Source organism: Artibeus jamaicensis, unplaced genomic scaffold (genome assembly GCF_021234435.1).
Source record: "Artibeus jamaicensis isolate MK-2021 breed Jamaican fruit bat unplaced genomic scaffold, CSHL_Jam_final contig_786, whole genome shotgun sequence".
Taxonomy (NCBI): Eukaryota; Metazoa; Chordata; class Mammalia; order Chiroptera; family Phyllostomidae; genus Artibeus; species Artibeus jamaicensis.
Window position 1 is genome coordinate 4,287,373 of NW_026521971.1, and position 122,126 is coordinate 4,409,498.

A 122,126-nucleotide genomic window follows, 5' to 3' on the forward strand; every position below is an offset into this window, starting at 1 on the left:
CACAGTGGAGTTAACACCGATCATTTTGTTTGGGCAGCGCCTGCCAGGCTGTCTTTTTGAGCTTGTTAGACACCTTGCTTTCATTATTTACAATGTATCAATTTGTTTAACTCTAGCGTACATATACAGTAGCTTCAAAATTGCCAACCCATTCCTCTGTGAGAAGAAATTTTACCAACTACCATATAGTATCTGAGTACAGTTCTCTTTACCTTTAGAGTATCCAGTCAAAATAAGTTTTGAAAGTTACCGAGGTTGATGCTTCCCCTCCCCCGCCCCCTTCGGTGTGTGCCTGCCGCTTGTTTGTACACTTTGGCTCATTTGCTACAGTTTGTATTCCATGTTGGCTTCTCACCACGTCCAGGCTGATTTTATTTTATGTAAATTGGCCAGCAGTAGACTTTGCTCTTCACAGTATTCAGTTCTAGGAATTTTGGCAAAAGTATAGAGTCACGTCATCACCACCAGCCATGACACAGAATGGCTCTGTCACCCCCCAAAGTCTCCTGGGCTGTCCCTTTGTAATGGCCCTGCCCTACCCTCTGTCCCTGGTTTGCTTGCCTTTTTCCCCAAATGTTACCAAAATGAAATCATACATTATGGAGCTTTTGGGGTCTGGCTTCTTTCCTTTAGCCAAATGCATGTGACAGTCACCCATGTTGTGTGAATCATTAGTTCCTTTCTCCTGGTGAGCAGCGTTGCATTTTTGGCTGTGCCGCTGGGACGGTGTTTACCCATTCACTGGTTCAATAAGAGGCATCTGGGTTGCATTCAGCTTTGGGCGATTATGAGTAACGATGTTACATAAATGTACAGGTTTTGTGTGAACATAACTTTTCATTTCTCTTGCGTACATATCTAGGGCGGAGATTACTGGTTTTCTGATAGCTGCAGGTTTCAGTGAGCGGAAAGTGACCGACCGCTCTCTGCTCTGCCTGCATCGTGTTGCAGCTCCACCAGTGACGTGTGTGAGGTCCGGGGGTTTCCCACTCCTGCCAAAAGTTGGTCTTGCCATTTTTTAAAATTGTAGGCACTCTCATAAGTGTGCAGTGACCTCCTGGTCTTATTATTTTTATTTAATCTTTATTGTGCTTCTTCCCATGACCATTTAGCCCCCTTACCCCCCTCTCCCTCCAGCAGTCACCATACTGTTGTCTGTATCCATGAGTCTTTCCTTTTCACTCGGTCCCTACACCCCTGCCTCCTCCTCCCTCCAGGTTTTAATTTGCATTTGTCCAATGATAGGGAGCATCTTATCATTTGCCTATTTGCCATCTACATATCTTTGGTGAGGTGTCTGTTCAGATTTTTGCTCATTTTTAATTGGGTTGTTTGCTTTCCTATTGTTGAGTTCTGAGAGTACTTTCTGTATTCTGCAAACAAGTTCTTTATTGGAAACATGATCTGCAAATATTTTCTCCCAGCTAATGGCTTGCCTTCTCATTCTCTGAGCATGTATTACATAGAGCAAAACTTTTTAACTTTGAAAAGTCCAATTCACTAATTTTTGTTTAATGAGGCTTGCTTTTGGAGTAGCCAGAAGATTCTGTAGAGAATTAACATTTGAAAACTACTAAGTCTTTCAACCCATAGACATGGTGTGTTTCTCTATTTATTTAAGTCTTTCATGTCTTTTATCAGTGATGTATAGTTTTCCATCTATAGATCTTGTAGATATGTTGTCGGATCGACACCTAAGTATTTCATCTTTGGTGCTGTTGTAAATGGTGCTCATTTCTTAATGGTGAATCCCAATGGTTCGTGCTACAATAGAACACAGTTGATTTTTTCTATCGACCTTGTGTCTTACAACTATAGGAAGCTTATTTAGCTGTATGAGTCTTTTGTAGGTTTTTGTTTTAATCTTCTCTGCAGACAATCATGTCATTTGCTAATGCGGACCATTGTATTTCTTACTTTCCACCCGACATGCCTTTTCTTTCTTTTTCATGAACGTCGCGCTGGCCAGCACTTTCAGTCTGAAACTGAACAGAAGTGATAAGAGAGAGCATCCTTGCCTGTCTCCAGCCTCGAGAGGAAAACACGCAGTCCTTCACTATGAGGTATGTTATTAGTGGTCTGTTTTTATAGATGCCCTTTGTTAAGAAAACGTGCTGCTAATGTAACAGCTGGTGAGAGTTTTTATCATGAATGGATTCCGAGGTGGGTTAAATGCTTCTCTGTGTGGGTCGGGATGATCGTGTTGCTTCTCGTCTTTGGTCTGCTCGTCTAGGGCATCACGTCAGCTGTTTTCAAAGGCTGTTTCGGCCTTGCATTCCCAGGAGAACTTGGAATCATACTGTATTATTCTCTTTATAGATTGCTTGAATGTGCTGGTATTTGTTGAGGATTTTTGCATCTGCGTTTATCACAGACCCTTTTGTGTAGTTTCCTCTCATGTAATATGTTTCTCTGGTTTGAGCATCAGGGCTGCAGTAGCCTCATAATGTTACCGAACAAGAGGTCCGAGGTGGGGACAGTATTTGGCCCATCTAGGGATGCCAAAAACTACTACAGAACAGGGGTCCCTCACAAGGACAGAATACTAATATCTACTGGGCTCTTCCGTCCGCCGCCAATTGGAAAGACAGCTCTCAATGCCAGAGATTTGTGAAAAGGAAACGAAATGTTATTTAATGCTATTTAAGCTTACTGCCTCCATTAAAATATCAAAGTCCTTTAGGGTATACTCCTACACACACACACACACAGCGCTCCCTTTTCCCACTGTCCCAACTCCAGGTACTGTAAATCAGGAAAAGAGCACACGTCTGTGTTGCAGGCCGCTGGCACCGCCAGCTGTGTCACCATGCAGGCAGAATCTCTCTAGTTAATCCATAGTACTGTGGTACCCTCTCATGGTCCACTGGCAAGAGTTTTTTGTACCCAGTTCCAGTCAAAGTCTCTCTTGCTTTCCAGGCCACGCGGCCAAAGGGGGCACCCCAAAGCCGCGTGGGCCTCTTCTACCAAAGCTGCAGGAGTCCGCACTCCACCAAAAGCATGTGGCTTTCTTCTTCACCTGGCTGCAGGGATCTCCATTCTGGCAAAGCTGCGTGGTTTTCCCTTTCACCTGGGAAAGAGGGGGTCTGCACTCTGCCAAAACCACATGGCTCCCTCTTTCATCTCACCAAGAGGGGGTCCTCACTCTGCTGAAACCGAGTGGCTCTCCCTTCATGACTGCAGGGGTCCTCACTCTGCCCCAAACTGCATGGCTCTCTCTTTCACCTGGCCAAGAGGAGGTACTCACTCTGCTGAAACCGTGTGGCTCTCTCTTTAATGGCTGCTGTGTCTGGCTTTTAAATCCTCACACCAATCTTCCTCTGTACCCCTATTTCCGACTCTTCCCATGATCCGTTACACCTGCCAGTATTTCTGTATTATTACAAGTTTACTGGGCTGCCATTGTTAGGCTGGGCAGTTATCATCCAATGTCCCAGAGCCAATCTTCTCCAAGCTCCCACACAGGTGCTGTAACTTGGGGGACCTGCCCCCAGTTCCCCAGTTACATCTTGGGGGAAGTGACTTCATCCCCCTAGCTCCAAGCCTGGCCACAGCCATTTAACATATCCAAGTGACCCACCAAAGGCTATAGATACGTTCAATGACCATGCCAAAGATTAGCTGCAAGGCTGTGGCTGTACAAAACAGCCCTACATGTTCCTGCTCCATGTGTCCCTTCCCCTAATTCACACCTGTGGGGGAAGGGGTGAGGACATCTTATATGTCTCTCCAATATTCCTATACACTTTGAATTCTGGACACCATTCCAAATCTCTTTTTGTTCCCCCCCCCCCCCGGCTGCACCCTGTATCAGTAAAACAAGTTGACAAGCATTGCATTCTCTTCTGTTTTTCTGAATGAGATCGTGGGGAACTGGTACTATTCCTTCCTTAAATGGAACATTTGAGAAAGTGAAACTGTCCTGCCTGGAGTTTTATTTGCTTGAAAAATTTTAACCATGAATTCAATGTCTGTAGTAGACAAAGGACTATTTAAGGGTTTTTTTCCTCACTTTTTCCTGGATGAATATCTTTGAAGGAGTTGGTTCATTTCCACTAGGTTATTTAACTTACAGACACAGAGTTGTCTGTAGCATTTGTCTATCATCCATTTATGTCTGAAGTCTCAACAGCGACAGTCTCTTTCTTGGTGTTGGCATTTTGCATCTTCTCTTTCTTTTTTGGTCAAGTGGATAAAATTTGTTTTGTCAAAGGACTGACTTTTAAATTCACTGATCTTTTCCCTTCTTTTTGGTTTGTTTTCAATCCCACTGATTTTTGGTCTTTACTATTTCCTATCTCTGTTTTGCGTTTAGTTTTTTCTTTTTTTGTGTATGCGTGGTTTCTTAAAATAGAAGCTAAGATGATTGATTTGAAAATTTTCTTCTAATAATAAGAATATAATGCTATAAATTTCCTCTACATACTCTATTTGCTGAATCTATAATTTGTTATATTTTACTTTCATGTTCATTCCATTAAAAATATTTTCTAATTTTCCTTGAGAAATCTTCTGTAATCTCTGGGTTATTTACAAGTGCAATGCTTCATTTCCAGATATTTGAAGAGTTATGCAGATCTCTTGAAAATAATTTCTATTCTACTGTTTTGAGCGGCACATTCTACAAAAACCAACTAAGTCGGTCAAAGTTTTTTCGTGATGTTGTCTGAGTCTGCTATATTCCTGCTGATTTTCTGTTTACTTGTTCAATCAAGTACTGACTGAGATAAATGCATTAAATGATCTAATGATAAAGTTTTCGATTGTAATTGTGGGATATCTTCTGCTTCTTTCCACGTTACACTTGTTAGATTTACTTCATTTTGGAGTTTTGCTGTTAGCTGCAAAGACATTGAATTCACAGTTTCCTGGTGAATTGAAACTTTAACTATTAGGTAACATCCCTAGTAATTTTCCCAGTTGTAGAGTCTATTTTCTGGTAGTAATATTGTCCTCAAAACTAAAATGGCCTGTCATTTTGCTAGTAAAATGTTTTTTTTTGGGGAACAGCAGGGAATGGCAATCTGGGACAAGTGTACTGTAGCAAGAACTGTAGGTAAGGCCAACAAGCAAAGGAGAAGAATGTTATTCTACAGAAAAAAAAAGGAGGAAGTTGGGAGCAGTTGTTTTGAGCAAAAGTCGACTGGAGGGAAGCAAGGTGGGCAATGTTGTATTTATCAGTTTTGGCTGAGTCGCCGGACAAGGGAGGGACTCTTCCTCCTGCTGGGAGTAAAGGAGTATTGACTGGTAAGGTGTGTCCCTTCTTGTTGAGACTCATGACTGATCATTCTTCCCACTGGGATCTGTCATTGACCTTGAGTGATAGTCTGTGAGGGTCCCCCTTCTGGACTCCTACTTCATTAGATGAACTTTTCCTTTATTAATTTCCACATTACTATAGTCACTCCAGCTTTCTTTTGATTGGTGTTTGTGTAATGTATCTTTTCTCACTCTTTTACTTTTAACCTACTTTTTTAATAATGTATTTTATTGATTATGCCATTACAGTTGTCCCATTTTCCCCTTCATTCCCCTCCACCTTGCACACCCACTCCCACCCACATTCCCCCTCTTTAGTTCATGTCCATGGTCACAAGTTCTTTAGCTTCTACATTTCCCATACTATTCTTGCCCTCCCCCCGTCTGTTTTCTACCTACCATTTATGCTACTTATTCTCTGTACCTTTCCTCTCTCTCTCCCTCCTACTCCCCTGTTGCTAACCCTCCATGTGATCTCCATTTCTGTGGTTCTGCTCCTGTTCTAGTTGTTTGCTTAGTTTGCTTCGTTTTAGGTGTGGTTGTTAATAACTGTGAGTTTGCTGTCTTCTTACTGTTCATATTTTTTATCTTGTTTTTCTTAGATAAGTCCCTTTAACATTTCATATAATAAGAGCTTGGTGATGATGAACTCCTTGAACTTGACCTTATCTGAAAAGCACTTTATCTGTCCTTCCATTCTAAATGAAAGCTTTGCTGGATAGAGCAATCTTGGATGTAGGTCCTTGCATTTCATGACTTGAAATATTCCTTTCCAGCTCCTTCTTGCCTGCAAGGTCTCTTTTGAGAAATCAGCTGACAGTCTGAAGGGAACTCCTTTGTAGGTGACTGTCCCCTTATCTCTTGCTGCTTCTAGAATTCTCTCCTTCATTTTAATCTTGGCTAATGTAACTATGATGTGCCTCGGTGTGTTCCTCCTTGGGTCCACCTTCTTTGGGACTGTCTGAGCTTCCTGGACTTCCTGGAAGTCTATTTCCTTTGCCAGATTGGGGAAGTTCTCCTTCATTATTCATTCAAAGAATTTTCCATTTGTTGATCTTCCTCTTCCCCCTCTGGTACCCTTATAATTCAGGTGTTGGGACATTTAAAGATGTCCTGGAGGTTCCTAAGCCTCTCCTCATTTTTTTGAACTCTTGTTTCTTCATCCTTTTCTGTTTGGTTGTTTCTTTCTTCCTTCTAGTCTACTCCATTGATTTGAGTTTCAGTTTTCTTCCCATCACTATTGGTTCCCTGTGCATTTACCTTCATTTCAGTTAGTGTAGCCTTCATTTGTTCATCTAATTTGCAAGCAAAGTCAACCAATTCTGTGAGCATCCTGATCCCCAGTGCTTTGAACTGTGCATCTGATAGGTTGGCTATCTCTTGGCTTATAAATATTGGTTGTGGGGCTTTGATTTGTTCTCCCCTTTGAGCCATAATTTTTTGGTCAGGTGGCACCTGTTATGTATGAGGGTCAGAGCCCCAGGTGTTCACCAGGGCAGGGCAACCCAGTCACTGGGTATTGATGCTGTATGTGGGGGTGGAGTCAGAGAGGGAACAATGGCGCTTGTTCTGCTCTCTCTCAGATTTCAGTCCCCTCGATTGCCTCCCACGAGCAAATTGGGCCCTTCTGGTGCTGGTTCCTGGGTGAGTGGGCTTGTGTACATTCTAGGACCCTGTGGGTCTTTCCCACGAACTCTTCTGTGAGGCTGGGAGTCTCTCCCGGCACCTTTTCAATCAGTGCTTTTAGGCTTTATTTCCTGGCACTGGAGCCCTGGGTTGCGTGGTCTGTCTTACTGCCTGTTTTTGCCTGGTTTATCTGCATGCGAATGTGGGAGCATGGTCAGCCCTGCACCACCTGTGCTCCTGGGTCTGGCAGCAACCACCTGTTCCTGCCGAGATCCCTCTCAGGCCACCAACTCCTCCCCCCTTATCTGTCTGGATGAATTGTTGTCAGACTTCCATACAGTTCAGTTTTCTGTCTGTTCTGGTTGTGTTTTTGTTTCTAAATCTTTGCCGTCCTTAATTTTGGTTGGGCAGGGAGCACAGTGTTTCCACCTACACCTCCATCTTGGCCGGAAGTTCTTTAAGCTATTTTTAAATTTGGTTATGCATCATACAATGGAACTATTGTTTAAAATTTGATCTGACCACTGTGAGAGGGGAGGGGGTGGTGGGGACTGATTGAAAAAAGGCGAGGGGATTAGTTAAAGAACATTTAGGAAGGACCCATGGACATGGATTTGATCTGACCATCTGTCTTTTAATTGATGTATGTCACCTGTCAAATCTAATTACTAATATTTACATTTAGGTTGACCACTTTATTGTTTTTCTGTTTGTCTTCTGTTTTTGGTTCCTCTGTGCCTTATTTCATATTTTCTTTTGGAGTCGTTGACTATATTTCTTTAGTGCTCCATTTTCTTTTATCTGTTGGTTTTTTTATTATGCCTTTGTATATTTTTTAGTGATTGTTCTAGAGTTTATAGTATATGTACCTAACTATTCAGTTTATTTAAAGTTAAAATTTTACTATTTCAAGCAAAACACAGCAGTGTCACAGCCATAAGCATGTATTAGCCCCTCCTTGTGTTGTAGCTTCGTGGGTAGTATATACACACTGTAAGCTCGTTTCTCAGTGTTCTGTACATTATCATATTTTCTTTCAAGAGTAATGTACATTTTTAAAAACTTAAGGGAAAAACTTAAATAATTTATACAATATTTACCCTTTTTGTTTCTCTTTCTTTATTCCCAAAGATCCAACTCTCCCTCCAGGATCATTTGCCTTCAGTCTGGGAAACTTCCCTTGGCATTTCTTTTAGAGCCGTCCTGCCGGCGACAAGTTCTCTTAGGGCCTTTCCTGAAAGTGTCATTATTTAGCTTTTGTTTCTGAAGGGTGTTTTCGCTGGACACAGAGCTGTGGGTTGACAGTTAGTGTCCTTTGCTTTCTCTCTGGTGCTTGGCGGTTGGCTTTAGACACGCCTGCACACACTGTCCTTGCACTTACTCTGTTTTAGGTCTCTTTCAGTTTATTTTGCAAATTTAATGCTTTTCACTCAATTTGCTGGGTTTGAGATGTCTTCAACTAATTTTTTTTTTCTGTGCTAATCTTTCTCTCTCAGGGACCCCAACAACATGAATGGCCTTTCAAAAGCGGCATACGGGTCTCTGAAGCTCCGTTCATTTCTTTTCTCCATAGTTTTTCCTCCACTTTTCAGTTTGGGTAATTTCTATCGATCTGTGTTCAGGTTCCCTGACTGTTTTTTCCTGTCATCTTTATCGTACTATTGAAATGTTCCGATGTTGTATTTATCAGTTTTGAAATTTCCATTTGCTTCTGTTTGTTTGCTGGGCATGTCTATTTCTTCATGCATTTCAAGAATGTTTATCTTTGCCTCACAGGGGATGCTGACCTTGCTGCTTTAAAGACTGATAATTCTACTGGGTTGGCCAAAAAGTTCATTTGATTTTTTTTCTGTATGATGGTCTAGTAGTGCTCAGTTGTCTTTAACTGCATTTGAAACCATTTGGTTAGATTGTGTTGTGACAGCTGTCATATCAGCATGCATTTAAAAAAATACCACAATTGGCGAAGGTTTGTGTAGCTATTTTAATACCGAAGATGGAAGAATACATGTGATATTTTTGGCATATTATGTTTTATTATTTCAAGAAAGGTTAAAATGCAACTGAAATGCAAAAAAAAAAAAAAAGATTTGTGCAGTATATGGAGAAGGTGCTGTGACCAATCAAACATGTCAAAAGTGGTTTGTGAAATTTCTTGGTACTCTTGACATTTTGGCCAAATAACTCTTTGCTGTGGGGCTGTCGTATGCACTGGAAGATGTTCAGCAGCACCCCTGGCCTCTACCCACTAGAAGCCAATAGCAGGAGATAGCCAACATACTCAGAATATCCACATCAATAAAGTTATTGTTGAAAAGAAAAAATGTGTCTTTTATTTTGCGGACAAAACATAACAGATTTTTTGGCCAGCCCAGTAACATCTGATCCATCTCGGGGTTGACATCTGTTCCTTGTCTTTCCCTTGAGAATCGGCCAGGTTTTCCTGGTTGCTGGTATGTTGAGTAATTTTGTACTGTACCCAGGGCATCATGTACATTAAGTTGTGAGGCTCTCGGTCCTGTTAAAGTGTCCTAGAGGATGTCGGTTTTGTTTAGCAGGCCCCCAGCCTGGTGGGGGGCAAAGGACCGGCTCTGCTTCGCCATCTGTGGGCAGCCTCTCTGCTCTTTGAGTGTGTTCTGCACACGTGTGCAGCTCAGGGAAGTGCACTTGGGGTCCGGGCTGGTTCATACCCAGGATCAGGGCTCCCCTTTTCCTCATCCCTCTGCCATAGGATTTCCCCCTCCTTCTCCTCTCCAGCTTCCCGAGGCCCCTCTCATGGCTACAAAGCTGGGGTTCTGTCAGTGCTTTCTTCAGCCACTGGCACAGTTGCTATTTTGGAAAGTAGGGGAGTGGGTCTAGAAAAGAGGAAAAAGCAGTGTCCTTTGCAGAACAGGAGCCCCCTTTCCCGGAGGTACAGGCTTCATTCGGGGCAGGGGGCTCAGGTGCCCGCATTGCCACCATTGGCGTGGTACTGCCCTTCTCAGGTTGAAGCTGGCCTTGGGGCAGGGCCAGGGCCAGGAAAGAAAAAGGACATTCAGAACAGCCAGGGCTTCTCCACACCCTCAGGCTTTTGGGGGCCACATTGGCCCAGAAGAGGACATATCTTGGGGTGTTTGCTTCCTGTAACTACTCTGAAGTCCCCCAATTTGACTCACCCTGGGGTTAAAGCCAAGAGATGAAGGGAGAACAGAGGAAAACCACATAACTCATTACCACCATACTGATTGTACTTGAAGTTTTGACTTCCCTCGCTGTCCACCTGCTGGTACTGACTGGTGAGGCTCCTCAGCAGCTGCCTTTCTGAATTCTGTCCAGTGTTGTTAGTCGTGAGCCGTAGGATAAACTGCAAGAGGCTTACTCCATCTTGGTGGGAACTTTGGGGATGTACCTAGTGGTTTTGGCATTTCACAGCTCACAGGTGGGCCCTTGCACCTGCACGCTCCATGCAAACCCAGAAAACTCAGGCTGACGGAGGGGAGACTCCATTTCTGTTCAGTTCACGCAAGGCTGGCGCTCTGTCTCATAAACAGCCTGTTGCTTAGATCTCCATTTGAGTTGGGGCATTAGAAATTAACTGGGGCAGATAGAGCCAGAGAGACTAAGTACAAGTCTAGTCTCTGGCACTTATTAGCTCTTTGGCATTGGAAGAGCTGCTTTCCTTCTCTGAGCCTGAATTTCCACATCTATAAAATGCTATGTAAACTGCCTGACTTGAAGGCTGTTAATTCATTTAAGAATTATTGATGTAGCATCTGCTATGTGCCGGGCATTATTCTAGGCCCTGGGCCTATGGTAACAAGAAGCAGGCAGAAATTCCTATCTTCATGCATCTTATATTCCAATGGTGGGTGGTGAACGATAAAAAATATGACTGTGGGAATTAGATAGAATTTATTAAAAGCAAGACTAGTATGCACTCCACGTATGTGCCTCGCCTAGAGGAAGAGCATTAAATGGCAGGTGCCAGCCAACATTCCCTACAGTCAGTCGTGAGAATTAAAATGAACCCCCGTGAATTCCGCCAAGATGGAGGCATAGGTGGAGACGTCATGCTTTCTCCCACAACCAAGTTGAGAGACAACAAAATATTAGCAACAGAAAACACAGCCAGAACACAGAAAATTGAACTTCTCGGAAGTCTGATAACAACAAATTCTTCAGCCTGACCGGTAAGAGGGGCGAAACCAGCAGCTGGCGGAGCGGGGTTGCACAGGAAAACTCAGTCAGATGGACTCAGGTGTGCGGATCCCAGGCGTGGGGTTGCAACGGGTGGACCCAGTGAGCGACCCAGTGAGGGATCTGCGTACCCAGCGAGGGTGCAGGGCAGCGGGTTGACTGTGGTCCCGCATTTGTGTGCAGATAGACCAGCGAGGGAGTGGGTGGTGAGATGATGGGACCAAGCAGGCCCCAGCAGCGAGAGGCAGCAGAGGGGGCCACCATTTCCCCACTCTGACCCCGCCCCCACACACAGCATCACAGCCCAGCGACCTGGGCGGCCCCGCCCTGGTGAACACCTAAGGCTCTGTTCCTCATAATTAATGGGCACAAACAGACCAAAAATGGCTCAAGGAGATCTCAAAGCCCCAGAGCCCATAAATCTAAGCAACGAAGAAATAGGCAAACTTTCAGATGCACAGTTCAAAACACTGGTGATCAGGATGCTCACAGAACTGGTTGATTATAGTCACAAATTAGAGGAACATATGAAGGCTAAACTAATTGAAATGAATGGAATTGCACAGGAAACCAATAGTGAGGAAGAGGAAACTGGGACTCAAATCAAGGGAGTGAACTAGAAGGAAAAAAATAATGGCCAACAGAAAAATATGAGGAAACAAGAATTCAAAAAAATGAGGAGAGGCTTAGGAACCTCCAGGACATCTTTAAACGCTCCAACATCTGAATTATAGGGGTACCAGAAGGGGGAAAGAAACAGCCACCAGTGGAAAACTTATTTGAACAAATAATAAAGGAGAACTTCCCCAATCTGGCAAAGGAAATAGACTTCCAGGAAATCCAGGAAGCTCAGAGAGTCCCAAAGAAGTAGAACCCAAGAAGGAACACACCAAGGCACATCATAGTTACATTAGCCAAGATTAAAATGAAAGAGAGAATCCTAGAAGCAGCAAGAGATAAGGGGACAGTCACCTACAAAGGAGTTCCCATCAGATTGTCAGCGGATTTCTCAAAAGACACCTTATAGGCAAGAAGGGGCTGGAAAGAAGTATTCCAAGTCATGAAAACCAAAGACCTACATCCAAGATTGCTCTATCCAGCAAAGCTTTGATTTAGAATGGAAGAACAGATAAAGTGCTTTTCAGATAAGATCAAATTCAAGGAGTTCATCATCACCAAGCCCTTATTACATGAAATATTAAAGGGACTTAGCTAAGAAAAAGAAGATAAAAAATATGAACAGTGAAAGGACAGCAAACTCACAGTTATTAACAACTACACCTAAAACAAAAGCAAACTAAGAGGACAGCTAGATCAGGAGCAGAACCATAAAAATGGAGATCACATGGAGGGTTAACAACAGGGGAGTGGGACGAGGAGAAGGGGGGAGAAGGTACAGAGAATAAGTAGCATAGACGGTAGGTAGAAATAGATGGGGGGAGGGCAAGAATAGTATGGGAAATATAAAATCTAAAGAACTTGAGACACGTGGTCATAAACTAAAGGGGGGAATAGTGGGGGAGGGGGTGTGCAGGGTGGAGGGGAATGAAGGGGGGAAATAGGACAACTGTAATGGCATAATCAATAAAACATATTTTATAAAAATAAAAAGAGAAAAAAATTGGTGAATTTTTGTGTGGCCTTTTTAATATTGAAGATGGAGGGAAAATAACACAGCAGTTTTGGCACATTATGCTTTATTATTTCAAGGAAGGTAAAAATGAAACTAAAATGTAAAAAAGGGTTTGTGCAGTGTATGGAGAAGGTGCTGTGACTGATCGAATGTGTCAAAAATGGTTTGCAATGTTTCATGCTGGAGATTTCTCACCAGACGATGCTGCAGGGTTGGGTGGACCAGTCGAAGTCGATAGCGATCGAATCCAGACATTAATCAAGGACCATCAACGCTCTATCACACAGGAGACAGCTGACAGAGTCAAAATATCCAAATCAATAAAATTTTTGATGAAAATGAAAGCCGTGTCTTTCATTTTAGGGGAAAAAACCATATGGACTTTTTGGCCAACCCAGTATTTACTCAAGAGACATGGAAACGTATGTGCACCAAAAGATCTTTTATGTAAATATTAATAGTAGTTTCATTTGTTAAAGCCCGAAACTAGACACAGCACAAACACCGCTGAGGAGGGCACCTGTATACAGATCGTGGTACATTCTCATGATGAAATGCCACGCAGCAGTATAAGAACAGCAAGCTGCCGACGCATTGTTGCGCGTGAATCTTATGAGCATTATGCTGGTGCGAGAAGACTGTGTCTTATTGATCCCATTAACATCTATTTAGGACAAGTAAAACTGTAGTGATGGTGGTTGAAACCACCTCCCCTGTTGGCTGGAGGTGAGGGGAGCTGACTGCAGAACAGCCCAAGGGGGCTTTCGGGTGATGGGGCTCCTTGAGATCCTGCCTGCAGGGGTGGGTGTATGTATATAAACGTGTGTGTGTGCATGTATGCGTGTATATGTATATTTTTTCAAAATTCAGCAACTGGTATAGTCAGAATGGTCGTATTTTACTTTATGTAAATTGTGCTTCAAAAAAGTTGAGAAAAACAATGCTAACTAAGACCTTCAGCCAACAGGAAAGTTTTACCAAATTCCTAAAATCAGTACTGAATGCACATGTTCTGATTAGGATCCTCCAGCCTTATTTTAGGCATTCTGGGTTCAAAACAGAAGAAATAAATTTAAGACCACTTTAAAAAAAATGGTGGTGTTGGAAAGTCAAGTCACACGTGTGAATACTTTTCATCACCCTAGTCTGACATGAATTTTGTATCTTGGGGACTCTCCCTGACGCGGTCGGGTCCCGGTGCTGAGCGGTGATTCTGGGACAGGGTCCTGCGTGCTCAGCGTCAAGCACTCCGCCTGCTTCCCACAGAGGCGAGGTCGTCCTTCAGACCCCTGGAAATATGACCAGGGACCGGCTCTTCTTCCAGGGCCGCCGAGTCCCTGTTTATCAGCCCCCGTCTGTGGCACACACGAGAAACTCGAGGCCATTTAGATAATTTCCATGGGAAGAAAATTTTTGTTACTTCAGTGACATAGTGACAGTCATTTAAAAACTTTGTCTTGCTTCCTCCAGGTAATCAACCCTCTGGCCCACTCTGGGGCTGGTGGTGTCAACGTGCTGTGGTCTGAAGTGGACATTGCTGTTGAGGGCAGGGGACAGATATCTATGGAGTGCCAGGGCTGTGCCAGGCTCGGGGCTCAGGACTTCATGGGCATCTTCGTGTCAGGCAGAACCTCTGTCTTCCTTCCACCTGTGGCCAAGACTCAGCTGGGGTGAGCAATGTGGCTTTTAAATTGGGAAATTGGATTTAAACCCAGGGGCTTACTCACCCCCAAACCCGTAATCTTCCTCCACATCTCACTAAAAAATAATTATGACCCAAAGACGGCCCAGGAAACAGGCCCACTTTGATCAGATCCGAAATGCCATCTGGCCTGCATTTTCCACGGCATGAGTGGCTGAGGACTGCAGCTGGGGACCGGCCACCGCCACAGCGCCCTCCGACAACAGCCAGCAGGACTTGTCCCCGGGGTCCCTGAGTCTGGTCCGATACGGTTCCCCTAATTTCATGGAACGCACGCCAGCCCACCCGGAAGGCACCACAAGTGGCTCGTGAGGAGACCAACCGCACGTTCTCAGGGCTGCAAGAGCTTGTGTCGCCCCTTCTCTGTGGAACACGTTTTACATGGGGTCGAACTCCTCCCCTTTATGCGGGAATTCAGCCCTGTGCACCAGTATGCCTTCAGACTCGTGAATATTAAGAGCAAATTTGTCTTTCCTCTTCTTCCTGCTGCCCCAGTGATGGCTACCAGCAAGCCAGGCAGGTGTCTGCTTCTGCGCCAGCCACCTTGGTTCCTAGGGCTCCTGTGAGCAGGGCGGGCTGGGCTGGGTGGGGCCTGGGGCTGAGCAGGAGAAATGCTTTTGTGTGCCTTTGAGGCTGGGGGAAGGTTCATGGCCAGGTCAGCACTCCAGCATTCTTTTCTGGGCCACAGGGGCAGAGGCAGAGGGGCCCCAGTGGGAGAAGTGCAGGCGGGCAGGTCTTGGGAGGCAGAGCTGCAGCTGCTGTGTTTGGTTTCCCTTTGGTCTCAGGGATTTAGATAAAAGGGCTGCTTTCATTGATCGGGGAGGCTGGGGGAGGGAAGGAGCTCTAGAAGTCCACGTTTGCCTTTTTGTTTTTCTAAGCAAACATTTATTGAGCATTTACTGTGTGCTAGGCACCATGCTAAATGCTTTTCATGCATTATTGGGTTGGATCCACATGACAGCCATTTGACCAAAGAGGAGGAGAAAGCTAAGGCTCGGAAAGGTTAAGAAACCTGCCCGAGGTCACACAGCTTAGAAATGGCAGAGCATGTGGGTCCCCGAGCCCTCTCTCACCCGGACGACCGCAGTCACCCCTCACGGCTCCTCTTTCTGGCCTGCGCCCTTCTAATCATCTGCTACTTGGCCACCACAGTGGTCTTTCCAGAGCCCAGGCCTGCTCTGTAGGCAGCAGTGGCTTCCCTTTTCCCACAGTGCGAAGTTCACACTGTGGTCTGAGCTCGGTTACCCTTCCTGCAGGAGTCCCTCTGAGCTGGGCCCTTTCTGCCCTGGCTCCCCTCCCCCGCACCCTGCTGCTCCAGATCACCTGATCCCAGGCTCCTGCCCGTCTCAGAGCAGCTCTCAGGGTCCCCCCTGCCAGTCACAGCTCCTCTGCCAGCTGCTCCTGGCCCCTGGCCCCTGGCGTGCTTGGCTTCCCTGCTGCCCTCACGGGGGACTGGCGCATGGTGGGTGTTCTGCTGATGCCTGTTATATGGCTCATATGGAGAAGCCCGCCTTTTGCCTCTTTATCCTCAGTTCTTAAGGAGCTTCCTGGTATCAGGACTCTGCCAAACCCTCCCCTGGTTGGCAGGGGCCTCATCCCATGGGGGGGAGGGGGCGGGCTGGGTGGTCTTTCTCTACCTAGAAGTAAAGTCACAGGGAGAAGATGGCTGGCGGGTTGAGATGAAGGCCCTGCTGCTGGGCAGATGGGCTGGCAGGCTGAGGCAGAAAAGGAAGGACGACCCGAGGACCACCTTCCAGAAGGCAGAACGGGGCCCAGTCCAGGGCTGAGGGTCTGGCTGGCTCTGGACAGATACAGGCGATGCCGGGGTGAGATGTGGGGGTGGCCAGGAATGGACGCCAGACCTGCCCAGGGGCACGGTGGAGGGCAGGTGCAGGACCTCTGGGAGCGCAGGTGTTACCTGGCAACAGGAAACCAGAGTGGCAGGGATTATCCAATTCGAGATCACGGAGACAGAAATGCGTCCGATGCCATTTGCTAAAATGAATCAGGACTCAGCTGGGTGTTCAGGTTGCAAAACCCCACAAAGCAGTATTACTGGGGGATCAGCGTCACCCACTCTCGTTAATGAGCTGATAATGCTTCCATGGGAACATTTCGCTGGGTCCGAGGGGCCATCTCTGTGGGCCTCAGTTTCCTGCCCGGTGACGTGGGGCCCTGGCGAGGTAGCTTTCCTGCCACACGGGTGGTGGTGTCCGGGAAGCGATGAGGGGCCTGCTTGAGTCCGCATCTTTCCTGGGTCCCTGGCTTCAGCCGTCACTCTCTGGACAGGACAGAGCACAGCCATCGGACGGTTACGTTTTGTCACAGGTTGTGCCAACTCTGAGTATTAATGAGTTTCTGGGTGGGGACCAGGCTCCCGCCGTGCCTAACCTGTGTGCAGGGTGCCGGTGGGTTCATTTCCACCCTAGCGCCCCCGGAGCAGGGCAGGGGTGGGGGTTGGTATTCTCATTTGTAAGCTGGAATTAATGTGGCTCAGACAGGGCAAGTGACTGTCCCAAGGCTACATTGGTGAGTGGTGGGGGAGGGTGGACACCAGGCTCGGCTCCCTTGAGCATTCCAGCCCCGGGCCACTCTGCCAGCAGGACTCGCTGTGACCACGTGGGGCGGAACCAGGAGTCTCGCAAGCCTGTGTCCTGGGACAAAGGGCTGGTCCATCCATCCTCTGTCCCTGCCCCTCCCGGCACACGTGGATCACGCATGTCCCCACCATGCTTCCTTGTGTCCAGTCCTTGGTGACAGACTGGTAGTCTGTGGTGGGAATGGGCCTTCTCTTCTTGGCCTGATGGCCCCAAGTGGGGCTGGTGGCCCTGGCCCTCTGCACGTCACACTTGCCCCAGAAGGGCCTTGGTGGAGCCAGCTCAGGGCAGCATCGCTTTATCTGTATTCAGTTCCCGAACTGGAAGGTTCAGCAGATACGAGAGGACGGCCCTGTTGGAGGTGACACTGGCCCGCAGGTGTCGCTTGCTGCTTAGGGAGCCTGTGCACACCCAAGGTTACGTCGAAGAGCCCCCGCCCGGCCTTCTTCACTGGCAGACACTGGGGTCATCCAGAGCAGTGGCTGGGGCCTGGGGCCTGCTGAGCACGCTGTGTGAGCACCAGCAGGTGGGACTGCAGAGTGGGGAAGGGCTCCGGCCTCCGGTCACACAGTCTAGAGCTGGGGTTGCTGCTCTGCACCCTGTGCGAGCCTGAGTGAGGGGCTTCAGCTCGGTGCCGTCACCTGTGAAACAGGGAAGATGACGACAGTGTGATCGGCACTCACGGTGTGGGGCACGTGAGCCCTAGCAGGACTGGGGTCAGGGAAAGTAGCCCTAGGTGCTGGGAGCAACCCTGTGGGTTACTGTTCGGGCCCTGGGAGAAGCGGGTCCTCCAGCAGGTTGGGGAGGCCGACTGGCCCGCTGACCCCACACGACAGGTTGCTTCCTGAGCCTCTCTCTGCCTGGCAGATGCATGGAGGTTGTGTTAAGGCCAGGCGTCCATTGTCCAATCAATCAGGCTAATCGGCCTGCCCCTCGATAAGGGTGGGGATCGGGTTTCAGGGAGATTTTCCCGGGATTACTTCCAGTAGCCGCTCAGTCTAGACAGGCCTCTCAGTTACAGGGGCGCAGACAAAGGCGAGGGCTGGGAGTGCCCCTCCACGAGGCGGCCCCACCCTGCCCTGCAGACCCTGGTCTCTTCCTGGGGGGTCAGGGCAGGGAAGGAATCAGCTCACTGACTGGGACCCTGGCCCATTCAAGCCAGGGTCCTGAGCCCCCGTGGTGAGCCCAGGCAGGGCACCAGGTCCCAATGGTGCCCCATGCGCAGGTGCCGGGAAGAGCACAGCCCACGCTTGGTCTCATTCCGTTCAGTCAGGCACAGGGAGGTGAAGCCCCACAGCTAGAAAGTGGTGGGGGTGGGGTGCGAGTCATGGCCTGTCTCAGGAGTTAAGCTGGGAATCTCGGGAGGGCTGTCCCAGAGCTGAGGGGATGGGCAGGGCAGTCTACCTGCCTGTGTCTCACTCCGGAGTCCCCAGCCTGGTCTTGCTACTTCTTGCTCTGAGACCCAAGCAAGTCATTTTTGGACATCGGTTTTCTCATCTGTAAAATGGGCGTAATATCTACTCTGCCAGATAGGGGTTGCCGTGTGTGTCACTGAGAGAGCGTGTGTGAAATGGTCTGGGAAACTGTCGGGTGCAGTGCTAACGCTAGTCCCTGGCTCCTGCGTGCAGCCTGCACGGCGCTGGCCTGAATGCCCCTTCTTCTACGGTAGAATCGGCGAGTCTTGTTCGCTCCCCTTCTCCATCTTCCTGACGCCTCCTGCCCCTGGGAAATGTGGGGAGCAGTCCAAACCCACAGAGACAGGGAGCTGCAGGTATGACCCTTCTTTCCAGTTTTCCTGTGACATGTCCTGCTCTCACTGGCATCCTGGGGACATGCAGGTGTGACCCCGTCCACTCAGACGTTGCTGTGTCTGCCCTTTTAGGCTTTTGGAGCAGAGCCATGAGGAAGTGTCCTTCGGGGCTGAAATGTAAACTTTGGTCCTACACTTTTGTGCATGGGAGAGAAGGGATGATGAGACAGACAGCCAACCAGCCAGACAGACAGACACGTAAGGCCTATGCAGCTCTTCATGTTCTACCCTGGGTTTGAAACAGGCTCCGTGTTGGGTTCTGGTTTCTACACCTTCCCCCAGGCCCTACAACAAAGTTAAAGACTTGACTCAAGAGAACAAAGTGCTGCTCATGCGATGGGTTAGCTTTTCCCAGGACAGCAAATCCCCAAACCAAAACAGAATGCAAAACATAGTAACAACAGCAAAACCTACAAGTTCAACGAGGCCCTCAAACCTCCCTCTTTTGTGTGAAAGGCCTCTGCCTCCGAGTGCTCTTTGGTTTGAGGGCCTCAGGTCAGAAATTGACCTTGTCCGTGAGCCTGGAGGGCAGACCCTCCACAGAAATGGCCTGGGGCAGGCTGACTCACACGCCCCTTCTAGGGGGTGGGGGGTGCGGCTGTGCAGCTGCCCACCCTGTAGGCCGAATTCCTCAGGTCAGAGTACATGATGACCAAGGGGGGTGGGGGGTCTCTGTGGCAAGTGGCGCTGGGGAGACAGAGGGGCTCACAGAGTCCTGAGCCCCAGTGACTGGAGCCTGAGCCCAGTTGCACCGTCCGCCAGCTGTGTGACATAGGCAAGTCAGTTAACCCCTCTGAGCCTCCGCTTTCTCCTCGTGAACTGGAGGAAGGATAGGACTTGCGTCAGGAGGCTTCGAGGGTTTGTCTGAGACAGTGGGCGTGGAAGGGCGCGTGAGGAGGGAAACAGGGCTTTGGCAGGGTTCACCCTTGGAGGCTGGGGAGGGGGTGGGGGGATGGCCAGGCCTTCACTCTGGGCTCTAGGGTGTTTGACATGCCCCGTGTAATTGGCCTTGGGTGCCTCAACTCATTTCCATGCTCACCAATGCATTAAAAATGCCACTGGGCTCAGAACAAATGCCAATTTAACTTTGTAATGGAGTTTTGAATCTCCACCAAGCCGTGCATGGCGGCTCCCAGTGAGATGAGCAGAATCATAATGAAATCAGCATGTGCTCACGGACGTTGGCTGTGTTAGCAGCATCTCTGGATGTGATAAACCCTAATCCCTTCCACAGTCTGTGAGCGAACGATGTTAGCGAAGGAGGGTGGGAACACACCCACGGCTGGAGGCCAAGGGCATGCGCCGCAGAGGAGGAAGCGGCAGCAGCTTGCCGCCGGCTCTCTGTGGAGCGCGAGCGACCCCTCGACCGCGAGGGCCTCCGTTTCCTTCGTCTGCCACATGTGAAGATTCCTCTCCTGTCTACTCGCTGGGCCATTTTGAAGGCCACATGGAAATAGATGCTGAAAAGGTGCCGAAATCCATAGAGTCTCGCACAGGTGTACGCAGCTGTGACTCCTGGGAGAACGTGATGGTGTGTGGGCCACGGGTGATCTGCACGTTTTTATAGCTAAGTTTTAGTCTTTTTTACCTTCACCTGAGGACATTTTCTCATTGCTTTTAGAGAGAGGGGAAGGGAGGGAAGAGAAAGAGAAACATTAATGTGAATGGGAAACATTGATCATTGCCTCTTGTGGGCTCCCCAACCAGGGATCAAACCCCACAACCCAGGTATGTGCCCTGACCGGGAATAGAACCCGTGACCTTTCAGTGTATGGGACGACGCTCCACCCAAAGGAGCCACACCCGCCAGGGCCACAGCTAAATTTTGGGTTTCTGAGATCTGTGAGTGACTTGCCAAACATTCCAACCAAGACGAGGGTTTACATTTCCACGAACCCACCTGCTGTGTTTTTCTGTAATTAATTACACATCCTTCTATCTTCCTCAATAAGCGGAGCAGACAACATTTAACCTTTCCTTGTTGACTTGGCCATTGTAAACATTATCAACAAGGATGGCTGTTAGAGGCCAGGCACCGCATGTGTGTTTTTCCTGTATGAGCTTATTGAACCCTCATCACAAACCTAGGAGACAGATATCTTTCTGTTTCAGGGTGACGCACCGTGCCCCGAATCACACAGCTGATGAGAAGTGCGGTGGAGGTTCGAGCCCTGGAATCCATGGTCCTGTAGGATTGCCGGTGAGCCAGTTACAATGATCTGACGTTCCCCCTGCAGCAGCTGCCCAGGTGTCCGTGTGCTGGGGCGAGAAGCCGGCACTTCCTCTCCTTCACTGAAACCAGTCACACTTGCCATAAACAACCCCTTCGGGGCTCTAGAAACTGACCAAAATCATACATTTCTGATCATGTAAAATGATACAGCCACTTTGGAAAAGAATTCATCAGTTTTTTACAAGGTTAAATATAAACGTACCCTCCAGACCAAGAGCCACTCTGAGATATCTGCCGTAAGGAGTCGTCAGAACTTCGTGGCTGAAAACAACGCAGATGTATTAGCTCGCAGTTTGGGAGGTTGGAGGTCTGGCGGGGTGTTGCTGGTGTCAGCAGGTGTGCTCCCCACCCCACCCCCCGCGGGGGGGGCTTTAGAGGAGAAACTTCCAGCTCCCAGAGGCCACCCACGGTTCCTTGGTTCCTGTGCTTTTCTCTCCATGTTTGAAGCCGGCAACAGACAGCTGAGTGGTTCTCACAGCGCGTCGCTCTGCCCCCTCTTCTGCCTCTTCTGCTTTTAAGGATCCTCGTGAGTGTGCAGGGCCTTCTCAGATAATCCGGGATAGTCCTGCACTCTTAACATCAGCTGTTTTGCAACCTTGTTTCCACCTGCAGCCTGAATTCCCGGTTGCCACATAGCACAGCACATTCATGGGTTCTGGGGGTCTGGGTGTTGTCTCAATGTGAAGTCACCAGGGTGGTCTGGCTTCTTAAAGTCAGCCGATGCGCAAGTCGGACATGTTTGGGAGCCTTTGTTCCGCCTACTGCACTGCCCGGAATACTTTTACGTGTGTGTCCACGCGAAGACTTGTACACAAATGCTCATATCAGTGTGGTAGGTAATAGCCTGGAGCCTGCAACAGTCCAGGTGTCCATCAGCTGGTTAGTAGATTAAAGAAAGCCTGCTGTGTCCTTCAGTGGAGTGCCGTGCAGTGATAAAGAAGAGGAAGGAACTCTAGTGATACATGTTATAACATGGACGAGCCCTCAGCCATCATGATAGTGATATGTCAGGGACAAAAGGTAGGTTATGTGATTCCCTATATGTGAAATTTCTGAAGGAGGCAAACCTGTAGAGACGGGAGATGGGAATGGCCTCAGATGCACCCTGGGACGCGGGCTGGCGTGGAAGAAGCGTTTACCCGGCTCCAGATGGAATGCTGCCTGGCAGTGGTCAAAGGCCGTGCGAGAGTGGCGGCCGAGTGTGGTGGCGGCCTCAGCGGGTGGAGAACCTGGTCCTACTCGGGGGACTGAGCCGGTAAGAACCTGTACGGAGGGTGCAGAGGTCGGCTTTCTCACTGTTAGAGGACGGAGCTGCAGATAAAGAAAGGGGAAAGCCAGAACGAACCCGGTGCTGTCGGACCGGAGTTGGGGATATTGGTGTGAACTGACGGTTTTCAGTCTAGATAAATAGAAATTAGCATGTATGTAAATGCCACACAAATATTGCTGAGCTCTTTCCATCAGGAGGGCCAAGGAGCAATGACACCTGTGTAGCTGACGGCACACCAAGTTGCTCGGGTCCTGGCTTCAAACACCGTTCTCTGCTGACGGGCCCAGAGCCAGCTTGAAGGGGCTCCCACTGTCGCAGTCAACGTGGGAGCATCAAAACATATGCATATATATACGAGCCCATTACTATCAATATATGAGTATCAAAACATATACTGATAGTAAGGGGTTAAAACCCACTAAACAGAGACCTGTGAACCGCTCTGGTTTAAATGAATAAATGTGGGAGAGGAGAAAGTCCCTCATTATGGTAGAATGTCAACTGATCAGGAGTAATAGGGCTAGAAAAATCTCCATTTAGCAGTCATTAGAATAATGAATTCAGATCCAACTAATGAATTAAAATAGTTTCACATTAAAAAGTTAAAAAAAAAAGGGGGACTTCCGCCAGGATGGAGGTGTAGGTGGGAACACTTTGCGTCCTTGAACAACCAAATCTAAAAACAACAAAGTTTTAACAACAATAAACGCAATCAAACCACACAGAAAATCAAATACAGAGTCTGAAAATAACGAACCGCTCAACTAAACCGGTGAGAGGGGCGAAGCCAGCAGCGAAGTGGGTCAGGCAAAAAAGATCCCCGGACCCAGGCGGTACACAGACAGCTGAGGGCGCAGATCCCAGGTGCTGGCTAGCTACGGGCAGAACCCAGGGAAGAGGTGCAGCTGGCTGGCTGCGGTCAGTCCTGCATTTACACGCAGATAAACCAGTGAAGAGGCGAGTGTTGAGACAGATCGTGCAGGCCCCAGCGGCTGGCGCAGGGGGGCTCACACATTTGTGCTCGGATAAGCAGGTGGGGGGAGCGGCGAGGACCGCCATTGCTCCCGCTCTGACCCCGCCCCCACATACAGCACCACAAACCAGTGACCTGGGCATCCCCACCCTGGTGAACAACTAAGGCTCCGCTCCTCATACGTAACAGGCACAGACAAAAACATGGCAAGAACAACTCAGAGCCCCAGAGCCAATAATTCTAAGTGACCAAGAGATAGCCAAACTTTCAGATGCACAGTTCAAAACACTGGTAATCAGGATGCTCACAGAACTGGTTGATTTTAGTCACAAATTAGAGAAACATATGAAGGCTAAACTAATTGAAATGAATGATAATGCACTGGAAACCAATAGTGATGGAAAGGAAACTGGGACTCAAATCAAGGGAGCAGACCAAAAGGAAGGAAAAAATGACCAAACAGAAAAATATGAAGAAACAAGAATTCAAAAAAATGAGGAGAGGCTTAGGAACCTCCAGGACATCTTTAAACGCTCCAACATCTGAATTATAGGGGTATCAGAAGGGGAAGAGGAATAACCATGAGCGGAAAACTTATTTGAACAAATAATAAAAGAGAACTTCCCCATTCTGGCAAAGGAAATAGACTTCCAGGAAATCCAGGAAGCTCAGAGAGTCCCAAAGAAGTTGGACCCAAGAAGGAACACACTAAGGCACATCATCATTACATTAGCCAAGATTAAAATGAAGGAGAGAATCCTAGAAGCAGCAAGAGATAAGGGGACAGTCACCTACAAAGGAGTTCCCATCAGACTATCAGCAGATTTCTCAAAAGAGACCTTACAGGCAAGAAGGGGCTGGAAAGAGGTATTCCAAGTCATGAAATCCAAAGACCTACAACCAAGATTGCTCTATCCAGCAAAGTTTTTATTTAGAATGGAAGGGCAGATGAAGTGCTTCTCAGATAAGACCAAATTCAAGGAGTTCATCATCACCAAGCCCTTATTATATGAAATGTTAAAGGGACTTACCTAAGAAAAAGAAGATAAAAAACATGAACAGTGAAAGGACAGCAAACTCACAGTTATTAAGAACCACATCTAAAACAAAAGCAAACTAAGAGGACAGTTAGATCAGGAGTGAACCATAGAAATGAAGATCACGTGGAGGATTAGCAACAGGAGAGTGGGAGAAGGAGAAGGGGGGAGAAGGTGCAGAAAATAAGTAGCACAGACAGTAGATAGAAAATAGAAGGGGGGAGGGTAAGAATAGTAGGGGAAATATAGAATCTAAAGAACTTGAGACACGTGTTCATGAACTAAAGGGGGGGATGGTGGGAGAGGGGTGTGCAGAGTGGAGAGGAACGGAGGGGGGAATAGAACAAATGTAATGGCATAATCAATAAAATAAAATAATAAACTCATTTAAAAAAGTTTAAAAAATGGATTTAAAAAATAGAAAAATTAAAGCCAGACGTTATTTTTATTTAAAAATGCTGAAGAGAATTTACAAAGGCCGGAGGGTGTTGAAGTTTCACAGAAGATTGCGCCCAGGCAGCGTCTTTTGGCTTCTCCTTTACGAAGGCGTGAACCTGACCCTCGTTAATGGAGCTCCCCAACGGCTCTCGTGGGGCCGTGGCAGATTCCTCTGACTCCTGGAGGCCATCAGCTCACAAGCGATGAAAGATGCCACACCAGAGGTCGTCACGAAATGTCTGCAGATTCTACTCGCATACCCTTTCTGCATCATTTCCCGAAACCAGGCCCAGCGATTACCGATGGGAGTCGTGAACCCCAATAAAGTGTCATCTGCAAAAGGCTGTGGTCCTGCCTCTTCCTCCCTGCCTGTGTCTGTTGCATCTTCAAAAAGCAGGCAGCCCTGCGGGCGGGCCGGGCTGCCCGTGCCCCTCTGCACAGCCAGGTCTGAGCGTCGGCGTGCAAGCTGATTGTGCGCATTGGCGGGTGGGGCTTCCTGGGGCTTCCTCCGTCCCTCTTCATGCTGGTTGTAGAGCTTCAAAGAGTGGACAAGGCAGCCTTTTCACTGAGTGCTGTGCAAGGGCCCAGGGCTGCGGTGTGGCTGGGGCTGGAGGGGCTGCGAACACGCCGTCTCCTGGAGGCTCCAGTGGGCATTTGGGGCTGAGAAACAGGTGCGTGCGTGGACGGGGGTGTGGCCGTGAGACCCCACTCCGCCCTAGGCTGAGGGATGAGCTGCCGTATTGTTGAGTGACTCCCAAATGCCCACCGGCCAGAATTCACTTGGCCCAGGGTCCTCAGGTATGTTTTTAAAACCAGTATTCATTCCCACAGATCACGGCAGCTTTATCACACAGGTCTGGACTTGGTCTTTCCGCCCCAACCCAGCAGCGGCTGCCGTCATTGCTGCCGTTGTTGCTGCTGTCGGGCCCCCAGAGTCCATGGTGCTGGGTGTGTTGGCCCTGTTCTGCTTGGTGGGAGGAAAACCCAGTCAAAAGCGCCCGATAACCCAGGTGTCAGTGTAGAAACCGAGATGCTGGGATTGGCAAGGCGGCGGCCCTCCGGCCCTGGGAGGAGGGCATCTGGGTGGCAGAAGGGGTAAGCAGGTAAATGGGGGGGGGGGTGCGGGCCTGGCCTGAACAGAAAGCCCACACAGCAGTGGCACTTGTAAGCTTTCCTCAGAAATACCTTTGGCTTTGCTGTAGAGAGCATGCACTAGACTAACACCGTCACCGCATCTGCAAGAAGAGAGCATGCAATAGGCAGCTGGCTTTGTTGAGAGGAGCTGTCAGGCTATGGTGATGGATGGGGGACCACAGGGCAGTCAGCTCTGACGTGTTTGCTTGTTTTGGGGCCTCCGGAATCTTCTGTGAACAGGCCAGCCTTTGCCCGTGGCTGGCCTCCTTCCCGAGCCTGATTGATCCACGTATCCTCAGACCTTTTAAGTAGAGAAACAAATCAGCTCTTCATCCAAAGAGGAATCGAGCACAACTGCTCTGGGGTGTGGGCATTTCAAGGCTGTTACGAAGGAGGATGTGGCAAAGACAGGGAGGCAGGCAGACCAAGATAGGGGTGCCTACCTTCCCAGCAGCGGCACGAGGCCCACGACCAGCTCTTGAGCAGCCCCTGTGCACCTGGGCCCTGGTTTCCCCACCTGCCCCCCGGGAGTTCCCCATGGTCCGTCCACCTCTGACTTGTACCGCTGGTTGATTCCGGGCTCGAACATCACCCAGGCCTGTGCTCCGCAGGACTTCACACAGAGGAGTTCTCGACCCATGCGGAAACAGGGAGAAACTATTTCATGAATGATTCCACAAAATTCTCCTAGAAAGTAAGAACTCCACCGAGGTGGTTAGCAGAGAGGCCTTCTGAATTTGTAAAGCGATATTCATTTTCCAGATCATTCCAGACCCGGCCGTGGCTGAGCGACGTTCGCTCTCTCTGAAGGGGATGCCAAGTGGCCTCGACTCCTGCCTGCACCGCCCCCCAGCCCGGCCCCTCCCCGGGTGCACAGCCAGGCCCGCTGCGGGCTCCAGTGCTGCGGCCGGCACCCAGGGCCACGATCAGTCGCCTGCAGATACTGAGTCGGCCACAGGCCCTGAAGACGTTACACTGCCACCCTCACTGCTGTCACCAACTGAAACTGAGAAACGGCCCCGAACTGTGATGCTGAAATTAAAGTAATTCCTTTGGAGATTCGCTGGTTGCATGATTTTAGGTAAGTTTCTTGACACGGAGCTTTTCTCGCTGATTTGGGGGCCCGCTTTGCCCCCAGGCCTGGGGGGGTTCACATAATAGCCTTCGTGTCCGTGGGCTTTGGAATCTGAGATCTGGGATTCGAACCCAGTTCTGTCCCTTCCACATGACTTTGGCTAAGTCATTTAACCTTCTCAGTGTCCTTGTTTCCAAAAAAGGGGAGATATCTTTCTCAGAGTTGCTAGGGCTCTGGGCTGCCATTTCCCGAGTCCTCGCTGTGCAGCAGCTGGGCCCTGTGCTGTGGGGTTTGTCCTCACAGCAACCTCACAGTGTGTGCATGCGTGTGCGCATGTGTGTGTGTGTGCGCGCGCGCGCGCAGGGCAGGGATAGTATCATTTCTCTTTTGTAGGTAAGTGACAGACTCAAGGCAACTAAGTGACCCACCAAAGATCACAGCTTGTAAGTGGCACAGCTGGGGCTCGAACCCCGGTACTGATTCCCTTGTCTGCTTTCTTAACCACTGAGATCAGGCCCACCAAGCATCCAGTCAGCAGTGACCGATGTGAGTGAGCATCTCTCGTCTGTGCTTTGCACACAGTAAGTGCTCAGTACAAATGAGGAAATGAAGAGAGGGCAGTGCGGGATGTCTGCAAACCTGACCCTGAGGAACCCGTCAGGGCCCAGGCATGACAGCTTGACTCCACGACCTTGGCAGGAGGGCAGCCAGTCAGGCGGCGTCCTCGGGGCCTGTTCCGGGGCAAGGCTGGGCAGGAGAGCCCCCTGCGGGCTGCCTGAGCAGGCTCCGCTCTTCCTCCTGGGTGGGCAGGCACCTCTGCAGTTTGAGCCCGGATCTTCTGGATCCTGGAGGTGGACACCGGATTGCTTAGAATTATGGGGTAAGCACAGAGCAGAAAGGACGCTCTCCTAAAAGTGAAGGGCAGCATGAGTGCTGGGGCCAAAGGAGGACGGTTGGTAATTCCTAGTAAAACTTCACGGCTTCCGCTCTTTCCCTCCTCTCAATCTTCCCATGAAACCCGTGCGGCTGGGGGGGCCGTCTCGGCTGAGTGAGGACAGGAGCCACCCATTGGCCCAGCCAGGGGAGGACTTTCTGGCTTCACTGGTGCCCAGCCATGGCCCTGGTGGACAGGGACCTGCTACCTGGCCCCCTGCTCCAGGTCCATAGGTGATGAGCGGCAGCCACAGGTGTCCAAGGGAGCTGGGGTGGCACTGGCACCGCCCTTCAGCCCCGCGGGGCCGCATCTGGGCAGAGGACGCTCAGCTGTTGTCCCTTTTATGCGTATGGACTTAGTGGAGTGTAAACATGTTACAAGTTCACTTTCTCCTTTATAGGAGTCTATAAAAAGGCTCTTAAACTGGAGTCCTAGGGCTTCAGCGAGACAAATGTACAATGGGGCCTGGGGGCGAGCACAGTCTGTCCCTTCACTGTCAGCCTGGAGGTGTGAGCCCAGTAGGATGTGGCTTTGGCTTGGAGCCTGGCACTCTGGCCTGGCCGGCATGACCGCGGTGGACTCGCGCCAGCAGGCAGAGGCTTCTGGAGGCAGGGCTGCCGGAGGCCTGCAGGCTGTTTCGGTGAGTCCCTGGTGAAGGCTGGCTGGCCTGCGTGGCCCTTGGGGCTGTGAGATCAAGAGAGTTCCCCTTCCCTAGAAAGAATTCCCTGGGCCCTTGGAGGCGCATGAGAGCCAGGGGTCTCTAAACAAGTGGGACCAATGAGAGGAAGTGTCCCAGGTCCCCAGTATATGGCCAAGTGGGCTCAGCAGTCCTCCCTGGTGACTTGAGTCCTGGGTAGCCTGCAGGGGAGAGGGTGAGGAGGGGAGACCCTGGAGCTGGCCTTTGGAGCCCCAGAGCCCGGATGTGCCTTGTCCAAGTAAAACACTCCCTTCAAAGAATGAGCTGGCACGCAGGCGCTGTGCCCTGTGGGCAACCTCTGGGGTGGGGGCAGTGCACCGACTTTGGGAAACTGCATCTGGGATGAGGGAATGAGGGGCCAAGGAGTTCTCTCCAAGGGCCTGGTGCGCGCACCCTGCCCTGCTCGCTGAGCCTCCCCGGGGGCCGTGGGCACAGCTTTGAGCAGGGGCACAGGGCTGCTCCTGCGCCCAGACACATGCAGGGACAGCTGGTGTCCCGTGCTGACCTGACCCCTGCAGGGGTCGGGCTCCTTCTGAAGGGGTTTGGCATCACAGCTGGGGCCTCCACCCATTTTCTCCCCTACGGCACCTGGCCCGGAGGGGCCCAGGGAGTGGGGCGGGGCAGCTGCAGTGGCCAGCAGCAGTCTGGAATCCCATACAGCAACCATGGATTTGAGTGAGCCCCAGCCCGGCTCAGTCATGTCCACGGGGAAGTGTTCAAAGCCAAGTGAAAGGCTTTTTTGGGCAGAAGCACCCTCACCCCTCTGGGTGCACATCTGTCAGAGCACAGGACGAGGTCCAGCCACGCTCTGCACCTGAGTGGCAGGCTGGCTGTGACGTTGGAGCTGGTTGTGCCCCTCCATCTTGCCGGAGCTCCCCAGTCTCCCGGAGACCATTTGGTCACTAACTACAGAATGTTGGAGAGGAGAAATTAAATATACTAATGAATGGGAGGCCCCTGGTGCAGTGCCAGGAACACAGAAATGTCTGCTACATGGGTCACTCTGTCCACCGTCATGGGTATCAGTCCAGGCCATTGTCACTATTGGGAGCATAGAAACATTTGCTAGGGGAACTGCCCTGCCCGTGGTGTTGGCTGCACACACTAAACTGAATGGGATGTGGAGCTAGGGGGGTCTCTCCACAGGGCCCCACCGACTGGTGTTCTACAGAGCTGCCCGACACAGCAGCCTTTAGCCCCATGTGGCCACTGAGCCCTTCAGAGGGAACTAGGGAAAATGAGAAACTAAATTTTTCATTGTTTTTAATTTTAATTTAAATAGCCACCTGTGGCTAATGGCTGTCGTGTGGGACAGCAGAGTTCTAGAAGCTTCTCTCCCAACTGGACATCGCCTGCTCCTCTCTGAGCCGTGGGAGCCCCAGATGGAGGGGCCGCCCACGCCTCCAGACCCTCAGCCACACACAGCGAAGGCTGTGCTGGAATGGCTCACGGGACTGCTCACCATCTGGCCGGGTTTCCTTGAACTTGGCTGGTGCGGAGAAGAGCTGGCTACTTGCTAACCCTGACCAGCGCTAGATTTCCGTTATGACAGGCCCATGGCTTCCAACCTTCACGGGGACCAAAGCAACAGAAAGCGAGACCTCGCGGTTATTAAGCATCCCTCCCCACACTGCGCTGCCGACTCTGTTTTACAGACCAGGAGTCAGACACCCTCAAGAAGTGGGGTGACCTGCCTGGCTCTGCATTTCCTACCCCTCCCTCAGACCCCCAAACAAAGGACCAGCCAGTTCCATACTGAAACAATGCCAAAGTCAAGGTCACAGGCTGCAGAGCAGGGCTCTTTCAGCCCCGGCCCCTCTCTGACCACCTCTGAGGTGCTTCCCTGATTATGAGACCCCTGCCTCTGTCCTGTCGTTTGTCCCTGACAGTGGGCGGCCAGGGCAAGGGGTAGGGCCCACTTTTCAGCTGTGGGAATGGAGCCTCCAGGGGCTCGAGGGACCTGCCTGGACCCCACTGGGCCCTGGCCAGTCCTCTGGGGGCCAGGACAGTGCTCAGGGGCTGGCTGTCTCTAAGGCTGATTCTTCCACCACCCATGTCCTCCCTGTGTCCCTTGGACTTCCTGTGACCGCTCTGGGAGGACAAGGCACCCCTGTGGGGCACACCCACGTGGACTGGAGGTGGACAGGCCTGGAGGGGGGCGGCTCTGCCTCTGCGGGGCCAGGTGTACTGGTGGGGGGCTGACAGCTGACAGCCTTAATAGGCACATTGTCCCCTTGCTGCCGAGAGTGCCGCCTGGCCACTTCCTCACACGCCGAGTGCTGGATGAGCTCATGTCTGCGGCCCAGGGCAGCCGGGCCTGGCTGTTGGGAGGCGGCCGGCCGGTGAGGGCCGGGCGGGCTGGGCCTGGCGGAGTCGTGAAGCGGAACGTTGTAATGAGCGACGCCGGCTGGATTTATGGGGCTACGCACGTGGGCCCAGCCTTCCTGCGAGGGCCTCTGCATGGGAACACAAACAAGTCCTGGCCCAAGGGCGGCGCGACTGGGTCTTAACGAGAGCCCACTAATTATGGGAAGGCCCCGGCCAGTCCCCAGCCTGTGGAGGAGCAGAGCGGGCTGGCCCCTGTGCCTGCTCAGGCTTCACTGGGGTCCCCGTCCCCACCGGGAAGCCGCGGGAAGCCCGGGCGCGCCTTCCTGGCTCCAGGGAACCGCAGAGGGCTCTTCCTCCTCTGGGAAATAGGATGGTGCCCCTCCACGGGCCTCTGGGAGGCCGCAGACCGGGATGCGGGAGTCGGCTTCGGTTATGCGTTCCCAGCTTTGGATCCTGGTTCTGCCAGGTCCCTGCTGTGTGGCCCGGGCAGGTCATTTCTCCTCTCTGATCCAAGCTGCCTCACAGAGAGAGCAGGGATGCTAATGTCCACTTTGTGGGGTTGTGGGAGGATTTGATGGGAGATCGCACACAGGATCCTCCGTCTACCGCGTGCTCACAGCACTGGCGCTGTTGGTGCTTGGTCTCCGGCTGAGTTGTTGTCATTTGCCACCGAGGTGTGGAGGTGGCACGTGACATCTCAGAGGCCCAAGAACATTCTGACTCTGCCCCTGTGCTGTGGTGGGCGAGGCAGCAGATGGTTGGACTAGCACCTCATCGGGGGCATGTTGGAAATTCACACAGTTACCTGCCTGTCCTTGCGACCCCAGGCCTCTTTCTGCAGGTGTGGGGGCTGGGTGGGACCGGATGCACTGCATGGCAGCAGAAGCTGGTGCTCCTGACCCAGGCGGGGGCGGTGGGAAGTGTCCTGACTTGGGCTTGTGTGTGGCATCACCGGGACGTGCTGCTAGTCACCCCCAAGGACGCCGGCCCCTGGCCAGTGCCTTTGCCTCTAAAGTTTGTGTGCCAAGCTCACTGGCACAGCGGCAAGAACTTGCTGGCTGCTCTAACCCACAGTCTCTCCTGCAAACATTTCCCACTGTTTTCCTTGTTTACTGTTCCCGTGGATTCAGCCTCTTGCCAGAGAGGTCCGTGTCCACACCCTTTTCACATCGACAGCCGGAGAAAGCAGATGCACCAGACTCGGCGAGGCCCAGGCCGTGGTCAGCAGTGCGGCAAGAGGGTGCCGATGCCAACGGGCGCCTGGTGCCAGCGTCAGGCTGCACTCTGAAGCCACCGTGTGCCCACGTGAAGGGAGGGGGCCGGCGGGATGTTACCCCTGGCTGACTTCTGCAGGGCCCAAGTGTTAGGAGTGACCGTATTCTCCTTAACCTTCCTGCTGCCCTGCCCGAGTCAGGCACCCTGCCTGATGACTGGGCTCTGAGGTCCTGGCAGGCGTGGCTTGGCCGGTGACTCACGCAGCCACTGAGAGAGAGCTCCTCTCCAGCCCTGGGCCCCTGGATGAGGGGGCCACTGAGGGCAAGAGGCGTGGTCCCTGGGCTGGTGGCAGGCCGGCTCTCCTTTGCTTGCTCACTGCTGTCTGTCCAGAGCCTAGGACAGGGTCTGGACCAGAAGGCTCAGGGAACATGTACGAACGAACAACGCACACCACCTGACGAGGTGACAGTATGTCAGCACAGGACAGTTAGTTGTCCAGGGGCACGATGCTGAGGCTGGTGGGTGCGCAGGGTGCGTCAAGAGCGGGCGTGTAGCCTGGACAGCAGGGTGATCAGGGAAGGCTTCCTGGAGGAAGTGGAAGGCGGTCTAAGAGTGGAGACGGGGGGCTGGGCAGCATTGTAGGTAAGTGGTGGCAGCATCATGCTCCAGGCTGGGGAGCTGGCTTATGTGACGGCCTGAAAGCAAGACAAGAGTGGCCCCAGACAGAGACGGGGTTGGGAGAAGGATGGGCAGAGAGGAAGGTGGCCCCAGAGACAGGACAGCAGGGGTGGGGACAGAAGCCAGATCGAGTAGGGGCAGGAGGCCGGAGAGGATGACCAGGCTTCCTTGAGTTGCAGGCCCATGAGGACCTCGGAAGGCAGCTTCTGAACTTCCATGGCCCTGTTTCTTACCCATTTTATAAATGGAGACACAGCACCGTCATCCCAGGGCATTGTGAGGGATGCGTGTGTGTGTGTGTGTCTTACACACTGTGCAGGGCTCAGGGGGGTGAGGTGATGGTTTGGGAGTGTTGCCCCTCGGAAGCCCCGGGGAGACTAGGCATCCGTAAGGAGGCACAAGAGGGTTCGGGCAAGGGCTCCCTGGGAAGGAAGGTCCCTTGGGTGTCATCTTAAAGGGAGACATCGACATCCTTTCAGCTGTTTGGATTTGCCCATAATTAAACCCCGGAGGGGCTGTCAGCGGCAGGTGACAAGTATATCGTAAGCACTTTGGTTAAGAGGAAGTTGTGAAGGCGGGCCCAGCCCTGGGCCCGAGGCGGCACTTCCCTGCAGAGAACGTGCTGCAGGGCCAAGCCCGCTCTCCGCTGGGGTTCAGAGGCCGCCTCAAGGTGGGACTCCATGGCCAGGTCCTACATGGGACCTAATGAGGAGCTGCCGGGGTTCAATTATGCGCCCGGCCCAGGCTCTGCGCTGGCTGACTGACAGCTCATTACCCCGCTGCCATTTTGGGGGCAGTGGAATTTAATCTCCCAGATGGGAAGCAAATCAATTTGCCCATCTGCCGCAGCTGTGCTTGTGTGAACTCCAATGTAATTTATTCTCTTCAGCTTAGGAAGCCTCGTTGCTTTTAGGTATGGAAATAGCAGGTTTCCCAGCCAGCCTGGCCAGGGAATGCAGGCGGACATACCGAGGGGGTCGAGCTGTGAGGGTCAGCAGGGAGGTGCCATCGGCCTGGCTCAGGGGAAGCCAGGCTCTCACCCAGGAGGCTGGGCTCCTGGATGGGAAGGTTGTATGTGAGAAGGGGGGGTGTTGCCTGACATCCCATGTTGCTGGGATTGAGCTCACCTGCCCAAGGTCTCGGGACTGGCAGGGACTTCTGCCAGCAAAGGCACATGTGTCCAGGGCCGTGTTATTCGTGCTGTGGGCGTGGCTCTGGTTTCCCAGCTTTGGACACAGAAGGTTTGGAAGGTACTGCTCCGGGACCCAGGTTTCTGCCCTCTGTAAAGTGTGGTCACCACCAAAGCCAAGGTGGGGACCTTTGACGGGGGACCATCTGCAGGGCAGTCCGCCGCTTCTTCCCCACTGAGCACATTACCCACGGCGTGTGCGCCCTGGTGTGTCGGCGAGGCTCCTGTTCCTTGCTGAGGGAGTGGGGCCCCTGCAGCCTCTAGAAGGTGGTCTGGGTGCCCCCTTCGAGCATTCTCAAGGGGGCTGTTGGCAGATTCGCATTCACAGGGCCAAACAGGTGAAGTGGGGCGTCTCCCAGGGGAAACATCAGCTGTTTGGTGGGAGACAGAGTTTGGGCTGATACAGCTTGAGTTGGAAGGATATTTCTTTGCACGTCCCTCAGTTCTGCGCTCTGCACTCTGCACACAGAGGGCTCCGGAGTCTCTTTAGGGGTATGTGAGCAAATGCATGTGTGTGCATGTGAGCATGAGTGTGCATGGGTGTGTGTGCATGGGTTTTCATAGGTGTGGGAGGGTGTGTATGTGTGTGTGGGTGTGTGTGAGGACAGGCAGGCATGGGCATGGAAGAGTGGGTGCATGGGTGTGTGTGAGCATGGGTTTGCACAGCCGTGGGAGGGCACGTGTGTATGCATGGGTGTGGGAGGGGTGTGTGTGTGCATGGGTGTGCGTGCATGTGCACAGCTGGGTGTTGGTGTGGGAGTCACCCTGGTGGGAGAAGCGGAGTGAGGAGGAAAGCGCCTTCTGTGGAGAGTGTTTCTGAGACTCCTCCTCAGAGCTGACAAGGCAGCTGCCGCCGGTCTTTAGGGGTCAGGGAAAGGCCACTGTATTTACACACCTTTGCTGTGGAGCACGGAGGGTGGTGCTGGGGGCTGGGACTAATGAGCAGTTTTATTGCCGCGCCCATCAGGAGGGTCATGTGATATTATTTTGATACGGGGGCCCCCAAAAGCAAACCCAACAGACCAGGGGATAAATAGAAGAAAACAGAAGAAAAGGGGGCCTCACCCTTGTCCACCGAGCGTTTCTCTTTCTTCTCAGCCCTGGGTGTGCCCAGGACCCACCTCCCAGGGCTGTTGCCTTGCAGGCCACTCGCTCCAAGACGGCACCAAGGCCAGCTCCAGAGATAACACTGGCCTGTGGCGCCTGGCAGTGAAAATTAAACATTGAAGTTGCTAATGAGTAAACTGGCCAGGCCGCGCCCCAGCCACCGCTGCTTCTGATGATGGGGAGAGCAGGACCAGCTCAGGGGACTGATGGCAGCGTGAGTGACAAACCCGGGAAGGAGAGGAGTGCCTGCCGTGGGCACCGACCAGCCGAGCCCGTCTCCCCTCCTGAAAGGCCTCTGTGAGCACAGGGCGGCCTGGGCCCCGCACTGGGAGGGGCAGGACTGGATGAGAGAGGGAAATTACTGCCTGACTCTGAACAAGAGGAAGGAATTCTGCTCTATAAACCAACCCGGGACGGACAGCTCCACACACAAGCCAGAGACAGGGCTGGGGAGCAGAGGGCGGGGCAGTGGGGCCGGCCTGGCGGCCAGTGGCCAAGCCGCCTGCTTCTCAGATGGGGGAGGCCTGCCCCCCACCACCACACCCACGCTGGGGCTGAGATGCCTGGGGACACCTTGCCACTGATCTATCACCTTGCTCCCTCAGCCTAGAACATTCCAGCCTTTCCTGCAAAGTCCAGCTCTAGGTTATCTGCCCTAAGGAACCCGGAGCACTCTGGCCTGGGCACGCACACCTCTCTGAGCGCCCATTTAGCAGGCATGTCTCTGGGTCCCCACTCTGCTGGCCGGAGGCTTCACCTCACCTGCCTTGCTAAGAGCCCCTGATCTGAGGCCGCATTCATAGCCACGACCCAGTAAGTCCTTGTTGGCCACTGGATTGCTTTAAATAAACTTTCTGTTCACCCCTCACCCAACAGGTTCTGTTTATGCTGCCAAGGCCGACCACACAGGACAGCTATCCGTGAATAGACAAGAGGCCCTGCCTAACCGGAGCGAAGTGCCAGGTGCATACCAAAGGAGAAGCCAGCCCCTGGGGCGGGGGAGTGGGAGAGCTGTTCGCAGTCCGACAGCGGGGTTCAGATCCCAGCTCCACCGACAGCTGTGTGACCTTGAAGAATATGCTTCACATCTCTGTTTGTAGTTTTCTATCTACAAAATAGGGATCACGTGAACAACCTCCTAGAGCTGCTGTGAGAAGCAGAGGAAAGGATGGGTGTGGAGGATGGGGCGGGGGTGTACGCACGTGCGCACACACGCACACACACAGTGGTGATTACGGTTGGCTCGGCCCTAGTTAGAGCCACGGTGCCATGTTAGATCTTGGGTGTCATTCACGGTTCCACGTCGTTCACAAGGGCTACTGGAAAAGCAGGGCAGAGATGGTCTGGATTACTCAGGACAGAGCTCAGCTGCCGAGGGCAAGGACTGATTTTTAGAAACGTGTGCAGCAGGGAGGAGGTGGACAGGCATTGCCTGCCCTGCGCTGTGGTGAAACCACAAGGGTGCGTGACCCAGGGTCGGGGCTGGGGGACTCGGGAGCACTGGCAGCGCGACAATGGGCAGAGTGCCCCTGCTGCACAGCACTCACTGCAAGCGACCTCTGACAGCTCACAGCAAAGGGGAGGGTGGGGACAGACCGCAGGCTTCCCCCCGCCTCCCAAAGAATGATTTCATTTTTGGTAAATTCTAACAACTGCAAACTTGTCTTTTGAATAGAGAGAGGCATGTGTGCATGTCAAGCAGTTCTGTGCAGCTACACCAGTTTTTAAAGTAATGAACTGTTTTCTTCTTTTCCGTAAACATGAGGCTGACACGAGAGAACAATTTTTTGATCCCAGTTTTACAACGAACTGGGTGGTTTGGAGATGATGGGAATCCGAGGCAGCGGGTTGGCTCCCTTTCCCTCGGTTTCATGGAAAAGAATTTCTTCCAGGAGCCCACAGCTCAGGGGCACGATGCACTTTGGATTATTGAAAGTTTAGAAATATTTAGGTGATTATGGTAAATAATTCACGCAAATCCTGACCAATGCAATTTATTCTTTTGTGCAAGCACAAGGAAGAGCAGAAACCAGCTATCCTTTTTTTTTTTTTTGACTTCCCAGTCCTCTCGGCGCCATCTAGTGGAGATCCGCGCTAGACACAGGACTTGCTTCTCTGCGCTTCCTTCTCCAGAGCTAAGGAAATGCCCCTCACTCACCCAGAAGCCAGTAAACCCCAGTGCCATCTGTGTTTCTGCCTCAGAGTTAGAAATACCACCAAAGCCAAGTACACCCTCTCTGGTTGCTGGTTCGTGTACCCCAGGGGGCCTGTATCCTGGTGGTCAGCATCTCTGCGTTCCAACAGGTGGCCTGTGATTCAAGGTGGTGCTGCCGACATACTTCTCCCAGCCTTGGTGTCTTCGGCTGTGAAGTGGCTCTAATAACAGGACCTGTCCTGTGGAGTCACCACAAGGACAAAACAAACTGATGCCCACAAGGGGCTCAACACACTGCCTGGCATGCAGCAAAGTACCAGATTCCTAATCAGAAAGTGGGCGTATGTAAACCTGGACCCCGTAAAGATCTTGGGGGAAAAACTAAAGTTCTTAATAACACCTCACACTCAGGAGAAACGCGGAAAGATCCTCAGTCCGAGTTGGAAGTAGCCGAGTTTTGTTGGCGAGCTGGAGGTGCAGCGGCGCGGGGCCTCCGTCTTGGTTTCCTGGGGCGCTGTGGAAAGGAGTGGCGGGGGTGACATTCGCCCGCGAGGCGGTGCCTGGCTCCTCCTGCACCAGGTCCGCTTCAGCAGCAGGCGCGTTCCTTTCTAAACAGACAGGTGCAGTCTCCTGTGCATCTCAGGCAAATTTAAATGAAGGCAAAAGTGCATTCCAAAGCAAACAGTGTTTGTGTGTTGCTGAGTTTAAGCATTTAGCTCCTCCAGTCCGGCTGGGATCCTTCTAAATAACCCCCATGCCTAAACTCCTGCAGCTGGGGGAAGGCACGGAGAAGCTGGAGGCACGCCTTGGGGACCGTGGTGGTACCCCTTGCCCTTGGAAAGCTCCTGCTACTAGGGACCCCCAGCCTGTAGGGACAAGAGGTCCAACACAGCCCTGGGGGAGGCCTCAAGGGTTCTGCAGCTGCATCTGGCAAGTGGCCCAGGGGCCCAACTGTGAGCCAGAGACCAGCAGGTGGGGGGTCGGTGGCAGGACAGAGCCAGGCTCTGGTAGCAGCCAGCCACTTGCTGCCACTTGCCTGCTTTTAGTGCGTCTGCTTCCTCATCCCTGAAGTGAGGGTAACACCTTTTCCCCAGTGTGCAAGGATGGAAGGAGAGACTTCATTTCACATCAACTCCCTCCACCGGCCATTAGGACCTGCAGATGGCCCCACCCCCGCCCCACTGCGTGGCCACTGCGGCCCTCCAGGGGGGCAGGCTGTCCCACCCCAGACACTCCCCCGCCCCCCTTCCTGCGGAGAGAGAAACCAACTGAGGCCTGAAAGGCACAATAACTTGAAAGGCACCGAACAACAGTTTAACATTTTACTAAATCAATTCACACAAATCGCAAATATAATTAAGGACAACAGACTCTTGTTTTGTCTTTTAAATCTTTCATTTTCAAATCCATCGTTAAGACAAAAAGTAAACAAAAATTAAGTCTGCGGCATATTCATGATTCTTCTTGAAGGACAAAAAAAAAAAAAAGGAGCATCATAGTAAAAAGAACGCCACGGGTGTACGATAAAGCACCACGACACATGGTTACGACTCGGGCTCCTGGGTTCTGCCTCCTGTAGTAGACGCTGCTCTCCCGCTGCTCTGCGTCAAGCAGGATTTCATTAAAATAAAACTATAAAATCTCCTAGGTTACGCTAAAGTCAGACACAGTCTGGAACACAGTGCTTAACAACAGTAATGCCAACTATCAGTGCTAACGTAAAAACATTTTAGAAAGTCGAAAACAAACTGGAAATCAAAACCTTTTTTTCCCTAGATGAGCAAACCAAAAATGAAAGGGTTCCCGCCTCCCAGGTGGAATGAAGGGGATTTTTTCTTCTTTTCTTTCTTTCACATTGGAGGCTGGGAGCACGGTGTGGGCTGGCCCCGTCGTTCCGCAGCCTAGTTGGCGTCCAGCTTGGCCATTTCCTGCACGTAGATGCCTATACTCTCGCTGTCGAAGAGCACGAAGTACACTGTTTTGATGGAGGAGGACATTGTGGACACAAAGTAACTGGAGATGGCCTTCAGGATCAGCTGAGCTGCCGTCTGCTTCGGAAATCCGTTCCTGCAAGACAGAGGACGGGCTCACCAAGGGAGGCCGCGGCAGCAGTGGACGCCCCTGCTCACACGCCCTCACCCTTCAGGGGGCTCTCCAGGCCACGCGTGCCAGAGTCTGCCCCGTGTAGGGTGGGGCGGCTGCTTGGACACAGGCATGAGAAAGCTCAAAGCCCACCCGACAAGGGAAGGGTGAGTAGGCAGGGAACCACGGCCGGCAGGACGTGTTCTGTGGCATGCGGTGGGCGTTTAGTCCCCCAGGCCCCCACGGGTCTCGGCGCCAAGGGCGGTGGGAGGCTGCGGCCTCTCCAGGATGCTCTCAGCTTATGCACACGAGTGGATGGGCCACGCCCTTCACACCAGCCCTCGGCTGCATGGGTGAGGCTCCTGGCCAGGAACCGGCTCCTGGCACATGGCAGCTTGTACCACCCCAAGGGCCAGGGTGTCAGAGCTGTGGGTGCAAGGGAACATCTCCGGGCCAAGTGGGCTCTTCGTCTCAAGGGACAGTCTTCGTCTCCAAGCCACACTGGTGTGAATTCACATGCATCTCCATTTAAAGTAAGTATCACAAGCCAATATGGGGGGTGGGGTCTTAGAACTTGAGCAAGAATCTGAAAGCAGGGCTCCTTGTTTCATGGGAGCCCGAGATGAAATGCTGCGGATGCGGGACCCAGGGGCACAGTGGCAGCTGGGGAGCAGCCTGCCTGGTCTGGTGGAGGTAACATGAGCTTTGGAGCCAGGACTGGTCCTGGATTCAAGTCCCTGACCCCAGCTTATACTTAAGGCTATCGAAGGTGAGAGTTTGGGGCCTGTTTTCCTGAGGAGTTCTCTGTCCACCTGCAGACCTACAGTCCCCCATCTGCTCTGGGCCTGCAGATCTGTTGGTGCCCAAAGTGCTGGGCCAGCTGGCCAGTCTCAGCTGGACTGTCCATCGGAGGAGACCTGCTGCCAGTGAGCGGTTTCCCAGAAGACGCCTGGTTACACTCACTGAGGGCCGTGAGTTCTGACCACCTCAGTTGCTCCACAGGAGAGCCTTGCACTCAGGGCACTGCGGGTACACCGGAGAGAGCCGTTCCCAACTTGCTATTGATCCAACAGGGCTTCACCCAGCCTGACAGCGCTCCCTGGGAACTCCTGGAAGCTTTAGAAGTGAAGCTTACTCTTAGAAGATGGGGCATCACCCAGGACACATTCCCAGCCTGTACAGGGGAGCCCCCAGGTGACAGTGGGGTACAACCCTGAGTCCGAGCGCCTTCACACACAGGGCTGCGGGAAGAGGCTCAGCTGTTCCAGCCCTAATGGTGTGTCAGGCACGGCTTCCTCCTGGGAGGCCCGGGGACTCGGTCTGTCGCCTGAGTCGGGGTGACCACAAGATGCCAGGGTGGAGGGTGGTGGGGACAGTGCAGAGAGGAGGGCTTTGCTGGGAGTGAGGTGGGGCACCCACACGGCAGGTCGCTCCCCTGCACCCTTCCTACCCCCGGCCCCCCAAGAGGGGGTCTAGCCAGCTTTGGGGAACAGGGTGCAGGCACAGGGTCACCGTGTCACTGGGACTGGGGCCAGTTTTCAGTGTTTCACAAAGAGCAAATGTTGGTTTTCCTGCTGTAAGTGCAGCTGCTGCCCGGAGGGCTGGTCAGGGTAGACAGGGGATGTCCAGAGGCTGCTGTGGCCCAGGGAGCCGGCCGGGCACTGGAAGCATCCTGCTGGGGCTGCACGAAGTCTGAGGGCTTCCAGACCAGGCAGAGCCGTCTGTGGACGTGACCTGGCTGGGGCCAGGCAGCGCTGAGTGGAGCTGTAAGGAGTGGCTCCCCACATGGAAGCCAAGGCTCCAAGCTGCACTAGTGAGGGTGCCCATCCCTGCCTCACACCCGTGCAGGTGAGCTGGGCTGAGGTGAGGGCTTCTGGGACTTCCTGGACGGGCAGTGCATTGTGGGCCTGATGGTCACAGCCTGTCCCCTCCGGGGTTGCCAACACAGGGTGTGGCCCTAGCCCCTTCTGTCCTTGCTGACGGGGCCTCTCTGGGAGCCAAACCCATGCCATCACTCCCACCCATGCCCAGCACTTCCCGACACAGACTTTCTCCCACAGGTTCCATCCTCTGCCTGGGGCCCTTGACAGGAACCATGCAACTCTCAGCAATGGGGTGTCCTTCCCTGTCCTCACACCAGCAGTTTTCCACCCACGGGAGCCTGCCCTGGGACTGAGAGGGGCCTGTGGAAATGCAGGCTGAGGGCCCCCAAGCAGGGGGTCTGACTGGCTACATGGAGCCGGCAAGGACTTCACACTCCCGGCTCGCAGGCTGTGCCCAGAGGTGACGAGCCCACAGGTGGGGAAACAGGTGGGGACGGAGGTTTTGGAGCCGCAGTGGCCACACTCCAGCCCTGGATCAGTGGAGTGTGGGCTGGTCTGGCCTCGTCCCGCAAGGTGACTGCTGGATGAACGTTGACTGTGATTTGCTTCCAGGAAAACGTCTTGCTGGTGAACCGGCCCTCGGTACCAGACAGCCACAGCCTATATGAGAAACCCCAGCCCAGAAGTGGGTACACTGGACCCCCCAGGCGCCCGGAAGGCACGAAGGTGACGGCTTTCCCACTGTTTCCGGGCAGGGCCCCAATCTGTTTCCTAGTGGCCACAGTCGGAGTGTCTGTAACAGAACGGACTGTGTAACAGATGTCCTCACAGGGGCGCTGTACACACAGCCCTGTGCCCTCGGGACAGGGGCGGCGGCAGCACCCGCAGCTGCTGGAGCCGCACAGGATTCAAGCTGGGGTCCTGTGTCTGCGCCTCGTTTCTCTGCCTGGTGCAGTGGGGTTGGTAATCAAAGTACCTGTCACCTGAGGCAGTGGGGGGAATGAACAAGATGATGTGCCGAGTCCTCAGTCACTCGTGTTTCTGAAAGGTGACGGTCTTGGTCTTTCTAAAGGCTTCCGCGGTGGAAATCCACCTCCCACCCTGAGCCTGTGACAGCTGTGACTGGCTGACGGCTGCTGTCACTGCAGTTGCCCAGTGCTAACAATGTGCCACCCAGGCCCCGGAGGGCTGCTGTTGGGATCTGCGTGGCCCAGTCCTCTCGAGGGCGCCTGGACTGGTGGCATGCAAGGGCACAGGTGGGGTTCCCTGGGTAGGCGCTGCCCAGCTTCTGGGGGTAGGGGGCTGCTTAGCCGTGCCTTGGTGCCTTCTGCCCCCATCTCAGCCGATGGCCTGTGACAGTCACTCTGTCCTATGCTGCACTGTGTCTGCCTTCTGGATGAGGCCAGCTGCCACCTCCTCTGAAACACAGCAGAGCAATGGGAGCGGGCACTTAAACCCCAAGGTCAGATTTAGACCTGAATCCAACCTGCACAGGGGTGTTGGCCTCTCGGCATCCCCTCCTGTACTGGAAAATGGGTACCTTGGGGGTGCATGTGGGGTGCCCACTGGTGGGGACCATGGTGGCAGTGACTCAGACACTGCTGCCCCTGAGAGGGGCGCCCCGCCCCCTCCCCCTGACATAGCTGCGGTGGTCAGGGCTTGTGTCTTAAGTTCCTTTGCAGCCAAGTGCTCACACCCCGCACGGGGTTTATCTTGAACTTGGACCTTTTTCTTCTCAGCCATGCCCTGCACGGACTGAGGAGGCCAGGTGCCTGGCTTCCCCTGAAGTCACTCCAGTTATGCCCGGGATGGCCTTTCCTAAAGGTCTTGGTCCTCAGTGTCCCTGGATGGGTGCAAGAGGACCCCATGGGCTGCCTCTTTCCAGTGCCCTCCTGGGCCGCCAGCCTGCTCAGTGGTGGCTGGGACTGTGCACATCGGCTGCTTGTCCCACCACCCCATCCGGATGGCAGACATTTGGGTTCGTGGGGCCCAAACTTCACAGAGGTTTCAGTTTTTCCACCTCTGCTGAGACCGAGCTTTGTGTGGGGTGGTGCCAGGCATCCCCGCCCCAGTGAGCCTGCTCCCCAGCAGCCGGGCTGGGGCGGCACAGCGGAGCCCAGGCCCCACCCTGTGTCGAACAGGCCGAGCAGGGGCCAGTGGGGAAAGGCTGTGCCCTGGGGCTGGGGCGAGTCGGGTGGACTTTCTGGAGCAGACAGGTGGGCAGCGTGCCCGTGAAGGCTGCACAGGCGCAAACGTGCGTTTTAGGTGGAGCCTGGTTTCTTGCTGGGCCCGTCCAGCCATCTCAGCTGTTTGGGAGATGGTGGTGGTGGTGGGGAGGGGGCTCGGTATCTTGGGAGTGGGGGTGACATGGGAAAAATGTCACCCCATGTGGACACTCTTCTACCGGGATTAGGTGCCCCTCGCACCTAGATCCTGGGCCCCTCCATTTTCCCACGGTCTGCCTTTGAGCCTGTTTGGAGTTGCCCCGGCCGGAGGTGAAGACCAGGCCATCAGGGTGCTCAGCTGAGAGCATGGGACTACCAGCAGAAGTCAAAATCAGAAAGAGGTGAGGATGGACTCTCTGTCCCCCAAGGCCAGAGGGAGCCTGGGCAGCAAAACCCCAAAAGAGGCCTCTTACCTTCTCTCACTCAGGGCCAGTGTGTTTGGGGTTAATAAGTGAGTCTCCCTAATTCAGTTGGTTTCTCTGCTTTACATGTCTCTTCTCAGGCTCATGCCTAAGGAGTAAGTAGGGAGGCCGACGGCTGTGCTTGGGTGGGTCAGGGAATTCTAAGTGGGGTGTCAAGGTTCCCTGAAGCCCATGCACAGAGAGAGTGCAGGCAGCGGGGCGAGCCTCCAGCAGGACGCAAGGAGGTGGGTCTGTGACCACCGGGGACAGGAGGCAGGGGTTCCATGCGCCTGATGTTATGAGTGCTGAAACTAGGGGCCTCTAACCAGATCCTGGCTCTACCACATGCAAGCTGTGTGACAGCAGCTAAGTGACTTAACCCCTCTGAGCTTCCAGTTCTGCGCCTTTGAGTGGAATTAACAGCACACCCCTGGAAGGGCTGTTGTGAGAGGATGCAGCTAAGGGTTTAGCACGGTGCCTGGGGCTCAATAAATACCATAAATGGTAGCTTGAAAAAGACAAACTGGCTTTCCTTTTAAGCTCATAAACCTAAGGGGAATTTAATCAAAGCCCCAGATGAAGCTACACCCCAGGACTGCCCCTCTGGAGAGGGGTCGCTCCCTAATGTCAAACAGCTGAGGGACTGGGGTATCCATAAATATTGTGACCAGAATGCCCAAGGACAGGATGTCCAGATGCCAGAAGTGGCTTCCCAAGGCTACACACGCCCAGGTCTCATTATGGCCAGTGGGCTTTGAGGCTGGCCTGGGGGCCGATGGGCTGGAGGAAGGGGGTCTGGGGTCATGGCCACCCTTCAGATGCCCAGGATGCTGGGCTAGGCTGAGAGAAAGTGAGGCCACTGGACCAACACGTTCACATTTATACTGTTTTAATCCCAGCACGACTTCTATGCCAGAGACACTGGATGCCACAAACAAGCCGTTTTATTTCCCCTCCTAAAGCCCACTGTGATTTACGGGCCGGCTCTGCTGTAACCCAGCTTTGCTCATGAAAGGGCAGCTGCTGACTCGGCGCTGCGGGGCAAGGTCTGCCCAGCAGATGTGGGGCCGGGCAGCCGAGCACATGTGCTCACCTTAGGAATTCCGCCCTCTTAAAAGCTTTCAATTGATTATTTCTTAAAACTTTTTACTCCATGAAAAATGTAAATAAGTTTGTAATAACATGCTCTTTTATGAGAATTACTTTTATGCTGCAATTAGAAATTTCCCAATAGCCATGTGAAGGAGCGTGAAATTATTACCTCCAATAACAGCTCCTATTGCTTCTCTTTTTGGGAGCACCTTTCATCAGGGCAGATCAAAGTGCCTCTGAAACGCTAATTAACTGAACCTCAGAACCCCGTGAGTCAGGGCAGTCCCCAGAGCCTCGCTGATAAGGCAGGCCCGGGACGGAGAGGGCGATTCATTTACCAAAGGTCACACAGCAGCCCAGAGTCAAAGAACAGGCCTTTTGTGGAAGATGGGAAGGTTGGAGAAGCTGGCTGTTTATGCTGTGATAGAAAAAAAGAATTTGGTATTTAAAAAAAAGAAGTCTTGCATTGACTCTGAAACTGATGCTGGCACCTCCTTAGGGAACCCAGGCTGCCTCTGCAGAGCCCTGACTTCCTCGGGCACTGAGCGGGGCTGGTGGCAGAGACCCAGCAGGCTCATGATGGGAAGCCCAGGTGCAGCCACCTGTAGGTACACAGTCCTGGGCCTAAGATGCCCACAGCTGCAGTTCTGAAGGCATTTCCCTCTGCTCAGGACCCAGTCCACAGGCCAGCAACTCAGCTCCTCTGCAGGGGCGACCCTGAGACAGAGCAGGCAGCAGGCCCCTCCCTCACCTCCGGAGCAGGCCCAGACACTGCTGGAGGGACTGCTGTGCCTGTTTTATAGAGTGGGGGTTAACCATCACTGAGCTGGTAGGTAGCCGAGCCCAGACCCAAGTCCAGGCTGACCCCCACCACAACACAGTACTGCTCTGCTAGGCAGGGACCTGGCGACTGTTTGCTGGCATCTGGGGTGTGCAGCCTGGGGAGTGGCGTGGTTGGGGTGGTCGCCGCCTTGCCCACTCCATCAGCTGTTCAAAGACGACAGGCTTCCAGTGCAGGCTCGTTGGCTTGTGTGTCTGGCTGAGGGGCAGCTGAGCGCCCCTGGGGGTAATGCAGGGCCAGGAGGCAGGGTAGGCCTGGCCCTGTTTCACTCAAGTAACTGCCCACTCAGTGGCCTCATCAGCAGGGTGATGAGACAGAGGCAGAGCAAACAGGTCTGGGAGGTGAAGGATGCCCAGGGATACAAAGGTGGGAGGCACAGGGTTTTGCCCAAAGAGCGCTGTGGTTCGGGGATACAAGTGGAACACAGCCATAGGCTAATTTGAGGGCTGCTCCTTTAATTATACCCACTGCCCGTCCTCCCCACCCCCCTGGACAGTCCCAGGCCACTCCGAGGCTCCCCTCTGTGATGCATGTGCTGTCACAGTAGCAGCTCTGCGCTGTCCTCAGGCCTTCCGCCCCACCCCAGCTCTCCTGCCGTCCTTCACCACTGCTTAACGTCTGCTCTCACCCGTTTCTTGCTCTGTTTCCCTAGATGAAGGCCAGTGCCCAGGAGCAGCCTCGGGTGACCTTGTCCACAGTCAGAGCCCCACAGTCGCGGGCTCAGCACACAGGGAAAGACACCCCTGAGTGCTGCAGCCACAAGCTGGAGCCCTTACCTGCCACTGCCAATGGATGGGAACGCAATGGACTTCAGCTTCTTATCATCCGCCAGGGCCAAGCAGTTTTTCACTGTCTTTTCCAGAAGCTCCTCGCACTTGTCTGCACCCCAGATGGGACTGTTACAGTGGATCACAAACTTGGCGGGCAGGCCGTGTCCTGCACTGACAGCAGCTGCAGGGGACAAGACAGGAACCGTGAGCTCTGTCCCTCTGTAAAGCACACAGCACTAGGCGCCAAACCCAGACCCACTCGGCAGTGACAGCAGCTTCCCAAGCCCCCGGTGGCCTGTGTCCAGGGAGGGCCGAGGCGGGATTCTAGTGCGAGCTCGAGCCGGAAACCGCTCATCAGTTAGCCTTCCCTCTCCCTCCAAAGGAAGCCACACCAAGGCCCAGCCTTGGAAAGCTGGCACAGGCTGCATGACCACCAGGACTTTCAGCCAGGACTGTGGTAAGCCCTTCTCTTACCCTCCCAGAAGGCGGGGCCTTCAGCATCTGACTTCACTGAATGTGTCAGAATGTTTGCAGCCTCAAATTAACTGCCTTCTGGGCTCTCTAACCCCCTTGCCTCAAGTGCATTCATGTGCCTGTGTTATTATGATGTATCTATAAACCTGCCGACAGTTTGGTACAAACTTATGAGGAAAGCGACCTGACTAGCCTGTCCTTCTCCCCAGCGGCTTAGTTCTGACAGATGGGACCGTTTCCTTTCCTAGAAGGGGGGCCTCGGCGCAGCCGCACGTTTCTGCAGCCAGCCCTGCTCTCCATCTCCGACCCTTGGCAGATCCCGAGACCCTGGCCATGGGCCTGCTCCCCAGCAGGAAGTGGGACAAGCTGTCCCAGTGTCCCCCCAGCACGTTTCAGGGTTCCCGTCCCCAGAGATGAAACACTGAGAAGGTGCGTCTGGTCCAAGGGCTGGTGAGCAAGCACTGCCTGCCCTGCTCCGACACAGGGCACACCAACTCCCACAGCACTGCCACCCACACCTGGGTGGCGGAAGAGACCCAAACCTGAGGTTTGACCGAGCGTTTCCTGAGCCTGTTTCGTGAGGAACCCCAGGCAGCACGACCCACGAGGTGTGGCACCTTAAGGCTGTATCACTAGCAGACCCGGGAAACAGTGCTTTGTGGGTGGTGCCTCAGTGCGGTAGAAACAGCTCTGAGCTGAGTCTCGGGTCTGAGTGTGTGTGCACGTGCTGCTCACGTGACGGGCTCATGAACCTGGGCTGAAGTGCTGACCTACAGCAACCTAAGCCTGAGGGTTAATTCACTGGTTCGTCCCTGTGAGACATCACCGCTAAACTGTGCATGAAAAAAGATCGCAAAGAAACGAGTTAACAGTGACTGTCTTCAGACAGTGGAGCAGGGGTGTGCTTTAGCTTTATATTTTAAAATCTCTTCTAAAATCTTAAAATCAAGCCCAAAGAGTGCTTTTATTACTAGAACAAGCAAATGCATCCTTAGCCATGCGAAATCTAGTGCACAGCAGCACCAGGGCCACCAGTTAGGCCCGTGCTGGAATGCCACTTCACAGGGCGCCAGGAATGGGCTGCGGAAAGGCCTGGAGCCCTTGGCCAGGTAGCTTATGCTGTGTGGTTCCTCTCTTGTTCCAGGTGATGCCAGCTGGGTAACTATGTCCCCACACAATGTCATGTCCCCTGTAGGCAAAACGGGCAGAGCTGAGGTCAAAGGCACAGAGCCGTGAGGGGACAACACCCTCTCATCCCCACCCGGGATGCCAGCCCGGGCTGGCAGGTCGTAAGGGGTCGGGGGGGAAAGGGCTTGCGTGGACATGGCATAGGAACTGTTGATGCCCATGTTTAATTTAGATTCATTAAAAACAGGATTTGAAGACAGAATGGGCACTGGGACCATCTAGTAAGAAGAGAAACCAGAGCCCCAAGAGAAAGGGGATGGCCTGTCCCCACCCAGCTGCAGGCAGAGCCCGGCCTCGCCCGCTGTCTGCACTCCCAGGAATTCCGAAATCCTCTGCCTCTGCAGCTCTCAGCCCTCTTCTCCCCACCCCCACATCAGACTGCCCTTATCAGGAAAGGGGTAACTGGCAAGTGAGAAATGCTGTTTGTATTTCCCCACTGAAAGCCAGATGGCTGCACATAAATGACTCATTTGCATCCCCCACCAGCAGTTTCTCACAGGTGGCTCAGCATCTCTCTCTCTCAGTCAGATCTTAACGTCTGCCAAACTCGGTTTCCATAATTCCTTAAAATTTGAGGTGTAGACATCAAACATTTAGAAGCTATTTTAAGTAATAAAGAAAAAAAACTGGCAAGGCTATGTTCACTGGCCCCGAAGCTCTGGTGACAATTTGCCTGTGACAGAAGTTTAAGTTGTTAGGCCGCAGGCCCTGCCTCAGCTCAGAGACACATCTGCATTGCCTCATCCTGAATTCCAACTTGTCTTATAAAATGGTTTCCCTGATTCTGCATGGGCCACACCCAGATACGCCCCGCGCTTCCTGACCTTACCTCCAGCTACTTCCAAAGGCCCGTTCTTTTTCCGGAGCTCCAGAACAGCTTCCACAAACTCCTTGCCACCTTTCTTCTCCAGCGTGTTTCCTAGACAGGGACAGGGCGAGGTCAGATCGCCACCCCAGCGTCCCAGGGCACACACACACACGCAGCACGCCAGGTGACTACGCACTTTGTGATCTGACCAGCTAACTTCCCACGTGGCTGCAGAACAGGAGCTAAGCCTCAGCTGAGTCACAAGAGTGAGATTTAGAAGGGACTCACCGTTGACCAGTTACTACTCTGGCGCTGCAGACCCTTGTTTGGGGCCGACTCAAGGTGATCCTGGAGGGACCAGAGATGCGAGAGGGATGGGAGGTGCCTGATCTTGGTGAACACGCCTGTGCCGCGTGCTTTATTTCAGCATGAGAAACCAGATGGTGCTGGATTTTCTTCTCTGCCTCTGGGAGAGCCCCCAAATAAGGAGGTTTTAGGAAAGGCAAACCATGCTCCCATCAGGAAGCGGGCTCCCCTCCTGGCCATAGGACCAGAGAGAGCACTCAGGGCCGGCCACCTCTGGACCAGCATTATTATCGTGCTTAGTTCCTATTTTGCAGCGTTGATATATGTGAATACAAAATAATAATAATGGCCTCAGACAGAATTTCCTTAACCACGCTTACGATTTAGAATCATTTTAGGTAAAGGAGAACATCAGAAGCAGAGCTTAAAGATGAACTCGTGTTATAAAAAAAGGCTTGGGAAGAAGGGTGGCCTGCCTCTCAGGGCCAGGTTTATTTTTTCAGCCCAGTGGCGACAGGGAGTACCTTTTCTTGTGCATCCGGGTGCTTGACAATTAATTTCTGCTATGAAAGCCAAGATCTCCAGTGAGATCCCAACACCGATAAGGTCTGTAGGTTGCATGTCTCATGTGGGACAGCAAGCAGTGACCAAAATGATAGACATCATCGTCCTTTAAAGTTTGGCCAGAATGGGGTCTCATTCTTCCTTAAGCTCTGACTCCTCAGTTTTGCACATTTTAAAGTACTTTTCCTCACAAGAGGACAAAAATACTCCCCTTAAGATTCACCATGTATCTTGGAAAATTCAAGGTGTACCTGGCAGATTTGGGGATGGGCCAGTCAGGGTGCACGGGAATGCACCAACCCTGTAATGACCAGGGCTGACTTCCTTAGGGAAACCTGCCTCATTTGCACACTTGTTCTGGAGGGGTGCAATGACCCCAGGAAGTGTCTAGAAGGAAAATCAGATGCCCGGGCACTGTTACCAGTAAGACAGCCTCGGGCTAATGGCAGGCACTGACCTGTGAGCCCCTGGCTGCAGGAAGCCTGGGCTGCGTGAGCAAACATGACCAGCAGGCTGTCACCCATAGGGGCTCTCAGCTCTCTGGGGGCAGGCCTGGCTTTCCGAGCAACTGACTCAGGATCCGAGGTGGGACCCAGCTTCCCTCCTCATCAGCCCAGACTCTCCATCTTGGAAAGGAGTGGAGTAGGCATTTAAGTGGCAGATGTGGCAACGGCTTTGTTTCTGACCCACTTCAGCATCAGAGACTGGCTGAATGGGCTTTAGGGAGCAGGTTCGGGTCTTAGGGCTCAGAGCCCTGCCCACCAGCAAGTGGAGGCTTTGAGGATACAATCAGGTGAGTGAGGCCCGCTTACAGTTTCACCTGTGATATCCGAGCAACTAAGAAAAAGGACCCAACCTGCTGGGTCCCAAATGCGGCTGCCCAGCTGCACCTGGTCTAGCCACCCCTCCTAACCCAGCCTGAGGAGGGAGGAAGACACGTGTTCTAGCAGGACCCTCGCAGGTCCTCACTCGCCATCCTGTCTGCTCTTGGGCAGAGCTGGGAAATTTGGAAGGGAAAATAAAATCAGTACTGTGTTAATACTATCAGCTCCTTCCAAAAATACAAAACATTTAAGAAAATGGGCTGATATACAATTAAAGGTGTTTTATCTTAGGAAGAGTGTTTACTTTAAAATTTTTACTTAAAATAATTAAATCTTGCTTTAATTAGAGGTGACATTTGCAAGTTAAAAATACACTTAATGCATTTCCCCAACTTAAAAACTGAACCCTGGATTGCAGGCAACGCACCCAGTCAGGACGTGACTCCTACACACACATACGTATGCACATGTTCATGTAGACACACGTGTACTTTTTAACAAGAAACAGGCCCATTTCAACTGTATTGTCAACACTCTTAACGTGAGACTCTTGCTTTTTAGGCTTCACTTCAGGGTTAATCATAAGCAATAGGCTTCCTTGCCCCCAAGCATAAACAGGTGTTACGCCCGTGAGAACAAGAACGTTATTTCATGCTTAGAAAGCAGGCACAGGTGTCAGTGTCCAAAACAGCCTGAGCAGAATTTAGGCTTGGGCAAACGTCAGGCTCAGCCTGTGGTCTATTTCACTGTTAGAAAGAACTTCTGATGGGTCAAGTTAATCACTGGGGCTACGCATTCCTGCACTCGCATTCCTTCTTCCAGCAGTCTCGGGGCTCGGAATTCACACCCAACGGGAGGGGTGGAGTGACTTCGTCCTAGCTTCCTCGCTTCCCCTCTCACACCCCCAGGTGGGAGCTGGAACCAATTGAGAGCAGGCACGAATCTGGTTGGTCCCTGGTTTGGCATTTAATGTGAGTCTGGGTTCAGTGCTCTGAGCAAAAGCACTGAGGTGGGCTTTGGAAGGCCTGGGTTCTGGTCCTGGAAGTCTCTCCTCCTCGGCCACGCAGGTTGTCTGGACCTGCTGAGGTTTTTGCCCAGTTGTGACAGTGTCAGTGTGTGAGGCGACCTTGGGCAAGTTCTTGGACCCAGGTTCCGTACATGTCACCAAAGCCAGCATGTTTATTACCGAGGGCACATCAGTGGGCTGGAGTCAAGCAGGCCAGAGGGGAAAGCATGGGCATCATCGCTATTCAGGAAGGATGGGGCCCTGGGGGCTGGGGGTGGCTCGCTGCCTGGGCCTCCCTGGGCCTCGGCAGGATGCTTGGACCGGGAACTTTCCTCATTTCCATTTCACCAAAAGCCCTGGTGGGCAGGGTGAATCTGGGCCTCAGTCACTCCTGGCTGAAAGATAAAAGAATGGCTGTCCATTTATCTTCCTGCAAGTAAGTATTTCTCTCCCACTGAGTTTTCATTTGGTTAAGAAAGGAAATGTCTCTATCTTAAATTGCCTGACTTAGGTGCTCTTAAACTCCCCCAAAATCTTGTCATAGGGGAGTTTATTTTAATTACCTACAGCTGGTTTCACTTTGGCCTGGAGGATTTGGTGAATCTTGACTTTCCACCCGTGTCCAAAATTCAACATGCCCAGGACACCAGTAGGCCCAAATCACAGGGCTGGGGCAGACGGGGCACAGCAGGCTTTCCAGTGACACAAAGCAGAGCTGGGTGGCCAGACTGCTCACCTGCCGCCCCTCCTACGTCTGGGACACTCATGAAAATCCCAAGAGCCTCATCCCTTGCGATAACCTCACCTTTGCCCTTATTACAAACATCTTCATTCTCCCTGGAAGCTGGTGCCTGAATCTACCTCAGAAAGCTCCTCTTGGGGCCCACGAATCTACTGTAAAAACCATACACACACAAGAGCACAGGTAGGCACCGGCCATGAGCCAGGCACAAAACGAGGTGCTTTGCTTATTATTTAACATAACCGTTATTGTTATAACTACTTCTATGATAGGGAACCTGAGGCACCAGGGAGCTAAGTGACTTGCCCAGGCCCCATAGCCAGTACAAGGTGAGATTAGGATGCAAGCCCCCGGTACCCAGCTCCAACACTGTTTTTTCGCTTTGTTTGCCATCCTACTGATGTCTCGTTACAGAAGTGCCCCAGCACATTTTTAAAGCAGGGCACATACCTGACCCACTGCGGCAGCAAGGCAGCAGCCATGGCTCCACACCCCGAGTGCCTGAGCGCCCTCGGCCTGGCCCAGCCCTCAGCTGTTTAGCACCAGCAGCCAAGGATGATGTGCGCCAGTGCTGGGGAGGGGAAGGGGCTCTCTGGGTCTAGGAAAGTGTTTTTTGAGAATGGTCTAAGGACACCACATTGCAATCAGGTTACTTTTGTTCCCGGAGACTCTGAGAAGCCTGGGTGTGGGCAAGTGTTCTGAGTGTCGGTAAGTGCCCTCAGCCTTGAAGGCCACTTTTGGGAGTGTGCTCTGATGCAGAGAGAGAGGGGCTGGTACGCAGCCATCCTTGTGTGTGTCTGGTCCACAGAGGGCACAGAAGTGGACCAGGACGCTACTCAGACGAGCTGGGTGCATCACCCTGCGGCCGAGGTCCCGCATGAACCCAGACTCTGTCAAAGCTGCACCTCGTGAAGCAATGGAGAGATGAGGCTGCTGAACCGGTTTCCAAACCAGAAGCGTGCCCATCTGTGAGCTGCGCGAGGCCCCCGGCTGACAGCTAGCTGTACTTCTCACGTTCACAACCCGGGGACGGGAGACCTTGGCAAGGTCAGGACAGCTGGAAGTGTGAAATGAATGCAGCCCTGCATAGCTGTCCAAGGGTCAAGCTGTCTGCGGCGGCCGACTGACCATGCACACACACACTCGGCAGCACCCAGCTAGGCATTACCTACTTCACCACCGATGTAGAAGTCAGTGTTTGTCGGGTGAACGACAGCATCACTGTCGATCGAGGCAATGTCAGCCTGTACAACTTGCAACTATAACAGGTAAACAAATGTATATCAACTGTGTTGGACCGAGACCCACGCACAGGCACATTCACTAACGCCCCATGGCAGGGCTGGCCTACCTGGTCGATTCCAACATAGCAGCCCAAGGGGCACAGTCCACGGAGTGTGCGCACACGTGGGTGGGGGTGAGGAGGAGGAATATCAAATGTGACATGTTGAAATTAAACATTTGAATGACAAGTCCCAAAAAAAGAGAAACACACACGAGATCATTACAAAGGTTAAAAGAAATAACAAAACAACGAATGCCCCGTTTCACTTCGCAAAAGCCTGTAAAACCAGCTCCCCACAGAAAAGGCTGCTAAAATATGGTGTCTGTTTAAAAAAAAGTGGACGATCAGGCCAACCAAAATAATGAGTTTCTCCATTCTGTCAGCAGCAGTCAGCTTCCCGGTTTAGTGTGGATTGTCTAAAGGGACATCCATCTCTTGGACCCCAAGGAAACAGTACAGGTGCGCAGAGAGGATGTCTTTGTCTTTCCCCATCAATGAGGACAAATGTTGCTCCAGACCTACCTCATTCCAGGTAATCTTATTTTAGGTATTTTATGTATCACAGAACAGAATACTTGCTTTTCCCAGCTTGTGGCTTTTATTAAAGAGGGTGTCTTATGTAGGCAGTTGGAAAACGAGTTCGAGCAGGGCCCTGCTGAGTCCCAGGTCCCAGACTTCCGCCCCCTGCTGGGCCCGGCTTGTGCGGGCTGGGTCCGGGCTCTGCAACACGCCTCTCTGGCACGGTCGGAAACCTGCTGGCTTCCAAAGGCAGCCCCGGGCGGGAGCCGGGGTGCGCAGAATGTACCTAAGCCAGCACGGGCATGAGGCCGCCTGGCTGTGGACACGTGCCAGCCTGCTGCCCTCAGCAAGGCTCACAGCCAAGATGACAGTGGCCTTTCTGGTGCCCCTGAGCTCACCACTCTGCTGGGCAAAGATGAAGCCGCAGAGTGGGACACTTCTGAGCAGGGAGACCCTGTGGCTCCTGGGGCAGAGCTTTCCTCTGCAGGAATGCTCTTGGCAATACTGCTCTTCTTTTTAATGTCATCCTCTACCCAAATCATTTGTGATGGTAACACTCAGTCACACACTGTTTTCAGTTGTAAAAACAAGTTGAAGTGGCAATAGGAGGTACATTCGGGGAAAACCAATTGGCTGGTGGATTAAAAGAAGCTTAATTGTATCCTGATGCAGCTTGTCTCCCTTTTCAGGGGCTTTCAAGCTTTGAGCGTCACTGTAAGGCTTAAATGGAGAAACTATCATTTTGGAGTTACCTGAGATTTTTTCAGTTCTTAAAAAAAATAAACACATTTTAAAAATATACCCCCCAAGTAACCAGCAGTCAGTGTGATCATTATGGAAGAGAATTTAGATGGCAGTAGGTTTACAATCAAGGGGAAGAAAGCAGCCAATTGCACTCCGTGAAACCCCATCCGATCATTTCCATTTGGAAATGGTCTAGAGTAAGCAGACAGCCAGGGTCTGCACCCCAATGTTCGTCTTGGATTCGGGAATTTGGCTTGACCATCTGGAGTTTGAGAAGATGAAGAGCCTAAATTCTGGGTTCCATAACTTTTCATCTGACAGCTGGTGGTGCCAAACCCCATTCCCAATTACCTAGGTCATCTTTAAGGTCAATGTCAGCATTGGTAGGATTGATTATGGCCTCCACCTCAAAGCCGGCTAAATTACTGATTTCACTGTGAATAAGGTTCAGCTGAAAAGAAAAGCATGAGGTGGGAAATAACAGGACAGCCGGGAAGTCACAGAGAAGTGAGCCTCGGGACACAGATGACGTGCACTGGGCACGGAGGGGAACTGGCTACAATGGATCTAACGAAGGACTCGAATGCCACTCGGATGCTGAAGGACGAGAGCTAGCCTGTGGGTCCAGAGCCCATTGGGTGATGCTTAGGCAAAAGAGCGGCACAAGCCACCCCGGACTGGGTGGATCCATATGCCTAAAAAGACTTATGATTTGGGGGCCACAGAGAGGCAGCTGCCAGGCCCTAGGATCAGGACACTCACTGCTGGGTGGGGCGCTGGGTGTGACCACCCTGTCCTCTGAGCTCTGGGATGTGCAGAAGTCCCAGCTGGTCTAGGCAAACCCTGGTAGCTTTGCCGTTCTCCTCCAAGTGGCCATGGGTCTTCAAAGCTGTCCCCCCTTGCCATGACTACTGGCCGACTGGCCCCCTGCCCTGCTCAGGGGTGGCAAGGAGGAGAATGGTCTTTGCTCAGTAATTTGATGTGTCCTGTAGTCATGTGATACTGATGGCCTGGTGGAACCCAGGGAGGAAACAGCAGGTCTCTAGCGAGTCACTGTCTTTGGAGTGGTTTTTACCTTATTGGTGGGCCTCAGCCATTGGGCCTCATTGGCTGAGGCCCAATGAGTCAAGCACTTTCCTTGATTGAGTGTTATAAGTACCTGATCAACTGGCTCTTTTTAAATAGTCATTAAATGCCCCCTCCCCACTGTAACTGTGTTGCCATAGCAACCCTCAGTGTGAGAGGAATCCCAAGTTCTAGGTTCAACTGTGAGAGGGACAAAGAGAACTGAAATTAGCGGGCTCAGGACTCCTATCCCACATGTACTCTTCCCCTTCCTGTTCTTGGGTACAGGTGCCCGCAGCAACAGTAGCTCACTCTCTCAAGATGCTCATTCTTCAGCAGCATGCAAAGAGCAATGCCTGTGAGCCCCGAGCAGCTGGTGCCCTAGACGGTCTGACACCAGGTTGGGTGAGCTGACTGCAGCCCGCTGGGCCCGGCAGAGCAGGAGCCTTTGTCTGGTCCCTCACTCTGAGGACACTTGGCAGGGACCCTCCTGGCAATGGAGCTCCAAGTCACTGAATTTCTGGGTCCAAACATTTTGTTGAAAACAAAATCGAACACTCTATAAGCCTCAGAGATATAAACCCACATTTCTGCTTCCCAGACAGAAGCAGACAGTGGATTCTCAAAAAAGGGTCCAGCTTAGACTAAAAGTCGTCATCCTTAGTGAGAAAGCAGTTGTGGAAGTAAATTTGGTCGCATGGCCAGGGAAGGACTCTGAGAGGCCCTGCTACACGGCAGGGGTCCGCATTTTTAGTTTGGACTGGAAGAGAAAGAACAAGAAGTTTTCTCCACTTGGACTTTCTGCACTATGGCACCCAGCCCCTTGGGATAATTTTAGGGCCGCCCATGTCCCTGGGGCCAAGCTCTGTGAAGCACAGGGCCCTGGTGCCAGGGCAGAGGCACAGGAGAGAGACCAGTATCAGGCGAGGTGCTAAGGGCTGCACTCGGGGAGGGTGTGGTGACACGGGTGGGGCGGGGCCTCGGGGTTCAGGACAAGGTAAGAGGTTGGATTATATGACATCATTCCATTTGACTTTAAGCAAATGCTGTTTTTAAAAACTCCAATTAGGCCAACACTCTGTTTCCCACCCCACTGGAAAAAAAATAACAAAAAACCCTGCACGGTGTGCAAGTGGCAGGAAGTTGGTGGGGAAGGAGGAGGAGGAAAAACCAATACTTCACTTGGTGTGCTGTGGATGAGATGAGCATACACCTGTGAGATTCCTTTCCTGTTTGCAGAAAAACTGTACATGTGCAAGTCCTTCAAATTCACACTATTTTTTCCTAAGTGCACAGATGCTTCTGGATTTGCATTTAGAAATGCCTCACTGAAAAATCACCTCTTTCCATGGGATCTGATTCAACTCACCGAGAAGACCCCGCAGCCGGCCTCAGACTCTGCCCAGGGAGGGGACAGAGGGCTGCGTGGCTTTGCGGAAGGGAGGCAGTGGTTGCAAACAGGACTCCCAATCCTTGGAGGATTCCCTCCTGACCAGAAGCAGCCGGGCTCTCGGGGGCGCAGAGGGAGGCAGTTCCCGGAGCCCCTACCCCAGCACCGAGCATGCCCAGCTAGTCAAGGGCTGGTCTCTCACCTACACTTTCACTTTCCAGCTATGCTCTGCTGTGCGCTAGGCTTGGCCAAGTCCTCAGAGTGAGGGGCTAAGCCACAAAACAATTTTGCAGCTATATGTACAAATATATATTTTTAAAAAACCCTTTTAACTATAAAGCATGTGCTTGGGGAGGGGGTCTGGTGTGGGGTCTGCTTGGGAGAGGTAACCAGCCTGGCTTGGGCAGGCTGCAGCAGCGGGCAGACGCTGCAGTGAGATGAACGTGAACAAATACAGTGGCTGCTCCGAGCAGGAGAAGACCCGGGAGCATGGACTATAGATGGGCCATGCATGCAAGTCTGAAAAGTAGATGCCGCCCCGTGGACGTACAGACCCGGCAGGGGCGCGGGAGATATCCAGCCCTGGGAGGTCCCAGGGCCTGCCAGCACCACCACTCAGGGGCAAATCTGACCAGGCCTCTCAGCCAAAGGGGCAGGCAGCCATCTGAAGCAAATGGCAGAGCAAGGGTGCTTGAGGGATGGGAGATCAGATTTCTGGAGAACTGTGGGAATTCCCAAGTTTACTACAGTTTTTGGGAGGGATGAGGGTCATGAAGATTTTAGAATTTTTAGAATAAAGAGACTCTTTCTTTTCTCAGCATTGGGAAAGACAGGAAACTATTTTAAACCATAGCTGGGGGCGGGGATACCTGTGGAGACTGCTGGCCACTGGAGAGAGTGACCAAAGGGTACAGGCAGTTACAGAGCAGAAGAGGGTCCTGCCTGGCTGCAGAGTTGGAAGGAGGGGATGGAGCCAAGTGTCCTTCTGGCTCTGCTGCAGCCACCACTGATGTCCACAGCACCCGAGCTGTCCCTCTACAGTCGCCATGCCCACACTAGCCCCGGTGCTCACTCACGGCGTGAACTTGTTAGGTACGAGCTCCATGGAGGCAGAGGGGTGCTGCCTGCTGATCTGAGTGCCGCGCAAGGCCCGAGACAGCGCTCAGGTTCCTGTGGGCACCTAGACGGGGCAGAATTGACACCCAATACCATGACACCACTCTGAGATGAACATCCTCCCTCCCTTCAAGCAGGGCGAAGGGAAATGGCAGCTGGGGAACCAGGCCCTTGGCCTGCCTTGGACCTGAGGTAGCCAGAGCCAAGCTGGCTACCCTGGAAGGGATGTTGGCACCCACTGTTTAGGGACACCAGAAAGGGGCCTCCTATGATAGGGAAGGAGCCAGTGGCTTAGAGATGCTGGATGGACACCCAGCCTTGACATGGTCCACCTGGATGCAAGAAATAGTACAAGCCTACTCTTTCACATAACCCGATCAGAAATTCGATTTTTGAAAATAAAAATGATGGTTAAAGATTCTATGAGTAGCATGTTTAGTCTGTAATTGTCAATTTTGGGTGTCTCTCATTCCCTCATGATGGACAAGGAAGGAGAAGCCTGGCAGGTCCTATTCCCTTGTGGAGTCACATGAAATGCCACTCTTCTTCTGTCCCCGAAGTCTACTTAAACGAAGGAGGACCAAAAGGGCAATGTCTCCCATTGAACTGATCCTAATTCTTCACAGAGAACTGTGTTCTCTGTGGCCCCCTCGAGGGCCGACTCTCCTACACCTGCCCCGGGATGAAAGGGCTCCTTCATCGGTACTCCGCCATCTACCTTGCATGCAGCCTGGCCTGAATTTCCCCGGAAGCCTCAGGTCTACCAGTGGCATCTGCTGTGTTTCAGGCTAGAATGTGTCACACAAATATACGGACACATGTGGGCACTGCTGCAGGCCCAGGAGCTGACCGGTCAGCAGCCACAGGTGGAACGAGGTGACAGCCCTCCCTCCTCACTGCTGCTGCAAGAGCTCCCTGTCTCCTTCCAGTTTCCCAGCCCCAGGAGCAGGGTGTCTGGACCAGAGGGAGAAAACCCACGGAACCCGCCCTGCCTGTAGTGGCCGAAGTGCTGTGGCTGCCACCCTGATAGCCAGGGAGGCAGGAAGACTCGCTCGTCCCTCCTGACACGGCCTTCCCGGCAGCTTCAGATAACACTGACCCTGCCAGGAGGCCTCAGTCAGTCCACCGCTGACACAGATTTACGGAAATACACACCAGAAGTATTTTGGGGAAATAAAATCATCAGGTTTTTATATCTCTAATAAGGAGCTGCAAATCTCCATTGAACCACGAAGGGAAAACTCTCAGCTGATTCGGATTCTGAACACGTTCCACACTGTGTGTGAACACTGGGTGAAACTGTGGCGTAGTAAGGGCGATGACTTCGGAGACTTCAGTGTGTGAAAGTCCTCATCAACAACAAGGAGGTCCCAGCCTCCTGAGAGCAGCCTGCAGCGCCTGTGAGTAGCTTAGCAACCATGCCTAATGCAGCCGCAGGGAGCAGCGTCGCCTCTCCACCCTGGCCTGCTTGCAATATTTAAGCCTTGGTCTCATCGTCGTGGGTAGATAAACAAAACTCGTAGGACTGTATGGCCTCACCATCCAGTCATCGTCCAAGGACCCTTTTTGAAACATTTCCTAAAATCCAAGTCCAAATTAACGTGTATAACAACATTTTAAAAGGCTGCGGCGCTTGGTGTAGGACAGCCTTTGCCACCTCCCTTCCAGGGCTCGCAGGCAGAGCCCGGGCAAGACCCTTATCCCAAGATTGAGAGGGGCATCTCCATTTGTAGGGCTGAGTGCTGAGATTTTGGAAATATTTGTGCTTATCCAGCAAAGGGTGTGAGGAGTTCCAATCTGAGGCTGACTCTGGGGGAGCCCGCAGGCGGGAGGTAGCAAGACGAACACCGGAAATGGAGAGGCCAGGGGCAGGGCATCCGGGGGCAGGGTCGGGGAAGGAGTGAGGGAGAAGGTGACTCCAGGGGGCTGACCTGTCCTACCTGCTCAACAGGCTTCCAAGTCCTGGCCAATCGTCTGCATTGTGATCTGAGGCATACAGGAGCTAGTGCTAACTAGCAGGGGTTTCCAAGCTGTCACTCAAACTTAAGCAATTTGACGACAGGGCACACTGACTTTCAATGCATTACCGGAAGGACGTGTTAAAGGGTGGGCGAGGAGACCCAGGTGGGTCTCTGCTGAGTTGATATTGTTTAAATAAATAAAAAATATTTTAAATCAAAACTTTCAAGGCCCCAGACCTTAAGATGACAACTAGTGCTGCTTAGTTTTTTCCCTGGAGAAATGCACACAAAATACAGGTGATGGTTATAAAATGCAAACTGTAATGGTTATTTGCCGGAACACAGAGGCCACCACTGGAACTGCGTCATGAAACCCGAGTGCCATTAGCGACAGGAGAGGGCAGGGGGACAAGGAGCACTTGCAATGAATGACGTGCGCAGGAGGACTGTCACTGAGATGCAAAAGAAAATCGACAGTGAGGTTTTAAAAATGATGCAGTGTCAGAACCAAGTTGTTGACCACATTCAAAATGACACAGTTTACACAGAAGGCCAAATTCATGCCTTTAACTTTTTTACATGCAGGATTAAAAATATTAGGAAGAGTTTAATTCGCTCTCTCCCCGCCCCCATTTTCAGTGTCATCGGAGGATTAATTTGCTCTCATTCTCAGGTCTTAAAAGCCTCTGCATCATTTTTATTTTCAACAAAAGTGAATCATCTTTTACAAAACCATGATGTCCTGGCAAAGTTGCATCACTGGGGCAGCTGAAAATATACTGCCCACAGTTAACAAAACCAAATAATTGGCTGGAGGAGTCATCAGGGGGCTCCGTGCACCCCTTATATACCTCTAGATTAACAATGCTGTCCCCCAGGTCAGGGGCTCTACCTCCAGTGCCCAACAAGATGCATGGGCTGCCTGCTAGATCTCTCCTTTTCCAGGACCCAGTTTTAACTTCTGGCTGTTTCTCTGGCCAGTGCTATTTGATGACCAGGCAACACCACATCAGCAGCTCCTTCTAAAGGCTGACCGGGGTGTCCCGACACCCCATAGGAGCCCTCCCCCGTCTTTACCACCACATCCTCTTCCCACCTGCCAGCCTCCTTCTGGCACTTGAGGAGGCCCCTCCTAACGCCCCCCACACCCCCCTCACCGCCCACCCCACAGGAGACCGGGAGTGGCCTCTACAATCCCCAGGCCTTCCTGCCAGTGGAGGTGGCCTGTGCCCCTCCTTCCCAGGGCCCAAGAGCAGTCCAAGGCTGCACGTTTGCCTACCTTCTGGCCGAGGAAGAGGCTCTTGGTGGAGAGAACTGTGAAGCCATCGGTGGGCGTGCCCTCGGTCGTGCTGTCGGCACTGGCTGCCTTGCTGACTTCTCCCTGCTTCTTCTTGCACAAATGGAAGAGTCAGTACAAGGCCCGCACAGGCTGAGACACACGCATCTGGGCGTGTCTGACTAGGATGCAGCTCACAGGCCTTGTCCATAGCACTCAAGAGAAAACAGGAAACTAAATCGCCAGCGCCCCTCAGTTTTTCTCAGAGTGGGGGGTGCACATTATTTTGAAGTACAAGAATTCTATGAAAAACGTTAAACTGTATTTTCAGCACTTTAAAAAATTAGCTATCAAAGGCAAAACTTTACACTGATAATTTAGAACAGACCCATTTTCATAAAGTTAGATGAAGTACATATTTCTTAATAGTCTCCCCTTTCTAGGTGGCTATACACTATTCAAGTTTGAAGAGAAAAACTGTTCTAGGTCATTAGTTCTCAAAGAGCCAAAAAGCAGACTGAGGACCAGTCTTCCGACTCTCCCCAGCCCAGGGTAAGACTCCCTGACTCCCCTTCAGTAAAACCAGCCCCGGAGAAGGATCCACAGGGAGTGTCGTGGTGAGCCTGCCATCTGCCTGGAGACCCCCAGCTCCCATTGGAGGCATGTACCCCAGCATGTCCAGCATCATTCAGTCTGAAGGTGTGTGTCCTGGGGCTCCCAAGAGCCTTTCCAGACTTATGTTGCATGGAGAAGTTTCATCAGTTTCCAGATCCTCGACTTTCTCATCATGTACTTTTCCTAAAATTGACCTGCCCTAAGAGAAACTTAAGCCTGTGGCCAAGGGTTCACATTGGGCTTCCTTGCACAACCATCCTTCTCCCACTTCCCAAACTACACACTAGCATGGCACACCTGGGAGGAGGAGTGCTAGTCTTTCCTGGTCTTTTACATATCTTGGCTAAGGATGAGGCTTGTGTTTAAAAAAAAATGGGTATTTTGAGTCATTTGGGGATTTTCTGCATCCGCATATATTGTAGTGATGACAGTGGTAACAATGACAATTTTTGCTTAGACACTAAACCCTTTCCTTGCCCTAATTATTGCCAAAAAGTATATCACTCCTAAGGGAGGGTCCGGTGGGAACGAAATCAAGAAAGCAGAACATCTCTGCTGCAGTCATGTCCAGTCCTCACGGCTGGTCCGCCCGAGGGTCAATCCCACCCACTGATGTGCCAACAGTGATCAAGGCTCAACTGCAACAGGATGACACAGACTACCCACACCAGGGACACCTGGCTCAGGTGGCCAGAGAGATGGTGCCACTGGGCCCCACAAGACAACTACTAGCTAAGGCCACTCTGCCAAGACTGGGAGGCTTAGCAGATCTACTTAATACATAGAAACACACACAGGGAGACAGCCAATGTAAGGAAACAAGCATGTCCCAAATGACAAAATAGGAGAATACTCCAGAAAAAAAGAGCTAAATGAAATGGAGGCAAGTAATCTACCAGACACAGAGTTCAAAACACTGGTTATAAGACTGTTCAATGAACTTAGGACAAAAATAGATGAACTAAGTGAGAACTTACACAAAGAGATAGATACTGTAAAAAGGAACAAGTTAAAAATGAGAAATACAAAAACTAAAGTGAAGAATTCATTAGATGGACTCAACAGCACATTAGATGAACCAGAAGATCATATCAGCAATCTGGAAGACAAGGCAGCAGAAAACAATCAATCAGAAAAGCAAAAAAAAAAAAAAAAAAAGTAAGGATGGTTTAAGGCAGTAACCCCAACCTTTTTGGCACCAGACACCAGTTTTGTGGAAGGCAATTTTCCATGCACCAGGCTGGGATGTGGGGGAACAGGAAGCAGAGCTCAGGTGGTAATGCAAGTGAAGCTTCATTCATTCACCCACTGCTCACCTCTTGCTGTACGGCCTGGTTCCTAACAGGCCATAGATCGATACCGGTTTATGGCCCAGGGGTTGGGGACCCCTGGTTTAAGGGACCTCTTGGACAACATCAAGTATAGCAACAATTTGCATCACAGGGGTACACAAACAAGAAGAGAACAAGGAATTGAAATTTTAATGTGAAAGAATAATGGCTGACAGAAATAGACACACAAATCCAGGAATCAGAGTCCCAAATAAGATGAACCCAAAGAGGCCCACATCAAGACACGTCACAATGAAAATGCCAAAGGTAAAACATAAGTAGAGAATCATAAAAGTAGCAAGAGAAAAGCAGTTAGTGACATACAGGGGAGCTCCCATAAGACTGTTATTTATTTCTCAACAGAAACATTTCAGACCAGAATGGACTGGCATGAAATATTCAAAGTAAAAAGCAAGGATCTACAATAAAACCACTCTATCCATTTAGAATCAAAAGAGAGAGAGAGAGAGTAAAGAGGTTCCCTGGTGGTAAAAAAAAAAAACTAAGACTTCATCACCACTAAATGAGTATTACAAGAAATGTTAAAGGGATTTCTTTAAGAATAAAAGATAACAAAATATGAATTAGGAAAATATAGAACAGAGAAAAATTCTCACAAAGGCAAACACATAATAAAAGAAGTAAATCAATCTACTATAAAGTTAGTACAAAGGCTAAATGGCAAAAGTAGGAAGATCATGTGTAATTACAGCAATAAATTGATATGTATACAAAATAAAAATAATCACAAAAACATAATCATGGAGGGCTTAGTAAGACTTGTGGTGCTTATATTGTGTTTCAACTTAAGCAACCAACAACTTAAAATACAGCGCTATAACTATGGCTTTGTGTATAAGAAGTACATGGTAACCACAAGCCAAAAATCCACAAGAGATATTTATTGTTTACTTCCTTATACTCATATTGGGCTTGTTTTTCTTTTTCTAGTTCCTTTCATGAAAGATTAATGTGTTTATTTGAGTTTTTCCCCTTAATCCTTAAAGTGGGCCTGCATTGCTTTAAATTTCCCTCTTTGAACTGCTTTCACTGTGTCCCATAGGTTTTTGGGTCATTCTGTTTTCATTTTCATTTGTCTCCAGGTATCTTTTGATTTCTTCTTTGGTCTGACTGTTGACCTATTGTTTATAAATAAATAAATAAAATATTTAAAATATTTTATTTATTTATTTATAGAGAGAGGGGAAGAAAGGAAGAAAGACAGGGAGAGAAACATCAATGTGTGGTTGCCTCACATGCGCTCCCTACTGGGGACCCAGCCCGCAACCCAGGCATGTGCCCTGACTGGGAATCAAACCGGCAACCCTTTGGTTCACAGGCTGGCACTCAATCCACTGAGCCACACCAGCTAGGGTTGACACTGTTCTTATAATATTTTTTTGAATGTCTCCTCAGGCAAGGGAAACAAAGGAAACAATAAATAAATGGGGCTGCATCAAACTGAAGAGTTTTGCACAGTAAAGGAAACCATCAACAAAATGAAAAGATGACCAACTGAATGGAAGGGAGAGATCTGCCAACGATATAAGGAACTCATATAACTTAACACCAAAAAACCCACAAACAATCCAATTAAAAAATTGACAGAGGACCTGAATAGACATTTCTCCAAAGAGGACATAGATGGCCAACAGCCATGAACAGATGCTCAACATCACTAATTATCAGGGAAATGCAAATTAAAATCACGATGAAATATCACCTCATACCCATCAGAATGACTACCATCAATAAACCCACAAACAACAAGTGTTGGTGAGGATGTGGAGAAAAGGGAACCCTTGTACACAGTTGGATTGCAAGTTGGTTTAGCCACTAAGGAAAACGGCATGAGGGTTCTTCAAAAAATTAAAACCAGAACTACCGTATGACCCAGCAATTCCACTTATGGGAAGAAATCTGAAACACTAATTTATCAAAAAATATGCATCCCTATGTTCACTGCAGCATTATTTATAACAGCCAAAATATGGAAGTGGCCCAAGTGCCCGTCAACAGATGACTGAATGAAGAAGATGTGGTACGGATACACTATGGAATGCTGCTCGGCCATGAAAAAGAATGAACTCGTGATACCTAGAACAGCATGGGGGAACCTAAAGGATGTTGTGCTAAGTGAAATAGGTGAGACACAGAAAGGCAGATACCATATGATTTCACTTATATGTGGAATCTAATAAACAGAATAGAAACAAACTCATAGATACAGAGAATAAACTGATGGCTGCCAGATTGTGAGGGAGGGATGGCTAAAAAAGGTGAAGGGATTAAGAAGTACAAATCTGCCAGTTATAAAAACAGTCACAGGGATGTACAGTTTAGCACAGGGGATATGGTCAATAATACTGCAATTACTATGATGGGTACTAGACTTACTGATGTGATCATTTCATAGGTTATATAAATGTCTAATCACTATGTTGTACACGTGAAACTAATGTAGTATTGTATTTCAACTGTAATTGGAAATTTTTTTTAAAAGAAAGCAGGGGGTGGGAAATATTACAGGTGGCCATTCGTTCCTGCAGGACGAATCTGGGCAGTAGACTCAGGGCAAGGCCTGTACCCTGTCCTTTTGTCCATTTAGGACTCAAATTCATCAACAATAAGGGCTGCTCTGGCATGTAGGTTATATAGCTGACCTGGAACATTTCCCATCAATTAAATGAGCTAAATCTGAAGCTCCAAAGTTTTAATATGAATGAGAAGATAAAAAGCATTTTATAAAGAAATATGATAGCAGAGAAGATATATTACAGTTATTACTATTTGGGTTTTCCTCATAGCTTAAGTGTATCAGATTTGACACACGAAAGAAAAACAGGTATAATCAACAATTACAAGGTAAATCTTGATAAAACTGTCTTGATATACTTCCCAGGAAACTAGAAAGGGAAAGGCTGGATGGCAAATCCTTTTGCAAGTCAGATGTTTCTAATTCTGTGCTTTCAACAAAACTGAAGAAATACCAAATTGAGTGAACAGCTGATAGATCATTAAAGAACAGACTGATGTGGTTAATAGTAATGTAACAAAGTTGGTTTCTTAGTTGTGTCTAATGTACCAGGTTTGTGCAAGATGTTAACAAGGAAATTGGGTGAGGGACACTGAGAAACTCTCTGTACTGTCTTTGTAACTTTTCTGTAATTTAAAATGATTCTACAATAAAACATTTATTAAAACAAATGGATGACAGATTACTATGTGATTGTTGGCATATAACTCAAAAAGAGTTCAGGGGACTGAGTAATGTTGCCGTTACAAAATCTTCTCCATTCCTATTTAATTATTTTTCTGAACAAGGTTTTCCAGGGACTTATAATATAAAAGTATAGGGAGCTGAATCCTATTTCACTTTAGCGATAAGCAACACTCATCTTACAGTACTTGAGTTCATTGATAAACTGTCTCCATCTACACCATATAGTGCCGAGAAAATTTCACTTTTTCCTTGTTATTAAAATATGTAATATATTTTTCAGTTTGATCAACTGTGTATTATTAAATGTGACCATTCTTCAAGCCTATAAAATCCATAACCTTTAGTGCTTTTATGAAAAATTTTTTAAAATTTGAATTTATATACATCATTTTTGTTGTGAAGACCGGTAAAATACTAGAAGCATAAAAGTGTGTTACATTAGGATAAAATTTGTGGGGCAAGAAAATAAGGGCCCAAGGAGAAACGTAATGTCAAATTCCCAACTATTAAAAAAAAAGCCTGTTTGTGCATTTTTTTAAATGATGATGGTATATCAAATCATCATAATATTTAGATTTCTTTGAATACATTTAAATGAGTGATGAATGTTTTCTTTTTAAATGTCAATTTTATCATATATGAAAAATTATACTCTTTGTAGATACTTAAATATATTGTGAAAATGTAGCTGTGAATTCTGAACGTGTGAGACACAAAGGTTTCCTAAACGACCCAAGGAGGTGAGAAGCGTGACTGACAGAGCTCCGGACGCCTGGGCCTTCGGGGTGGTTTTACCGGGAGGAGCCCGAGAGCTTCCCTGTGTCTGCAGCGCCGGAGCAGGCAGGTGATGAGGCTTAACCTGTGAGCATTAATGCTGATGATTTTCAGCAGTACATGCAGGGGTGTGCAAGGTACGAAAAAGACCGCAGGTTATGGTTATTACAGAAGCTTTATTCTCTCAAAAGAATATCACAATGGCCCCAAAAAATTTACTTTTGCCCACCCTATCGTATGGGATGTTATTCATCTATAAAAAGAAGAAAATCCTGCCAGGAAGCCCAAAGAACTGCAAATAAGATAACGCCAAAGAAACCCACCTGACACACGTTATAATTAGAATGGCAAGAGAGAAATACAGGGATAGAATCTTAAAAACAACAAGACTCATTTGTTACATACAAAGGAGTCCCCAAAAGAGTATAAGCAGATTTGTAAGTAGAAACTGCAGGACTGAAGGGAGTGCCACGATATATTCAAAGTGCTAATATAAAAAAAACAAAACAAAACAAAAATCTCCTAACCAAGAATACTTTACCACCCAGCAAAGTTGTCCTTCAAAATTGAAGGGGAGAAGTTAACCACTAAACTAGCCTTATAAAACAAATGTTAATAGAACTACTTTAAGCTGAAAAGCAAGGGTGTTATTAGTTAACAGAAAAAGTAAGAAAGTATAAATCTCACCGGTAAAGATAAATGTACAGTAGAAGTGGTGTATTAATCACTTATAAAGCAAAAGCCCATTATCGACATGCACAAAAGAGAAAGGTACCTAGTTAATCATACCACTAAAAATATCATCAAATCACAAAGAGAACAAGAGAATGAGAAAGAAACAGAGGAACTACAAAAAGCCAAAAAATAAGGCGGCAGTAAGTACATACCTACCAATAACTACCTTAAATGCAAATGAACTAAGTTCTCCAAACAAGAAACAGAGAGGGGCTGAATGAATGAAGACACAAGACCTATCTATATGCTGCCTACAAGAAAGCTACCTGAGATTCAAGGACATACACAGGCTGAAAGTGAAGGGACAGAAAAAGATTTTCCATGCCAATGGAAACCGAAAGAAAGCTGTGATAGCTATACTTGCATCAGAGGAAATGGACTTTAAAACCAAGACTGCAATAGCAGACAAGGAAGGCCATTATATAATGATAAAAGGGTTGATCCAACAGAAGGATATAACATTTGTAAATATTTATGCAGACCACACAGGAACACATAAATATATAAAGCCAATATTAACATAAAGAGAAGTATTCTAGATAGAAATTAATACAATACCAGGAGATATCAGAACCCCATTTTCGTCAATTATCATATCATCCAGACAGAAAGTTAATTAGGAAACATCAGCCTTAAGTGACACGTTATACCAGATAGAATTAACAGACATGTACAGAACATTCCATCCAAAGCAACAGAACACACACTCCTCTCAGGTGCACATGAAACTTTCTCCACAGCGGACCATGTGTTTGGCCATCAAACAAAAGCCTTGATCAATCTAAGAAGACTGGAATCCTATCAAGCACCTTTTCTGACTACAACGGTCAGAAAAATGGAAGCAGGAATCAATGACAAGAATTCTGATAAATACACAAATATGTGGAGATTAAACAACATGTTAGTAAACCAATTGGTCAAAGGATAAATCAAAAGGGAAATAAGAAAAACCTTAAGAAAAATGAAAATGGAACTACAACGTGCCAAAACTTATAAGAGAAAGCAAAAGCAGGTCTAAGAGGGAAATTTTAATGATAAATTCCACATCAAAAAACAAAAAACAAGAAAAATCTCGAATAAACAACCTAACTTCCCAACAACCTGAGGAACTAGAAGAATAAAGCGCAAAGTTAGCAGAAAGAAGGAAATAAAGATCAGAACTGAAATAAATGAAACACACTAAAAACAACAGAAAAGATCAATGAAACTAAGAGCTGACATTTGAAAAAGTAAACAAAATGGACAAAGTTTTGGCTAGATTTACCAATAAATAAAGAGAAATCAAATACAATCAGATATGAAAAAGGAAACATTACAACTGATAGCACAGAAATACAAAGAAAAAAAGACTAAAAATACAATTATGTGCCAGAAAATCAGACACCTGGACAAAATGGATAAATTCCTGCAAACATCCAATCTACCAACACTGAATCATGAAGAAACAGAACATGTGAACAGACTAATTACTGGGAAAAAGACTGAATTAATAATCAAAAACCTCCAGGCAGGACCAGGAGACTTCACTGGTGATTTATTTCTACCAAAGATTTAAAGAAGAATTAATACAAATCCTTCTGAAATTCTTCCAGAATATAGAAGAGGAGGGAATACTTTCAAACTCATTTTACGAGGCCAGCAATACCCTAATTACAAAACCAGACAAAAGATGCCATAGGAAAAGAAAATTACAGGCTAATGTACCCGATGCAAAAATCTTTAACAAGATATTAGCAAACCAAATTCAAAAATACATTAAAAGGATCATATATCACAATCACATGGAATTTATTCCAGGGAAGCAAAAATCATTCAACATTCACAAATCAATCATGTGATACCCCGTAATCACAAATGAAGGATAAAAATCATATTATGCCCTCAGTAGAAGGAGGAAAATTATTTGCAAAATTCAACATTCATTTATGATAAAAGCTCTCACCGAAGTGGGTACAGAGGGAATGTGCCTCAACATAATAAAGGCCACATATGACAAGTCCACAGTTAACATCACGCTCAGTAATGGAAAAAGCTGAAAGCTTTTCTTCTAAAGAGCAAGAACAAGACAAGAATGCCTATTCTTTCTACTTCTTTCCAACATAGTACTGGAAGTCCTAGCTATAGCAATTAGGCAAGAAAAAGAAATAAAAGGCATCCAAATCAGAAAGAAAGAAAACTGGATATTTTCAGATGCCATGACAATATGTATAAAAAACCCTAAAGACTGTACCAAAAAGCCTGTTAAAATTAGTCAGCAAATTCAGTAAAGTTGCAGGATACAATATCAATACACAAAAATCAATTTTGTTTCTATACATTAATAATGTGCTATCAGAAAAGCTATAAAATCTATTCCATTTATAATACATCAAAAAGAATAAAATACCTAGACATACATTTAATCAAGGAGATGAAAGACCTCTACCCTGTAAACTGTAAGACATTAGTGAAAGAAATTGAAGACACAAATAAATGGAAAGATATTTTATGATCATGAATTGGCAGAATACTGTTAAAACCCATACTACCCAAAGCAATCTGCAGATTTGATACAATTCCTAATAAAATTCCAATGGGTATTTACTGGCATTTTTCACAGAAACCAAACAATCAATCCTAAAATTTGTGTGGAACCACAAAAGACCCTCAATAGCCAAAGCAATCTGGAGAAATAAGAACTGAGGCAATCATGCTCCTGATATCAAACTATATCACAAAACTGTAGTAACCAAAATGGTATGGTATTAGCATCAGAATAGACACACAGATCAATGGAACAGAACAGAAAGCCCAGAAATAAATTCATGAACAGTATTGTCATTTAATTTTTGACAAAGGCACCAAAAATATGCAGTGGGGAAAGAATAGTCTCTTCAATAAATGGTGTTGGGGAAACTAGATATCCACATACAAAAAAATGAAACTGGACCCCTATCTGACACCATACGTAATAATCAACTCAAAATGGGTTCAAGACTTGAATGAAGACCTACAACTCTAAAACTTTAGGAGAAAACATAATAGATGTGCTTATAGACTTTGGTCTTGGCAGTGACATTTTTGGATTTGACACCAAAAGCAAAGGCAACAAAAGCAAAAATAACATGTAGGACTCCATCAAACTTCCTAAAAGCTTCTGCTCAGCAAAGGAATACATAAGCAAAATAAAAAGGCAACCTATGGAAGCAGAGAAATATTTGCAAATCATATAAGGGATTAATATCCAATATATACAAAGAACTCATAAAACTCAATAGCAAAAAACCAAAAACCCAGTTTAAAAAAAATGGACAAAGGACCTGAATAGATCTTTCCTCCAAAGAATACATACAGATGGCCAAGTCCAGAAAAAAGTGCTCAATATCACTCGGTATCAGGAAATTGAAGTGAAAGCCAGAGTGAGATATCTTGAGACAAGAGATGACAAGTGCTGGTGAGGATACGGAGAAACAGGACCTTTTGGTGGGAATGTAAATTGGTACAACTACTACAAAAATTAACATGAAGTTTCCTTAAAAAGTTAAAAATATAACTACTACATGATCTGACAATTCCACCCCTGGGTATGTACTGGAAGGAAACAAAAACACTAACTCCAAAGGACATACACACCCCCATGTTATCATAGCCGAGATATGGGAACAACCGAGGCGTCCATCGATGGATGCACGCATAAAGAAAATGTGATACATATCTGTTGTACAGGATGTATTTTACAAACACAGGGTGGGGCAAACATAGGCTTACAGCTGTTTGTATGGAAATACAATGATAATAAATAACAATACAAGAATAAAATATACATGATGGAATATCATTCAGCCATAAAAAATACTGCCATTTGTAATGACATGGATGGACTTGAGGGCATTATGCTAAGTGAAATAAGTCATATGGAGAAACACAAATACCATATGGTCTCACTTATATGTGGAATCTTAAAAAAACCCAAGTACAAAAACTAAGCTAACAGTTCAAAGAACAGACTGGTGGTTGCCAGAGGTGGGGGTGGATGAATCAGCTGAAGCAGGTCAGAAGGTACAAACTTCCAGTTATGAGTCAGTCAGTCATAGGGATGTGAGGTACAGCATGGTGACCACAGTTGGTAACAATGGACTGCGTATTTGAAAGCTGCTAAGAGATCAGATCCTGAAAGTTCTCCTCACAAGAAAAAAACTTCATCACCATGAATGGTGACAGATGCTAACTAGACTCACGGGATTATTTCACAATACAGCAAGCCCTCTCATAACAACATCAACAGGTTCTGGGAAAGCTGTGAGATGATACAATCATACATATGAACAATATGTTGGAACAACAAAAGATATTGTTCCAAATATCTTTTAAAATTTGGAACAATTTTGCCATAGGCTAGCCTATATATAACCAAGAACTCAGTTCCCAAGGCAACTCTCAGTGTTACAACAAAACATTATTCAAGTATCAGCTGTGTATACAAATAGCAAGTCATTATGTTGTGCACCTAAAACAAATATACTCATGTGTCAATTATGTGTCAACAAATATAACCTTATGCGTCAATGAAAAAGAGCTCACCTATAATATAGAAAGAACTGTAAGTCATTAAAATGAACAAGATAACCCAATTTTTAAAAAATGCATAAAACATTTGTACAAGAGAAAATATCCAGAGGACCAAAATTTACCTGAAAACATGCTAAAGCTACTCAGTCATCAGGACAATACACACCCACCAGAATGGCTAAAAGTTAAGTTTCCAAGTCCCTGCTTGGGCAACAATGTGGAACTGGAGCTCCCATACACTGCACTGGACAGCACGCTGCACCGGATGGCACGCTGCACCGGACGGCACACTGCACTGCCACTTGGGAAAGAAACTATTCGGCCCCATTCCCTAAAGCTGAACACGCGAACACCCAAGACATCACAATCCCACTCAGAGGCATACTTCCAACACAATGCAACGTGTGTGCACAGAAGGCCTTGCTCTTTTGCAGTAGGAGCCTCAAATTGGAAACAAATCTCTCAACCACAGAATAAGCACATCATGGTACATTCGAACAGTGAAATGTACGGATTTGGTGCTGTCTGCTACTCACAGCAACCTAGGTGAACCTCCCAAACACCGTGTTAAATGATAGATCAGAACAAAAAAGCAAAATATCCACCCTTGCAGAATTAATTTACTCTGAAAATAATAAAGGTCCCTTAAGGTGTGCAGATCCCATCTAAGGCGCTACATCTAATTTTATATTTATAGTTTTGTATTTTATTTAAATGGGGTCCTCAATTGTCTCAGCCTCACACCCCGTGAGCCCCTTCCCTCCTCGTGCAGTACAGAAACAAGAAGCGGCAGCAGGCGACATGTCTGTGATGCAGGACATGAGGACCGCAGTTAACACGGCTGTACGGTGCACGTGGGAGCTGTTAAGAGAGCAGATCCTAGAGTTCTCATCACAGGGAAAACCACACTTTTTTTCTTTTTTAAAAAAGTGGTTTCCTCTAAATCTGGTATTTTACACACTGAAACCTCATCTGGAAAAGGATCCTGGGCTTCTCTGACTGCAAAAGGCATCCACCAGAGACATGTGAGGGCCCCCGCATGCAAATCCTGTCTGCTTCTCTCTGCAAGGAGCCACGCGTGCTCCTGCCTCGGGGCCCTAGCTGCTGCTCTTCCTGGACTTGTCTCCTCCCAGGCACCTGAACGCCCGACACCTCACTCTGTCAGGTCTCCATTCAAGTGTCACCTTGCCGACAAGGCTCACCTGAGCACCCATGTTCGATCACACTGCCCGTGCCGTCACTCCACTTTATTTCTGTCCTTGTGCCTGCTCTCCTCCCAACAGCCTTCTCTGAGGACTCGGTCCCCTCATGAGACCAAGCTCCCTGCTGTACCCCACTACTGAGAACTGTGATGGCGAACACATGTGGACTTACCACATGATGTGGTGAGCAATACCGATCACATGACTACATCTTTCACCAACCCAGTGTTACAAGGTGAAAGAATGAGCGGGCTTTTGAAATTTCTTAATGGGATAAAATGCTCTATATGTAAGCAATAGCCATCAAAGTTGAAAACCACACTGTCTGCCTCAGCAAGTTCACCTTGAGGACTTCATCCTACGGACACTCTGGCACGTGAGCAGCACAGAGACCCATACACAGTGACGTCTCTGTGGTGCTGTGCACAGAGTGAATGACAGCAACAACCAGAAGTCCATGCGTGCAGATCTGGGTACACTGGTCTTGCATACTATGTAAGTAACCAGAGTCACACAGGAGACACTAAGGAGGCTCAAACGTGCAGATACTGAAGCACCGCCGAGTTCGTAACTCCAGCAGCTAACATTTGGGCAACACTATTATAAGTGCTTCACATCAATTCTCTTTGAAGCCGACCAACCACCCATTTTACAGATGAGAACACTGAGACAGATACCACAGAGGTCAAGTCATTTCCCAAGTCAGGCCACTTCCCAAGGCCACCTAGCCAGGAAATGGCAGAACTGGAATGCAAAGCCAGGTGAGTGGCAACCCCTAGCCACCGTGGAACCCCACCAAAACAGCGGGTAACGTGTTTCGGTAGAACGGGGCAGGGTGTGCACATCTAATGGGCCTTTCCGGGCAGAGCCCTTCTGAAAGGGTACATAGAAACTGACTACAGAAACCTGTCTGGGAGGAAGCGGGGTGGACTGGTGGGAGTGAGGTTTTATCGCCATGTACTCTTGCACCTACTACCTAGTAAAAAACACATTATGCAAATATTCATTGAGTCACTGGGTCCTAAGTCTGGGATGGACCCCATCATTTTATTGGAGGGGGTGTAAACTGAGGCACGGACTTGCCTGAGGCCACCCACATAGGAAGTGGGAGCCCTAAGGCACTGCCAGGGCTACAGACTCCCGGCCCCCGGGGGCTCGGCTGCCTTCCCCACTCTCTCAGCGTTTCCACTGTGGCTGACTCAGCTGTCACAACTGGAGACTTTCAAAAACTTCCAACAACATGGAATTGGGGGGAAAATTATGATTGGGAATTTGAGTGTTGACACTTGAAAAATACCAACTCCCTTCCACTGCAAGCACTTCAGCATGTTACGAAGGCTCTCTGGCTGTCTCTGGAAAGGTTATTTTCAGAACATTCCACTTAAACCTGGAGATGCAGGGTTCTCCGCTCTTTCTGGGAGCTGACACCACAATTTACATTAAACAAATGTTTTGAAAATTAGCTGTTCACGGTTCCAATTTCAGCTTCCCCCAGGGTTTAATGTTAGCCAAACACTCGTACAGTAAGCAGACAATGTGATTCATTGTGTGGAAGAAAAACAGACCACCATAACAGACTTCCTGCTTTTGTAATCAAGGGAAAAGCGGAGTGTTCGAGCGATTATTGACATGTGGGTATTAGAAACACAGTTCCAAATATAGCTACTAGGAGCAAAAGACACACACGCCCCCTCCATAGTTCCAAAAAGCCTTCCCAGTGTTCGGTCAGTTGGAAAGTTCAGAAAGTCATGGGCAAAACTCTGGGAATCGGAGTGACAGGGAGCACGGGTCAGCCCGGGGATGCCAGACACACTGCAGTCGGGGAGCTGCACAGACAGGAACGAGGGCCAAGGCTCGGGCCACAGCTGGAGGGTGGCCAGGCAGAGGGACGAGGTTCTGCCCTGCTGGTGCCCCTCGCCCAGCAGCAAGGGCCCTGCTCTGTGGGCAGCCTGCTCCCTGGGGCCTGCTCTCAAAGAGAGATGGACTTTGCACCTTCCTCTTCTCCTGTAACATCTGAAAGGGGTTGCACAGGCACTTTTCCCTGCCTTCCCCATCCTGCTCCTCCCCCCAACTACAAATGTTGAAAGGGGGAAAAGAAACCGTCAGTCTGCTAATTTTATAGTTAGCAGGAATGAGAGCGGAGCACTCTGTGAATTCCCTGCCTGGCTCCAAGCCTCCTCCAGGACTTGTGAGCTAGGTGGAGTGCAAGCGTCTGGAAATGGATTTACAGGATGCTCTTCAATATCAGGTTTCTCTCTCAAAGAGCTGGGGCCGGGTGGGGTAAAATGGGGGGAGTGAGGCGGGTGGTCTGTTGGAAAGAGGTATTTCGACTCTAACGTTTTCAGGGAAGCACTTGTTTGCACAGAGAAGGATGTACACAAAAGTGCACCCTCTTCCACCTCAACTACGGAAGGCCTGCAAGGAGTGTGGATGGGAGGTTAGAGGTCAGGGAAGGTGTCCCCGTGTGGTGAAAGCCAGTCTGGCTGAGGCACAGACATACCAGGGACCCAGTCTTTGTACAGAATCACATGAGGGGACACGCTGGGACAGCGGCAGGTGTGAGGCTCTGGGTCAGGGCCCCTGCAGCTGTCCTGGGAGGTGTCCTCACCATTACACTCTGGTGAGAGGCTTTGTGCTCCAGGAGTAAGACTGTCCTGACCAGCATCATTAGACCCAACGAGTCATTTCCAAGGAGTTCGTCGAGGGGCTTACAAAATAGTGAGGTCACCTTCTGCCAGAGGTGACTGTCCCCTAGTCTGGCTGGTGGCTGGAAGGCTGACTCCAGAGGGGCTGCCGCAGGGCCAGGCAGTCCCACTCACCTAGACAAAGCTCCAACCGCACTGGACCTCATTTGCTAGCCCGGGAGCCCACTGGGACAGCTGCTGGAGGCAGAGCCCAGTGATGAAGGGGCACACTAACGAGAGGGTTTCTCTCACCACAAGAAGACTGGCACCCATGACCTGGTTTCAGTCCGAGTTGAGTCTAGTAGGAAGGGCTTGAATAACGCACCTGTTTTGTTCCTTAATGAGGGAATCATTCTAAAAAGCAAACTGTCTTGGACTGTCCCGGCTGGAACGTGGCCAGGAGGACATGCAGCTATGGCAATGCAACATCGGTTCTGAGAGTGCCAGGGGAAGGAGGCGGCTGGCAACCTCTGGGCAGGGCCTGATGGCCACTGTCCACAGCACAGGGAAGCTCCTGTGCACACAACTTACCTCCCACAGGTGAGGGCGTCCCCTCAAAAGGCCAGGCATGAGGCCCTTTGACCCCGATCTACCCAGCTCCCTCCCTGCATCCCCCTTGCCTACAGGAATCCAGTCCTCAAACTGTGTCCAGACTTTGGCCACTTGAGCAGGACCAGACCCTCTGTAACTGGTTCCCACATGTCCTTTGGTAGTGCTGCACCCCATCAGTGGGATGAGCACTCAGCAGGAAGGGGCCCCTCTCGACCCACCTGTCTGCACTGCCCTGCCCTGCCCCACACACCCCTGATGAATCGCGTACCTTGGATTTCCGGGCCCCCTTCTTGCCTCCTGTCTTCTTAGACGTGGGCTTCTTCTGGGATGGAGACTTGGCTTTTTTGGCTGGGGGTGGCGTGATGATGGCTTCCAGCTTCCCTTTGGATCCTCGTTTCTTCGCTAGCAACTCCGGGTGGATGTTTGGCAACACCCCACCACTGGCTATGGTGACTCCTTTTAGCAGCTTGCAGGAAAACCAAAGTAGCAAATGGTGAGCCAGGCCACCCTGCCCCTGACCTTCAAGACATCAGCCCTGCCCATCCAGGCTTTCTGTTTTGGTTGGTAGAGCACCTCTACAAGGAGGCAGATGGGACCCAGGTTTACTACACAGGAACAAGTCCTCAGAGTCCCTCACTCAGGGTGGGGAATTTTGATGATCTCTTTCCTCTACGGAGCACCAAGTACCTTGTTTCATCCCTGCCCCCCACTCCCAATAAGGCCTTCAGGAGACACTGCTGTGAGGGGCGGGGACGCTGCTAACAGTCCACAACGCGGTCCACACCACTGACAGCCAGCCAAACACCAACGCCCCTGCACAGACCGCTGTCTCTCACACAGCATGACTGGCTGCTCAGGGGCCTGGGGCGGAGCAGCTACAAGAGCCCCTTACCTGATTCAGCTCTTCATCGTTGGCCACGGCCAGCAGGATGTGGCGGGGCGTGACCCGTCCCTTCTTGTTGTCTCTGGCCGCATTGCCAGCCAGCTCCAGAATCTCCGCTGTGGGGAACAGCACACGGTCACGTTAGGGCACAGGTGGCAAACACGAGGCCCGCCCCTGTGAAGGGCCGAATCCACCCTTCAACTGTGTTTTATCTGGCCCAGCACTCTGTTTCTACCCGGTGGCAGCACTGAGCCCCTTGCCCCTAGTTAAGGAGTAGTTACATTAATATAGCCCTAAAATTACATTTGGCTCTTTGAAGGCAACCGCGAGGCTGATGTGGCCCCCGGTGAAAATGAGTCTGACACCCCTGAGTTAGGGCATCAGAGGACCACCTACATCCTCCCGGCCCCCAATCCTGGTGCTGGGAAGGGCACAGGCACCGGTTCCCGAAGCAGCCCCCTGAGGGGCAAGACGCAGGCAGTCTGCCTGGCATGCTCTGAGTCGAGTCACAGAGGTATCGAGTCAAACCTCTGGTACAACCCCTTGTTTTGGAAATGAAGACCCTGAGGATTTGAGAGGAGGAGAGGCCAGCCAAAGGTCCCTCAGTAAGAAGTGGCAGAGCTGAGATCTGCCAGAACAGGGCTGCCTGCAGTCAGCATCCAGGTGTCGCCAGGACCAACCCTGAGGAGCCAACATCGTGGCCCGAGAGTGAACCGTGCAGGCCTGGGACTGAGCAATGGGTCTTCCGTGGGTTTACGGGGCTTGAGGGGGCGGTGGCATATGACAGGTGCTTAGTCAGCCTGTGTCCATGGAGTCCACACCGACCGCCTGCACACTCAGGCTCAAAACTGGGGAGAGACGACTGGACTCTACAGAGCCAACATCATAAAAATATGTATAAAAAGAAAGAGGTGGGGTGCATGTAGATTAGAAACAGACTGAAGAGAGATAATAACCAAATACAATTTGTCACATGGGATCCTGATTACAAAAAAAACTAGAAAACCCATTTTGGAGACAGCGGAGCAGATCAGGATGTGGACTGGCAGTTAGACACCAGGGAATTACCGCTCTTCTCGGGTGTGATCATGGTATCACCACTCCACAGGGAACTCCTTTTTCTGAAACGATACATGCTGAAGTACTTAGGGGTGAAATGTCTTTGTGTCTGCAATTCTCTCTCGAATAACTCTGAAAAATTCTACAGCGGAAAGTAATGGTGGTGGAATTTTAACAGCCGGTAAATCTAGGTGAGGATACAAGGGTGTTCCTCTTTCAGGAACATTCTATAAATTTGACATTGCTCAAAATAAAGAAAAAGAAAGCTAGAGGGATCTGAGCCCAACCTGTGGCTGCCTAGGTTAGGGTTTCTTTACCTGCCTTTCTGGACGGGCTCTCTCTTGCCAGACAAGATGCCTCAGCACCAAAGACGAGGAAATCAAAGACTGTGCCCCTGCGGCACGGTTCTCCTGCAGACTGCCAACCTCCTCACCGCGTTTCTTCACGAGAAACAGAGACTCTCTCAACATGCACGTGACACCCCCACCTCTGCAATTCCGCCCACACCTCGGTCCTGCCACAGTGTCCTTCCAGTCCACGCTCTGGGCTCAACTCGAATCTGACCTCTTTCTGGCACTAACGAACTCCCAGCAACTTAGGTTATGTTGGAAACACGAGAAATCTCTGCCAAGTCACAACTCGGAAACACTATAAAGTAACTAGGGGGAAAATTTCCAGCTATGTGAAAACCACGCATTTAAAATTCACAATATTACATAGTATTCGTTGTGAGGAGGTACTAACAGCTGCGCCCAATGCAGAAACTGCTCAGTGTGGAGGCTGAAAAGCTGCTTGGCTACTCCCGAGAACTCTCCTGTTGGTGGGAGTGAAAAATCAGTCACACCTGCAACAGCAGGAATTCATTTATCAGTAACCACAGCACTGATGACACAGGACACCAGAGGCACCTGCCTGCTCGATGCTCCCTGGTGAGAACCCCTCACCTTGGATTTCACATGTGACAGTGACTAGAGAGAGGTCCAGGGAAAGGGGGAGAGCAATAGTACGTCTCCTATGCTCACCTATTAGTCTTGACAGAGCTGTTCCCCATGTTCCCCAGCACAGCCCTTGTTTAGGGGCAGGGAATGGCCCACCTAGTGGTTTCCCTGAAGCTTCCCTCCAAGTGCTCCTGGCAGTGTGAGCCAATGCCCAGCACAGGTGGACCTACCTTAGCCAAGCAGGGAAGGGTGCTTGGATGCCTAAATGACCCTAGGGCTCAGGAGCCATGAATGCAGAAACGCCTGCTTGTCCAGCCCAGCTTCATTCTGCCCTGTCCCTGGTGGAGGCGGCATATCTGCAGCGCTACAGTCCTGACCATGCCTGGGCGGGGGAGCAGAAGCCCAGCTGAGCGTAAAGGCACAGGCCGGAGGGCCGGTCGCAGCAGGACGGCTGCAGAGGGACAGCTGCAGTGGGAGAGGGAGCCCACTTGACTGGCTCCTGCACCCCCACTCCCATCAGCGTCTGTGGCGTGCTAAGGACACTCTACCTGGCCTCTTCCAAAAGAGGCACAGAAACACTCACAGTGGTGCCCCAAGCCCACCCCTGTGGCAAGAAGATCGTTTGAAACTACGGTTTCTCAAGAAAGCTGAGGGGCCTGCTTCCTCTTTCTGTCTGGAGTATTAGTGGAAGGCTTGCCCCAGAAAAGGCACAGTGGCCGTTGGTGGGGGGAAGGAGAGGAGGGATGTGGTCTTTTTATTTTGGGCAGCACTGCTCTATTTGTGCAGGAAGATGGTGACAATGACCGCAAAGACCTGGAGCATGTGAGGGATCACCAGAACTCAGTGTGCTTGGCCCCCTGATTTGGGTAGGGGATGGGAAGTAGACAACACAGGGAAATAAAGCAATGGAGTGACCTGTAAGTAGCACCTGTGGCTGAGAGCGCTGAAGGTCAACTCTCCAGGAATCCCCCCAACTTCCATGAGCTTCCCCCCACCCACCTTGAACTCTCCCTTTGTGGCTGAAACGTCCACTGGCCTGAACTCATTTACCACTAATGAAGCAGTAGATTCGGGGCGCCAGACCTGACCCACCTGCGAGTGACAATGAGGTGGAGTGGAGTGGCTGGGCTACATGTGTGCAGCGGCAGGAGGAGGGTTTCCAGCCCCCTGTAAAGAGCTGGGCAAGGGCGTCATTCTGCTGCCTTCCTCACCAAGGACCCAGAAAATCCAGGACCCCATCCTTTTTGCAAAACTCCAGCTCACTTTTGAACTCAGCCCCGTGGGATGGGAGGGAAGCCGTGCCAAGTGAAAATAAGGAGGGGCAGAGATCCACACTCCACCTAGAGCTAAGCACAAACCTTATCTTCCATTTCCTCCTGCCTGTTTGCCACAGGACATTACCATAGTAACCCTTCATCAAGGGACACAAAAGACAGAACACCTCAGAGACACACCTTTGGGAGAAGTGTGCGCCCTGCCGCACCCGCGCTGCAGCAGGCAGACAGCTGGGCATTTTACAACAGCCAACGAAGATGGAGGAGAAAATCTGACTGGTAACAAACGCAGGGATCCAGGGCACATGCCCACCCCTGGCCAACCGTTCAGTAAAACCCACCCTTTCAGCCTTAGTCTGATTTTAGAAGCCCAGTGCTAAAGGGCCTTCCTGGCTGAGAGAGGGCTGCCCCTTCAGGGGAGAGAGGGAGCTGCAAAATGACAGCAACTGGATGAGGTCGAACAGTCCTCTCTGCCTTCTGGGAGACAGGTGCCCGTTGCTGAGCAATGGGACAGGGCGCACACCTCCAGAGGACACTTCCTGACTGAGTTTCCCTCCCAGTAAGTGATCCAGGCTTTGCAAATGAGAGCGAGAGCTCAGTCACGGAAGCCCAGTCACGGAAGCCCAGGCTCAGGGCTAGATGTGGGTTCCTGCCACTGCATCCTGAGCCTGTGGGGATGGGCCAGGGCCAGCATCAGCTGAATAGAGCCCCCACCTGTGCACAGGGGTGGAGGTTCTGCCTGTGGTGCAGCTTGTGTTTGGGAAGGTTTTGTGCATCTTTAAAAAAAAAAACAGCCCTGACTAGTGTAGCTCAGTGGATTGAGCGTGGGCCTGCGAACCAGACAATCGCGGTTCGATTCCCAGTCAGGGCACATGCCTGGGGTGCAGGTCGGTTCCCTGCAGGCCAGTTCCCAGCAGGGGACGCACTAGAGGCAACCATACATTGATATTTCTCTCCCTCTCTCCTTCTCTTGCCCTCTAAAGATAAATAAAATCTTAAAAAAAATTAAAAAAAAAAAACATTTTTTAAACCTCTCACTGGTTCAAGAGAAAAGGAATTCTGAGAAAGAGAACCAGGACAGAACCAGATCTGCAGACGTAAATTCTATTCTCCATGGTTTCCCGAGCTCAAAGCTCGCTCAACACTCTCGTCCTCCCTTTGAGGGAGTTTTCGGGAGCCACAGCCCCAGGGGCTGTAACCAAAACAAACCAGGGGAGGAAAGTGCAGGGAGCAGTTAGGATAAGAAACACATCCCATAGCAGGTTCTCCATCCCTCAAGCCAAGTCCTCCAGGCCGGTGATGGCCTCATTCTATTACTCAGCAGGGGTTGGGGGCCAACACTCAGCTGGTTTGGGGGCCCGGCCCTGGGGGGTCAGCTCTGGAGAGAACCCTAAGTGTAGTAAGGTTCCCTAATTATGAACACTGTGAAGGGGGCATGCTGAAGGAACAACATTGGCCAACTCATGTGCTATTTTTTAAAGGTTTTTTTGCTTATTTGTTTGAAGATCTGATTTGCAAGACACCCCAGCATCTCTGGCTCCCAGCCCAGTCTCTGGCAAGTAGTGAGCTGGCTCCCTCCTTTGTGCTGGCCTGGACCAGCGCGGCGACCTTATTCTCCCCCCAGCACAGCACGTCCTGTACAGAGGCACGTCCGGGCCCAGCGTTCCCCAGCCTCACTGAGCATGATCATTTTAAGGCCACTTCACAAAATTCTTGCAGCCTTGAGGAACAGCATAATTTGGCAGCCTTTCCAGCTCCAGACCAGCTGTCTGAACGTGAATACCTTTGACAGGTCTGTTTTCCAAGTTCACCCAGAGACCAAAGGCTTACAGCTTTTCTCTTCCCCCTCCAAACATCTTGAATTGAACCATATCTGCAGTGCTGAAGCGTTCTGTCTGTCTTCCTTCAGGGAGATGAAGTCATGGTTTGCAGAGTCAGACTCCTAACAGCTAACAGGTGATGTGTGGAGGCCGCGCCAACTTCTAAACACAAACCTTGCAAAGGACAGAGTCAGGGGCTTCTACAGAGCTGTTTGAAGCGTCTCCTCTAACAAAAGAAAGATTGAGAGTAACAACCAGAAATCAAAGACAAGCAAATGTTCACGTAATCCCAAGGAGAAAACAGATATTTGCTACAAAGCCAACAACATGACAAGGAATCTGTTCATTGTAATTTCTCTGCAGTCACCAGGCTTCCATCAGCAGTTCACTGAGTTCAGAGCAGTTCTACACCGTCCCCGAAGGCCTTAACCCAATCGACCCCAATCCGAGAGCGCGGCTAAGGGTTTCCTGCGTCCTGCCTGCACCAGTTTCCTCCAATTCCCTCCGGGCCTTGAGGCCACTGGCACAAGTCCCACCTTTCCAGCTGAGTGGCAGGGTCTGAAGCCTGATGAGCCATCAACCTGGCGTTCTGGGGCCCGCCTGTGGGCCAGAGTGAAGCTCTCAAGTCTGCCTGTCCCGGGGGCCTCAAGGAGCCAGGGATTCCAGGGAGAGAAGAAAGCCTACAGCAGCACCTGAAGGCAACGCGTTCCGTGCAGAGGGCAAGTCGCTGCATGAGAATGAGGCATCCAGCTGCTCTCGTGCGGATGCTCCAACGCTGACACGAGCCTGTCCACTGCTGTTAAGCCCACATCACAGACCCCTCCTAAGGGCCAGGGGTCCAAGGGGCAGCATGTGGTCCAGGGTCTCACCTTCCCCACAAACTCTCCCAATGAGAAACACAGCTTCAGTGGGGAGTTTCTAAAGTCAGCCATTGGTTTTTATATTTCAAAGTAAAAGAAAAAAAATTTGCATTATACAGATTAACAAAGAGGAGATAGTATAATTCTCAGCAAACATTACTTTTGCTGACACAGCTCAGTGCCTGAATACCTTCCCTCCCGGAGGGCCTTCCGCTACCTTCTTCAAACTTCAAGAGCACCTGTGCAGGCCACCTCCTGGGTCTGTCTGTGGCAGAGCGCGGGCGCCACGGCGCACCAAGGTTAGAGCTGGGGTCTGCTGTCGCACAGCCTGGGCCTACATCCCGGCTCCTGCACCGAGTTGCGACTCATCCAGACACATGTGATTCTCGGTTCCCACTCCATAAAAGAGGGGTGATACCTGAGGTTGCCTCTAGGCTCACAAGGACTAAAGAGTCACCAAGTTACATGCCGAGAAGACCGGGTACATGTAAGCTACTGTGATTGAGGCTACAGCCACACACTTGACCTTTTAAAAGTACCGCAGGCCTGATTTCTAGGGGGAGAAAACTAGATTTTCTTTTCCTCAGTTTCCTTCCTCTAACAGAGTAGCTGGCTGGCTGGCTGGCTAGATGGATGGATGAGAGAGACAAGCAGAGAAGAACAGCAATGTATTTCGAAAACCTGGTGTTTCCTCCCCCAACAGTTTACTCTTTGCTGTTACACTTAACAGTTTACATGTGTTTGAAAAATGCACTTGAACCTGATTAACCTCGGTGCTGCCAGATTGCCTTGATAGAACGCAGCACCCAGGGTGGCCCCACAGGCAGTCTCTGCTGTGGAACGGGCTCTGGGACTTCGGTCTGACGCGGGCAGGGTGTGCTGGGCCAGGGGCAGGGCCCAGGCCGCTGCTGAGGCAGCGCAAGTCAAGGCCCAGGAAGGAAGGTGGGAGGCCCGGAGAGACCCGCTCTAAGCCGGGCCCTCTGCCCCACCAGTCACTTGCTTTCAAGGACTCTGTGTTAAAATACAAGGAAGTGGTTAAAACGTATGTTTGTTTTCATATGAAAAATCACAGCCATTTGTTCTTAATTCGTCTCAGGAAGGGGAGAGCAATCAGAGATGTCTGCTGAAATGAAACGATTTGAAGAGTGTAATGTAAAGAGGAAACTCACTTAAAGGGCCCTGACAGGGTGCCATTCCCCAGATGGACGTTTAGGGGCAACAGCTGCAGTGAGTGCGAACTGCGGCGGGCTGCCGCTGCGGGGAGCAGCAGCGCCGCCTGTCATCAGTGCTCACACACCGGTGCACCGGGTGCTGCACGGCTCTGCCTCCTGGAACTGGGTCGGGGCCTAGGTCAGAGGGGACGTTTTGCTCTACCCTGTGTGCTGTTTGAGTTTATCTTGTGCACAGTGTGTTTCAAATGTAAAATGAAAACAGTGTAAATGAGAAGGGGCAGCCATGCGACGCGCCACCCAGTTGGCCCGCTCAGCTACGGGTCACGACACCCTCCTGCTCCCACGTCTGTCCCAGCCTGCTTTATCCTGCTTCTCTAGAAGAAGTCCTGGGCATATGAAGACTTTTCAGGTTCTTTCTCCTAATTTTTTTAATTCTCACTCAAGGACATGCTTACTGAATTTAGAAAGAGAGGAAGGGAGGGAGAGAAACACTGATCAGCTGCCTCTAAAACAGGTTCTAACTGGGGATCAAACCTGCAACCCAGGTACGTGCTCTGACCAGGAATCGAACCCACCACCTTCTAGTGTACAGGACAATACTCCAACCCACTGAACCATCAGCCAAGGCTCAGGTTCTTTTCAAGACTGATTGTTTTTAGAACAATCTGAGTGTGTTGTAGTCAGAGAAGCCCCCAGGAGGGACTGCCACTCCTGGGGTCACCTGTACCAGCCTGGGCTAGGCCCTGTCTGACCAAGTGCTTTCCTGATGCTAAGGGTCACTCGTCTAAGGATCTGCCTAAGCTCTGTCACCCAGGACTTCACCTCCCCTTGACTAAGGGGACAGTGAAGGGCCGCTGGGCAAAGAGCTTCTGGTCCCACGGGCCACCCTCAGTACCTGAGCCATACAACCGCTCGACACCTGACCAGTACTGCCCTCTCCTCTCTGAGACTCTGTGGCTCCTCATGGCAGCCCTCAGGCCACCTCTGGCCGTTAAGTGCTGTCCCAGGACCTCACTTGTCCTGTCGGTGTTATAGCCAGCACACTGAGCAGACCACCCACCCCTCCCGCCAGCACACGGCACTCCAACAGCCATCACCCCTCTTGTGCTCACACCTGTCTCATGCTGCAAGCCCTCAACATTCCTCCTCCCTGCCGGTGACTACTTGTCTTTCTGGGCCCATCCCTGCAGGAAGACTGTCCTCCTCGCCCATGACAGGCTGCAGGACGGTCTCCAGCCTTTACGGAGCCAAGCCATGTGCCCTTTGGTGGTCTCCTGGGACTCTCAGGGCCTGCCCCCTCAGGAATCCAGGGCTCCTTGGCCAGGCAGCAGCTCCATCAAGGACAGGAGCCAGCCTTGGAACATGGGCATGCATCACCCTCCTGAGATGCCCACTGAAGACAAAGGAGACACAAAAGGGGTCAAGTGGCCCTGAGTGCCCATCTCTCCTCTGCCTGCTAAGGTTTCCGCACAGGTGGGGAGCCGGCAGGAAACGCCCTTCTAGAGACGGGGCCTGTGCTGGGGGGGCTGGGGAAGCTAACTGGACTCTCGGGGCCCCGGTGTCTGCCTAAGCAGAACAGGTTACCACACGGGAAGCACTCAGCCAGTGCCTGGCAGTTAGTGCTCAATAGATGGCAGACGTCTTACTAAACTGCTCTGCTTTTCTCAGCACTCAAGACACCGTCTCAATGACAAGCCACCACCTGATTCCAGAATAGAGACCATCGGGGCCTGGGGTGCAGGTGGGAGTCAAAAGGAACAAACAGAAACAATGCTGCTCAGGTTGAGGACGCTCATTTCCTGAATGAACAGCAGATCCAGATTTACAGAGGCCAGTGTCACCAGAGGCTAGCTCAGCTACCAGTTACCCTGGGGTGCACCAGCCAGGGCATCAACGGCCAGGGGAGGTGGCACATGAGGCTTTTCCAGAGGCCCTCGATTTCCAAGTGATTGCTCCAGGCAAGAAATGCGAGCTCTGGCAGGGAATGGGCCTCCGTCCAGAAAGAGGACATTCATAAATGTCTCCTATAAAGGCCATCCTACAAATGTCCTCCTCTAGACAAATGGGGGTGTTGTCAATGCTGTGTAAGGACAACCTCAGTGGCAGGTGCTGTCACCAGCCTCTGAAGGACCAGGAAACACATGCTTTCTGGCCACAAGATGGAAGACACTTGCTTATAAAGTAAGGAGGTGGGCGGGAAATGAAGGTGGAAAGGGAGAGAGAGACAAAGGTGGGAGCCAGGGTCAGAGCAGCAGGCTGGCTGAGCAGCCCAGCAGATCCATGGGGAGTTTTTGTCACCTTCCTGGCAACCAGAACCAGAGGGGGCAGTGGGGAGAGACAAGGGGGTGGAGGGAGGCTGGCCGTCATTAATATTCTTTGGGTTTGTGTTCTTGCCAGAACTTACGTGTAGCTCTGAGTGGCTTCTTACTTTCATATCTTCTACTGGGTTGACTAGACATAGAAGCCCTTCTGGGCTGGAAGAGAAAGCTAGAAGACTATACATATGGTTTATTAGTTGCTGACATTTTAACAGGAAAATATTGGGAGAGAAGATATTTGTAGACCTCTTACCCATTTCCTTCTTCTCTCAAGTAAGTAAGCAGTTCTTTTAAAGCCATTCTTGATGGTCACACAGGGGGGCCCTGGGATGCTGTTATTTCAATCAGCTGGGCGGCGCCTGGCAGCCTCTGCTTTTCAAGGTAGAGCTGAGACAAGCTCCATGGCTCTTGAGGCAGAAGTGAGGGATCAGCCCTCAAAACACCCCGACACCTGTTTGCCACCGATCGCCGCCCTCCCACGTGCCTCTCTGCAGGCAGGTCCGGCCCCTACACCCTCGCATTAGTCCTAATGACACTTCATTTAAACACCCTCATCAACTTCCTCAGGAGCACTGACATTAGCAATATTTCTTCCTTCTGAGACTCCTCCTCTAACTGATCTTACCACTTCAATAAAAAACTATTGGATTGGCCAAAAAGCCCATTATGTTTTTTCCATACGATGGCTCTAGTAGCACTTAGTTGTCTTTAACTTCACTCAGAACAATTCTGTTAGTCTGTATGGTGGCAGCTGTCATATTAACATGCATTTTTTTAAAAACTGACGAAAACTGCCCTGCCTGGTGCAGCTCAGTGGATTGAGCGTGGGCCTGCGAACCAAACAACTGCTGTTCGATTCCCAGTCAGGGCACATGCCTGGGTTGCAGGCCAGCTCCCAGCAGGGGACACACAAGAGGCAACCATACATTGATATTTCTCTCCCTCACTTCCCCTCTAAAGATAAATAAAATCTTTTTTTAAAAATTAATTTTAAGGACTTCCACCAAGATGGAGGTGTAGGTGGAACCACCTTACCTCTGTGCACAACCAAATCTAAGAACAACTATTTTTAACAACAATAAACACAACCAAGCCACACAGAAAATCGACAATATGGAGTCCAAAGACAACTAAATGCTCAGCTAAACTGGTAAGAGGAGCGAAGCCAGCAGCGGAGCAGGTTGGCAAAAAAAAGTCCCCGAACGGGTGGTGCGCGAACGGGTGGTGCGCGAGCAGCCGAAGGCGCAGATTGCGGGCTAGCTACGGGAGCACACAGGGAAGAGGCACGGCGGGCTGTCTGCGGTTGGTTGCACATCTGCGTGCGGATAAACCAGTGAGGAGGGAAGCCTGCGCGGGGGTAGCAGGCTCGCACAACAGCAGGCTCGCACAATTCCGATCGGATAAACAGGCCCGGGGCGAGTGCTGTGACTGGACGGACTGAGCTAGCGGAGAGGACCGCCATTGCTCCCTCTCTGACCACGCCCCCACACACAGCGTCACAAACCAGCGACCTGGGTCGCCCCGACCTGGTAAACAATTAAGGCTTTGCTCCGCTTAACAGCGCAAATAGACCAAAAATGGCTCTGGAACAACTCAAGAGCCCCAGAACCGATCGATCTAAGTGATGAGGAAATAGCCAATCTTTCACATGCACAGTTCAAATCACTGGTTATCAGGATCCTTACAGAACTGGTTGATTTTAGTCACAAATTAGAGAAACATATGGAAGCTAAACTAATTGAAATGAATGGTAATACAAAGGAAACCAATAGTAATGGAAAGGAGATTGGGACTCAAATCAAAGGAGTGGACCAGAAGGAAGAAAAAAATGATCAAACAGAAAAGAATGAAGAAACAAGAATTCAAAAAAATGAGGAGAAGCTTAGGAACCTCCAGGACATCTTTAAACGTTCCAACATTCGAATTATAGGGGTACCAGAAGGGGAAGAGTCACGAGTGGAAACCTTATTTGAACAAATAATAAAAGAGAACTTCCCCATTCTGGCAGAGGAAATAGACTTCCAGGAAATCCAGGAAGCTCAGAGAGTCCCAAAGAAGTTGGACCCAAGAAGAAACACACCAAGGCACATCATAGTTACATTAGCCAAGATTCAAATGAAGGAGAGAATCCTAGAAGCAGCAAGAGCTAAGGGGACAGTCACCTACAAAGGAGTTCCCATCAGACTGTCAGCTGATTTCTCAAAAGAGACCTTACAGGCAAGAAGGGGCTGGAAAAAGGTATTCCAAGTCATGAAAACCAAAGATCTACAACCAAGATTGCTCTATCCAGCAGTTTTCATTTAGAATGGAAGGACAGATAAAGTGCTTCTCGGATAAGACCAAATTCAAGGAGTTCATCATCACCAAGCCCTTATTATATGAAATGTTAAAGGGACTTACCTAAGAAAAAGAAGATGAAAAAGATGAACAGTGAAAGGACAGCAAACTCACAGTTAGTAACAACCACACCGAAAAGAAAAGCAAACTAAGAGGACAGCTAGATCAGGAGCAGAACCATAGAAATGAAGATCACATGGAGGGTTAGCAATGGGAGTGGGAGGAGGAGAAGGGGGGAGAAGGTACAGAAAATAAGTAGCACAGACAGTAGATAGAAAATAGATAGGGGGAGGGTAAGAATAGTAGGGGAAATACAGAATCTAAAGAATTTGAGACACGTGTTCATGAACTAAAGGGGGAAATGGTGGGGGAGGGGTATGCAGGGTGGAGGGGAATGGAGGAGGGAATAGAACAAATGTAATGGCATAATCAATAAAAAAGTTTAAAAAAATTAATTTTAAAAAACTTACAAAAACTAAACTTTTGTGCGGCCATTTTAAATACTGAAGATGGAAGAAAATACACAGTATTTTTGGTGCATTATGCTTTATTATTTCAAGAAAAGTAAAACCGTAACTGAAATGCAAATAAAAGATTTGTACAGCGTATGGAAAAGGTGCTGTGACCGATGGAACATGTCAAAAGTGGTTTACAAATTTTCCTGGTACTATTGACATTTTGACCAAATGGTCAAGAGTTATTGACCAAATAACTCTTTGCTGTGGGGCTGTCGTGTGTACTGGAGGATGTTTAGCAACACCCCTGGCCTATACCCACTACAAACCAATAACAGGAGATAGCCGACACAGTCAAAATATCCAAATCAATAAAGTTATTGGTGAAAATTAAAAAACATGTCTTTCAGTTTATGGACAAAGGGTAAAGGACTTTTTGGCCAACCCAGTACTTGCTGAACAGCTGTGGAGGGTCAGTCCTCCTGCGAGGAGCTGAGTACGTGGTGCGGGGGGGAGGGGTGGAGACAGCACAGGCCCAGCCCTGGGGTCACTGATATGGCCCGTGATATGTCCAGCCCTCACAGACACTCAACACAAATCTGTTGAAGTCAATAGCGACTCCTTTGACCCTGAGCACGCACTTGGCGGCTTGTCCCTGGTCGGAGCTGGGTAATCTCTCATAAATGGGTCATCACGGACAAGTGCACCAGACATGTGGCGTTCAGGCAGTGATGAAGGGGAGTGCAGGAACACTCCCCAGGGCACCGGCCTGGTTCCATGTATTCGAGCACTCAGGGCCCACAGCAGGCAGTGTCAGCCCAGGCCAAAGCAGCCCCGTGATGGCCCAGGACCCAGGCAGGCCTCACCCCACAGTCTCAAGTCAGGACTCAACACTGGCCGAGGAGACTGGGGTGCTGGGGGGAGGGCAGGGGCAGGTCAGTGATCCTCAGATTCTCCCAACCGAGATTTTGGCTCAAATACAAATGTCAGTCTCCATATACCACATGTACCCATTATCCTGATTCACTATTGTTTGAAATTTCATTTTCTAGATCTGTTTTTAAATGAAAAGGGAAGACTATCTTTGGGAAGATGTATAATATATAAGAAACTAATAACCATGACTGTCCCCTCAAAGGGAGATTGGGTGTGCAAAAGAGCAGGGAGGCAGACATATATCTCGTTGTATGTACTTTGGGAACATACAAATTTACCATTGGTATTATTAAATAAGTTCCACTGGTACTTATTAAAGAAAATGATTAACTTCCACAAAAGTAAAATGACAATGGAAGACCTACCAGATATGAGAAACATATTAATAAGTATGTAACAAGACAGACCAATGAAACAGAAAAGAAAGGCCCAAAATAGCCTTAACTATACCTAGAAATTTCATGTATGGCAAAGGTAGCATTTCCGATCACTGGGGAAAGATGGATTATTCAGTTCATTGTGCTGACATAAGTGCGTAACTGTGTGGAACAAAATTGAGTGGATCCTTGTCTCATACCATTTATCAAGTTAAATTCTAAGTGAATCAATCAAAGTAAGAGTGTAAAAAGAATTAAACTATTAAAAAACGAAGCAAAAGCATGAAGGAATTCCTGTGTAACAGGCTTTCTGAACAATGATTCAAAAATAGACTCATCATAATATTAATAGGCTCATTAATATTATTCAGATAAATGTGGTAATTTCTTAATGTATAAGGGTGGGCAAAAGGAGGTTTATAGTCACGAGTATGTGAAAGAGTTTATTCTTGAATTATCCCTAATTACTGCATTACTCCCCATACAAACTACAAAGCTGCTTTTGCCCACTCCTGTGTATGTACATCAAGTCATCACATTGTACACTTCCACTGTATAAACATAATTATATTCATCAATTATCCCTTAGTTGAAAATAACTATTCAGATACACATATAACTACATATTTAAGTAAAACTTTGAAAATGAGGAGAAAACAAAAGAGATTATAAAGAATAACTGAGCAGATTCAAAAAAGAACCCAAAAAAACCTTCTAGAAATGAAAACTATCAAATCTGAAATTAAAAATTCAGTGACTAAATAGTAGCTAAGATACAGCTGAAGAGAATTAAACTGGGAGGTAGTTCTAAATGATAGATCAAAAGTAATTATCCAGGCTTCAGTAAAGACAGCAGTATGGGTAAGTACAGTACTCACGCCCTCCCACAACCACATCAAAAATGCAACTGAACTACAGAGCAACCATCATTCAGAACAGCCTGAAATCCAGTTGAACGGAAGTGCCACAACTAAGGATTTAAAGAAGCCCCATCATGATTGGTGGGGGGGTGGAGAAACAGGGCGGGCTGGTGCCAGAACCACATGTGGTAGATAAAAATTAGGAGGTATATATCGGCTCAGGAGGTCCCCCCCCCAAAGAGCAAGGGGACCAAGACCCCTATCAGGCCTCCCACCTCAGAGACCCAGGGCCAGGAAGAAAAGTCCTCATAGCTTCTGGCTGAGAAAACCAGCAGGGATTGTGGCTCAGACAGAGGGCTTCTGGAGTCCCAGGCATTCCTCTTAAAGGGCCTGAGCATAGACTTAACTTGGACTTACTCCCTCTGAGTTCCAGTGCTGGGGAGCAGCTCAAAGGCAACAGGGACATACGGTGAGAAAATGAAGCATCTGGTATCAAGACAAGAGCCAGAGAGGCTTCTTTCTCCCAGACGGAAGTGCTGGCAGAGGCCATTGTTTTCTGAACCCTCCCCTCAGAACTGGCAGGTGCCATGTCTGAGACTCCACTGACCTGGCTATCACTGTTCAACCATCCTGGTGATTCTGAGACCCCACCCCACCAACTTTCAGGCCCACCCAAGCTGTTTCCAGTGGCTTTTCCATACAAATGGCCTGTCTTGGATCATGCTTCAGACTTTCCTAAAGTGTCCTAACAAGCAGCATCTGGCCTCAGCATGTCCCATGCCTCTCACTAAGTAGCCCCAGCCCTGGCACTAGCAGCAGCTGGCCTTGGTTTGCAGCTTATCCTCTCCTGGATATCTCCAAGCCCAGCACAAGTAGCAGCCACTTGCAGATTGCTTTGTGGCTCATGTGGGTGGCCCCGGACAGAACACAGGTGGTAGCTGACCTTGGCCTGTACCTCCTGGAAGGCCCCAGAACCAGCGCACCCAGCAGACAGCTTCAGGTCATGTCAAAGTACCACTCAACCACCTCCACAAGTGACACACTCAAGGGGCAAACTCAGCAGGCAGCAGAGCCCTGAAATAAACTGTGCTCAGTGGGGTGGGCTCATCCATAGCTGATCCTCCATAGTGGCCAAAGCCAGTCCTTGCAGCCAGTCAGCTTGGGGGTAACTCCCTCCCATTGAGGTATCAACTATAATCAAGGCTCAACTACAATGGGAGGGTATACACAGCCCACATGAGGGGCACACCTGAGATGCATAGCTTGGGTGAATGGCGAGGCTGTACCACTGGACCCTACAGGACATCTATTACATTAGGCCTCTCAACCAAGCCTGGGAGATGTAGCAGCTCTACTTAATACACAGAAACAAACACCGGGAAACAGCCAAAATGAAAAGACAAAGAAATACGTCCCAAATGAAAGGACAGAACAAAACTGAAAAAGAACTAAACAAAGTGGAGACAGGCAATCTACTAGATGCAGAGGTCAATAGTGGTCATAAGGATGTTCAACCGACTTAAGGGAAAAGTAAGTAAACTTAGAACTTCAAGAGCATAAAAAAAACATGGAAACCATAAAAAGGAACCAATCAGAGATGAAGGATATAATACAGGAATGATGAATAATTTATAGAAAATTAACAGTAGAGTAGACAAAGCCGAGAATCAAAACCACCATTTGGAAAATAAGGAAGCAAAAATATCCAATCAGAACAGCAAAAAGATTCCCCCCAAAATGAGAAGAGTGTAAGAAGTCTCTGAGCCAACTTCAAGTATACCAATACTTGCATAATGGGGGTGCTGAAAGTAGAAGAGAAAAGGAATTGAAAACCTATTTAAAAAACTAATGACAGAAAACTTCCCTAACCTGGTGAAGCAAACAGACTCACAAGTCCAGGAAGCACAGAGAGTCCCAAAGATGATGAACCCAAAGAGGCCCATACCAAGACACATCATAATTAAAATGGCAAAGGTTAAAGACAAAGAGAGAATCTTAAAAGCTGCTAGAGAAAAGCAATTAGTTACCTACAAGGGAGCTCCGTAAGACTGTCAGCTGATTTCTCAAAACAAGCTTTGCAGGCCAGAGGGATTGGCAAGGAATATTCAATGGTGAAAAGCAAAGACCTCTAATGGAGATTACTCTATCCAGCAAAGCTATCCTTTAGAATTGAAGGACATTCAAAGAGCTTCCCACACGAGAAAAAGCTAAAGGAGTTCACTACCACCAAACCAGTATTATGTGAACCATTAAAGGGTCAAGAAGAAATGTCAAAGCACCTAGTGCTAAACTGCTGCTCTGTCAAGCACTCCTTGAATGTCCTCCATTCAGCACACTATGAATGTCCATAGTCATCAACAGATGACTATGGAGTCATCTATTGCCCTGGGAAGCTGAAGGAGGATGGACAATGCAGTGTATGTGGAGAGCACCTCCATCATTACTCCGTGATTTGCTTTGACAGTGAGGATTTTCTGTGATCGGCTATCAGTGAAGATCATCAATAGCGGATATTAGTAAAACAACTACATTAAAATGTAACTCTCATGCATGTACACATACACACAAAAGGCATTCAGTGCCAGCTGTTCTATCTCTGGGCAGTGGGATCATAGTGAGTTTTAGCTTCTTAAATTTTCAAACACCAATTACTTGTATAACCACAAAAGAGAATGTGCATTTAAATAGAGTGAATGCACACTTGGTATCCAGCACACTGGAGTTTTAACTTCAGTGTTTCCAACTTTTTTCTAGTTGCAACCCTCTGGCTCATTAAAATCCCTAGTCCCCCCTTTCCTGTATTTTTTTAAATTTATTTTTAAAAGAAAATGAGCCCTGGCTGGTGTAGCTCAATGGATTGAGCATGGCCCTGTGAACCAAAGGATCGAGGTTCGATTCCCAGTCAGAGCACAGGCCTGGGTTGCAGGCCACCACCCAGCAGGGGATGCAAGAAAGGCAACCACACCTTGGTATTTCTCTCCCTCTCTCCTTCCCTTCCCCTCTAAAGATAAATAAATAAAATCTTGAGAAAAAAAAAAAGAAAATGAAGCTGGTGAAGGGCTCTGCAGAGCACTGAGCACCAGTGGGTGCTGAGAGCCCCAGGTGAGCACAAAGGCCTAAGAAGGTGCTAGCAAGGGTCAGCTGGGCCCCGGCCTGAAGTGTTTGTTAGTTTGACACAGAGGTGGTCAAACAAACTAGCATGAGACAAAGGAATTCAGAGAGCCTCGGGGCATCAAGGAGCCAGACTGACTGTCCTCCTCCTCCTTCCTGCCCTATTTTTAACTGTGTGAGTACAGAACACACTCCGGTGTCCTGGATAGGAAGGTGGTAAAGAGGCCAGGTAAGTGACAGAGCCAGCTGCAGGCTTTGCCTCACTTACAGATGGGGGTGGGATGGCGTGGGGCCCAGTGACTAACACCAAAGGGACATGAAACATTGGACCCAAGGTACAGGTCAGAAATCAAACAAGCTAAAACTTGGGATGAGGATGCTCCTTTTATTAGCCAAAACCAAGTATATTTTTAACAATCACCCTTTTTCTTGGGGTTTTATTGCAGGAAACAGCCAGGTGCAAGGGCTGGGCTTCATCTAGTCTGTGAAGTGGCCATAAGGTCACTGAGGGGACCCTGCTTGTTGCCCAGGTCAGGGGCTGGCCCTGTAAACTTCACAGGCAGCTTCGGGCAGGACTGTCAGCTGTGACAAGATGCCAGGGGCCTGCGAGAAGGCTTCGGGGGTTCTGGTCACGGACAAGAGACCGGAGAGAGAAGACCAAGGTCTGAACCAAGGCGGAGGGACAGGGGTGGGGCCTGGGAAATGGGAAAGGAGGAGGGGATTAGGAAGCCACTAATCCCAGAAATGGAGATCACAAGGAGGGTTAGCAACAGGGGAGTGGGAAGAGGAGAGAGGGGGAAAAGGTACAGAGAATAAGCAGTGTACATGGTAGGTAAAAAATAGATGGGGGGGGGGCAAGAATAGTATGGGAAATGTAGACGCTAAAGAACTTATGACATATGGACATGAACTAAAGGGGGGGTGTGAGTGGGAGGGAGTGTGCAGGGTAGAGGGGAGTAAAGGGGGAAAATGGGACAATGGTAATAGCATAATCAATAAAATATACTAGGAAAAAGCCCTGGCTGGCATAGCTCAGTGGATTGAGTGTGGGCCTGCGAACCAAAGGATCACAGTTCGATTCCCAGTCAGGGCACATGCCTGGATTGCAGGCCAGTTCCCAGCAGGGGACTCATGAGAGGCAACCACACATTGATGTTTCTCTCCCTCTCTCCTTCCCTTCCCCTCTGAAGATAAATAAATAAAGTCTTTAAAATATAGGTGTATGTGTATGTGTATGTGTGTGTGTGTGTGTGTGTGTGTGTGTGTGTGTATTAGGAAAAAAAAGCTGCAAATCCCAACGTCATCACCACTTGTGGATCAGATCCAAAGAAGACAGCCTTGTCCTGTGAGAGGTGGAAATGCACAAACTACTGTGACACTAGGTGTTTAAACAGGCCACAGCTTGGTGTCCAAGTCGGCAGACCTCTCACAGCCGTCACCACAGGAGGACGTATGTTTATTGCAAGGTGTCAGACATCGGCATGGAGAACCAGGGCCTTCTAATGTCGAGAAATCCTTTGAATCCTTTGAGAGTTGATCTGATTTCTGCTAACACGCCTAAGTCCTAGGAGGCAACCTGGCAGACTAAGGTGTGTGACCAGGCTGCGCAACAATGTTTCTGGACCACACACGAAGAGTAAGATGTCATCGCACATCTTCTTGGACCTGATGAACAGGAACCAGATTTGTTCTCTGAGGGGCTGAGTAAAATGGCTCTAAAGGCACTTGCTCCCAAGCTAAGTTCCTTGGGCAGGGACTTTGGTCATATACCACAGTGTCCAGCACAGGCTTGGACAGTGGTAGGACCTCCCTGAGCAGTGCCTGAGCGGCTCAGCCTGGCAGAATAAATGCACAGCCTCCCCACATCACTACCCCACTTAAATACTGAAGCACCTTCCGTGTGCTGGGCCCACTGCGCAGAGGAGTAAGTGACTGATCTAAAGCCACAACTAAGAAATGGCAGCTCTGACACCAAGGGCCACACTCTTAGCCACCAAGCTCCACTGCCTCTACCTGATTTTCAATGAATGGCTCGGCACGCCCCCTCCTCTCCACCCAGAGGCAGCCAGGCCTAGGGGGGCCCTGCAGCTCAGCAGTCCTATCAGCAACACCTGCACCCTCGTGTCTCCACAGGATCCTTCCGAAGGCAGGAGGCCTGGCCCAGCCATTTCCAAATGGCCTTGTGCAGCACACCCCATCACACCTGCCATTGTCCACACCACGTGGGAGGGTGTGGGCCTCGCAGACGGGAAAACAATCCCTTCACAGCGCCCTCCAGGTGACAGCTAGACAAGCAGGGCACTCTGGTTAACTAGTTAAAAAGCATCCTCCAGGAAATGTTTTCCCACACCTGTTCACGGCACACGCAGCCCTGCATCGTCCCCTTCTTTCTCTCACCTGTCCCTAGAAGGCTCTCTGGGGTAGGGACAGGTCTTGTTCTAGCTGCTATCCCAGTGCTGGACACGTCACAACTCTCAGTGAGGACCTGCTCAACGGCGGTGCTTCCTCCACACGCCTGTGCTAGAGCATGAGGTCTGGGCCCCATTACTGACCAGGCCCTGGGATGCTTATGGCTTGGTGCCCTCTCCCACTCCCGGAAGAGGCTGGCTGCCACTCAGCAGGTGCATCCAGCAGAGAGGAACAGATGACAGAGCGCCTCTCCCAGCTCTCGCAGGGCTGGCCGGCACCACTTTCTTCTCCAGGTCTCAGTGGATGTCTCCCCCTCAAAGAAGCCTTCCTGAGTCAGTCGTCTCCAGGCTCCCAGCCACGAGGGTGCCCCATGGCCTGCTGATGCCCTCCCCGCACTCCTCGAACTCGGCTACCATCTGGGTCGGTTGGTGCTTCTGCCCCCGTTGTTCCTGTGCCCTTACACAGAGCCCAGCGTGGCGCCTGGCACATAGTAAGTGCTCAATAAGCATGCAGAATGAAGGGGAAAGGGCCTTCAGTGAAACAAAAGCAAAGAGCAGAATAGAAAGAGAGCTGGTCCGCCTTTCCTTTTCACTCAAGGACCAAACCGGTTCTGAGTGAACTGGTGCCCAGGACTTCCAAACCTCCACATGCCTTCCTGCCCCAGCCTCAGGGCAGGTCGCCTCCGAGCGCCACCAGTGTGGGTGTGCAGCACTGTTCTAAGGGGCACAGTGGAGCAACAGTGTTTTTACTGGACATGGCCCCAGAGGGCAGCTCCCATCCCTTCACCAGGCAACAGGACACAAGTGACCACAGCAGCTGCCGAGCACAGCACTGGCGTCTCCTGAGGTGCCTGTCACGTGGACCAGTCACCGTGCTGGGGTCTAGCATTAGGCAACAGTCATGCCAGTGACTCAGCACCGAATGTGGCCAGAGAAGATGGTTTGGATTCAGCTAACTACAGCTCTGTGGAAGGCCTTGGCATAACTTAAAAATATGTATAACAGGGGTTAACATGGCTAATACTAGAGTAAGGATTTGCCAAAAGCCACTTTTCCAGTTCAGTAATGGGCTTCCCTGACCATTCCCACTTCCTTCTGTGACCACTACCACACACCTGTGGTGGGTGCGATGGGTGTGGGTACAGACAGGGCCAAGGTCTCTGGCTGCCATGAGAATGGACCAGCTGGCCGTGACCTCATGAGCACTGTGCTCAGTTTCAGAGCCAGCCAGGCACAGACAAGGAAAGCTACAAGTCTGCCTTGTGGCACGGACGCTTGTTGCTTCAGATATGATGGAGTAATGGTAACTCCTGTCCCGCGCCCTGTGAACAAAAGAGAAATCTTTATAGAAGAAATGACATTGACGCTGTATTTGACCCAATGACAGTGTCTATGAAAACGCCAGTGACAGGGGCACTGTGTCATTTGGGAGCCAAGAGACACTGGCTGGCTGGGTTTACACATTGTCTCAGCTTTCCCATCACGGTCAAAGCCCCTTCGGTCTCCCAGCAGCCTAGAGTTGGTGGAGTCCATTTGAAATGTAAGGAAACTGGGGTCCAGAGAGGTTAAGTGACTCACTCTGGGTCACACAGCATATAAACTGCCAAGCCAGAACTAGAAAACATCCTCTGATTTGATTTCTATCTGGTGACTTCTCCCCTGGTCTCCCTGGATGACTGCCACAGTGTGTCACATGAACTCTGGGCCTCTGTTTCTTTCTCTACACAGTGAGAAGGATCAGGCCTAGCTCATGCTACCAGGCACGCCACTTGTTTGAGTCTCTGACAAGCAGAGGATCAAAAGTTCCAGAGTATGTGCAAACACCTCACAACTCTAACACACCAGTTATGACAGCATTTTTCATGGGGGAGCCTTTGGTCTCTCCTAATTGAGAGACTCAGGAGAGTAATAAGTGACCTAGCTCTTCTGCTGTCTGACTGTAAACTGTGGAAGAGACACCTTGTCTTGCTAAGAATCAAGGGTGGCCCTCCTGCCGCCTACGCTAACAGTGTGCAGAGCAGGTGAGGGCTAAAAGCACTATGACAAGACAGCAGGATATGGGACCCCCCCACATCTTTACTGGTCATATGCAACCCAGGAAAGTCCTTTCATGCTTTGAGGCTGGTTTTCTCATCACTAAAAGTGGGGGTGGGATCCCTGTCCAGCTGGCCCCTCAAAATTTCTATGGAGCCGCCAATAAGACCAACAGAATTTTATCTGTGAAAAGGCCCAAGGACTCCCTGGAGAGATGGCCAATTCCAAGATGGGGGCAGGGAAGGTCTAGGGTGAAACCCGAATATCTCAGTGTCGGAAAGCAAGGACACATACAAAATGGAGGGAGACATGACAAAGGGCCCGGGAACCAGCCCGAGGGTCAAGTTTGAGACAATCTGAGCATCGTAATGAGTTATGACATGATAGTGCATAATCCACTAAATTTTTTAAAAATCAGTGAACCAACACTGACAGAATAGAAAATAAAAAGGACAGAAGGAAAGCTCTTCTTTACAGAAGAATGCCAATTAATAAACACAAGAGAAATGACGGAAATAGAAAATTCGGCCCGGGCTGGTGTGGCTCAGTGGATGAGCACCAGCCCATGGACTGAAAGGTCTCTGGTTCAATTCCCAGTCCGAGCACAGGCCTGGGTCGCAGGCCAGGTCCCCAGCTGGGGGCGTCTGGGAGGCAACTGATCAATGTACATCATGGCCATCGATATTTCTCTCCCTCCTTTCCCTTCTCTCTGAACATAAAGGAATAAAATCTTTAAAGAAATTCACCATTTTCCAACCACCATAGAAGATCGTCGGAGAACACTAAAGCTGCTGGGTAAAAGCCTGCGATTCGGGATGGGCGGAGATCCACAGACACCGCCGTAACCGCACGACCACACTGAACACCACCAGTGACAGCACAGAGCCCCATCGGGTGCCTGCCAACCAGGCAGGGACTCGACCCCACTTACACAATCCCCACTACAGCGTTGAACCAGAATCCACGCGTGAGACCAACCAGACTGAACTCTGCAAAAGGACCTGGACTCTTCAAACAACCATGTCAGAAAAAAAGGAAAAAAAAGTCCACGCCATAAAAGTTTTTCAAAAGCCGGGGAACTATTTAAGATTATCTGAGACCAGAGAAAACAGAGAGCCAAACGTAATCATGCAAGGTATGATCATGAAAGGGATCTTGGATTGGGAAAGAAAACCAAATAAACCTATAAAGGTCACTGTTAGGGCAAGTGAGGGAATTTCAAAATAAACCATCTAATATGTAGCAGCCAAAAACAAACGTACGCGTGTATGTGCACACGTACACACCACGGGGTGGGGCCAGGGTGTTAATTGGTGGGTCTGGATGGAAGCGGTCGCTGTACTATTCTTGTACCTTTTTTGTTGGTTTGAAGTTTCAAAAGAAAAGAAACCAAAAAGGCCCTTCAAAAGCTGTCAGAACTGCCAGCGGTGTCCCAGCTGACTCGGCACTCACCTGTCAGGTACTCCAGGACGGCGGCCATGTACACTGGCGCCCCCACTCCAATCCTGTACTTGGGGTGGCCTTTCTTGATGTACCGCAGCATCCGCCCCACAGGGAAGATGACTCCTGCCTTGGCGGACCGGGAGGTTTTGGTAGACTTCTTCTTCCCACCCCGGCTCGACATGGCGGTGGCCCTGGAGCTGGATCAGGCAGCACACTGCAGAGGGAGGAAGCACACGGTCAGGATCACTGGGCCGGCGCCATCCGCCCTTCCCCTGCACAAACGGGTGCTGCCCACAGACGCCACTGCCTGCAGCCGCCGAAGCTGATGATCTCCGCTGAAGAGCGGAGGCCCCTGGAGACAGAAAGGCTTAGCTTTTCACATTTTATATCACGACATCAATTCTATCAGCCACTTCCATGTAAAGGTTACTCTGACAGTGGCTTGTCTTAAGTATCTTGCCTTTATGCCATATGACATAAAAGAAAATGGGATTTCTTGGCTATGTTCTATACACTTATTTAATAATTGCATTTTCATACACTGAGACCAGAGCTAGTAAATTTGCTGAAGTCTACATAAAAGAAAACTGTGTCACCTGCCCTTAGAATGAAGTTTTACAGCCAGATACCTAAGTTCTTTGACAAAAGCAGCATCAGATCCTTTATCTGAGAGAGGCAGGAATGGCTCACAGGAGCCCAATGAGTAACCAGGTTGGAACGAGAGGCCCTCGGGACACTTCCAGTCTGCTGGACAGGCCCGCCCTCACAGAAGCGTTTTTCCTTCCCTGCTCCTCCTCCCGACCCCCATCCAAAATGCCACTCAGTCCAGATGATGCCCCTGTTCAACCCCTCTGAGGGGTCCTCTCCTCTCCACCCCAGCTGTGACTGACCGCTCATCACTATCTAAACTAAATGACTGAAAATGTCTCCTGAAAAGGCCTCCCACCTCGCCCCCCTCTCCTCCACTCCACCCGCCCTCCACCAGCAGGGTTACCTGTATACACACAAATCTGAACACGCCGTGGCCTTAAAGTGCTCCCTGGCTGCCACCACACCCGAGATAAAACCAGGGCCCTTGGCCTGTCATGCAGAGCCCTAGAAATCTAGGCCTAGCAGGCCCATCCAGCTTCAGCTCGTCCTCCTTGTGGTCGCACGTGGCCCCCCAATGTCCTTCGTGGTGGTGGCTGTGCTTCGACTGGGACCTCCTCCATCCCTCGTGCTTGCTTTCTGCCCGCTGCCAACCCGCCCCTGGGTGTTCGATCCAGACACTCCGTCCTCTGGGCTCCCATGTGCTTCACACACAGCCTGAGGGGCACGAGCCCCCCACCCGTTCCTCGCATGAGACCGCAAGCTCTCTCATCTTCCCCTGGCCATGCGCCTGGTGTAGCACCACACAGTAAGGTCTCGAACGTTTGCTGAAAGCATTCCGGCTGCCATGCATTCACTTCGGGAACCGTGCTGGGGCACGGAGGCAGCAGTGCGCAGGGCAGCGTGGTCCCCGTTCTCGCAGAGTGGGTGGGGAAGGGAGACGGGGAGTCCTAGGCTCACTTAAGTGGTGATGGGGGAAGGCCGATTATGCCCTGACCACTGAACCAAGTGGGCAGGTGTCCCATTTACTGCTAGACTGAGGTTAGGCTCTGTGGTGTGTGGACTCCTCCAGCTCCGACAGCCCACGCCTCTGACCATGGAGGCCACTAATTTTTAATTCCTTCTTACTCTGATGACTGACCCTATACTGGAGACATTCCTAACACCAGTGTCACCAACCCCTAGATCATCTCAAACTGGCTGCCAGGCAGAAAGGGCCAAAACAGCAGAGAGCAGCATGCTGGGCTCTGTGTGGGGTAGCCGTGCTGCCAGGCCCAACGGAATTAAAGGGCTCGAGCCCTGGCCCTTGCAGGTGATGGAGGGAGCTAAGCAGCCCCTGGGAGGAGAACCCCATATCTAACCCTGTATTTCACCCTGCTGAGGGGCACCAAGTCTTAACTCGTCACTGGGTGCTCAAGAGACCCGGATGGGTCTAAATTTTCCTAAAACAACTGGTTGGCTTCATTTTAAAACTTTCCCTGCAAACAGAAGCTTGTGCTCACTCTGTGCAGGAAGCAGCACGTGAACACATGTATGCATACGTGTTTGCAGGGGAAGCAGCCACAGGGTTTCCTGGGTCTTTTGCATTACCCCAGACGTGTTTCGCAGACTGACCCTATGCTTTGGACGGAGAGCTTTTCAGATCTGAACAAAATTCCCCTGTTTCAGCAGAAGCCTGTGGTCAGTGGTGATTAATGCAGCCTGGCCTCGTTCTTACTGGAGCACAGACTCCGGCTCTGTCTGCGTATGTGCGGGGTTACCCCTGTGGAAATCGGACAGTGTCCTGCCCCTGAGAGGAGCCATCGGCACTCAGGAACCTGATGGGTCCTAAACACACTTACTCCCTAAAAGTGATGCTCCTAGTGCTCCCCTCTGACTCTAGCCAGGAGTCCTTACTTACATCCTCCACATGCTGGTGACGCCCGGGTCTCCAGCCCAGTGCGTATCTTGCTGCTGAGCCCCAGGGCTCTGTCTTGATTACCTGAGGCAAGGGCCCACTGGGAAGTCCCATGGGCGCCTTGAACTCCTCTGGGCTTCTCAGCCCCATCAGTGGCAACATCATGCATGGAGCTACCAAGAGTCAGCCCGGCCCCTACTCCTCTGCCGCAGCGCTCAATCATTAGCCAAGCTCTGCTGAACCTGCCTCTGCAACTTCTCCAGCCTCTTCCCTGCTCTCCACACCACCTGCACTCTGGTTCAGCTCTACTTCTTACCTCCTTCCCCAGCACCAGTCTCTTCCCCTGGAGAGAGCCTGTGCCTGCTTTGCTAGTGCCTCATCACCCCGAACCGGCCACAAACAGCACCCTTCAACTACTTCCGCAGCCCTGTTTCCTATCACCAGCCTGTGATGCTGTGTCCAGTTTCAGAGAGAGAAGAAGAGAGGGAGAAACATCAATGTGTGAGAGAAATAGCAACTGGCTGCCCCTGTCCCCAACGGGACCTGGCCAGCAACCAAGGCATGTACCCTGACATGGAATCCAACCGGCGACCTTTGGGTTCACAGCCCGGCACTCAATCCAGAGCCACACCAGCCAGGGCCAGAACGCCTTTATATACGCTGTTGCTCCTGTCTGTCACACCCTTGCCCTCCTGCCAACCTGAACTGTGCTCACAAGCCCTCTCCTCGAACTCGACCAGGGACCGGAACTGCTTCTGCACCATGTTCCCACAGCACATACCCTGGCACGTATCTGGGGGCCTCCCTCCCCAACTTGACTGAACTGCAAGCGACTTGAGGCCAGGCAGTTGTTGACTCGCCTCTGGCTCCCTGGGTCCCAGGAAAGATCTGAAACATCACGGGCCTTCAAGTGTCACCCTGCTGAACGAAGAACGTCTTCCTGTCTGCCCGTGAGTCTGGCTCCTCTCTGAGAAAGCAGCCCTAAGTCCTCATCCCTTCCCCAAGGGGGCTATCCCTCCCTGCAGAGATTCTGTTGCTCACCTCTCCCCATGTTCTTTCTGCAGTTCTAACTGTAGATCCCCAAGCTGCAGCCACAGCTATGAGAATTCTGACTAAGCCATGCAGCCTCTTGACATCCGGTGATGGGATTTTAGAAACATTATTGGGACAATCACCGTGTAGTTTGCAGCCTCCAGATAAACCCACAGATGTGCAGGCCCATCCTGCTCTTCAGATGGCCATGGAGAGCTACGGGCAGCTGTGGCCAGGCTACAACTGGGGAGAGTGGCTGTGACAGAGTGGCTGTAGAGCACTGTGTTAATAACTCAAATTCCAAAGCCAGACTGACCTGATCCAAGTCATGGCTCTGCCGCTTACAGCCCATGTGTCCTTGGACACGTGATGTAACACCTCTGAGCCCAATTTCTCATCAGTCAAGTGAATACGATGATAGAATAGACCTCCGAGAGTTGAATAAGAGCATGCATATAGGAATATAAGAGAATTGAATGAAAGTATGGTATAAGGGCCTGACACTCACCTAGGCAGGGAGTGCTCGGTAAGGTTAATAAAAATGACGACAAAATGCCTACGATGAAGAAAGGCTGCCTTCTTGAAGAACTGGCATTGGATGTTTGTATTCATGAGGGCAGCACTAGCTGCTATAATAAATAAGCCCCTACACCTTATTCCTCACTCATTAAAGTCCAAAACGGGTTTCCATGACTGGCCAGTGCTTCTCCACGGGATGACTGCCGGGCCCAGACTCCCATCCTCCTATGCACGATTCCGGAGCTTACCATGGAAGAAAACACATGGAGGTTTCCAGGGCCCAGATCCAGAGGTGAGCGTACCACTTCTGACCACCATCCATCAACTAGAACTTGGTCATGCGGCCACAGCTAACTACAAGAGAAGTTGAGAAATTTCCCCTACCTATTTGCTCAGAAGAAAAGAGGAAACAGCCAACCCCTGTCGCATGACAAACCAACTCAAAAGATGACCCTGAAGCCAAGTCTGGACGATCCGCCGAAGCCTGCTAGGCCCTGTCTGACCCATGCCCTGCACCCAGCCTCTGCTGAGAAAGAGACAGCTCTGCATCATGGAAGAAGTGGCTCCTGGTGCACCTGACTTCTCTTCGGGGCACAGACATTGCTCACAAGAGAAACAGCAATGCTCTCTTGTCGGGCAGACAAAGCTGTGTCCTTCCTTCCTGGAATCATGGCCCAAAGCAGACTCCGCTCAGTGAACCAGAAGCCCTCACCCCTGCAGACGGCCCCCCAAGCCTTGAAGAAGGTGATAGGTATTCAGGCAACCTGGCCATCGTTCATCACATTACGTTCACATACATTAGCCTGGCTGCCTTTTTGACTGTTACCAGGCCAGCAAATGAAGATTCTGTGGTTGGTGCTGAAGGGATCGCTGTGTCTTCACCTTTGCGACTCCTCCAACTATATGAATCAGTCAGACAGACAGGAACCTTGTGAGCAGAAACCCAAAGATTTCCCAGAGACTCTTCTGGGAAGAGGCTCCAGAGATGAGCCAGGCTTGAGTGAGATGCGAGACTCAGACCACAGGCCCTCAACAAATGAGACGTGACTGGGACAACATCATCTATCCTCATAGCTCAGGGCTAACTCATTAGAAGCCTGGCAGCGAGGAGCCCATGAATAAGATGGACATGAAAACTGTCAGCCCCCTATTACTAGGAGGGGCCACACAGGTGAGGAGGGCCAAGGACCATCTACTTACCTACGACACCACTCCTCCCCAACAGGGCACCCTACAGGCTCCTCATTGCACGGCAAACCACCTTTGATCCTACCTCCAGTCTTTGGCACACACTATAGTTCAATATGGAATACCCTCACCAGCCTCCAGCCTGGAACAATTCTACCTAGTGGTCCCAGCACCTCTGCCGACGCAGACCTAAGAAGGAGCTCTTTCCACTGCATTCCTGCTGTGTGGCCCCTAGTCACGGTCGAGTTTGGGGCAGCCCACGCCCAGCTGCAGCCTTGCACCAAGGCTCTGAGGCCCTCCAGCCCCTCTCTCCCTATTTCTAGCAACCAGGGCTCCATGCCCTGCACCCAGCAATCCACCAGGCTGAACTGCTCCGTTTCCTCATTGGACATTCCTACTGTGGCCCCTGAGTCCGGCTAAAAATCCCTTATGATGTTCCCTAGGCCTACCACCATTCTCTAAAGTGTCCAACTGCTTTCCTCCATCTTTTTATTGTAAAGTGCTCTGCAAGTGCAGATTTCAGGCCTTCCTTCCAACCTAATTGCCCCTCTAGACCCAATTTATAGAAACATTCTAACACCAACTACTCCACTCTTAACACTTGTTACCCTGTATCATCGCTGTCTATTTCCTCGTCTTTGTTGTTTTGTTGCTGTTGTTGAAATACCCCATGGGTGTAACTATTTTTTTGGCTTGAGTCTCATATTCCTTGTCAGTCTTGAGGAGATGGTCCAGTCCGCTCTGCTCACCACCACATTCTGTCTATGACCTGGGAGGCTCTCAAATGCAGGCAGGACGGAGACTGATTAGTTGACATTTACTGTGGGTAGGCTACTCTTAACAAAGATGAGGGGAGCATTTCCAAAGGCCACGGGACTCTGAGATGTGGAAGTGGGACAGCAGCTGGAGACCTTGTCTGGGACCAGTCAGGTACATGTACCTGGCTAATCCCTGTGGCAGCCCAGACCCTCAAAATTCAGGGACCTCGGGGAGCCAGTTTGGGGATTCCCAAAAGGGAATGTTGCAATTGTTCTGCTCCCTGAGGTGTGAGCCTGGCAGAGGCTTTCCGGCCCCCTGACAACTCTATGGCTCCAGTGACCTCTCCCCTTGCCACTAGACAGGCTCAGTAACACAGAGCAGAGGAAAATACTTACCTCCCTCACACCTGTAAGAGACAAGTCTCTGCTAAGGTGCAGCATACACACACAAAAAAACACCTCTTAAATAAACAGGGCACTCACAAACCCACTGGAATGGTCAATCGTGAAGTCTTTTATTACCTAAGCAATGAATGCCTGCATATTGATCCAGAACAAGCATCGACGAGAACTGCTGGGGGCTGCTGGACAGACATCCCTATTCCCAGCACCCGAGGAGGAAGGCAGTGGAGCTCTCGGGGCTCGAGTCATGGTGGCTGAGGGAGGATTCCCCCCACCCTTTTCCTGTAGCTGGATAAATGCCCACATGTCCACAGGCATTTGTCACCTTCCCATCAACTCCAATCACAAAGGCCAACCTGAGACACTTAATTCTTAAGTGAAGGGCATTAATTCTATTTACAGCATTCTCTTCCGTTTACTCCCATCACACCAAATGATTAACGGTGTCTCTGCTGTCATGTCCCCAGAGGCATGTGGATAAACTACACAACTATCACTCACAGAGCAGGGGTTCTCAAGCTACACTCTGATTGGTTCAGAACAGAGAACTGCTCTGGTACTCTAGCCAATCAGAAAAAAATCTCTCTCCATTCATAAAACACTACATCATACAGTGAGCTGGATGATTAAAGAAGTTACAGTCTGCCCTGGGGGAACCGAGGGACTGAAAACAGGGAGTGAAGGATAAATTGAGATAGTAAATAAATTCTAAACCACACACTTTGTTCTAGCAGATGTATCTCCCTCACGTGTTAGATTTTTAGTGGCGGGAAAAAACAAAACCCAAATACCAGTGCTATTCACCACAAGCAGGAAACAGCTTGCAAGACGCTAGTCTGGGATCAAGATCTCACCTCTGCAAACGCCCCCTGTGGTTAGCTTCCCCAGCTGCACCAAAGGAGCCACCACTACGCAGGGTGGGGCAAAGTGGGTCTATAGTTGTGTGGAAAGTAAATAATAAATAAAAATAAAATAATATAATAACACAAAAATAAAAAATAAATAATAACACAAGAATAAACTGTCTTGCATACTCACCACTGCAAACCTACTTTTGCCCCACCCTGTATCTCAGGAGGAAGGCACCGTCAGCTAACCTCACCAGGAAACTTTCCTTCACACCCGCTGTCCCTTTCAAAGGCTGGGCCAAACTAAGATGACCACTCCAATGGAAGACCATCAAAGATCACGTTAAACTGTGACTTTCAGTAGGGCAGGACCCTGGCCAGACTTGGCATCTAGAAGCCATTCACTGTTGGTGGAACAGGGGAAGTGCTCCCGGTGAGAACAAAGAACTGGCCGAGCCTCTCTGCTGTCAGGATGAAGTCCAAACCCCTCAGCGTCTCTGACCAGGATCCTCTCTGATCTGGCCCTCCTGGCCCCCTCTCGTCGCCTGATTCTCCCCTTGGACCCAGCCACCCAGAGCCTCTGGCAGCTCCCCCACATGACCTCTTTTCTCACTGTTCGAGGACTCTGCACATGTGGTTCCTCAGGCTTCAAACACTTATCCTGGCCTGCCCTGCTTTGCCCAGCCAGTTCCTGCTTGGCCCTTCTGTGCCTGGTAAGGGCTTGCTCCTGGTTAGGTTGCCATCCTGGGCCCACTGGGGGAGCAACTGCGGCCTCCTGCACTGGCCTCTCAATGACCACTTGCCTGTCTTTTCAGTATGTCAGCTTCCTGAGGAAAAGGACTGGGCATTTCTTGATCATGGTACTGTCCCCAGTGCCTGACCCAGAGTTAATTCTCAACAAGTACTTATTGGAAGACACTGGTCTTGGCAGGCTCGATCCAAGCCAGCAACCCATACAAGTCTGGTATGAAGAGCTGACCCTCTTGGACTCACTCAGAAGAGCTGAGGTGGGGCCTAATATACTTCTAAAGCTGCAGAAAGTGGGGAGAACCCACAGGACCAGTACACGCCCCACTTACCCCTTCCCCTTCCCAGCCCATGTGCCAAGAACAGAACTCTGAAAAACCCAACGCAAATCCAAAGGCACAATCCAAGAACCTTGGACTGCTACAACTGTGACAAATGCCACAGATTCCCAGGTTTTGTCAGCTTAGGGTGTTCAGTGTGTTCATTCTGTAAATGACTTGGGCAGCATTAGCTCTACAAGTAGTAGAGGCAGGTGTCAGAATAGATGTATTCCAAAATTCCAAGCCTCTCTCTCCGGGGAAGAAGTGAGGGCTCTCCCTGAGTCCTGCATCTCCAGGACCAGAGATGCACGTGCCTGGCCCATTCCCTACAGACTGAGCCAGTGACGTACAGTTGTGCTAGTGATGTTCTAGGCAACTCTTGACCTTTAGCAAAACCTGGGCTATCCCTTCCCCATTCTCAAGGCCCTGCCTCCAGCAATCTTCACTTAAACTCCTCCCCTTCCTTGATACCTTTATCCCCATTACTACGGGAACAGAGTAAAATATAACAGACTGAGAGATTACCCACGCTCCTCCTAAAACATTTCTGAGGAAAAATTTAAAGTCTTGAGGGGGTTTTTTAAAGAAAAAAAAAAAAGGCTTAACAAACGTATCCATATCAGACAGCCTCTTGTGCAAGACTGAGATGCCACCGCCCAACTTTGGTGGGTGGTGTACAAGGGGCATTAATTCCATTTGCAGGCATGAGGTGTCCCTTTCAGAGCTAATAACTCCTCTGACAGCACAGAGTGCCCCAAAGGTGGCTGGCAGTGGGTGGACTCCACCAAATTTACAACTGGAACCTCCGAATCAAATCCAAAGCTGTTCGAAACTCCCCCTGGGCCCTGGAGCAGGGAGGCTTGGAACAAAGCACGACTCCCACCCCCTAACGGTAAAACCTCAAACCACAAAGGTGGAAGGAAAAGAGAAGCTAGCAGGAGTGCCCCTCTAACTGCCTATTCTTATAGGCTGTTTATGAAATCATTAAAGTCTTACACGGACTTCATGATCATTGTAATTATTGAACTCAGTTTTGTCTCAGCTGTTCCTACAGAAGCCTCTCACTTTCAAACTCAGGAATATTTTCCTTAACAGCTTATCTAAAACAACCTTCCAAGCAATATACTAATAAGATCAGTGAGTGATCCGTGGTCCCTGCAGGAGTGAGGGTGGGGTGCCCCATCCACACACCTGTTGTCAGGTGACCCTTTCAGCAGCGTCCTGCTCACTCACCTCGCCACTCCACCCCCCACCCCCACCCCCACCCCCAGCGAGTCTCTTTTCCTCCAGGCCTTCTCCACCCAGGGAGCCTGCAGCCTTCCCGAGTCACCTTTAAGAAACTCCCAACCAAGAAGCAAACAAAAGGCCCATCAGGAGCCCAGCGAGAGCAGCGGGGGTCCCCTGGCCTCTCCCCCGCCCGCCTCTGGACAACCCCTTCCCCGCCTGGTCTGGCTCCAGTCCCGCGAGTGTCCCCCTACCACCCCCACCCTGCGCTCCCAGCAGACTGAGCCAGGCGCCCACAGACTGAGCGGCCCCGGGATCTCGGGCCTGACTTATTGTGCCCAGGCTGGCAACTCGCTGGCGGGTGGGGCCTCGCCGAGTCCAACCCCGCGCACAGCCGCTCCCGGGCGCCCAGGCCCAGCAGCCTTGCCGCGGGGCCTCCGATCGCCGAGGGAAGGGCGGCCGCGAAAGGGGTCCCAACTGTCTCCCTCCCACGAAAGCTCCCGGGCGCAGGCGGGAGGCTGCGTTAACGAGAAGTTGGCTTCCGGGTTTGCTCTCGGAACAAAACCAAAGGGAATCCCACGCGGCCCCGGCCCGGCCCGGGGAGGAGCGGGGAGCGCGAGGCCCCGGCGTGCGCCGCGCCGAGCCCAGGGCCGGAGCCCGGCCAGCGCACCCCGGGCGCACCCGGCCGGGCCGCTCGCGGGCACCAGCGGCCGGAACAGCGCGGCGGCCGGACCCCGGCGGCCGGGACGGGACGCGCGGAGAGGGGCCCGCGCGGCACTTACGGGCGGCTCGGCGGCGGCGGCGGCAGCAAGGTGTCGGGCCGGTGCCCTCTGGGCCGCTCGCGCCTTTCTCTTCGCGCTCCGCGCTGGCCCGCCCGCCCGCCTGCTCGCTTCCCGCCCGCGCGCCCCGCGCTCGCCCCTCCGCCGGCTCCTCCGCCGAGTGAACTGGAACCAGTCGCCGCGGCCCGGGATTCCCACAATGCACAGCGCGCCGCTCGTCACGTCCCAGCGCGTCCCTGCGCGTCCGGCCACCCCGCCCACGCCGCCCGGGCCTCGACCCCGGCCCCGGCCGCCGCGCGGGGCGCTCTCCTCGCCCTGCCCCCGGGACGTTGGTCGGTCTGGCCGAGGCCGTCCCGGGGCCCTGCGTCCGGCCCTCGGCTCTCGGGCACCCCGCCAGGGCGCCGGACGCAAGGCCCGCCGAGCAGAGGTGCCCAGGCCGCGCTGCTCCTCCGTCGCGCATCCCGGCCTGTGTGCCTCGAGTGGCACTTACTGAGCCTTTTACTGACCCGGGGAGGGAGGCACGGTGACTGTTACCACGTTCCGCCTCCCCAACCAATGCAACCCCAACCCCTCCCGCGCACCTCAGAGCCACCTCTGCCCACATCCCCCGCTGTCTTTAGGGAAAAGCCCCCAGCAAACCTTATCTGTCCTGCGACCAACTGCTGCACATCCGGCTGCCCTGGGGTTGGTTCTTCATCGCGACCCCAGAAGTCTGGACCCGCTTTGCGCACGGAAGCCGCTAGCTACTTCGATTGAGCGAACGTTCACATTGAACCAGTTGGGATTCATTAATGTAAAAAGAGGTTATCACCAAACACGTGTTTTAAAACTGCAGACAAGCAGAAAGAGGAGGGGCCTCTGTACAGCCCTCCTGTGAATCCCTAAACTGGGTTTCTCTCCCCAAGGTGTTAGTGCCCCATCGCGGGGGTACTTAAATAGGGCCCTCCCTCCACTCCCCTCCTCTCCACCTGCCGCAGTGGGGAGGAGGAAGCCACCTGAGCACCTAGCTGTGGACCAAATTTAGATGACAATGCACGCCTCTCAGAGTCGAAGTGCGGTTTAAGGTGCCGCTGCCCCTCCCAGCCCTCTGGCTTCCTCCTGGAGCAGCGGTGCTCACCTCCTTCCTTCAGCGTCGTGTTTTACCCTGGTCTTTGCAAAGCAGTGTACAATGCGCACCTCTCATGCATTCCTTCGTGTCAATTAAGTACTGAGGTAGTATTTTGTGCCATGCACCAATTTGAGTAATTAAGATAAAAGCAGTGAACAGAACAGACAAAAATGCCCTGCCCTCTTGGAGGCTGCAGTCTAGGAGGGAAAGAAACACAATCGACAGAAGAAATGATGTGGTAGATGGTATTCATGCTGTGGAGGGAAATAAGGCAGGGAAGGAGGGCAGGGAGTGTGAAGTGGGGTGGAGTTTCAAATGTTAGAGAAGACCTCCCTGAGAAGGTGACATTTAAACAAAGACTTGAAGGCACCGAGGGAGCAAGCCATGTGGATATCTGGGGGAAGAGAAGCAACAGCAAGTGCAAAGATCCTGAGACAGACGTGTCTCTGAATTCTCCATAAATAGTGAGTGTGTTCCTACCACACACAAACACACACGAATGATAACTCTGTGATATGGTACCGGTGTTAACTAAAGCTAACATGATCATCGTATTGCAATATATATAAATGTACCAACTCAACATGCTGTACACCTTAAACTTCTTTGTTACATGTCAGTAATATTTTTTTGGAGTGGGATGAGTAAAGGGGAGTTGTAGGAGATGAAACTGGAGAAATGATGATTCTTTGTATCCCAAAATAAAGCATTAAGGACATGTGAGGACCCCCGCCACCACACTGCCCTGGGAAGCTGCAGAGGGATGTCAGGGAAGGTGCAGCGACCACCTGCCTTGTTGCTCTGTCCTTCCCTGGGTCCTTGCGCAGGCCCCTTGGTTCTGCAGGGGCCAGCCACAGGGGGAGGTTTCTGTGGAGCACAGCAAGTCAGGAGGATGCCAGACTTTATGTATTCATTCGGCTGACACTCGCTGAGCACCTACTGTGGGCCAGGCCGGGGCCAGGCTCCTTCCCAGGGAGAGCAACATTCTAGGCTTGTTTCCAGGCTAGGCCTGTAGGGAGAGAAGGAGATGCCTGCAGCCTGCTGGTTTCCTGGTGGTGGACAGACCTGAGGCTTCTTCTCCGGGTCCTCAGTGATGGCCAAGGCTAGAACCAGAGGATGATTTTCAGTCTGCAGTGCCAGGGACTTAAGAAGCAACTCACTCACCCCGACCCCAGCATTGGTTTCTGATGCGGTTGATTTCCCTGGTGACTCGGAAGTAGGGAATGTTCAATAGGCCGACTTTGCTCTCCATTTTACTGCACACTCACCAAGTGCCAGGTCACCTACATCCCATCATTGCACCCTCACAACGGCCTCAGCAGGCACAGGCTATTTCTGAGACATTTCTATCCTCATTTCACAGATGAAGACACTACAGTTTCAGGAAGCCAAGAAATACGCCTGAGATCACAGGCATGCGTAAGAGAGAGAGGGCAGGCTGGCACTTGGGTTCACACCCGGCTCCTCCAGGTCCTGAGCTCTCACGGGTCAGGACTGAAGACAGCCCTCCCAGGAGCCCGGCTCCTCTGCACCCAGCCCCCAAACTCCCCACACTCCCCAGTTCAGAGTGGGTCTAATTGTCCCCACTCAGTCATCACTGTCCTCCAAGAGCAGATCTTGGTGCCATCCCCACCCCCTCATCCCCTCCTCAGTGAGCAGTTCTCATAGAACTCACCAGGAATGTTGACCCCTGGAGCTGGTCAGCGCAGAGGCCCCGTGTCCACCACTGTCCAGAAGGCTCCCTCCTCCCATCCCCAACCCCTACCCTTGCCACCCCTGGGCCTTAAGTGTTTGTGCCTTCATGGGCCTCTTCCTCTGTGAAAAATGAACAAACAAAACCCCCTGCATTGATACAAAGACAACTATGTTAACATGCTATATTAAAATTGTGCTTCACGGAGAATTCAGCCCTGCACACACCCGAGTCTGAGCAACCATAGTACGTCTGTCAGGCCCACTTTGCTTCTCCACCAGGGGCGGTGCCGAGACCCACACGGCTTTGTGGGCTCACAACGCCATTTTAACTTCTTTTCAAATCAGAAGGAGAAATGAAGGTTAATTCTTTTAGATTAAAAAAATACATTTTAATTTAATTAATAATGTCTTTATACCAACGCAGTCATAAAATGTACGTTTTCTAAAATCACTTTTTAAAAATTCTCATCTGAGCATATGTTTCATTGATTTTAGAAAGAGAGAGGAAGACAGAGAGAGGGGGGAGGGGGGGAGAGAGACTGGGAAGCACTGATTGGCTGCCTCCCACACACACCCCAACAGGGGACCGCACCCGCAATAGGTATGTACCCTGACCAGGAATCGAACCCGTAATCTGCCGGTGCACAGAACAATGCTCCAACCAACGGAGCCACTTGCCAGGGCTAAAATGTCATTTTTATATCTTGTTAGAGGGGAAGGGTCCACAAAGCAAAAGCGTCTGGAGCCCATGAAAGTGTTACTGTTGCCTTGTTGGTTCGAGTAAAAACGATGTTCTGTGAGAAAAGCAGAACCTTTAGCCCGGCATGCGATGACAGCAAGTGCTTTCCCTCCGGGCAGCCGTCCTGGTCTGTCACCTAAGGGAAGCACTCTGTGCACGCTTCCCACGTGCTCACAGAGAATATTGACAAATGTGTCCTGAGGGGTCAAGACTCCATAAAGCTAACACTTGTTACTGCTTCATCAAAGACATTCTGAAGTGAAACTGTTGGGATTTTTTTTTTCTGCGAGTTTGTGGCGGTAAAGAATAAAATGATTATTAAGGCAATTTGGTACTGGTGCTGATCTGTGTCAGTTCACCAGCAGTTTTGCCCAGTTTTGTTTTCTCACCATTGGTGCAAAGATCAAGACAGCAAAAAAGCTAAGTAACGTTTTAGCATTACCGTGAAAATGTTGGACCATGTGGATACCCGTGAAGGTTCTGGTAGACGGTCCCCAGACCCCAGTGTGGGAACCTCGGTTCCAAACACCCTGGGGCTGTACCATCGTTTATTTGACCAGTCCCTTGTTGTAGTTGCTTGTTTTCAGGCTGTTTCCAATTCTATTGTAAGGACCTGGTAAATATCCCTAGAGTTAGACACTTGTGGACACGTGTCTGTTGAGGACACGTTCTTAGAAGTGGAGCTGCTGTATCAAAGTCTAAAGGCTTTCACAGAGGTGGTCAAATGGCCCGCAAGAGAAGTCGGGGCAGGACAAGGCCAGGGGCAGGGTAGGCAGTCCCGCATTCTCCCAGCACCTCTTTGCCCCACCCTGCGTCTTTCCAAGACCTTTAAGGATCTGAGAGTCAAACGGTGGGGTGTCGCCTTGCCCCTGGGTTCAGTAAGACCTTGTTTGTGGAAGGGCAGGGAGCAGGCCTCCAGTTAGTTCCTAAGCTGCTTTTGATCGACGCATCTCAAGCCAGAGGAGTGAGTCTGTGCCAGGGAGTGTGAAGGATCCCAGGAGCGAAAGCCTCTGGCAAAACTCTCCCCACCACCCTCTGCCCCCACCAGCCAACAGATGTGCTCTTCTCCATGGGACAGATGCTTGGCCGTCGCAGCAGGTGCAGCCTTTCTTCCAGACTTGATGACTTCAGAAGTTCTTTCTCTTTGATGTCCAAGTGGCCACAACATCTGACACCTGACACTTTTCTCATTCCTCATTTCCACACCTCCCCAGCCCTCCAGCCTTTGTTAAGCAGTTAATACCCTCCTCTGAGAAGTGCCCGTGATTGTTTACCCTTAACTAGGAATGACAAAGGAGCCAAGGAAAACCATCCCAGGGTGCTGCAGGAAGAAGGAGGGGCTGTTTTACGACGTGCAGTCCTAGAGGCACCCTGGATTTCAATATCGTTGCCCCCCCCCACCGAAGTTAGAGCTGAACTGAAAATGCGGTCTGAAGGACCTAGGCTGCCTGTGGAGCAGCGGCTCGGGGCGTCCCCGGGAGGGCACTGAGGTCCCTTCACCGGGCTTGTGGGTCTAAACCACTGTCATAATAATAGTAACTCTGAAACCTACGTGCCCTTCCACCGTGTTGACATTCGCACTGGAGGAAAAAACTGTGAAACACACACACGCATGTGCACACGCAGTCACGGGTTTTAAAATATCCTTAATGAAGCAGATTTAAAATTTTTTTAATTTAATTTTTTAAATACTCACCTGAGGACAATTTTTTTCATTGCTTTTAGAGAGAGAGAGAGAGAGAGAGAGAGAGAGAGAGAGAGAGAGAAACGTGGATCAGTTGCCAACTTGTTTGCATCCAGATGGGGGATGGAACCCACAACCCTGCTTGTGCGGTGTCCGACCAGGAATGGAATCCACGACCTTTGGGTCCAGAGGATGACACTCCAACCAACTAAGCCACACTGGCCAGGCCGGATTTTTAAATGTTCGAAAGGTTCTATCTGCCACCAGGAGCTTGACAACTTCCCAACACTTTAAAGCAAACAAACGAAAAACTTTCCTGATGACATCAGTGGTAGTTTTAACTAGCGTGATTTTTTGATGTTGTGTAATAAAATCTGTCAACATTTGGAAAGACCTCACATGTCAAAGTAATACATATGCTAGCTAGTGTTACTTTGTGAACCAGTATTTTCCAAATGACTAGAGTTTGATGCTACGGCATCACATGTAAGTTTAAAAAATCTGTTCAGAGTGAAAAACAAACCAATGGATTTAATGCCACAGAATATGAAAAGTTCAGTGATATATTTTAATATTCCACATGACTGCTAATATTTAAGAAATTAACTCTTGCCAAGTTTTGGTGCTGTGGATGAACAGAGGGCTTCTCTGGAGAGGAGCCTCAGAGGGCGATCTGATCGTAAATTCCTAACTGGGCAGGTCATGGTGCACAGTCTCGCCTCCAGCATGGAATTTGTTCAGTAAAAGGTTTATCTTTGTCTTAAGCAAGCCCCATCCATTGTTTCTGAGCACTTACATTAACATACCTCTGAAATACCACCCTCCGGAGAGCACGTAGTCTCCCTAACCATCCTGTAATCCAATCCTCACCTTACTTCCCCCACCTCCATGTAATATTCCTTACATTCCCGCCTAATGTCAAAGGCCTCAAAGAAGCTGCAGCAAGGTTGTTCTTCAGAGCTTTGGAGATTTGCTCCCCGGCCATGGCATCAGTTTGGCTCAAATGAAGTCTTACAAAAAATCTCTGCACGTTTGGATACTTCTTACCTTGACTTTGTAGAATCAGAGAAGATCCACAATCATCTGCAAGGTTATTGTAAGGCTCCTACCTTGACTACTCTGAAAACAAAACAAACCTTTTGCCTGAGAAAAAGCCACCATGAGAAAGTCAAATGACAAACTGGAAGAAAATATTGGCAAAATATACCACAGGTAGAAGCTGTCTCTGTCTTAATCTGCTTGGGCTGCCGTAACAAAATACTATCTATAGACTGGGTGGCTTATATAATACAATTTTCTCACAGTTCTGGAGACTGGATAGTCCAAGGTCAAGGTTATGGTACAGTTCATTCTCTGGTGAAAGCTCTCTTCCAGAGTACATGACCAGTTGCCCTCACGTGGCTTTTTCTCTGTGCCTCTGTGTGTGTATGGGGGGAGGGGAGAGCAGGACAGAGAGAGAGAGAGAGAGAGAGAGAGAGACAGTCGGCTGTCTGGTGTCTCTTCTTGTCAGGACACTAATCATATTGGATAGGGCCCCATCCTTATGACCTCGCTGGTTCTTGCAGCTTCAATTTGAATTTGGGGGGCACCATTCAGCCCATTGCAGGTATGTATATTTTCAAAATATTTTTCTCTGATTATATATGCTGAAAGTTGAACATATACAACCCTGAAAATTGAGGGAAATAGATTAAACATCCCATTTTTAAAATGCTTAAAAGATATAATTAGCAAAAAAGATCTAAAAACTGGTGCTTAAAATGCAAACAGATGTTCAACTTCACTTGTAAGAAAAGTACAAATAAAACCATACCCGACTATCATTTCTGACTTGTAAGACAGGCAGAGGTCCAGCAGCTGGAACCCACACTCTGTTGGCAAAGCAGTAGGAAGCAGGGCCATCACATTGCTCGTAGGAGTGCACCCGGGACAGCTCTGTGGAGAGCAATTTCACAATATTCACCAAGACTCCCGTGGTATTTACCCTTCACCGGGCAATGCTGCTTTTGGAATTTACCCTGAACACATGCACTACAATGATAGGAAAATACATACCCACGAGATTATTCATTGCTTCATTTTTTTGGTAATTGCAAAATGCTGGCAAATGCTTAAATATTTTTAAGCATAGGAGATTGGTTGAATAAGCTATGGCACATACTCACAATAAGTCCTTACACTATAAAAGTGAGTGATGATCTCTGTGAATTGATATGGAGTGATTTCTAGCAGATATTGTCAACTGAAAAAGACAAAGGGCTAATGAGCGTAGTGCACTACATTTTCTGCAAGAGAGAAGGAGAAATAGCACACACACACCTCTAGAAATAGAAACACAGGAGGGGTGAGGCAGAAAACGATGAAGATGGTTACCTATAAGGAAGGGGTGAGAGGCAGAGAGAGGCGGAGTCAGGGGCATTTCGCAAAAACTGAAATTGCATCTGCAAGAACGGGCGGGAAGAATATTCCTGAAACTGAACTCAAACTGAAACCGATGAACCCAACCATATTTCAAATGAATATCATAACCTTAGTAAAGGGGGGGGGAAAGTAATCTGCTTTATTTGTGAACACAGAAATTCATACTCTCAATCTACACTGAGAAAGACAGTCAAGGAAGAATTACAAACAAATCCTGAACCATTTTTTTGGTAATGGTATAGGAAAATTAATTCTAAAACAATTTTGGGTTTATCATGGGCTGTAGCAAGAAAGTTGGTGCGTTGGTGTCACTGGGAGCCAGGTTCTCATTGTGGGGAGAAGGTAACACAGAACAGAAGACGGCAAGAAAGACTCCTGAGGGGATGAACCGGGATCGGAGGCGTTGGTGTGAACTTCTTTCTAAAATAGGTATATATAAATAAAATAAATATACAGGAAATATTATATATGTATTCCCTATAATTCCCTAGCTCAATCTGCTGAAAGGGCAAGGACAAAAGCCACCCCTGTGGCAATAAGCACATCTAGCAGCCAGATCTTGTTTTTGATATTATTTCCTATTCAAGGGACTCCTTGGAGAAATGGCTGATTCCAGGTCTGGGCTCTTCTGTCTTTTTCCCATCAGGGCACTGATCCCATCGTGGGGGCCCCGCCCATGCTACCTGACAAAGACCCCAGCTCCAAATCCATCACGCTGGGTATTAGAGCTTCACTGCGTGAATTCTGGGGAGACACGAGCCTCATTCCAAGGTGCACGGGTTTTAATATGCTGTATTTTCATTATTTTTCAGGTAGTTTCTCCTCTCCATTATGAGTTCTACTTTGGCCCATGATTTATTTGCAAGTATACTGCTTAATTTCCAAACATTTGAGTACTTTCTAGTAATTTTATTGTTACTGATTTCTAGCTTAATTCCAGTTAAGCTGTGGTCAGAGAATCTTTTGTATGATTTCAGTTCTTTGAAATTTGTTTAAATTTGCCTTGTGGCTCAAAATATGTTCAATTTTGGCAAATGTTCAGCTGCGCTTGTAAAGAAAGTATATGTTGTTCTCTCACTCTTGAAAGGTGGTAGTCTGCGGGTGTCATTTATGTCAACCTTATAAAAGAATATGAATTCTTTTATATTCTCACTGATTTTTGCTGCTTGTTCTATAGTTACGAGAAAAATGTATTATAAAGTCTCCTACTATCATTGTAGATTTCTCATTTTCCCTTTTCATTCTGTCAGATTCTACTGGTTATCATTTGAGCCTCTGTTATGAAGTGCACACAAATTTGGAATTGTTATCTTTCTGGTGGATTGACTTTTTAACATGCATTATGTCTCTTTACCTGTGCTAATGCTTTGTCTTGAAGTCCGCTTAGCTACACCAGGTTTCTTTTAGTTACTGTCTGAGTTGAGTATCTTTTTTCATCCCATTATTTTAAAAATAGCTTTGTGTCCTAATAGTTAAATTACAGATTTAAAGATGATTTGGTTGATGTCGCCATCATTGTTTCTAAATCTACTCTAACTTTGACTTTTAACTGGAGCATTTTCTTCATTTATATTTACTGTTACAACTAATACTTGGCTTTAAGCATTGTAACTTACTATTTATTTTCTATTTGTCCCACCGCTTTTATGTTCCATTTCCTTTCTTACTCTCTTTTGTGGTATTTTTTATTATTCTATTTTTCTTTTCTGTTAGGTGTTAGTCGCCCGTTCAGTGCCTAGAAATTACAGCATGCATTTTTGACTTATTAAAATCTAATCTATGCCCTGGCTGGTGTGGCTCAGAGGACCGTGTACTGGCCTGAGGACTAAAGGGTCGCCAGTTCGATTCCCAATAAGGGCACATGCCTGGATGGTGGGCTAGGTCTCTCGTAGGGAACGTGCATGAGATCTAAATGCATATTTTTATAATTTCCCAGACAATATAAGGATTTTTAATAAATATTTTATTTATTGATTTTGGAGAGAGGGGAAGGGAGGAAGAAGGAGCAGGAGAGAAACATCAGTGTGTGGGAGAAACATGGACTGGTTGCCTCTCACACGCACCTGAACCGAGGACCAGGCCCGCAGCCCAGGTGTGCGCCCTGACTGGGTATTGAACCAGTGACCTTTGGCTTTGTGGGACAATTCTCAACCCATGGAGCCACCCTGGTCAGGGCCATTTAAGGCTTTTAGGACACTTTAACTTGGTTTAACTGCCTCTTCCTCCCTTTTGTGCTATTGACATAGTATGTTTTAATTATGTACATAATACAATTATATTTGTGTCTATATTATTAATATTCAATACGTATGTAATTTTTATTGTAAGTAATGCTAAATAGATATTTATAATCCCACAAGAGACTATTATTGTTTGCAACAGTGAAAATTCATTTGATCTAATCTACTTGTTTATTCTTTTTTAAAAAATAAATGTTTTATTTTAGAATAGTTTTAGATT

At 50.1% G+C, this 122,126-nt stretch overlaps 1 protein-coding gene across 7 annotated transcripts; it reads right to left on the reverse strand.

Moving 5' to 3' along the window:
• Positions 1-38,574: 38,574 nt before the first annotated feature.
• LOC119044166 (core histone macro-H2A.1) lies at positions 38,575-112,677 on the reverse strand. 7 transcript variants are annotated; one of them, XM_037138408.2, is made up of 9 exons: positions 112,659-112,677; positions 101,727-101,931; positions 78,325-78,431; positions 77,701-77,898; positions 61,772-61,882; positions 55,312-55,411; positions 48,992-49,081; positions 46,507-46,681; positions 38,575-39,333 (listed from the first exon to the last, which is right to left on the reverse strand). In XM_037138408.2, the coding sequence occupies exons 2-9, from the start codon at positions 101,896-101,898 to the stop codon at positions 39,168-39,170; spliced, it is 1,119 nt and encodes a 372-aa protein (XP_036994303.1). In that variant the 5' UTR covers positions 101,899-101,931; positions 112,659-112,677; the 3' UTR covers positions 38,575-39,167. The 7 variants fall into 7 exon arrangements, with proteins under 7 accessions (XP_036994303.1, XP_036994305.1, XP_036994306.1 ...); XM_037138410.2 differs by lacking the exons at positions 55,312-55,411; positions 112,659-112,677 and adding exons at positions 53,581-53,671; positions 112,023-112,201; XM_037138411.2 differs by lacking the exons at positions 55,312-55,411; positions 112,659-112,677 and adding exons at positions 53,581-53,671; positions 112,023-112,199 and having other exon boundaries at positions 61,772-61,879.
• Between the last annotated feature and the right edge of the window lie 9,449 nt (positions 112,678-122,126).

What these genes read in the sequence shown, in the direction of transcription:
- LOC119044166 (XM_037138408.2), bottom strand. Translation starts at nt 101,898, where the DNA reads ATGTCGAGCCGGGGTGGGAAGAAGAAGTCTACCAAAACCTCCCGGTCC. An exon ending in GCCTCTTCCTCGGCCAGAAG is followed by an intron (nt 55,412 to 61,771) that starts GTAGGCAAACGT and finishes TTTTCTTTTCAG; the next exon opens with CTGAACCTTATTCACAGTGA. An exon ending in GCCTTTGGAAGTAGCTGGAG is followed by an intron (nt 46,682 to 48,991) that starts GTAAGGTCAGGA and finishes TGTCCCCTGCAG; the next exon opens with CTGCTGTCAGTGCAGGACAC.